The sequence below is a fragment of the Delphinus delphis genome, chromosome 12 (assembly GCF_949987515.2).
Source record: "Delphinus delphis chromosome 12, mDelDel1.2, whole genome shotgun sequence".
Lineage (NCBI taxonomy): Eukaryota > Metazoa > Chordata > Mammalia > Artiodactyla > Delphinidae > Delphinus > Delphinus delphis.
In genome coordinates, this window is record NC_082694.2 from 26,351,522 (window position 1) to 26,457,275 (window position 105,754).

Genomic DNA, 105,754 nt, shown 5'->3' on the forward strand with positions numbered 1-105,754 from the left:
AAAAAATAATGACCTTAAATGTCAATGGACTAAATGCTCCAATCATAAGCATAGGGTGGCTGACTGGATGAAAAAACAATACCTATCTATTATGCTGCTTACAAGAGACCCACCTCAAAGCTTCAGACATACACAGACTGAAAGTGTGGGGATGGAAAAAGATATTTCATGCAAACGGAAATAACAAGCAAGCTGGGGTAGCAATAGTCCTCTCAGACAAAATAGCCTTTAAAACAAAGTCTATAACAAAAGACAAAGAAGGGCATTATATAATGATAAAGGGATCAATACAAAGATAGGATGTAACATTCAATAACATATGCACCTAACACAGGAGTACCTAGTACATAAAGCAAACAGTAACAGACATAAAGGGAGAAATTGAGAGTAATACAATAGTAGTAGGGGACTTTGACACCCCACTTACATCAATGGACAGATCATCCAGATACAAAGTCAATAAGGAAACTGTGGTCATAAATGACATATTAGACCAGTTAACTTAAAAGATACCTACAGGATATTCCACCCAAAAACAACAGAATACACATTCTTTTCAAATGCACAAAGAATGTTCTCCAGGACAGATCACATGCCAGTTAACTAAACAAGTCTCAACAAATTTAAGAGGGTAGAAATTATATCAAGCATTTTTTCCCACCACAATGGTGTGAAACCAGAAATCAATCACAGGATGAAAAATGGGGAAAATACAAACATGCGGAGACTAAACATATGCTACTAAAAAACCAATGGGTCACTGAAGAAATCCAAGAGAAAATCAGAAACTACCTCAAGACAAATAAAAATGGAAACACAATTTTCCAAAATCTATGGGATGCAGCAAAAGCAGTTCTAAGAGAAAAGTTTGGAGCAACAGAGGCCTACCTTGAGAAATGAGAAAAATCTCAAACAACGTAACCTACCACCTAAAAGAATTAGAAGAAAAAGGACAAAGCCGAAAGTCAGCAGAACAAAGGTAACAATAAAGATCAGAGAGGAAAAAAATGAAACAGAGAAACATAAAACGATAGAAAGTCAATGAAACCAAGAGCTGGTTTTTTGAAAAGATAAACAAAATTGAAGTCTTCAGTCAACTCATCAAGAAAACATGAGGATCCAAATAAACAAAATAAGAGATACAAAAAAATCATAAGAGGCTACTACCAACAGTTATATGCCAACAAATTGGGCAATCCAGAAGAAAGGGATACATTTCTAGAAACAGACAACATTCCAAGACTGAATGAGAAAGAAATAGATAATCTGAACAGCTGGACCACCAGTAGTGAAACTGAACTATTAATCAAAAAACACCCAGCAAACAAAACTCCAGGACCAGATGGCTTCACAGAGAAGTTCTACCAAACATATAAAGAAGAGCTAGTACCTATCCTTCTCAAACTATTCCAAAAACCTGGAGGATGAAACACTCCCAAATTCATCCTACAGTAAGACCACCATTACCCTGATACCAAAACCAGACAAAGAAACTACAAACAAAAAAATTACAGGCCAATTATCACTGATGAATATAAATGCAAACACCCTCAACAAAATACTAGCAAACCAAATCCAATAATATATTTAAAAAGGATCATACAACATGATCAAGTAGAATTTATTCCAGGGATGCAAGGATAATTCAATATTCACAAATCAATCAATGTGATACACCACATTAACAAAAGGAAAGACAAAAACCACATGACCATCTTAATAGACGCAGAAAAAACATTTAACAAAATCCTACACCCTTTTATGATAAAAACACTCATCAATGTTGTTCCTACCAGACTGACAAAAAATCAAACCCTGATAATACCAAGTGTTGGTGAGAATGAGGAACAATGGGAACTGTCATACACTGCTGATAGAGATGTGAATCAGGTATACAAGATGTTTGGCAGTATCCAAAAAAGATATACATATTCTATGCCATACTCATTTCATAAGGAAAGGCTTAAAAAAGAATATATATATACACATACATATTTGCATTAAAATACCCAGAAGATTACACAAGAGACTAATAACTGCTACGTGAAGGGAGGGGACCTATATAAGGGATTAAAGGACAGAGAGGGTAGAGGAAGACTGTTCACAATACCGTTTTTCAACTTCTACACTCAACCTATATAGCATGGAAGATCTAATTATGATAAGGAGGTATGTTTTCAGCCTTGACACAAAGTGAGAGCTAGAAGTGAGCTAAAAATGGGAAAGGAAGGAATAAGAGAACTAACAGTCATACCTTACAAAGTGAGGAGCCAACAAAAAAAAACATATTTTAGTATGTTATATAAATTGTAAAGGTAACAAAGGAACTAAAAATAATGATAAAACTACAAAAAATGAGAAAGGAGGGAAGGGACGGAGAGGGTAGTATAGGTTAGCCAAACCTTCGTTTATCATAGCAGGAAGTCAAAACATAAGATCTACAGTTGATAAATGAACAACAAAGCATATTATTCAGAAATATAAGAAACCATCTGAAAAGCTAAAAACAGAAATAATAAAAGGATGAGGGCCATTTCATTATAAGTCGTTAGGTAACTATTTCACTTTTAAACAGGAATATATACTGACTCAATTAAAAAGAAAAAAAATTTCACTTAGAACATACACATCTAAGGACATAAGAACATTTATTTTACCAGGTACAAAATAATATAATACTGACTAAATCCAAGGGGGCTAAAATGACCAAAATTCAGATCTACTAATGTAGAATAGAGCAGAGGGATTCAACCACTCAGATTATTGAATCCAAAGATGAAAATGAACACACCCACCACTCATTAAATGGCCATTTATTAAAAATCCAAGCCAAGCACTATGCATGGTATAGGCTAAAGTGGAAAACTTTGTTAAGTTCTCTCCACTTCTATTCCTAGCACCCTCCAATTTATCATCCTGGCACCAGAAGTTGGCAGTTTTATGTCTTTAAACAGAAATTTGATCCCATTGCTCATCTCTTTGAAAAGATGGTAATTAAAAATAAACAGGTAGGAGTGCTCACTTCAGCAGTACACTTACTAAAATTGTAACGATACAGGGAAGGTTAGCATGGTCCCTGTGCAAGGATGACACACAAATTCATGAAGTATTCCATGTTTAAAAATAAAAATAAACAGGGGCTTCCCTGGTGGCACAGTGATTGAGAGTCCGCCTGCCGATGCAGGGAACGCGGGTGCGTGCCCCGGTCCGGGAAGATCCCACATGCCGCGGAGCGGCTAGGCCCGTGAGCCATGGCCGCTGAGCCTGCGCGTCCGGAGCCTGTGCTCCGCAACAGGAGAGGCCACAACAGTGAGGGTCCCGCGTAACGCAAAAAAAAAAAAAAAAAAAAACAGGTAGAGTTAGGCTCCAAACATTTTTGATTGAGGAACTGATAGGATGTCAGTCACAAGAAATTGTCTGCCTTAGGTAGGCAGCTAACAAGTTATTTTTAAGAGAAATGAGTAATCAGAAAAGAGACTTAAAAAAGATCTACAAATTAAGAGAATACTCAATAATCTAGGCTCAAAGTTAGCCATGGGAATATATCTTAAAAGACATTTAAAAGAATATATCAACAGGGCCAGGGGCCTAGGTTGATTACAGATGCAGAACAAAGGAGTAAAAATAGTGAAATAAATAATTCAAGAAAAGATTTCTGAAAGTAATGAGGCTTCAGGGAGATAGTTGAGAACATCCTGGTGTGATAAAGGTGAGAATGAACTGAAGGTGCACGGCTTTCGCAAAGCTCTTCAATCAGAATATATGTAGGGAATAGTAAGCTGATCAGATTTAGGAATTAAGTAGGAGAGAGAGCTCTAAGAGAAGTTAGTTAAAATGAGGTATCTCAAATATTTTCTATTTCAATGACAAGATTTAGTTAGTATACAAGAATTAATCTAAAATTCCTAAGAACAAATAGATACAGGCCAGAATAGAATCTCACTGCGGCAAAATAATCACTTTACACAGACTGCTGAAGAAGAAAAAAGAACAAGAAGCAACCCTTTAAATGTTGGCAATCATTTCTGATCCCTAGCATTATGATGAGGGGTAAGATTTATATCTAAGAATGGAGATCAAAGTAAGAATCAAACTTCTGAATCCACCTAACTACACTGGGGTCTTTATAGTCCCTTCCATTTTTTTATGGTTAAGCAGTTTTCAGGAAGAAGTTCTAACTACCCAAGGGAATTTGAATTAGAATTTGTTTTTCCTATCTTAATAGGAAATGGGGAGAAAATTATTCCTACATGAACAAGGAAGAACCAGGCCATCGGTTTTATAAGGTTTTGAAGTCAGATGGTTAGCATGGGAAAGACAGGTGGAAATGATTACCCCGTGATAGAGAACTCACCTTCCAGGAAAGCAAATTCATCCACAGCTTCTATTGCATTATCTGAAACACAAGGTAAAGGGACACCTGACTAACTCCGGTTATTTGGGCATCAACCTCTTACAAAAGCACAACCCACAGTGAAGGGCATGAGGCTTTATGCAAATTAGGGCATTTATAAAATTTGTCCCTTGCTATCTTGAGATCCATATCTACTCCACCACCAAATCTTACGTATCAGCTGTCTCTCTGAGAGTAAGAAAATAAGAAAAGCCTGGTTAAATACTGCTCACCGAGGGGAACATCTTTGCTCTGAAAGTCATCATAGAAGTGTTGCCTATACAGAAGGGAAAGCGAGATTATGGTATATGAAAGCTTACAGATGTTCTAGGGTTACCAGCTAAAAAGTAGAGTCAGAAATCAAACCTCTACTTTCTAGGTGAATAAAAAAGTCAAGCCTGGTACAATATGGCAGAAGGTATAAAGGGGTCTAGTTAGCTTTGGCAACATCTAGACTCCTTCGGTTCTCTGTCCCAGCACCTCTCCAGCCACCCAAAGCAGATTTTCAAAAGGTAGGGTTTTCTGGCACTGTGGCAGCCCAAGAGAAAACATCGTAGGAAGAGACCTGTGGCACCGCTCATCTTACAGTGATGCCGTCTTAAACAGTGTAAGGGAAAACCTCAACCAGCCCTCTCTTGTCTGCCCCCAGATCCAAGATACCAAAGTGACACTCTACCCAAATCTCTCCTCTGAAGGGTTTTCCTCTTCCCCTGTTGAGCACAACAGTAGGCATCTTTTGCAATGGTTTCCACAAACAGTTCCTGTGAAGAAAAGCAGAAAAAAAATTTTTAAAACAATAAAAGTTATAATAAACCAAAATTGAAAAAACAAAACAACCAAGCAGAGTTGTATGGATGAATTCTAGTACAATTCTTGTGTGTGCTTCTGTTGGCGGTGGGGGAACGGACAGGGGTGAAAGAGAGGTTCTCAGGGAAGCTGAAGGTTCTCCTGGACTTCATAAAAGTCTAGTCCCCTTCTCCCTCCTGCAGTCACCCATGACACATCCGTCCCTCCCTCACTTGTAGATCCACCACACTCATTTACTTGAGGTTCCTACAAGTTCAGTGTTAGACTGGAGATGCAAATTAAAGTCGTGTTCAGGCCCTCAAGAAGAGGTAAGTATGTTAGCAAACCAGTACAACCACTTTACGCGACGCTTTTTCCGTCCTCCCTTCCTATGCTCACACCTCAGAATCCGGCCCCAGAACCTCTCTCACCTCCCGGTGCTCAGCACACCCCGCCCCACATCCTCTTCTGGCTCCCCGCGTTCCCCAAACCTGGACCAAAGGCTCGCTAAGCCCCGCCCTTCGGAAAGGCCCCGAGCCCCGCCCCTCGCCAGGCACCCCCGCCACCCCATTGTGCCCCGGCCGCACCGCGGCTCGTGCCAGAATGAAGATGGCTTCCTGTCCTGCGAGCGTCACGTCGGGGTCCGCCTTCACCAAGGCCTTCACTCGCGCCAGAGGCAGCCTCGAGAGACGAGCCCCGGGCGCACTCGTCGGGGCATGGGGCTGCGGAGCCGCTGCGTCCCCACCAGTGCCCTCCTCCTCCTGGAAAGCCCCGTTTCCAGTCGCCACAGCCGCCATCCACGCCCCGAGCCTGCTGCGCGCGCAGCCGCCGACTGTGTGCACACAAGCGGTGCCGGCCCCCTCCTCGCGCGCGCTGGAAGCCACGCCCCCTACGGGCGCGTGACTCCGCCCCTCACGCGGCGGGGCGCCAGACTTTTTGCCGCTCGCAGCGCCTCTGAGGGCCTGGTGGCCTGTCTTGCCGTCACAGATGACTCTGACGCGCCATCCTGCCTAGTTGAGCCCTCTTTTGAGAAATTTGATTGTAAAAGTAAACACAGCAGTAATAGAAATATATACAGGAGAAACTTGAACAAGTTTACGTGCTACTGGAAGAGACAGTAAAGTAGAGCAATAAAAACGTAGGAGGGGGCTTCCCTGGTGGCGCTAGTGGTTGAGAATCTGCCTGCCAATGCAGGGGATACGGGTTCGAGCCCGGGTCTGGGAAGATCCCACATGCTGCGGAGCAACTGGGCCCGTTGAGCCACAACTACTGAGCCTGCGCGTCTGGATCGTGTGCTCTGCCACAAAAGAGGCCGCGACAGTGAGAGGCCCGCGCACCGCGATGAAGAGTGGCCCCCACTCGCCGCAACTACAGAAAGCTCTTGCACAGCAAACGAAGACCCAACACAGCCAAAAATAAATTAATTAATTAACTTTTTTTAAATGTAGGAGGGAAAAGAAACAAGTTATGGACATCATTTCAACAATTCTTCCCTCTTTCTCGTGACAAAACCTCATCTATATCAGTTAGGGTCCAATTAAGAGAAAGAAACCGCACAGGGTTTGAGCAGGGAAAGTAATTTGAACAAGAAAGTTTAATATAAAAGTTCCTACCTTTAATAGGGAATTGACTATTAAGGGGCAAAGAAAAGTCTAAAGAATAGAGGAATTGCATGTATGTTCCCGGGGCTGGGGTAGAAAACCCAAGGATGGAATGAACATGGGAGAGCACCCCCTCCCAGCAGAGCTGAGATCAAGATCTTGTTGCAGAGGGCCAGCCACGACTCACTGAAGTGTCCGCTGGCAAGACTCATGGGCAATTCACTTTCCTGGGGTGCTTTGGAAAGATGCCTAAGGAGAGGTGCTGCACACTGGTGGCCACTGTGCACTACAAAAACCTGCTCCCAAAACACACTGGGACCAGGAAATGCCCCTTTTTGTCCTCTAGTGCTCTCTACTGATACAGCATAACATCCTAACATCATAATCATCGGGCTGAGGAGAAACGTTCTGACATCACCAGCAAGCAATGAAGATGGACCTGGAGCTAAGACACAATAGGCTGATAGCAGCACACCACACCCGGTTAAATCGAATCCTATGCCTATACTACAGTGACACCCATGCAGCTGTATGTGGATAGAGACAACAACAGAAAACGTCAACAACAAAAACCAAACCAACAACAAAAAAAACCAAGTCTTACCAGTCTTGTCCTCAGTCTCAAGTGAAAATGAAGGGAACCAACAACCCCACCACATTCTGCTCACTTGCCTACTCACCAGATGATTATTTGACACCTTCTCCTCAATCCACTTGGCTCTCTCTGGTGATGATATCGGTTGCTATTTCACAGAGAAAATAGAAGCACTGAGAATGGAGCTTCCGCCAGCTCTCATCACTATGCCTATACACCTAACAGTACCTACACCCAGGTGCTCTGCCTTCCCACCTGCCACTGGACTGAAATGTCATTGCTCCTCTCCAAAGCCATCCCCTCCACGTTTGTCCATTAGATTCCTAACCCTTCTTACCTTCTCAAGGAAATCACTCTGGCATCTCTTTTCTCTCTCTTGCTTTTGCTCCCTTGCTGTCTTTCTCTCCCTCTGCTGAACCATTCCTATCAGCATACATCTTTTTTTTTTTTTTTTTTAGAACTTTGTATATACCCCTTTATTAGCTTCTGGAATGGATGTTGCTGGGGAGAACTGTTAGAGGAGCTTGATTTTTTTTTTTTGCCTTATAGAAGAAAAAATGTAGAAAGTACATTACATGTATTACATTACATGTAATGTTATGTAATATATATTTTACATACTGTTGTACATATATGCATGTACACATATACATTAACACGTGGGTTTTGATATGTATGCATCAATTTTTGTTTTACTATTGTGTGTTTTTTCAGTATACAGATTTACTTCATCATTTAAGGAATAATTTTTGTTTTTATGATAGGGTTTTTTGTGGGGTTTGGGGGGGTTTTAAATTTTATTTATTTATTTATTTTATTTATTTGGTTGTGCCAGGTCTTAGTTGCAGCATGTGAACCCTTAGTTGCAACATGTATGCAGGATCTAGTTCCCCGAACAGGGATAGAACCCGGGCCCCCTGCATTGGGAGCGTGGAGTCCTAACCACTGCGCCACCAGGGAAGTCCCTATGGTGTTTTTAATGGTTGAATATCTTTTCAGGGATACTAGTTATCCCCAAGTTAGATCATCTTTGTCCTCCATGTTGATTGCCTTGTAATTGTTTTGATTTTGTTCTTTTTTCATTCATTGTGGTTACGTTAAGCCTTTGTTTCATGTCAGTAATTCATTTTATACCTGTGTTTATCTGCTTTCTTATGTTTCTAATTTACTTATCAGTTTTATAATAATGGCATCTCGGCTCTTAATTTGCTTCCATAGCTATATAAACAGCAATTTAGTCTCATTCTGTTTTTTCATCATTTGCCATCTAGGTTCTTGTTTTAAGTCTTATTAAAATTTTAAATCACATGAAGCACTTGTGGGCAATTTTCCTATTGCACAGAGCATGTTTTCTTCCAGATGGGATTCTTCAACTGTCTTTTGTACACCACCTTCCATTCTTTTAATATTTTACTTTAGCATATTTGTACATTAGCCATACTCTTTTGTTATTTTTAAAAATGTTGCCTGTACTTAATGGGAGAAGTTCTAGTTAGTCTTCTACTTGCTTGATATAACATAAATGAATTTTCCATGACTCCTTATAATCTGCTTGTCCTTTTTGAGTAGTGGTGGGTCCAGTATTTTTTTTAATTTACATCTTTATTGGAGTATAATTGCTTTACATTGTTGTGTTAGTTGCTGCTGTATAACAAAGTGAATCAGCTGTACATATACATATATCCCCATATCCCCTCCCTCTTGCATCTCCCTCCAACCCTCCCTATCCCACCCCTCTAGGTGGTCACAAAGCACTGAGCTGATCTCCCTGTGCTATGCAGCTGCTTCCCCTAGCTATCTACCTTACGTTTGGTAGTGTATATGTGTCCATGCCACTCTCTCACTTCTTCCCAGCTTACCCTTCCCCCTCCCCATGTCTTCAAGTCCATTCTCTAGTAGGTCTGCGTCTTTATTCCTGTCCTGCTCCTAGGTTCTTCAGAACCATTTTTTTTTAAGATTCCATATATATGTGTCAGCATACGGTATTTGTTTTTCACTTTCTGACTTACTTCACTCTGTATGACAGACTCTAGGTCCATCCACCTCACTACAAATAACTCAATTTCGTTCCATTTTATGGCTGAGTAATATTCCATTGTATATATGTGCCACACCTTCTTTATCCGTTCATCTGTCGATGGACACTTAGATTGCTTCCATTTCCTGGCTATTGTAAATAGAGCTGCAATGAACATTGTGGTACATGACTCTTTTCGAATTATGGTTTTCTCAGGGTATATGCCCAGAAGTGGGATTGCTGGGTCGTATGGTAGTTCTATTTATAGTTTTTTAAGGAACATCCAAACTGTTCTCCATAGTGGCTGTATCAGTTTACATTCCCGCCAACAGTTCAAGAGTGTTCCCTTTTCTCCACACCCTCAACAACATTTATTGTTTGTAGATTTTTTGATGATGGCCATTCTGACTGGGGTGAGGTGCTACCTCATTGTAGTTTTGATTTGCATTTCTCTAATGATTAGTGATGTTGAGCATCCTTTCATGTGTTTGTTGGCAGTCTGTATATCTTCTTTGGAGAAATGTCTATTTAGGTCTTCTGCTCATTTTTGGATTGGATTGTTTGGTTTTTTGATATTGAGTTGCATGAGCTGTTTGTATATTTTGGAGATTAATTCTTTGTCAGTTGCTTCATTTGCAAATATTTTCTCCCATTCTGAGGGTTGTCTTTTGGTCTTGTTTATGGTTTCCTTTGCTGTGCAAAAGCTTTGAAGTTTCATTAGGTCCCATTTGTTTACTTTTGTTTTTATTTCCATTTCTCTAGGAAGTGGGTCAGAAAGGGTCTTGCTGTGATTTATGTCATAGAGTGTTCTGCCTATGTTTTCCTCTAAGAGTTTTGTAGTGTCTGGCTTTACATTTAAGTCTTTAATCCATTTTGAGTTTATTTTTGTGTATGGTGTTAGGGCAGCATACATCTTCACAAAAAATTCGCTCTTGACTCTACACACTCCTGCAGCTTCTGCTTCATTACTTTATTTTTATTTTGAAAACATTTTTAAAATTTTTATTTATTTATTTTTAATTTTGGCTGTGTTGGGTCTTCTTGCTGTGTGCAGGCTTTCTCTAATTGCAGCGAGTGGGAGTTACTCTTCATTGTGGTGTGCGGGCTTCTCATCGCGGTGGCTTATCTTGTTGCGGAGCATGGGCTCTAGGCATGTGGGCTTCAGTAGTTGTGGCACATGGGCTCAGTAGTTGTGGCACACAGGCTTAGTTGCTCCACGGCATGTGGGATCTTCCTGGACCAGGGCTTAAACCTGTGTCCGCTGCATTGGCAGGTGGATTCTTAACCACTGTGCCACCAGGGAAGTCCCTTCTGCCTCATTTCTTTGCTCTTAATTGCAACAAAAGTCTTTTGCAAACTTATCTATATTCATTGTCTCCAATTTTTCCCTTTTTACTCCCTTTTGCACTTATTCCAGTGAGGTATTTATCACCACCAGTCCACTGAGGCTGCATTTTCAAGATCACCAATGACCGGGCCACCCCTGATGTGCAGGAACTCGGAAAGATATTTTTTAAGGGCTCTTGTCTATCTAAACAATTTGATTTTAAAATGTATTTCAAAATTTATGGGCCCATGTGAAGTGTTGATATTTAATCAATGAAGATTTAGAATCATCAATAGAGGTATTTACATATTTGTTCATTGTATTAAGACTGCACATGAAGACTCTTCATAGAGTCCAGGCACCAATTATTCCTGTTCAGGTGCAGGAAACATCTTTTTATGCTCTTTTGGCTTATGTTACATCTCTCACAGTGAGAAAAAGGCAGCAACACAATAGCGATAGTAATTGCTCACAATGCCAGAGCTCTTTGAAACCTGTTTGTATTGAAACAGTATGGTTTTGGGTTTGGGTTTTTTGTTTGTTTTTTGTGCCTCTTCAGTCCTCTAATCCCATGTATTTAATTCTGGTTGTATCATTACTCATGACACTGCAACATGGATCATGGCATCTGTGCATACTCTCTCAAAGGGTGTCTCTGTGCTTCATTGATGATGACCAAAAAATGCAAGCCTTACCAAGCCTTGTATGCATGAAAGTATGAATGATAATCAATTTTCTGATTATGTTAAATTTTCTGCTTGAAATTTTATAATGTTAGCATAGAACAACACATCTTCAAACCACATATTCTCTTGAATTCTTTAGGCTGTAATCACTGCATTTTTAAAATGTAATCATTTTTAGTGTTGCCTGCAGTTCTGCTTCCAAACACTACCATCAACAGGGAGGAGAGGTAAGGAGACATGAATAGAGCAAGAAAAACAGTCCTGGTAAAACAAGAAATGTTTATTCCTTGTTGGGCATAGCTTAAGACTGACCTGGGAAAGCACACTATCACCATACCATTTGGAGGCAAGAGAGGACATTGGTTGGAAGAGCCTGTTGGCATTGCAACGCAATAGTCTTAAAAGCCTTCAGAGGAGGTATGCACATCCACCCCAGGAGGACTTTCTGATGTATGGTACAAAGCTTGAGGAGGGCAGGGGATGACAACCCACAGTGGCAAAGGGGTATACAGGGTAAAGAATGCCTGCCACCGTCCCACACCTTTGAGTGCTCTAAATCAGAGATGACACTATGGTTGGAACACAGATGGGTGACAGCTGAGGTATGGGCCCACACATGCAGCTCAAGTCTGAGTAGTGGCAGTGGATCATTAGTAGCCCAGTGCCCTGTGTCTGATGTGAGAGTCACCCTAAATCAGTGTGTCAGTTCCATTCTGGTGACTCAATCTCACACAATTCCATATCAGCCAGTAGGAGCAATTTAGTTGCCAGGCTGCCCTCCCAGACCAGGGCCCAACCAAGAGTCCTCAGAGGACCCTATTGGCACAAATCTTGGGGTTTCTCAAGACAACAGGTCAACCCTACAAGTGGAGTAGAGGTTGAGAGAGTGCCCCCACAGTGAAAGAAACCAAGGATTGGGGTCCACACATGTTCCTGTCTAAAGACAGGGGCTGTCATTTGTCCCCAACCCCTGGGGTCTACCATGACTAAGTGAGCCCTACTAGAAGAGGAGATCAGATAACCCCATTTATATTTTTCCACTTGCATTGTTGCCCAAGCTTTCTCTCCAGGGATCCTCATTTTTGTTCAAGACTTGACCTTACCCTTGATCACTTTAAGGCCCAGATATAAAATTCCTCATTGTGGGGTTTCCCTGGTGGCGCAGTGGTTGAGAGTCCACCTGCCGATGCAGGGGACATGGGTTCGTGCCCCAGTCCAGGAAGATCCACATGCCGCGGAGCGGCTGGGCCCATGAGCCATGGCCGCTGAGCCTGCACGTCCGAGCCTGTGCTCCGCAATGGGAGAGGCCACAACAGTGAGAGGCCCGTGTACCGCAAAAAAGAATAAAAATTTAAAAAAATTCCTCATTGTGAAGAATTAATTTTTATAGTCTTTGGAGATACCCAATGATTCATTAGGAAGTTTGTTTTTTCCAAATATGCTATAGAGTCACAGAATTTCCAAGCTTGAAGGGATTTGAGACATTCATAAAATCATAGACAGTCAGATCTGGAGGAGCTTTAGGGTCATTCAGATCAATTCTTTGTTTCTGAATTCCCTCTTTCTAAGACTCCTTTCTTGGTTTCCATAGCATCCAATACCCTAGTTTCCCTCCTATCTTTCTAGTCACTCTTTCTCAGTCTCCTTTGCAGGCTACTTTTTCCAGAGGTAAACCTTCATACTCTTCTGCTCACTCTAGATCCCTAAGTGAGCTCATCCAGGCCCATGGCTTTAAATACCATCTATATGCTAATGATTCCCAAATTTATATTTCCAGCCCCACTCTCTCCAAGAAGTTTCAAGCTCATATATCCAACTGTCTATTCCTTGCCACTAGTATATCTCTCAAACGTCTCAAACTTGAAATGCTTAAAAATGGACTCTAGAGTTTACCTTTCACACATATCAATGAGTTCCTCCCTTAGTATTCCAATCAAAGGAAATGACTCCACAGTCCATGTAGATACCAAAGCCTGAAACCCCAGAATCCTTATTCTTACTTACTTTCTTTTCCCTCAGTCTCACATCCAGTCTGTTAATAAATTCTTTCCATTCTTCCCACCTTCTTTCAAGTACATCTATTTCGCTTAATCTCCAATAACATTCTTATCCAAGCCATCATCATCTATATCTCCTCTGGACCACTCCAGTAGTGTTCTAACTGTTTTTCCCTGTTCCAATATCACCTCAATCCATGCTCTGTATAGCAACTGGAGGATTCTTTCAAGGTGTGAATTTAAATCTTAAATCATCCAATGATTCCCACTTACCCACAATAAATTCCAAACTCATTACTGCTTCAGATGGCTCTGTCACCTCTAACCTCATCTCATACAGCCCCTCTTGCTCACTGTGCTCCAGTATTGCTGGCCTATCATTGCCTTGAACACACCAAGCTTTTTCTACCCGCAGGGACTTCACATACTAAGACCTCTTCCTGGAATATTCTTCTACTAATTTCTTCTTTAGGTCATAGCTTGTCATGGTTTTAAACACATCTACAAATTCTTGGGCTTTAACCTATCAAAAGGTCGAATCTGATTTTCCCTCCCCTTGCTTCCAATGAATAAAATGCTGCAGAAGTGACCCTGTTTAAAGTGACTCTTGACCTCTAAAACTAGGTCAAAAAAGGTGATACAGCTTCCAACTTGGTTCTCTCTCGGGAGACTCACCCTTGGAACCCAGCCACCATGAAAGGAGCCACATGGAGAGGCCACATGCATGTGTCTTAGCTGACCGCCCAGTTCAGGTCCCTAGCAACAGCCAGCATCAACTACTAGACATGTAAATGAGGAAGATTTCAGATGAGTCCAGTCCCCATCCTCCACGCTGCCCCAGTTGATGCTAGGTAGAACAGAGACATGCTCTACCAAGCCCCACCTAAATAACAGATTTGTGAGCAAAATAACAGCTACCATTGTTTTAAGCTGCTAAGTTTTGGGGTCGTTTGTTGCATAGCAATAGATGTCTGGAATACGGCCGATATGTCCTCTTCTCAGAACTGCCCTCCCTGACCATCCTATCTAAGTGTCTGCTGATTCCATCCACCACTAATAAATGATTAATCATTATTATTAACTTCAATGCCCAGCCTAGTGCCTGGTACATAGGAGGTGCTCAGTGAATATTTGTGGAATGATCGATTAGGTGAGTGGATACTCTTGTCACATTTGAAGCTATCAGTCATTAATAAGATGGAAGTTTGTTTAATCATTTGCAGGGTGGTAACATCAAACATCAACTCAGATAGAGGGAAGGGGAGTTACAGAGCATGCTCTCCTGGTGCTGCTGCATGGGCAGGGTGGGCAGACTTGATGGCCACCACTCAGGGGCCTAGATAACTAGAAGTCACTAGGGCCTGGGAAGTAGAGAGGGAGCCCCAAAGACACTAGTCCTGGTGTCGATGTAGCAGACAGTCTGCCTTATCTGCTATTGAGGAAACAAGTGACTCTCCTTGTTATTTGTTATGCCTGCCAGCACATGTCTTTCTCAGAGGTGGCATATTCCCAATTTGGAAAACAGAAGACAGGTGGACTGAGGCAGAAGAATTTCAGAGAATCATTCTTGCAAGAGATGCTTCACTTTGGCAGAGTTGATAATGACAAACCTCAGATGATTGAGTTTCAGGCTGGTTCCTGGGGGCCCTGTTCATTGCTTTCCACTCCAACTTGTGGTTTCCTTGGTGACAGGACAGCTGCTGGGCAGATGGTGGCTTTGGGACCACCTGACTAGCTTTGAAGCTAACTGACTCTGACAGCTTTGATTGGAATGAAAAGATTTAGGGTTCCTACCGGCTTTCTTAAATTAAACCCTCCCTCCTGGAGTGAGTTTGTTTATAGATGTTGCATTAGATTAGGGGATTTTCCTGTGACAAGAGAGATCCTTTACCATAGATGTTGACTAGTTGGGGTTGCTGGCAGGTTTTCTGAGGTTGGGTTCCTCAAAGCAGCCCAGCCAGGCAAGGCTACACCCTCATCTGTTCCCCCAAGCAATGCCTCTCAATGGTGTGTACCAATCAGGTCTCAATAGGAAAACAGAAACCACACCAGTTATTTTGACAGAAAGAATTTAACCTAGGCAATAGGTGATACAAGTACTGGAGGCTGAAAAGGTAAAAAACGAATTTCAAGATAAACACAGAGGCAGTAGCTTCATCAGGCAGCTCCATCTCTGGGACTGCAGAGCAAAGGGAAGAGATTGGGGTCCTAATCCTTTAGGAGTTTGGCAGATGGACCCTGCAGAGCTGGACCTCCAAGGAGGGGCAACTGCCTAGCATCTGTGAGGCTGGTGCTGGGAGTGTAGAAAAAATTGGAAACTGGAACACATTGCTATTAGAAAGAACAGTCATTGCTAGAGTTATGCTCATGGGAGCAAGAAGCAGTGAGGAAGGAGCGATTCCCTGCTCCCTCCTCCAGCCTTGTAACCCACCTTGTTGACAGAGCCTAACCTGGAGCTAGCTGGCCACAGAGAATTGTGGTTTTTAAAGTCACAGCCCCAGTGTCACAGAGTAGAGTGTAAAAGGGTGGGTCTGAGCTGAGAGACATTAGCTTCATAACCAGCACAGGATTCTGAACAAAAGGATCACAGTAGATGACAAGATAGAACACCCAGGCCACGAATACCCACACCTTCTCTTTCACTGGTGGAAATCACCCATGTTTACTTAATTCTTTGCACATTACAGAGAACTTCTTACATTGTCTTATGTAAGACCTCCAGGATCCCAGCATGACATGTGAAGAAGGTGGGCTCTCCACAGATGGACACTGGGCCACACCCTGGCTGATGGTGGGGGCAGGGGGAAGGTGAAGTGGTAGCTGCTTACAAACTAACTCTAGAAAAGCAGAAATATGATGTTTCTTCACTTTGTTGTGCTTGTCAGTTTTAAGTCTTTTCCCAGTTCTGCCCACCACCACCATACTCTCTTAAGGTTCAGAGTTCTTGCATTTACAACCCTTCATTTTAGTGCCTAATATATCTTTTTTAAACTTTTCATATGGAGAAATTCAGTGAAAGGTAAAAGTAGATAGAAGAGTACAATGAACCCATATGTACCAATCACCCCAAACTTGTTCTATCCAAAATCCCATCTATTTCTCCCCTCCTGTGTTATTTTGAGGCAATCTCAAGTATCATTTGGTTTCATCATTTAATATTTCAGTGTATATCTCTTTAAATTGATTCTTTTAAAAAATTACCTCAATGCCTCTATTAAGGAAGATAAAAATTCTTTAATATCATCAAATATCCATTCAGTGTTCTCATTTCCTTGTCTCCTAAATATCGCTTGTGGTGCTTTGGGAGGGACCCTGGCAGGAGCACAATGTGAGACAGGACAACAGTGGACCTGGCTGTGGCCCAGACCAGGTGAGTGCTAAAGGTTCAAATGGGGGAAAAAATGGTAGGAGATGCCCAGGGAGCATGGGACATGAACCAGCACTGAGCAGAGGGGACAGAATCCTCTCCTGTTCCTTCCCAACCAGAGGGAAAGGGGAGGTTTGAATAAGAAAGCACTGTCAGAGAACAGCCAAGTTCATTTTCCTCCCTTCTCTCCTGGGAACCTTCCTGGCATACTCACTCCCAACACTTTTGTCTCCCTTCACAGCCTGGAGGCTCCTGAAAGGGAGACAGTTTCTCCTTCACCTGCTCATCTGCAATGCAAACAAGGTACTTGGTAAATGGTAGGTGCTTGAGAAATGGTTTGCTGGGCACTACCTGGCCATTGTTGGAATACAGGGCAGGCTACTGCAAAATGTGCCTCAATGTCCTATTGGTTATTTTGAATTAAAGTTACTTAAGAAATGCCCAGTGTAAGAGGGACACTCTGTCCCTCCCTTCTGTCTCCCTGAGGGCAGGAAATAAAGGTGCACTCCTGCCTCTGAAGGTAAAGTTCCTTATCTCCAGAGACAGGGAATTTAGGCCCAGAAGCCTATATAAACAAACCTTGTATGAGTGAAAAAGTGTTGCCTGCCATATCAGTAGACAAATGATATTGCAGCCATCAAGCCGTGACCTTACAGTCACCCTGATGGTGAACCCTGAGGGAACTCAGAATAGAAACAGGATGCCCGCCATCAAGCCATCAGCCACTGCAGCCACCCCACAAGTGTGCATCCTGAGGAGACGCAGGATGAGACACACAGGATACTGGCCCCAGATAGCTGAGGTCCATATCAAAGGAATGATTTCAGTGAGCCCAGATTCTTGCATCTTCCCATACATAGAAAATTGCTGAATTCCTTAACTTGAGATGTCTGATTTTCTTTAATTAACAGTAATCTTTTGATGTCCCGACTACCTGGTCTTTGTTGCAGATCTCCTGTGTATCCTGGCTCCTCCCTCACCTCTTCAGGGCAGTCCCTCAGAGACATCTGAGAGGCTGAGACCCAGGCTGAAGTCCTCAGTTTTGCCTGCCAAATAAAACATATTTCGTAACTTTTAGGTTGTGCACTTTTTCAGTTGACACTTATTACTTCTTTAATTTACTACCCCAAGCCCAAACTCTGTATAGAGATTTTTCACTAATTGGGCACCCAAAACCTAACTTTTTTGTTTTGTCAATTCCTCACAAATGTATTCTTTCTTTGTCTAAAAGTATTAAAGCTGCCTGCTTTGGCCACTTCTTAGGTCCCATTTCAGTGAGACCTCCATGAACATTAATTAAACTTTATTTATTTTTCTCCTGTTAATCTGTCTTGTGTCAGTGTTATTATTGGCCAGCCACAAGGACTCAGGAGGGGCGGAGGGAGAAATTTCCCCCTCCCCCACACTGCTCAGCTCAACAGAGGGAAACAGGGTCGCCAAGTTGGGAGCCTGCAGATGCTGGCGCCAGACTGCCTGGGTTCTAGCCCTACCTCTGCTACTTTCTACATGAGCAATCTTAGACCTCTGTACCTGGGTTTCTTCACTATAAAACAGAAATTTATATTTTAAAAATTATTTTATTATGTACCTTTGAGGTAATGTGGATAAAGTACTTAGAACAATTCTTGACACCTAGTAAGTGTGCTGGAAAAGCCACGCACTTGCTGGTATCGTTATTATGATAGATGTCAACTGAAAAAAAAAATGCACAACCTAAAAGTTGAGAGCTGTGTTTCATCTGGCCGACTTTCTGAGGACTCAAGCCCAGGAAGCAGCCTTTCAGCTCTGAAGGACTGCTGCAAAGAGGTAAGGGAGGAGCCAGGTTATCTAAGGCTTTTTGAAACAAAGACCAGGGAGTCAGAACATCAAAAGATTACTGTTAATTAAAGAAAATCAGACATCTCAAGTTAAGAAATTTAGTGCTTTCTATGTATGGGAAAATACTAGAGTCTGGGCTCATGGAAATCATTCCTTTGAATGATAGCTAAGGCCCCACCTTAGCTATCTGGGGCCAGCACCCTGTGCTTTCCCAATCTGAGTCCCCTCGGTGTGCACCACTGGGGGTGGCTGCAGTGTGTGACCACTGGGCAGCCTGTTTGTTTCCATCCTGAGTTCCCTCAGGGCTCACCTTCAGGGGTGGCTACAGTGGCTGATGGCTTGATGGCTGCAACATCCTTTATTTACTGATATGTAGGTGGCATTCTTAGTCCACACAGATAAATAACATTTTGTGTGTGGGCGTGTTGCAACTGTCAGCCATCAGCAGAGGTGTGACTCCTTCACCTGTTGGCATGAGAGGCTTAGATATCACCCAAGAGGCACCGCAAGGCAGCAGTCCCCTTCTCCCTCCCCAACTAACATTCCAGAGCTATCTGCAAGGAGGCCCAAGAGCTCGGGGAGGCGAAGTCCCCCTGCCACAGCTATGTTTTGTCCCAGAGATGGCAGTGCGTCCACTGGGGCCCAGGCTGCTCTCTTGCCAGGGACCTGCCTGACGCCGGCTGTGCGCCCCGCGGGCGCAACGGGGACTACTGCCCAGGACCACCTGTGAGCACCGGGCGCCATCTGGAGGCCACCTCAGAATCTGCGGGGATGCCACGTGCACTTCGGGTGGTGGCAAGGTCCTTTCATTCTATTTCATCCTCTAAATCATTTATTAAGCCACTGCTGTGTGTTAAGCTCTGGCAATGTAGGCAGAAGTAAAGATAACGTCTCTTCTCCCATGGCATTCATGGCATGATGGAGAAGACAAACCCTCAACAAATGTGCAACACCAAGGGCTGGAAAAGAGACAGATATAAAGGAAGGAATAGCTAACACGGTCATTCCCCGAGAAGTTTATTGGTGCCAGAGACAGTCCAAGGCAATAAAAATAAAGAAAGGAACGAAACAGTGCTCCTGCTCCCAGGGAGCTCATTGTGTGGAGGACAGACAAGCAAATTTAGAGGTAAGGTGTAATAGGAAACAGCAAATCTGACTCCATATTAGATCTTTTTTTTTTTTTACTTTAATCTTTGTTTTCTGATGGTTTTGCTACAAGTTAATCACTAAAGGGATGTTGTCTATACCTTAAAGTATACATATGGCCCATCTCTGGAATCCTGCCCCCATGCCTGAATGTTAAACTAAAATATCTTTGTTCAGCTCACAGAAAACTTCCTGACCCTTCCCACCTGTGAATGGCTGCAGGGAAGAAGAAATTAATACATCCCCTCCTGGAGTCTGGCCAAAACCAGGAAATAGTTGCAACAATTTATGGCCTTTTCACTGTACCTCCTCATCTCCCCACTTTGTTCTATAAAAGAAACTAGAATCGAGACCCTGGCAAGATGATTCTTCAGTAATGTCACAGTCCACCGTCTTTTTGGACTCCTGGCTTTCCGAATAAAGTCATGATTCCTTGCCCCAACACCTTGTCTCTCAATTTATTGGCCTGTTGTGTAGTGAACAGTAGGAGCTTGGACTTGGTTGCAAGGGACAGAGCTAAGAAGGAATTAGAGGTGTCCAGAGGGAGGTCAGGGAAATTTTCCAATTTTCCAGTCTTAAAGAATGGGCAGGATTTTGCCAGGTTGGGAGGTGGGGGAGGAGTATCTTCTGTAAAATTGTGGAAGCAAAAAGATAGGATATAGGTTGGAGAGAGGCAAGTTTCTGTGTCTGAAGAAAAGAAACACAGAAGAGAAGTAGTGCTGGACCTGGGACTGGAAAAGGAGGTGTGGTCAGGTCCTGAAGGGCTTGGTTTAACAGGTGAAAATGTTCAAACCTGATCCAAAGGGCAGCAGGGAGGTTCTAAAGCAGAGCTCTGTGCAATAGAAAGCTCACTCCGAAATGCAGAAGTGAAGATGGGAGAGAAAGCTAACAGCTCAAACCTATATGTGCCAGGGACATGCAGAGAGAGCGCTTGATATCCAGTTTTATTTTTAATCCTCTAAATTGGTCTATTGGTTAAGAACTATCATTATTCCAATTTACCAATGGATAAAACAGGCAGCCATCAAATGCCCACTAGATTCAAGCTAAGTTCAAAGTCAGCCAGCTGTGGAGCCTGAGCTCTTCAGCGGATGAGCAAAGCCAGGGGTGCTGGTGAAAGGGGCAGCATTGCAGTGGGTAAGAGTAGAGTCAAGGCCTGCTTGGTAGGTGGAACCAACAGTATTTAATGATTGTCAGATCTGCAAGATGAAGACTAGGAAAGAGCTGACAATGAGACTCTAATAAAAAGTTTGTTTTTGAGATAATTTTTAGACCTGAAAAAACTAATTGGTCATCCAGAACAACCCCCTGTTCTACCCATGCTCCCGGCACTGCATCAACCCCCATGCATCTGTACCTATATTTCTGCCTCCCCCCACCCTGCCCAGGAAGGATGAGGCTGCAGTTCCCAAATGCAGGCCTCCATTGGATCCCAACCTTGTGCCTACTCACGGCCACCACTTCATCCATTGGCTCATCTCAGACCACCTGAATAATTTTTTATTTTTCTACTGAATCATATCCCAAAACATACGCCCACTATAATTTCCCCCATCCTAAAACAAACAAACTTCCTGACCCCAAAATCTCACCCCACCATCACCACTCTATTTTACTCAGACTCCACTTTCTCTCCTCTTATTTTTTCTTGAATCCATTTCATCAATTTCATTCCCACAACTCCACCAAAATTGCGCTTCTTGTGATCAATAATCACTCCCCATTGAGAGTTTTCATCTTAGGTGACCTGTCAGCAGCATTCAACACACTTGAGTCAGTTCACTCTCCAAAATGAGCTCAAACTGGGCTGTCACAGAACCTCACAAAGGCACACTCTGCTGATCCATGAGTCCTAACACCAAATGCGTCGTAATTAACCTGATCATGAACCTGTTTTGGGCTCACATGGAAGATCCAAGACCCCCAGCTAGCAATTTCCCTTCCCTCCTCCATCATTATTTATTCACTCTCTGTCTCTACTGGGTCATTCTCATCATATTAAAAACATGCTACAGCTCTATTTACAATAGCCAGGACATGGAAGCAACCTAAGTGTCCATCAACAGATGAATGGATAAAGAAGATGTGGCACATATATACAATGGAATGTTACTCAGCCATAAAAAGAAAGGAAATTGAGTTATGTGTAGTGAGGTGGATGGACCTAGAGTCTGTCATACAGAGTGAAGTAAGTCAGAAAGAGAAAAACAAATACCATATGCTAACACATATATATGGAATCTAAAAAAACAAAAAAATGTTCTGAAGAACTAGAGGCAGGACAGGAATAAAGACACAGATGTTGAGAATGGACTTGAGGACACAGGGAGGGAGATACGTAAGCTGGGATGAAGTGAGAGAGTGGCATGAACATATATACTCTACCAAATGTAAAATAGATAACTAGTGGGAAACAGCTGCATAGCACAGGGAGATCAGCTCGGTGCTTTGCGACCACCTAGAGGGGTGGGATAGGGAGGGTGGGAGGGAGACGCAAGAGGCAGGAGATATGAGGATATATGTATATGTATATCTGATTCACTTTTTTATAAAGCAGAAACTGACACACCATTGTCAAGCAATTATACTCCAATAAAGATGTTAAAAATAAATAAATAAATAAAAAATTAAAACATGCTGCAATTCTTCCCATCTTGAAAAATAACCTGTCAGTCCTATATCCCACTCACTTCTCTGTCTCATTTCCCTGCTGCTGTCTTACAGAACTCTTCTAAAGACTCAACTATGCTCATTGCCTCTGGTCTCCTTCTCTGCCTTCTGGAAAACACCTCACCCTCCCTCAAACTGCTGCGGACCATCCAGATCAGCAATGACCTCCCTCTGCAAAATGCAATGGTCAGCAGTGCAGCTCCTTTCCTACCTCATCTTCCAGGCCTCTCAACTTTGGAAATTCTTAAAATTTAGTCTGTAACGTCTTTTTTCTCTCACGTTTTATTCATTTTTAAGGTGATCTCATCAAGTCCCATGATTTTCATATATTTATTAATTTAGGACTTCTTAACTGTTGTCCCTCACCTTAACTGTCTCCAGAACTTCAGTCCCACATACTAAACTACTGACTCAACATCTCTGTCTGGATATCAAATTAGCAGCTCAAACTCCACATGCCCAAAACAAAACTTATCTCCTTTCTTCCCTTTCTTCCTTACCTCTTCCCTTCTTCTCTACCTTCTTCTCTTTCTTTCCTATCTTTTCTTTCTTTACTTATAATAATAGGGAATTTCAATCATCCACAAAAGTAGATAGACAGACTGGTATAACAAATCCCCATGCACCCATCACAGAGGTTCAACCATTACTAACTTGTGGCCAATCTTGTTTATCTTCCCTCCAGCCCTGTATTATTTTGAAGCCAATCCCAGACATAGATACTGCATCATTTCAACTGTGCTTCTTTCAGTGTTTATCTCTAAAAGATAAGGCCTCATTTTTAAACACGATCATCTTACCAATAGGCAGTCATAGAAAATAACAATTTCTTAATGTCATAGCCAGTCAGTATTCGCATTTCCAATAGACTAATAATTTTTTGGTAAGTTTGTTTGAATCAGGATCCAAATAAGACCTACACAGTGTGATTTTTTTAAACATCCTTATTGGAGTATAATTGCTTTACAATGGTGTGAGAGTTTCTGCTTTATAACAAAGTGAATCAGCTATGCATAAACATATATCCCCACATGTCCTCCCTCTCGCATCTCCCTCCCTCCCACCCTCCCTATCCCACCCCTCTAGGTGGTCACGAAGCACCGAGCTGATCTCCCTGTGCTATGCAGCTGCTTCCCACTAGCTATTTTACATTTAGTAGTACAAATAAATCTATGCCACTCTCTCACTTTGTCTCAGCATACACTTCCCCCTCCCCGTGTCCTCAAGTCCATTCTCTACATCTGCGTCTTTATTCCTGTCCTGCCCCTGGGTTCTTCAGAACCAATTTTTTTGATTCTATATATATGTGTTATAATATGGTATTTGTTTTTCTCTTTCTGACTTACTTCACTCTGTATGACAGTCTCTAGGTCCATCCACCTCACTACAAATAACTCAATTTCGTTTCTTTTTATGGCTGAGCAAAATTCTATTGTATATATGTGCCACATCTTCTTTATCCATTCATCTGTCCATGGACACTTAGATTGCTTCCATGTCCTGGCTATTGTAAATAGAGCTGCAATGAACATTGTGGTATGTGACTCTTTTTGAATCATGGTTTTCTCAGGGTATATGCCCAGTAGTGGGATTGCTGGGTCATATGGTAGTTCTATTTTTAGTTTTTTAAGGAACCTTCATACTGTTCTCCAGAGTGGCTGTATCAACTTACACTCCCATCAACAGTGCAAGAGGGTTCCCTTTACTCCACATCCTCAACAGCATTTATTGTTTGTAGATTTTTTGATGATGGCCATTCTGACTGGGGTGAGGTGCTCCCTCATTGTAGTTTTGATTTGCATTTCTCTAATGATTAGTAATGTTGAGCATTCTTTCATGTCTTTGCTTGCTATCTGAATATATTCTTTGGAGAAATGTCTATTAGGGCATCTGCCCATATTTCGATTGGGTTGTTTGTTTTTTTGATATTGAGCTGCATGAACAACTTGGAAATTTTGAAGATTAATCGTTTGTCAGTTGCTTCATTTGCAAATATTTTCTCCCATTCTGAGGGTTGTCTTTTCATCTTGTTTATGGTTTCCTTTGCTGTGCAAAAGCTTTTAAGTATCGTTAGGTCCCATTTGTTTATTTTTGGTTTTATTTCCATTTCTCTAGGAGGTGGGTCAAAAAGTATCTTGCTGTGATTTATGTCACAGAGTGTTTTGCCTATGTTTTCCTCTAAGAGTTTTATACTGTCTTGTCTTACATTTAGGCCTTTAATCCATTTTGAGTTGGTTTTTGTGTACGGTGTTAGGGAGTATTCTAATTTCATTCTTTTACATGTAACTGTTCAGTTTTCCTAACATCACTTTTTGAAGAGACTGTCTTTTCTCCATTGTATATTCTTGCCTCCTTTATCAAAAATAAGGTGAACATAGGTGCATGGGTTTACCTCTGGGTTTCTATCCTGTTCCATAGATGTGTATTTCTGTTTTTGTGCCAGTACCATACTGTCTTGATTACTGTAGCTTTGTAGTATATTCTGAAGTCAGGAACCCTACTTCCTCCATCTCCGTGTTTCTTTCTCAAGATTGCTTTGGCTATTTGGGGTCTTTAGTGTTTCCATACAAATTGTGAAATTTTTTGTTCTAGTTCTGTGAAAAATGCCATTGGTAGTTTGATACGGATTGCATTGAATCTGTAGACTGCTTTGGGTAGTAGAGTCATTTTCACAATGTTGATTCTTCCAATCCAAAAACATGGTATATCTTTCCATCTGTTTGTATCATCTTTAATATCTTTCATCAGTGTCTTATAGTTTTCTGCATACAGGTTTTTTGTCTCCTTAGGTAGGTTTATTCCTAGGTATTTTATTCTTTTTGGCACAATGGTAAAGGAGAGTGTTTCCTAATTTCTCTTTCAGATTTTTCATCATTAGTGTATAGGAATGCAAGAGATTTCTGTGCATTAATTTTGTATCCTGCTATTTTACCAAATTCACTGATTAGCTCTAGTAGTTTTCTGGTAGCATCTTTAGGATTCTCTATGTATAGTATCATGTCATCTGCAAACACTGACAGTTTTACTTCTTCTTTTCCGATTTGGATTCCTTTTATTTCTTTTTCTTCTCTGATTGCTGTGACTAAAACTTCCAAAACTATGGCGAATAATAGTGGTGAGAGTGGGCAACCTTGTCTTGTTCCTGATCTTAGTGGAAATGGTTTCATTTATTCACCATTGAGAACGATGTTGGCTGTGGGTTTGTCATATATGGCTTTTATTATGTTGAGGAAAGTTCCCTCTATGCCTACTTTCTGTAGGGTTTTTATCAAAAATGAGTGTTGATTTTTTTTTTAATTTTTGAATTTTATTTTATTTATTATTTTATTCAGCAGGTTCTTATTAGTTACCCATTATATACATATCAGTGTATATATGTCAATCCCAATCTTGCAATTCATCACACCACCAGCCCCCTCCCACCTCTTTCCTCCCTTGGTGTCCTTACGTATATTCTCTACATCTGTTTCTCAATTTCTGCCCTGCAAACCAGTTCATCTGTACCATTTTTCTATGTACAACATACATGCATTAATATACGATAATGTTTTTCTCTTTCTGACTTACTTCACTCTGTAGGACAGTCTCGAGATTCATTCACATCTCTACAAATTACCCAATTGTGTTCCTTTTTATGGCTGAGTAATATTCCATTGTATATATGTACCAGATCTTCTTTATGCATTACTCTGTCAATGGGCATTTGGTTGCTTCCATGACCTGGCTATTGTTAATAGTGCTGCAATGAACATTGGGGTGCATGTGTATTTTTTAATTATGGTTTTTTCTGGGTATATGCCCAGTAGTGGGATTGCTGAGTCATATGGTAATTCTATTTTTAGGTTTTTAAGGAACTTCCATACTGTTCTCCAAAGTGGCTGTATCAATTTACATTCCCATCAACAGTTGAAGAGGGTTCCCATTTCTCCACACCCTCTCCAGCATTTGTTGTTTGTAGATTTTCTGATGTTGCCCATTCTAACTGGTGTGAGGTGGTACCTCACTGTAGCTTTGATTTGCATTTCTCTAATAATTAGTGATGTTGAGCACCTTTTTGTGTGCTTCTTGGACATTTGTATGTCTTCTTTGGAGAAATGTCTATTTTGGTCTTCTGCCCATTTTTGGATTAGGTTGTTTGTTTTTTAGATATTGAGGTGCAAGAGCTGTTTATATATTTTGGAGATTAATCCTGTGTCCATTGATTCATTAGTAAATATTTTCTCCCTTTCTGAGGGTTGTCCTTTCATCCTGTTTATGATTTCCTTTGCTGTGCAAAAGCTTTTAAATTTCATTAGGACACATGTGTTTATTTTTTTTTAATTTCCATTTCTCTAGGAGGTGGGTCAAAAAGGATCTTGCTGTGATTTATGTAAAAGAACATTCTGCCTATGTTTTCCTCTAAGAGTTTTATAATGTCCAGTCTTACATTTATGTCTCTAATGCATTTTGAGTTTATTTTTGTGTGTAGTGTTAGGGAGTGTTCTAATTTCATTCTTTTACATGTAGTTGTCCAGTTTTCCCAGCACCACCTATTGAAGAGGCTGTCTTTTCTCCATCATAGATTAGTTGACCATAGGTGTGTGGGTTTATCTCTGGGCTTTCTATCCTGTTCCATTGATCTATATTCCTGTTTTTGTGTCAGTACCATACTATTTTGGTGACTGTAGCTTTGTAGTATAGTCTGATGTCTGGGAGCCCGATTCCCCCAGCTCTGTTTTTCTTTCTCAAGATTGCTTTGGCTATTCAGGGTCATTTGTGTTTCCAATAAATTTTAAAATTTTTAGTTGTACTTCTGTAAAAATTGCCATTGGTAGTTTGATAGGGATTGCATTGAATCTGTAGATTGCTTTGAATAGTATAGTTATTTTCACAATATTGATTCTTCCAATCCAATAACATGGTATATCTCTCCATCTGTTTGTAACATCTTTAATTTCTTTCATCAGTGTCTTATAGATTTCTCAATGAAGGTCTTTCATCTCCCTAGGTAGGTTTATTCCTAGGCATTTTATTTTTTTGTTGTAGTTGCAATGGTAAATGGGAGTGTTTCCTTAATTTCTCTTTCTGATTTTTCATCATTAGTGTATAGGAATGCAAGAGATTTCTGTGCATTAAATTTGTATCCTGCAACTTTACCAAATTTATTGATCAGCTCTAGTAATTTTCTGGTGGCATCTTTACGACTCCCTATGTATACTATCATGTCATATACAAACAGTGACAGTATTACTCCTTCTCCTCCAATTTGTACTCCTTTTATTTCTTTTTCTTCTCTGATTGCTGTGGCTAGACTTCCAAAACTATTTTGAATAATAGTGGCAAGAGTGGACATCCTTGTCTTTTCTTGATCTTAGAGGAAATGTTTTCAGCTTTCAACCATTGAGAATGATGTTTGCTGTGGTATGTCATATATGGCCTTTATTATGTTGAGGTAGGTTCCCTCTATGCCCACTTTCTGGAGAGTATTTATCATAAATGGGTGTTGAATTTTGTCAAAAGCTTTTTCTGCATCTACTGAGTTGATCATATGGTTTTTATTCTTCAATTTGTTAATATGGTGAATCACATTGATTGATTTGCGTAGATTGAAGAATCCTTGCATCCCTGGGTTAAATCCCACTTGATCACTGTGTATGATCTTTTTAATGTGTTGTTGGGTTCTGTGTGCTAGTATTTTGTTGAGGATTTTTGCATCTATGTTCATCAGTGTTATTGGTCTGTAGTTTTCTTTCTTTGTGACATCTTTGTCTGGTTTTGGTATTAGGGTGATGGTAGCCTCGTAGAATGAGTTTGGGAGTGGTCCTCCATCTGCTATATTTTGGAAGAGTTTGAGAAGGATAGGTGTTAGCTCTTCTCTAAATGTTTCATAGAATCCTGTGAATCCGTCTGGTTCTGGGCTTTTGTTTGTTGGAAGATTTTTAATCACAGTCTCAATTTCAGCGCTTGTGATTGATCTGTTTATATTTTCTATTTCTTCCTGGTTCAGTCTTGGGAGGTTTTGCTTTTCTATTTTCTATTTTCAAATTTAGCAATTTGTCCATTTCTTCCAGGTTGTCCATTTTATTGGCATAGTGTTACTTGTAGTAATTGCTCATGATCCTTTGTATTTCTGCAGTGTCAGTTGTTACTTCTCCATTTTGATTTCTAATTCTATGGATTTCAGTCTTCTCCCTTTTTTTCTTTATGACTCTGGCTAATGCTTTATCAATTTTGTTTATCTTCTCAAAGAACCAGCTTTTAGTTTTGTTGATCTTTGCTATTATTTCCTTCATTACTTTTTCATTTATTTTTGATCTGATCTTTATGATTTCTTTCCTTCTGCTAACTTTGGGGGATTTTTGTTCTTCTTTATCTAATTGCTTTAGGTGTAAGGTTAGGTTTTTTATTTGAGGTGTTTCTTGTTTCTTGAGGTAGGATTGTATTGCTATAAACTTCCCTCTTAGAGCTGCTTTTGCTGCATCCCATAGATTTTGGGTCATCGTGTTTTCATTGTCATTTGTCTCTAGGTATTTTTTGATTTCCCTTTTGATTTCTTCAGTGATCTCTTGGTTATTAAGTAGTGTATTGTTTAGCCTCCATATGTTTGTATCTTTTACAGATTTTTTCCTGTAATTGATGTCTAGTATCATAGCGTTGTGGTCAGAAGATACTTGATATGATTTCAATTTTCTTAAATTTACCAAGACTTGATTTGTGACTCAAGGTATGATCTATCCTGGAGAATGTTCCATGAGCACTTGAGAAGAAAGTATATTCTGTTGTTTTTGGATGGAGTGTCCTATAAATACCAATTAAGTCCATCTTGTTTAATGTATCATTTAAAGCTTGAGTTTCCTTATTTATTTTCATTTTGGATGATCTGTCCACTGGTGAAAGTGGGGTGTTAAAAGTCCCCTACTATGATTGTGTTACTGTCGATTTCCCCTTTTATGGCTGTTAGCATTTGCCTTATTTATTGCTCCTATGCTGGGTGCATAAGTATTTACCATTGTTATATCTTCTTCTTGGATTGATGCCTTGATCATTATGTAGTGTCCTTCTTTGTCTCCTGTAATAGTCGTTGTTTTAAAATCTGTTTTGTCTTATATGAGAATTGCTACTCCAGGTTTCTTTTGATTTCCATTTGCATGGAATATCTTTTTCCATTCCCTCATTTTCCATCTGTATGTGTCCCTAGGTCTGAAGTGGGTCTCTTGTACACAGCATACATACGGGTCATGCTTTTTTATCCATTCAGCCAGTCTATGTCTTTTGGTTGGAGCATTTAATCCATTTACATTTTAGGTAATTATCGATATGTATGTTCCTATTACCATTTTCTTAATTGTTTTGGTTTTGTTATTGTAGGTCTTTTCTTTCTCTTGTGTTTCCTTCCTAGAGAATTTCCTTTAGCACTTGTTGTAAAGCTGGTTTGGTGATGCTGAATTCTCTTAGCTTTTGCTTGTCTGTAAAGGTTTTAATTTCTCTGTCGAATTTGAGTGAGCTCTTTGCTGGGTAGAGTAATCTTGATTGTAGGTTTTTCTCTTTCATCACTTTAAATATGACCTGCCACTCCCTTCTGGCATGCAGCTGTTAACCTTATGTGGATTCCCTTGTATGTTATTTGTTGTTTTTCCCTTGCTGCTTTTAATATTTTTTCCTCATATTTAATTTTTGTTAGATTGATTAATATTGTCTTGTCATGTTTCTCCTTGTATGAATCCTGTTGGGACTCTCTGCGCTTCCTGGACTTGATTGACTCTTTCCTTTCCCATATTAGGGAAGTTTTCAACTATAATCTCTTCAAATATTTTCTCTGTCCCTTTCTTTTTCTCTTCTTCTTCTGGACCCCTATCATTCGAATGTTGGTGCATTTAATGTTGTCCCAGAGGTCTCTGAGACTGTCCTCAATTCTTTTCATTCTTTATTCTTTATTCTGCTCTGCAGTAGTTATTTCCACTATTTTATCTTCCAGGTCACTTATCCGTTCTTCTGCCTCAGTTATTCTGCTATTGATTCCTTCTAGAGAATATATAATTTCATCTATTGTGTTGTTCATCATTGGTTGTTTGCTCTTTAGTTCCTCTAGTCCTTGTTAAATGTTTCTTGTATTTTCTCCATTCTAATTCCAAGATTTTAGATCATCTTTACTCTCATTACTCTGAATTCTTTTTTAGGTAGCCTGCCTATTTCCTCTTCATTTGTTTGGTCTGGTGAGTTTTTACCTTGCTCCTTTATTTGCTGTGTGTTTCTCATTTTGCTTAACTTACTGTGTTTGGGGTCTGCTTCTCACAGGCTGCAGGTTTGTAGTTCCCATTTTTTTTGGTGTCTGCCCCCAGTGGCTAATGTTGGTTTAGTGGGTTGTGTAGGCTTCCAGGTGGAGTGGACTGGTGCCTGTGTTCTGGTGGATGAGGGTGGGTCTTGTGTTTCTGGTAGGCAGGACAGCCTCTGGTGGTGTGTTTTGGGGTTTCTGTGACCTTATTATGATTTTAGCAGCCTCTCTGCTAATGCATGGAGCTGTGTTCCTGTCTTTCTAGTTGTTTGGCATAGGGTGTCCAGCACTGTAGCTTGCTGGTCGTTGAGTGGAGCTGGGTCTTAGTGTTGAGATGGAGATCTCTGGGAGAGTTCACCATTTGATATTCCGTGAAGCCAGGAGGTCTCTGGTGGACCAATATCCTAATCTCAGCTCTCCCACCTCAGAGGCACAGGCCAAATACCCAGCCAGAGCACCAAGACCCTGTCAGCCACACAGCTCAGAAGAAAAGGGAGAAAAAAAGAAAGAAAGAAGGAAAGAAAAATATAAAATAAAAAGAAATAAAGTCATTAAAATAAAAAATAATTATCACAAATAAAAAATTTTAAAGTAATAAAAAAAAGAGAAAAAGAAGAAAGAAAGAAGAGAGCAACCAAACCAGAAAACAAATCCACCAATGATAACAAGGTCTAAAAGCTATCCTAAAAAAAAAAAAAATGGACAGACAGAACCCTAGGACAAATGGTAAAAGCAAAGCTGTACAGACAAAATCACACAAAGAAGCACACACATACACACTCACAAAAAGAGAAAAAGGAAAAATATATATGTATCGTTGCTCCCAAAGTCCACCGCCTCAATTTTGGGATGATTCCTTGTCTATTCAGGCATTCCACACATGTAGGGTACATCAAGTTGATTGTGGAGATTTAATCCACTGCTCCTGAGGCTGCTGGGAGAGATTTCCCTTTCTCTTCTTTGTTCGCACAGCTCCCAGTGTTCAGGTCGCCTGAGTGTGTCTGTTTTTCACTCAGACAGGACGGGGTTAACGGAGCAGCTGATTCGGGGGCTCTGGCTCACTCAGGCCAGGGAGAGGGAGGGGTACAGAATGCGGGGCGAGCCTGCAGAGGCAGAGGCTTGCTTGACGTTGCAACAGCCTGAGGCGTGCCGTGTGTTCTCCCGGGGAAGTTATCCCTGGATCATGGGACCCTGGCAGTGGCGGGCTGCACAGGCTCCCAGCAGGGGAGGTGTGGATGGTGACCTGTGCTTGCACACAGGCTTCTTGGTGGCTGCAGCAGCAGCCTTAACGTCTCATGCCCATCTCTGGTGTCCGTGCTGATAGCCGTGGCTCGCACCCGTCTCTGGAGCTCGTTTAGGCGGTGCTCTGAATCTCTTCTCCTCGCGCACCCCGAAACAATGGTCTCTTGCCTCTTAGTCAGTTCCAGACTTTTTCCTGGACTCCCTCCCGGCTAGCTGTGGTGCACTAGCCCCCTTCAGGCTGTGTTCACACAGCCAACCCCAGTCTTCTCCCTGGGGTCTGACCTCCGAAGCCCGAACCTCAGCTCCCAGCCCCCTCCCGCCCCAGCGGGTGAGCAGACAAGCCTCTCAGGCTGGTGAGTGCCGGACGGCACCGATCCTCTGTGCAGCAATCCCTCCGCTTTACCCTCTGCACCCCTGTTTCTGAGCTCTCCTCCGTGGCTCCAAAGCTTCCCCGTCACCACCCCACCCCCACCCCCAGCCCCCACCCCTTGTCCGCCTGCAAAGGGGCTTCTTTTGTGTGGAAACCTTTCCTCCTCCACAGCTCCCTCCCACTGGTGCAGGTCCCGTCCCTATTCTTTTGTCTCTATTTTTTCTTTTTTCTTTTACCCTACCCAGGTACGTGGGGAGTTTCTTCCCTTTTGGGAGGTCTGCCAGCATTCAATAGGTGTTCAGTGGGAGTTGTTCCACATGTAGATGTATTTCAGATGTATTTCTGGGGAGGAATGGGATCTCCAGGTCTCACTCCTCCGCCATCTTGAGGCTGCCTTGTGATTTTTTAATATATATTTTAAGTCTTTTTTAATCTACAGGTTCTTCCTCTTGTCCTTTTTCTTTTCAACTTACTTGTTGAAACAAGGCCATTTCTTCCACAGAAGTTTCCTCATTTTGGATTTTGCTGAATGCACCCCATGGTTTAGTTTAACATGTCCCACACTCTTCTGTATTACCTGCAAATTGGTATTTGGATTCTAGGCATGGAGGTTCAGCCTTCCATCAGGAGGCACACAATGTCTGTTTCTCTCTCTTTTTGTCATATTCAGAGCAGTTTATGCTCATTGCCTGGGCCTAATACCTCATTAATATTGTCAAATGGTTATATTCAAATTCTATCATTCTTTTTCATTCATTAGCTGGGATACTTCTGTGAAGAGAAACTTACCCTCATCTACTATTTTGTTACCCTATGGTATAGTTTATATAGGAAAAGCAGGATAAATGCTTGATTCTTTCCTTTTATTAACCACTTTTCAGAATAATGGGTTGGTCCCCTATCATTTTCCAACACAAACAAGTTAAGAGAACAATTTTCATATCATCATAAACATCTTTGTTTTAAACATCTTTGATGATGTTTAAATCCATTGCAGTCTGATCCTTATTGATGCTCCCATTATCCCACCTTTAGCAAATGGTTTAGTCCTTCTGCCAGGATCATAATTGTCTTTGATAACTTCCTGGCTACCTGATGTTTCAAGATGCCCCAGGATCATCTGCATTTCCTGCCCCTGATCTGGGATCAGCAAACCTGGGACATGATGTTTGAAGACCATAATCTGGGTGCTAAGGTGACTGTTGCTCCTGAGTTGGTTCAAAATAGATCTCTTTTCTCCTCAAAACCTGCCCCTCTCCTAGTGCTTTCCCCATCTCAGTGGATGACAACTCCATTCTTCCTGTTACTTAGGCCAAAATCCTTGAGTCAGCTTTGATCCTCTCTTTCTTTCACATTCCCTATCTATTCTACTAGCAAGTTTATTGACTTTATCTTCAAAACGCATCCAGACTCTGACAGCTTCTCACCTCTGGCACTGCTACCTGCCTGGTCTATCATCTCTCACCTGATTTATTTCAATAGCCTCGTAACTGTTTTTTCTGTGTCTGCCTATTCTCTACATGGCAGCAAATGTACTCTTTTTAAAAACATAACTCAGCTCTTGGCATTACTGTGCTCAAAACCATTTCCAATGACTTCTCATTTCACTTGGAGCAAGTTCCAATGGCCTGACAATGATTTGTAAGGTCTTTTTTTAAAAATATTTTCACTTTATTTTTATTCCATATTATATTCCATATTTTTATTCCCATTATTATAAACATGACTTGACCTCATTTCAAAATGAAGAGAAAAGAGTGATCATGATTTGTCTCGAGAAAGTAAAATTGCTAAAATGAATATTTTAGAATTCAGAATTTGGTACTTTCCTTAGTGGTCCATGAAACACAAAATAATTAGAGATTATGCATTACCATTGGAGCTGAATTCAGAATGAAGATCATATTCCATAATTGAGTGTCTGGTGCAGACAATGCATTGTATGCATTGTCTCTAATTAGTATTATGCTACGGGGAAACTGCATTATAGAACTCAATACAGTTGTATGATTTCTGTCTATCAAGAAGTTTTATAATTTAGTCTTTATATTCATTTAGATAAAGGTAATATGCTTGTACAAAACCTTTTTATCTTCCTCTTCATAAACTAGCTTTATCATATAATTTATAAAACATATAATTTTTTCATGTATTAAATGATATTTATTTTTTAAATATAGGGGAATGTGGCTACATTTATTGAGAGGCTTAAAAGGTAAAATATCTTTAATTTAATAATCATTTTTAAAATGTTCTTAATGTCAAAACTCATGCTCTTGATTTCTTTCTTTATGCTCTTGTTTTCTTAAACAGAGTACATCAATAATCATCTCATTTCTTTTGATTCTTTGTAATTTTCATCATTTAGTGGCACATTTTCCACCCTAATTTAGTGTAAGGATAAGTTCAGAACCTAGTGAGCTATATAAAGTGGAGCTGCTTGCCACCCCTCCCCTCCAAAGTGTCTTAAAGTCCTTTGCTTTGTGGTGTCCATGTGCCTGAGTTTTTGACTTTTGTTTATCACCCTTCTATTTGCTATAGGGCTGTTATCTGTCCTTCATTCTTTCTTGTATCCATTTATCCAGTTTTTAAAAATCATGCTGAGAGACTGGAGAGAATCCTCAGACAGAGCATCCCTCTGTAACAGAGCTCAACTTAGGCAAATCACTTCTGCTATAATTGTGTGGGGACAGGGTGGAGGCAGTGTGGTTGACAGGAATAAATGGAATGGCATATGGCATATGAAAAGTACCTGGCTTCCAGCGATACCCTACTGCATTTGTATTGACTGCCCGAAGGCTTTCCTTATCAGTGACAGCTATCCTCCTGGATAAATGAAATTATTTGCCAAGTATTTCAAAATATCACTGTATTTTGATTATTATATAACCAAGAATCATACATCTGAAAAGTTTCACAGCCCCACACTCAAGGCAAGGAGTAATGCCTGTTGTGTGCATTCATTTACTCCATAAGAAGAGGCAGGGGCTAGAAAGATGATTACATGAGCTATAAAATATAATATTATCACAACTACCACAAAGCCCGTTCATTCAAGGTATGAGACTGAGTTACTAAATCAAGTTTCATATGCAGACATTGCATATCACCTGAAGGTTCTCTAACCTGGGTGTTGAATGACTGAATGAATGAGTGAGTTGAGGCAAGAGGGAGAGGGAACATCTGGATATGAGGTTGGCCATCTGGAGTAATTTACTGGTTGTGGAGTTCCAGGGGGCCTAGAGGAAGGGTTGAGAGGAGGAAGGAGTGAATGATTAGATCAGAGAAAGAAAGTTCTGGGCAGTCTGAAGATGTTGGGGCTATAGAAGAGAAAAGAACTCTAGGAAAGGAATGTTTGAAACACTGACTGATGAAATCAGAGTTGTCATGTGAGGTGTGTTTTCCCACTGACCCTACGCAGGGTGGATGCTGGAGCTAGTGGACAGAAGATTTTGCTCTGCCTATTTGGGGCAGGCTCTGCCCAGCGACAGTGGACTTGTGCAGTGAGGGGCCTGGAGGCCTCTCCTTTAGCTTTTGGTGGAGGTGGTACTGATCCCTGACCTCACTCTTCCTAGTGAGATGTTGCCAGTGGGAAATATTACATAGCTCTCCCCATTCCACACTCTGATTAAATGTCCTCTCCTAGCCTTCTACAAAAGTATCCCTCATCCAATTTACAGATAAGTAAGGATTCAGCATTGAATCATCAGCAAAAAAAATTTATTCTAGAGAGCCAGAAGAGACAATGATATAAAGGCGAAAGAAACAGTGTGAGCAGGAGAAAAATGAGAACTCTAGGGTTTCCACAAACACAGAGGGAAGAGAACTTGAAAGTCTCTGTATTCAAAACAAAGCCAGGCGAGGCCCCAAGCACGTCAGTGAGAGGCTAGGCTACCCAGGCATGAGTTTCACAGAGTGCACTTCTTCAGAGCCAGCCTGCTCTCTGCTCCCACTACAGCATTCAGGTGGGAAATCTAAATTATTGATTTACAATAAACCTAACTGACTATTGAGTTGTTATTGATTTACAGTACACCACTGTGGCTTTTCTTTTAGACTGTCCAGGGTGAACCACCTACCTTGAGAAGTCTGGCCATCTCTTTAAGATATTCAGTCCTCTCTAGCTGTAGATGGGTGCTGTTGGGAGCACCTATGCAGGATGGGGATATGCAAAATGGGAACCCAGAGGTACTAGAGTTGACGGTGGAGTGAGCAGCTGCACAGTGCCCTGAACACACATGGCAGACAAAGCCCTCTGCCCATTCTCCCTATACCTCACTACTCTCACCAGGAGGGGACAAGCCTTCTTAGCAACTTCTTCCTCCCTCCCCCCTTCTCCATTCCCTCCTCCTTTGAAATCTTGTCTATAATGTAGGAAGCAAAGGAAACACACACAATTTTAAATCAATCTGCTTGTTTGGAGAATCTAAATAAAAAATATCCATCCAGTGCCTAAGGCTGGAGCAGCTTCCAGTCTTGAAAGTGAATTAGAGACCCAAAGAGGAATTTTGGGACAGGAATCATCAGGAAGAGAATGGTGGGATGGTTCCCGCAGTGGGGCCAGTCCCCACATGCCCCCACAGCCAACCACACAGGGTGTCTCCGAGGCAGAGCTCCTGACAGCCCAGGCATGGGGTGCCAGTATGGCCTCCAGGGCTGCCATATGTTCAGCAGGGTCTGGGCAGCATCTGGTGCAAGATGGGATGGGTTCCTGGACAGGGCTGTGACAGGCTCCAGGTAGCAGGGGTTCTCCAACAGGCTGGGCTGGCTCAGAAAGCAGTGTGCTTAAAGACTAGAGGCCTTTCTCAGGTGACACTGGACTGTCCCCTCCCAGGGATTCCTGCTTCATCCTTAGGAGGGGAAAAGCACCCCAATAATACTTGGCATTGGACATCTCATTCTCTTGATGAGGGAGGGCTCAGGAGCTAATTTCAGTACTGTGACATTTCTTGCATCCAAATGTTGTGAAGAAAATTCATACTTGCTTCTGCATAATGTATATAAATTAAATAATGCAAATGTACAAAGGTCATTTTCCAGATGTTTTTGCTGTATGGAGCATGGGGAAATGGCCTTACGGCAACATCTGAGGCCTGGAAATTTGTAGAAAGTTGCCAAGGAAAGCGTCACTTGGTCCTGCTTGGTCCCACCCAGATAGAAGGCAGAGCTGGTCCCCTGGGGCAATTCTGGCACCCCAAGGTGAGGATATTTCTGGCATGACTGAGTAAACTAAAAATAGAGTCTCAGAAACTCACCCTTCCCAGTCCCCAGGGTCAGCAAGCAGCTGCAGATTGTTCTGGCATTTCCCACTGCTTATTAAGAAGGAAAACATTTAATAAAACAGAGAGTACACATTTGTTCCTCAGCGGACCTGAAGTCCCAGCACTGCCAAGGGTACTGATTCCTGTTTATTTCCACGTTCCAACTGGCACCATTCATGCCTGCATTCCCTGGAAAGGGTTTTGCAGCCTGGAGAACAGAGACCATCATGGGAGAAAGAAACGTGTTTATCACTAAATGATAGAAGGCAAAAGGCCACATCATCTCCTGCTAATGCAGAGAGGAATGCCTCCTCCCCGCCCCCACTGCCTGTGGGTGGGACCCTGAGGGCCTGTTTTGTGAGGTTTCCTACGATGCTTGTACCTAAGCCTGGATGACCACCAAGGTGCAAGTATTTTCGGGTAACCACACCAGCAGCAGACGGAGCTTACAAACAACAGAACACAAAAGTTCAAGCTGAGTGAGGAGCTTAAATCCCCTCATTTTACAGAGCAGGATGGCAGGCCAGATGAGTCATCCACACAATCTACAGTGGCACATGTCATCCTTTGTCCATACCAGTGCTCTTACCAACCTAGGGCAGTGAGTGCCATGTGAAATCTTTGACATTCATTTCAATATTAGGAAACAGACAAACAAAAACTGCTGTCCAAGAAGAAAACAAAGGCCATCTATAATTTACCACCAAGAAACTCAGAAGTAACTTATGTTAATCATCTAGAACTTATCCACAGTCACTCTGCCTCTGTGCTTGTGCCTCTCTCTCTTTGCTTAAGTTTATGCACTATACCAGAGAAATACAGAGTTTTTAGATACCTCTAGAAGGGTTACAGCATTGCCCATATACTAGGACACAAAGGAAGACTTGACAAATTCCAAATATTGAATATCAAACAGACCATGTTCTCAGACCATAATGCAAAAAAATTAGAAAAGAATAACAAAAAGATAGTTTAAAAAACATATTCCTGGAGACTTCCCTCGTGGTGCAGTGGTTAAGAATCTGCCTGCCAATGCAGGGGACATGGGTTCGAGCCCTGGTCTGGGAAGATCTCACATGCCATGGAGCAACTAAGCCCATGAACCACAACTGCTGAGCCCACGTGCTGTAACTACTGAAGCCTGCATGCTACAACTACTGCAGCCCACGCACCTAGAGCCCACACTCTGCAACGAGAGAAGCCATTGCAGTGAGAAGCCTGTGCACCACAATGAAGAGTAGCCCCCGCTCACCACAACTAGAGAAAGTTTGCACGTAGCAACAAAGACCCAACGTTGACCAAAAAAAAAAAAAAAAAAAAATACTGGAAACTAAATAAGAGAGTATTGAATTTTATAAGATGAAAAAAAAAGCATATACCACATTAATTACTTAGAATTCCAGTGAAATGGCAATGTATTAAAATTTGTGGGACTTAAAAACAGTAGATGGAGGGGAATTTATAACTTCAAATATAAGCTGAACAGTTCACTTAAGAAGCTGAAAAAGGAGCAACAAAGCAAGCTCAAGAAACAAGAAGGAAAAAAATACGGTGAAAAATAAATGAAGGAGAAAAAAAATTAACAAAATTCATAAGCTAATTATTTGGAAAGATTAATGAAATAAAATTCTGGCAAGATTGATCAAGAAAAGGGGTGAGAAAGAGACATTATACATTGAAATATGCAAATATACAATAAAAGGGGAACAATTACAGACACATAAAAATAAAAGAATAATGCAAGAACCACTCTGAAGTAGTCTTGCTAAAATACTGAATCTATCAATACATTTGATCAAGAATTGAGATTAAACTACCAATTTACAGGAATACAGAGAACAGGGGAGCATGCCAAACTAGAGATGCAATCATGAGAAACTCTAGACAATGTGATTTCTTCAGAAAAGAGGAAAACAGAGTTGGAAGGGAGCAGAAGGCTATGAGAGATTAGAAGACAGGTGACCAAGCACAACATGTAGATTTTGTTTGGATTCTTATTTTTAAAAATTGTATTGACAATTGGAAGTCTAAAAACTGACTCGGTGTTTCTTGACATTGAGGAATTATGAGTATTTGGGGAGGAGGTGATGGCATTGTGGATAGGTTGGAAAAAGAGAGTTCTTATCTTTATACCAGAGCATTTGTAGTGGTCATGATAAAATGTCTGAGGTTTGCTTCAAAATAATATGAGGAGATGAGCATGCGGCTATAGACCAAATAAGACTGGCCATGAGTTAATAACTATTGAAACACAGAGGATTCAGTAATCTATTCTGCATACTTTCACATATGTAAATGAAAAAAGAGAGAAAACTGCTCGGCCTTTTTTGTGAAGTTATGTAATTTTTATTTAAAAGCAGATCAGGACAATACAAAAGAAAAAAATGATAGCCTCATTCCACTTATGAATAAGAATGCAAAAAATAATTCACTTATGAATAAGAATGCAAAAAATAAAATACCAGGTGAACTAATCCAACAATGTACTAAAAGATATAATTTATCCCAGCAATAAAGGAAGATTTTCCAGAGAATGCATTGATGCTATTTATTACAGTAAAGCCTAAAGGAGAAAACACATGCATCTCTTTCAATAGATGCAGAAAAAGCCTTTAATGTTGTACAACATCTGCTTAAGATTTTATAATAAAAAAAAATCTTAGCAAACTAGGAATAGAAAAAAGAAGTTCCTTAAATTGGTACCCTAAAACCGACATCAAACATTTTTCTCAATGGAGAAAATTTAGGCACGTTTCTTTTAAGATTGGGAAGGAGACAAAAATGTACTACTGGGACTTCCTTGTTGGTCCAGCGGTAAAGAATCCACCCCGCAATGCAGGGGACAGGGGTTCCATCCCTGGTAGGGGAATAAGATCCCACGTGCCGCAGGGCAACTAAACCTGCGCGCCACAACTACTGAGTCTGCGTGCCTCAACTAGAGAGCCCGCTTGCTGCAAACTACAGAGCCCACGCACTCTGCAGTCCATGTGCCACAACTAGAGAAAGGAAAACCCACATGCCACAACTAGAGAGAAGCCCGTTCACCACAACTAGAGAGGAGCCCGCGCGTCACAGCAAAGAGCCTGCGTGCGGCAGCAACGATCCCGTGTGCCACAACTAAGACCCGACACATCCAAAAATAAAAATAAATAAGTAAATAAAAAAGAAATTTTTAAAAAGTGTACTATTACTGCTACTGTACAGCAGTGCTAGAGATCCTAATCAATGTGGTAAGAAAAGAAAACAAAAAGTTTTAGCAACTGAATGGAAAAATAAAACAAATTATTTATTTAAAAGTATGGTAATCTACATAGAAAAAAACAACAGAATAAATAACCTACTGCAATTAATAATAAAATTGAGCAAGTTTATCAGAAACAAGATCAACATACACAAATTCCTAACTTTTCTCTACACCAGTGATTCCCAGCAAAGAGTGATTTTGCCTCTCAGGTAGGACTGATAAATTGGACAAATAACATTTAAAAGGATACCCAGTTTAATTTGAATTTTAGATAAGAAATAAATAATTAAACATGTCCCATACAATAATTGGGACAAAATATTGGGTTCAGTGTTTTATGTGGGTATCTCACTCCCACAGGACTTTCGGCAATGTCTGAAGACATTTTCAGACATTGAAGGGAAGGGTTGCTATGGACATCTGATGGTGTAAGACAGGAATGGTGCTAACACCCTACACCGCACAGGACAGCCCTCACAACAAAGCCCCAAAGCCCTCACATCCAGCCCCAAATCTTAACAGTGCTGAGGCCAAGAATCCTTGTAATAATCAACAAGAACATATAATAAAAATAAAGGATTTGGGGCTTCCTTGGTGGCACAATGGTTGGGAGTCCACCTGCCGATGCAGGGGACACGGGTTCGTGCCCCGGTCTGGGAAGATCCCACATGCCGCGGAGTGGCTGGGCCCGTGAGCCATGGTTGCTGAGCCTGCGCGTCCAGAGCCTGTGCTCCGCAACGGGAGAGACCACAACAGTGAGAGGCCCACGTACCGCAAAAAAAAAAAACCACGAAAGAAATTGGGTCATTTGTAGAGACGTGAGGAACGGTAGGGGGGTGGGATGAATTGGGAGATTGGGATTGACATATACACTACTGATACTATGTATAAAATAGATAACTAATGAGAACCTACTGTATAACTCAGGGAACCCTACTCAGTGCTCTGTGGTGACCTAAATGGGAAGGAAATCCAAAATAGAGGGGATATATGTATACGTATAACTGATTCACTTTGCTGTACAGTAGAAATTAACACAACATTGTAAAGCAACTATACTCCAATAAAAATTAATTTTAAAAAAGCACGCACACAAGACACACAAATAAACTGCACATCAATACAATAACATGGCTGCCACTTGTGAGTGGAGAATGGACAAGAGGATAAAAGGCAATAAGAAAATAAAAAAGCAAGAAGGCTCCTTGCAAAGACTAGAAAATGCCTTGAATTGAGGGGGGGCGGGGTGTGAAGTAATCTAGCCTTCTGCCCCTGGTGCCCCCCAAAAATGAAAACAAAGCAACAAAGAAGGGAGTGAAAGGTAAGACAGGCTGGCAGAGGCTGGAAAAGCTATTTCCAAGCTGGAAGCAACCTGGGTGCAGGAAATAGATTTCCCAGTGGTGAGGAGCCCTACAGAGGAGGTGGGAGTTGGGTAGGGAGAAGACTGTGGGAAACCCATGAGTACGGGTGGCCCAGAGGCTTTCAGGGTCTCTGAGCGCAGAAACCTGAGAAAACTCCCTTCTGAGCATCTTGTCTAGTATTATAATCTATGGGGAAGTAAGGGTCTATGTCCACCCAGGAGCCCCACTGGGAAAAGGGAGGGCTCTTCTCCGAGGCTCTGTGACGGAGCAGCAGCGACCTAAGGAGGGCGGTGCTGCCAAAGTTGCCCTGAGCAGCTGGCAGCTGAAGCTGGCAGGCCCAGCAGAGTGGCCTGCTCCAGAGCCCCACAGGGGTGCCCAAGTCGCAGAGGTGGGGAAATCTGACGGACGGCTGCTGAGGAATGGGGCTAAGGCCCCATACTGTTTGTAACATACTTTCAGCATACTGTCAACATTTTCTATGATACCAAATATCCTTCAGTAACACAGTAATGGTTTTACAGGGTACATGCACCTCACTTATTATTAGCTCCAGGTCCCACCCTCCCTGCCTCACAGGTAGGGTCAGTCAACGGGAGACACTGCAGAAAACTAGAGGGTGGGAGGGAGAAGACAGGGTATTTCTAACCACCTCCCACTCCAGCTCTGTGGTTCCAGCTTTCGGAATCTGGCCCAGCCGTTGGGATAGAAGTGGGTTTTTTTTGATGTTGCTAATCTCTGGGTTGCTCCTCTATACTGTGGGACTTCTCAGCTCTCCTATCACCTGAATAACCAAGTCCTTGTGTTAAAATCTGTTCGAAATAACTGGAGTCGATTGTCTTCCTGACTGGACCCTGGTACAAGGTAGGCAGACCCACGGTATGGAGTTCCCCTATTTTGTTATTTTAAGTTATACAGTCGCCAGTACCCTTAAAGCTAAATCTTGATCTCCAACTATGTGTACTTCCTCTGCACAAATTTCTAGAAAATTACACAAAACATGGATATTGACTATTTCCCTCCTAAATAATTATACCTTGCATTTCCACCAATAGTATATGAGAATGCTCCTATAATCTCAGCAATTTGAAGTCATAAAAATAGGGTCTAATTTAAATTTCTTTTCCTTTACCACTAGCTAGGTTGAATTTTGTGTTTTGGCTATCTCTAGCATTCTGTTAGCCTTGATCTGCCTCCCCCTTCAGTTATTGTCAAACAGGGCCATGTCAAAGTCAGTGGGTATCACCAGGAACTTGTGAGAAGTTTATTTCCTAGGTTTGTATTTTGCTTATTAAGGAGAGGGTTTGAAAGACTGTAAGGATAAGACAGAGGCAAGTGCTTTTTAGATGCTCATATAAGTAAGGGCTTTACATCCTGAATGTGAAACACATATGCCTATACGGAGACTACCCAGAGTCTCTGAGGGTTCTGCTACATCTCAGCCAGTAGACTGCTGGGCCAGCCGTGGTTCTTCAGTGGTGCTTGAGATCTAGGGGCTCAAAGACGGCCTAGGAAAAGTCACCTACTTTCCCGTTCCATTGGGACTGTGTTTCTGGAGTGAGAAATATCTGGGGTCAAGGCCAAGAGTTAGCTACATGCCTGTCAAGCACATATAGTCAAAATCAAAACACTCATCAACTACTCAGACGGGCCAGGAAGTACTAATATGCTCAAAAGATGACTGCACTCTTGAAAAATGCTCACGAATCACACACTGAATATTTTGAAAAATGTTAAAATTTATTAATAGTTAACATCACACAGTTAATTCAACTAGTTCTTTATTGTACATGACAACATCTTCACTAGACTGAGGGCTCAAGGATTTGAGATGATCTGCTATTGAGCACATCCCAGTCCAAGACTGAGAGGCAATGTATTTACACGGGCAAAGCAGCGTCAGCAAGGAACTGTCACCTAACTGTGGGAACACAAACATTCAAACTGCATTTTCCAGCTTTCCTTTTTGGAAACCAAGGACACATCTTAAATAGCCACACACACAGCTCTACCTTTTAGAAATGTGCAATTTCATAGATGGTGCCTAATTTTCAAGTTTAAAAGTTAAGGTTCATTTCTATTTCTTGGGCATCCTTTAATGAGACACAAATCTAGACACTGTTCCAGTACAAGTTTGATAAATGTGCAAAAATTGGGTGCTGTTGAGTTGCGTCTTTCCATTTTTCTGTTTTGAACCTCGTATCCTACTCAACATTGTTAAAAGGCCATCCCCTCTTTATTATGAAGTATTCAGGTTTAACGTGTGGGGGTGTGATCATTTTAGGGCAGAAGTGGGCTTTCAGATTCAGAATTAACTGCACTCTAAACAGCAGGGTAAGGAAGGTTTTATGTCTCCCCTCACCACCACCCCAACGCCGCACCAAGCAGTTTGAAATAAACACTTCTTGTAAAAACAGCTCAGTGTAAGGAAGTCTGTGGACAACACCTCTTGTAGAACATTTACAAAACAAATTGAAGGCGAACTTTGCTAGGAGGGCACAAATCCACCAAAAGTGTTGTCCCTGAACTTTCGTTTGTTTGATTGTTTGTTTTGGTTCGGTTTGCTATCAACAATTAGACAATTTTTTCAACGTTTTTGGTGGCTTCCTTTGTATTGTTAGAGAGGTTTAAAATACTAATAACTGCCCTAAGGATGAAGATTTCTAAGCAGAGTCTATTTGAAAGGATTCCTGTTTCCTTTGTTAGCATCTCATGTAATATGGCTCCAGGAAAGTCCCTAGACTGAGCAGCCAGTTAGCATGGTTTCTTCAATCCATAGCCCCAGCCTCCTTCACTCTGTCCCCAGCCACCTTCCAAGTTTCTGAGTCTGCAGGGAAAGGAGCTGGCAAGGAGCTGCTGGGCCATTCGCTCACCCTAAAGAGGCTTTCCTTCTTTTCCTGAAGATGAATGAGGTATTTCTAGGAACCAATCAGTATCTTCATCTTCCATCCTTTAACTACACTGATCTACTAATGAGACCCTGTGTATTTACAGACATAACAAATTAACATATAAATACGTTACATACAACCGACCGTTACGTACAGTGTCAAAATGAAGGAGCAGATGTACTTCATGAACTAAATAAATTTCAAATATAAATTAAAATGAAAATACAGTGTTTCCACCTCTGCAGGAAAAAATTTTTAAACAGACCAAAAAGTCTTCCCTTCCCCAAAGGTCCACTGCTTATGGATGACTTGTGAACCCACAAGGAGATGTGACAACAAGCCCACTCACAGGACTCTTAGCTTTGGTTTTGCTTGCTCAGACTCAGGATGCTTTGATTCCAGGAACAGCATCCACTGGAACCCACTAGGCAAACGCTTAAAGATGAGGTTGAAGAGGGGCTGCCACATGGCTATCCATGGGTTTCCCCTACATTACCGCCCCTCCTCCCTGCCTATGGGAGAATCAGGCTCAAGTCAGTGGAGACCTCCCAGATCTCTGAGAGGAGAAATAGCATCAGCTTCCATGCTGGGGGATGCTCTCCACCTAGAAATGTCATGTTCAGGCTCCAAGGTGAAGCAACCGTAGTTTTTCATTAGTGTCCCCACCCTGTAGGGTTATACAGGGACATGGAATTTGGCCAGGGGGATTACTAAAGGTTAAATTTTTTTTCAAGTTTTAAGAGAACCCATGGTAATGGTTGTGACAAGTGGGAACAAATCCTTACTTCAAACTGTATTTATCTCAGGAGGGCTAAGCCTTGGGTACCAAACTCTACAGTGAGTAGACAGAGACAAAACCCAGTCCGATAAGGTCCTCTCTGCCAAGGAAAAGCCAAGGGGTCCGTCTCTGACACAAGGGGATCAACTTATAATTTAAAGCAGGAAAGAAGGGAAACCAGAGGAAGTCCTTCCAATTTCAGGGGCTCTACCGCTGTCCAGCCTCTCGGATGCGGCAGGCCACAGCAGTGATGAGAGCCGCCCCCTTCCCGCTGCCATCCTCCGACTCCAGGAAGGACACATCACATTTTGGAGCCAAGTCCTTCACCGTCTCATGCATGACTTTGGCAAAGCTGGAAAAGTTGGGAAGGAGACAGAAAAAATACCTTAGTCACAATTGATTTGTATCCTCAGAGATGGGACCCTAAGAAGTGATGCTGGAAACCCAGGAATAATTGAGATGGGAAAGAGGATGACAGCTACCATGAATGAAACATTATGTATTGTGCTTCAGAAAACTGAAACTTGGAGAGACCAGCAACATGCCCAAATTCTATGTCACAGTGGGCAAGTGGGAAGCTAAGATTCAACTCTAGGACAAAAGTCTGAGATTCTGGCAAGCTGTGTTCTTAAAACTAAGCAGTGAAAGAGAAGTTCAACAGTCGTGGACGCCACAAGCATACCTTGCAGAAGTGTATATATAACCTGTTCATCAACTCTGGAGGGAAGGGTGAAGCGCCACATGTGTGATATTCTATTATTTTCCAGAGGTATTAACTCACATCAGACTCATATCTAACCCAAAATGTCATTAAAGGCAAAAGGAGCAGACTTAGGAGGGTGTGTTGAGAACAGAAATCAGAGATTCTTCCTGATATGGGACTAGAGGAAGAAACGGTTCGTCATCATCTCCCCACCAGAGCAGGGACAAGTTGCTCCTCCCCATCTGCAGAGCTGAGAACAGAGGCTCCTAACACCAAGCCCCAGTGCTAGTGGCTAGACTTCTGTCCCCCTTCTGACCCTCACTTGGGACTGAGGTTCCTATTTTCACAATGACACTGATCATCAACAAGAGGAACTTGGAACTTCTCAAGGTCCAGTCTTTTCACTAACTGTGTAGACTCTGGGCAAGTTTCTCAGCTCCCTGAAACAATCATGGTGACAGCAGGTGACAATTCAATCGATGAGTCTCTCCATCCTACCTCATGTCCAGGCAAGGGGCACAGCTCTATTCTTTTAACTTTTAGTTGAAGAGCTTCTAGGGGAGAGGGACTGAGGCACTTCCTAATTTTAAAACAATTTATTCAACATATGCAAGTGAGGGAAGAAAGGAGAAGAGAAATAGTGATGAGAGGAGAAAAGGGAGAAGAGATGGAGAAAGACAGGAAAAAGAGTAAAAAGAAAAGGGAATTCAGTACTTCCATACCACAGGTGAGGGTGGAAAACTTCTTCTACAGAGGGCCAGACGATAGGTATTTTGAGCTCTGTAGGTCATATGGTCTGCTGTTATAACCGAAAGCAGCCATAGACAGCACATAAACAAGTGGGTGTGGCTGTATTCCAGTAAAACTTTAGTTACAAAAACACTTGTGGCTATAATCTGCCAACCCCTACCCTAGACTGTAGAAAAAAATCTTGATCCAGAGTTCCGGCATACATTTACTAGAATGTTGACAGGAGCACTGCTTGTAATAGTCAAAACCTAGAAATAACCCAAATATCCATCATTAGAATAAATTATAGTATAGTCATTCAGAGGTATGCTATACAGCCTTGAAAATGAATTAACTATGATTGCAGACTTCAGTGTGGATGCATCTCAAAACCATAAATGTGGTGTGAGAAAAGCCAGTCAACAAAAGAAAAGATGTCATATGGTAAATTCAAAATTAAGTAAAACTAAACAATGTAGATGCATACGTAGATATATGGAGGGGGAAAAGAAAGCAATAGACTTAATCACCCCAGCACTCACTCATGGTAGGGGGGAGTGAAGGGTGCAATTGGGAGGGGCTCACAGGGGGCTTCCTAGCTGGGTGGTAAAACACACACCTACTTCTAGTTATTAATCTTTAAACTATAATATATATATATTATATACACTCTTTGGAACGTCTGATAATTTGCCATAAAATAAAGAGAGAGAGAGAGAAAGGAAAGCAAGGAAAGAATGGTGAGAAAGAGGGAGAAAGATGGGCAGGAAGAGTGGAAATCAGGCACTCACTGAGGATGTAGCTTGTAGAGGGTCCCATCCACGCCCACTGTCACTTTGAGGGTGTCCAGCCCACGGTTCTCTCGTATCTTGTCCACCACGGCGGCCATGCCTGCACCACAGAGTTGGGCTGCCCGCCGCGCCACCACAGTGCACACCTCCTTGACAATGATGCTGTCATCACAGGTGCTCTCGAGCCCTAAGTGGTGCAGGATGGCACGGACCTGCAGCAGGGCCAGGCAGTCACTGGGCCAGGAGGAGACAGTGAGTGGTCAGTCACATACCTAGAGGGCATGGTGGCCTGCCACTCCGGGGCCTGGCTCCTTCATCAGAAGTGGTTCTGGGGGACCTGGCCTTCTGAGAGCTGGGGGTAAAAGCCACTGCCCCTGAGAGGTGGTTCCATTCTTAAACTCAGTTCAGGAACTAGTGCTCATCTCACTGACCCTCACAGAGAGAACACGAAGAAACAGCTCCTGATGCCACTTTGCCCAGGCAAGGTAGAGCACTGCTGCTACAAAACTGACACTCAAAACAAAAGGAAATTCACTGTCCATGTGTTCCACTTATCTGGAAATACTGACAGTAAAGACAGTGATGATGCTCATATGCGACAGTTTTCAGTTGCAAAGCCCTTTCCTGTCCAATCTCTCATTGTTCACAGGTCAGCAGAACAGGCATCACCCACCAATATTAAATGCCTGTTCTATTTCTCCTCCCCCACTCTGGGTTGTCTGAAATCTACCTGTGCACTATTTATGAAACAAAGATAAATAAAACTATAAGAAGAAAATAAACAGACATGCAAACTAGAACAATATTCTATTCACTGGTGCAGATGCCCTAGGGCCCCACTCATGTACGCCAACCAGTTCCTGTTTTCCTATATGCATGAGAGTAATAATGACACAGCATTAATTTTTAAAAGGCTCTGAAATTCAGTATTCTAATTTGGAGCAGACTTCTCCACCATTAGACTGGAGGAAGAAGGCTTTGCTTTAATGAGCCGCCACAAGGCAGGTTTCTGCATTGCCTGACATGCCAACCTCACTCAATCCTGGTTGCCTTATTACAGCAGCCAGCAGTTAAGAAGAACCCTTTTGCCAAGCATAAAGTGCTTTGGTGGGTTATCTTCCTCCGTGCGTTCCAATTTACATTCTATGAGCAGCTATATTTCTTTCTACCTTTGAAATTGGTCTAAAACCCAACAATACTTCTTTGCACAGGCTCATCCAGCTTACCATGATTTTTCATGAGAATATTATATATTTTCCCTTAAAATGCCAACTGTTCATAACGTACTTTAAAACAACACTATATAGATACAAACATGTGAACTACTAAACTGACCTTTATGTAAGCCACACCCTGATCTTACTTGAACTGTGGAAATCCCAGCTTGTCTGTCCATGAAAAGGAGGATATACAGTCTATCCTATTCCAGGCCCTAAATTCTCACCTCTCAATCTGAGACAGGAACTTGGTTTCAAAGATTCCCCGTGTCTTGAGCCGCTCCGAGATGCGGCCACGGAAGAGCAGCCCATGTTTGGTGAAATCGATGAGGATGTTACGAACAATTTCGCCCAAGTACATGCCACTGATCATTTTCTCGAACCTGCAATGCAGGTAATGTTCATGGAGGTTAAGAAGGAAGGTGGTGGGATGTGCTGAGATACACCAGCTCCGTCACCCCCATCGCATTAGAAGGTAGAAGGCATACAAATTCCCCTTCGTGGGAAGGAAATGCTATTTGACTCACTGAGGCAGGATTCCTGGCATCCACACATACTGACTCATAGCCTTCAGTAAAACGTGTCCTGAGGCCCAAGGGGTTCCCTGAGATTGACCCCATTTTGTGGTTTCATTTCCCTTCCAAGGCTTATTCCCAACTCCTCAAGAAGGAACGCACACCCAAACCCCACCACACTTCCAGAAGGGTAAGATGCTGTCTTAATCCCCTGCGTTGCTGAGAATTTAGCACGCTTTCTCTTCAGCCTAATCACTTATTGCTCAAGTAACTAGTGCCAGCTGGAGACCCCTGTTCTGGCCACTAGAACGAAACATGACTACTCAATGGCATGAGGGTCTTCTGGCTCTACCTAGTGCCTTTAAAAAGTCAATGTTCTCAGTTTCAACCAAAACCCCATCATCATTCAATCTTGTCTTACTCCAGCCTGTTTCTTTCATTAATGTTGCCTGCCTGGCTCCTGGAGGCATTTTAGCCTGTGACCTCTACTATAAACAAATATTTTGCAAAGTATATTCTGCAGAAGTATGGTCCCTGATTAATCTAGTTAGGAAACACTACGTGCAACCTCTTCCTAATGAGATCCCACCATACCAGGGGCTTTGTGATGCTGGGGCTACCCCCTTGTCCAGTATGACAGTAAAGGGTGCTATATACTGGATGGATGGAGGAGAAAGAAGTTTGCTTCTATTGCTTCCTATTCCTATCTGCCTCACCCCAGCAATGCTTCTTCACCCTGATGGCAGCAGGTGGTTCAACTGTCTGTTTTTCCTCAAGTTCCAGATCTAGGTTTTAATACTCTCTCCCACCTGTTCTCCTAGTCCTCAGGGTAGGAGCTGATTGCTACATGTACTAACTGCTCCTCAAAAAGCATCCCCTTTTTGTCTTTTCATCCCTCTAAAACCTGTGTGACCAGTTCCCTATATGATATTCTCCTTGCAACATAACTGTTGTGATTTGTTTTCCCAATTGGACTTCAAGAGCATCACAGTCCAGCAGGGGGAAAAGGACTTAACCCAGAACTTTCCAGATGTATTTGACAAGAAGCCCTTTCCAAAGAAATCTCTTCTATTAACATCTCAAGAGAATGAGTGTCCCGGGATTTGCTGTTGTGGAGGACCAGATCACTCATCACTGTTCAGCTCTGAGATGAACAGACCAGGGCCTACATGCAGTCGGGTACCTACCTCTGTTTGCCAGGGTTGAGGGAAAGTTCATCCACAGCTGCATCAAATTCTGTGCGGAAGTCATCTAGGCATCCATTGTCCCCGAAGGCCCCCCACTCCATGTTGACACACATCCGCCCCTCTTCCCCTTCCACCAGCTCAACATTCCGCATCTCCTCCATGTAGCAGGCATTGCTGCCCGTGCCTGCCAATCAAGAGATGTCAGTCAGGGCCTCACTCTGCACTTGCCATCCTCCCACCCTGGGTTGTGTGTCCCCACACAGGAAGGACAGCCCGAGTCCTTACCAACAATGAGGCCAACTTCACAGTGAGGGTCTTCATAGCCACAGGTCATCATAGTCCCAACTGTGTCATTCACCACAGCAACCACATCCAGGTCAAACTCCTGAGAGCAACAGCAGATCCCAATCCACAAATGAACCACAATATTCTCCCTTCAGACCCTTGCAAGGGAGATTTAAATGGATCTAAAACTTATAAGGCAGGGCTCATTTTCTCTGCTCAAATATCACCTCTTCAGAGACCTTCCCTGGTTATGCTGTTTAAAAGACTGCCCTTCCCCAGCCCACTCACTCTGTCCTCACCCAACTTCATCTTCCTTCATAGCTCAAGAGCACCTGACATTAGCTCATGGGATTGTTTATATAACAAGAGCGTTCTGTGGGCGTTCCTGAATCCCCAGTTGCCAAGAGCAGGGCTTGACACACAGCGTACACTCACCAACTGCTGAAGAACTAGGTTAACTCTCCCTTTGACCAACACAACTGCACTTAACACTTCCCCCAGCTCTGAACACCCAGATCACTTCGGGCCTCATGTCACGCCTCTCTCACCTCTCGCCGGTGGATGGCTTCCTTCAGCAGTGTAACCACGTCCTCACCCTCGCAGCCAGATGCCTTGAAGCCTTTAGTCCACTTGAGGAGGATGCTCTAAAAATCACACATGGGCAGGGATGTGGATATCAGAGAAGGGCTCCTGGGTCATTTTCTAGTTCACAACCTCACAGGTTATACAGATGCCCTTTAAAAACCAATCATCTCACCCACAAATTATTCTAAACCTGTTTCACCTACTAGGAGTGCCTACTATGCAACAGGTACTGGGCTAGGCACAACCCATGTGTTACAACGTTTAATCCTCACAGCACTTTCGTGGAATGTTTATCATTATCATGCCCATTTTACAGGTAACGGTAGCTCTGGAGTAACTTGCCCAAGGCCCACAGCTTGCAAGAGAGGAGGACTCACCCCCAGGCCCAGCAATTCCAATGGATGGGCTCATAAGCACCATACGATGGCCCCTGCCAAGGAACTAAGTTCTAGATGCTTGTTTCTTTCACTGGGAAAAGGAGTCTGCCCTGTACATCGTACAGAGGGGCGGGTTTGTGTCTCTAAATTTTCAAACTCTAGTACGAAGTGAACAAGTACCCTTCGCTGTGTCAAAGGGCCCTCCAGGAGCAGATACATGGCGGCTTTGAATATGGAGGACTGTTTCCTATACTGTTCCCTCATTCCCTCTTTGCTGCCATAGCCTATCAGGGAACAAGCACCAAGGACCCCCAGGCCCCCTTCCTGAGAGATCAGAACCTATAAGTGGGCTGTGTGCTCACTATCCACCCCCCTTGTATTGTTTCTCCATGACTTGCTTGGTTGTTTATACCAACCAGCTTGGCATTTCATGGCCCAGGAGTTTGGTCTTACAAGTCCCGCTGTGTTCAGATCCCAGGAAATTTGGAAAAACAAAGTACAATCTCAGCAGTGGCCTGGTTTACACACCCACATCCAAACAACTATGTGCTTCTCTCCACCTGATTTTCTTGTCTACAAATTAGCTTGACGTCTCCGATGAAATTTTGTATTTGGCACTTTCAAGCGTACAGAATGTTCGAATTACATTATTGCAGGTGGTCCTTAATAATAAGACATGGAGAGGCCCCAACAGCTGAGGAGAACTGCCCGTGGCCACCAGCTAACCCAGGCAGCTTGAGGCCTCTGGACCTCAGCACCTGCTGGTTTTCCCATCAACAGGGTGATCTCAGCAGAGCAGAATCCAGCTTACAGACAACAACAGACAAAACCCGGCTTCTGCTTCATTTGTTCTTAGTTTTCACAGTTCTAGACTGAATACATGCTCCTTACAGAAACTTAGAACCTATGGTATAAAGTCCAATACAATGACCTGGAATTTTACAATTCAAGCACTAACAGAAACAGTTAACATGCCTTGGGAGCCACTAGATAAATATATAAACATATATACATGTTGCTATACTTGAAAAGTAAGATAGTGCCTGTTAAAAATATTTCAGTAGGAAAAGTCTGGAAGCATATACACTGGAATGTTATGTTTTTATCTTCCTATTAATCACGTTTTGTATATTTCTATATTATAGAGATTATACTTCGATTAAAAATATTTTTTTAGTCTTACCACGAGTGTTCTCCCAAATCATTGAAATTCCTTGAAAAAACTAGTTGCTGATATGAGGCAGTGAATGACTCATGATTTAACTATTTCCCACTGTTGGACAACTTGGTTTGTTTCTAATGACTGTTATAATAAGCAATGTTTCATTAAATATCACATAAATATTTATACACGTTTGATAAGTCCTTTTGGTAAATTGATGCAAATGTGAAGGCTTTAAAACCCAATGCATTGACACTGAAAAAATATATGTTGAGACAAAGAAGTTGGAAAAGCTAAAAGCAATTCTGGACTAGCTAACACTGGACAAATATTAACAGCTGTTGGGAAATACTGGATTAGGCAGGGTTTTTATTGCGGGACTTCCTAAAACCATAGGAAGTGCACGTGCTAGTGCACGTGGTGAATTTAACCCTCAGAAGGGAGGAGTAAGAGGCATTTACAAAACTCAGCTGAGCAACGTAAGGCCTCCTGTTCCAGGGACGCTGTTGGAAACGCAGGCCTTTTCCCGCCACTGGGCCAAGCCCACTGTACCTATGACTGTTCCCACCTACATGCCTTTCTCCATACTGCCAGGCCTGCCTGCCTTTCTTCCTCAGCAGCTCATTCTTCTGACCAAGTATTCCTCATGCCCTCCGGGTATGTGCTCAGATTAACATCATCCTCAGGGCTTCATCATTCCACTGCTGCCACATTCCAAAGAGCAGCTCTTGCTTTTCTGAGCTTGCTTCCTCAGTCCAGTTTGTTTGTAGGCACCTATAGCAGGAACCATGCCCTTTGTACCCTGGTAACTCCATCCACAGCATATGTCCACCTGTACCAAGCATGTAAGCTTCTAGAACACCGATCGAGACAGAGAGAAACAACTGCTTAAATAAGAGTATTCTGATATCTAACATACCAATTATCTGCCCTGAGTAAGCCTAGGCGTTGCCTACTCAGCTCTCCTAGGCTTCAACACACCCATGTCCAGAATATGTGGGAGCACCAGCTCTTCAACAACCTGCTTCATTCATCCGAGGCAAGGTGACAGGGAATGAAAAGCAAAGGTGACACTAGAGAAACACCAGGGCAGCCAAGGGAGATGGAGTGAAATGTCCTGAGCCCAAAACAGGAGCCTCAGGAGCAGCTGAGCATAATGGACAGCATGGACTCAGGTGTCAGGAAACCGGAATGAAATCATGACTTAGCCACTCCCAAGCTATATGACCTGCAAGATAGTTGGCATCTCCACAGACATTGTTCTCCTTTCTGTAAAACGGGTATACAAACACCTGCCTTATATGGTTGCTCTAAGGGTTAAATGAGATTACGCACACAGGAAGCCTAGGAGTACCTCGCATAAAATGCTTTAAAAATGTCAGTTGTTGATATTATTAGCATCATCATCATTATTCCAAAGATTGTTACCTGCTTGACCTCTATCAGCTCTGACTTGCTCATTCCCATCAACAAGCCCTTCCCCATGATTGGTCACTCATGCCCTTGTTTTCTTCCTCTCAGCTCAGCATTCTCCCCTGCTCGAAACTCTGGCTGGTTCAGAGTCAGTACAGCCCATAGGAGAGTCCTCCAGGAAGGCACTATTACCTCGTCCAGGCTGTTCTGCTGGCAGGGGAAGGAGAAGGTGAAACCCAGAGGCAGGGACACGCCCTTCATGCCCATGTACTCAAGGAAGTCGGCAATGCACTGGACGATGTGGTCAAAGAGCTGCAAGCAGAAATTGGGCTCTGAGAGGAGGAACCCTGGCCCGGGCGTGCTGCCCCACCAGGGTCTGAGCACCAGCTCGAGGCCTCCACCCAGGAGAAACGCCAGCGCAGGCATGCACCTAAGCAAAGGCCAGCCCAGGGCCCTAGCCCATGTAGCCCTCCCCAGGACCACGGGTGAGCAGAGAAAGCACTGTCCTCCCAGGTGAGAAGTGGGTGTCTCCTGGGGTCCCCTCCCAGAGGTGCCACCCTGCCTCACCTCATCCCCTGTGCCATGCATGACCTCCCGCGGGATAGAGTAGATCTTGTTGTGCATCTCCACTCCACGTCGCTTCCCATTCCGCACGCGCACCAGCAGGACCCGGAAATTGGTACCCCCAAGGTCCAAGGCCAGGAAGTCACCTTTCTCTGGAAAATAAGCCCAGGAAGATGGTGGGTTGGGGCTGGAGAGAGTGACAGTCTAAACACCTTCCCCTAATGGGGAGCTCTCCCAGGAGGCCCTGGACAACCTCAGGGTGACGGACTGTGAGCTCCACCTAATGATAAAGAAAATAAGATCCCCGGGGCCAGAACCCTGCTGGCTCCTTAGTGGTTCTCAAATGAATTCAAGTTGTGGGGCCCCAGGAGTCACAATGAGCTCCAGAGCTCCAGAACACAGGAAAGAAATGGTGATACAGTATACTCCAGGATATCCAGACACGCCACTTGTACTAAATCAAAGGCCACCTCACATAAGTCTCTAGAATACAGAAGGAACAACAGAGTCCAACTCTTTAAAGGAAACTGAAGGGAAATGTTTCTAGAATGAGAAAACCCTCCTTTTTAGGACAGTCACAACGCACTACGTGTGTCACACACAGTTTCCATGCAACCCTCAGGCAGCCCTAAGAGGGAGGCATTGCATTCCCCTCTATGGAGGAGAGAGATCTGGCTGTGCTCAGGGCCACACAGCCTGAAGATGGTAGAGCTGGGACCGAGTCCCAGTCTCCATCTCTGGAACCTGTACCAGCTGTACCACACTGGACTGGTCAGTGATCATTTTTCTGAATTGGGAAAAGACCTTCATTTCTTAGATTGCAAGACCTAGAGCAGGGCTCAGCAATCTTTTTCTGTAAAGGGCTGAGCAGTAAACATTTTAGGCCTTACGAGCCACAGTCCCTGCTGCAACCATACAACTTGGCCATGATAGCGAAAAGCAGCCATAAACAGCATGTAGGCAAATGGGCATGGTTGTGTACTAATAAAACTTTATTTACAGAAATAGGCACTGGGTCAGATTTAGCCCATGGACCTCAGTTTGCCAACCCCTGGCCTCATAAGAGCTAACCCTGGAACCAAAATTCCCGATTTGAATCCCAGCTCTGCCATTTTTCTAGCTGTGTGAAGTTGGGCAGATTTCTTAATTTCTCTGTGCCTAGGTTTTGTGCAAAACGTAGTAGCTTGTTAACAAACAAAATGAACTACTAATCTCTGTTAACGGTTAAAAATTAAATGAATTAATATGTGTAGAATGCTTAGAGAAGCACTTGACACATAGTAAGCCTTCATTAAGTATTTACTATTATCACCATTCAGTTTTAGCAGAGGAATGCCTTGGTTGGGACCCCTGAACACTAGAATTTCCCAGTACTAGAGCTGAAGAAACATGGTCAACAGTCTGGCCTGAACACCCAATGCTAAGGCTAAGGGAGTTCTCCCACAGCGACTGAACCCTGTGGTGAGCTGGGTGGCATACCTGTGCCATCAGGGGTGGCACACACATAGGTGGGCAGCATCTTGACGGGGGCAATGGTGTGAGTCTCCTTGCTCAGACCTCGCTCCATTTCTACCTTCATCCTCCTCTTGACCTCCAGCAGCTGCTCACGGCTCAGCTTCAGAGACTCCAGGGTCTTCTGGCGGGCTCGGTGTTGATCGGCCAGCCGGTAGGCCACTGCTGTCACCATGGCTGCCCCCTTGCCACTGCCGTCCTCAGAGCGGAGGAACCGGATGTCGCAGTCGGGCACCAGGCGCCGCACGGTCTTGTGAAGACGCTTGGCGAAACTGCAGTCACAGACGTGGGGTAAGAGGTGGGTGTCCACAGTTAGAGTCAATGGTACAAATGGTGGGGGCAGTAGCTCACCACCTCAGCCCAAATGACACCCTAAACATCCTCTCCCTACTCTTTCCCAAGTTAAGGGTCACTGTATAAAAGCTCAGCTATTCAACTGCGACCACCCTGCTAAAAGGAAGGGTGGCCTTCTGGGAAGCCAGTGTCGCCTGCATGCACTCACAGAAGACTCCCTTCCCATAGGCCACAGTTCCTTTGCCCAACTTATCAGCCTCAGGTGATTCTGACACCAACTACTATTCATGTTTCATCCTTCATTTCATTAGATGCTGCTTATGAAAGACCCAAAAAGGAAAAAGTCAAGATGCTCTTCTAGACTTTGGCCTCTCTTTGGCCCATTTCTGCCAACAATCCTAGAGGTGTCTGAACAGCTAAAGATAATAGGTGTGTTCAGCAAGAAATTCTCGTGTGGTGGTTGCTTGGAGCCATGGTCCCCAGGGCCTACTCCAAGTGTGGCCTATAGGCCACCAGCATCTCTGGGGGCTGTTCGAGATACAGGATCTCAGGCTGAACACAGACCTTCTGAATCAGAATCTACCTCTTAACAAGATCCCCAAGTAATTCGTGTACAGCTTAAAGTTTTAGGAGCTTTGGACTAGGAGCCTAGGGAATGGAATGGCTGAGACCTTCCACATCTACCTTCAGTTAATGAAGGCCCACTGACCTGGCACTCATATTAGGTGAAAATGATGGGATAGTAAGTGGGCACAATTGAGAGAAATCCTTCAGGTCCCAACTGAAATTTGAGTATTTCAGCACTTATGACCAAGGGATCAAACCATGGAGGGCAGGGCAGGATCAAATCAATACCCAGGTGAGCCAGAGAAGCTGGAAATAAGAGGGTGCAGAAAAAGAGCCCCTAGAAGCCAGGAGAGCTCTGAGTAAAGCCCTAGTTGGCAGCCTTCAGAAATAGCCTCTACCCATGCCAAGGAAAACACACTCATAGCTCCCGCTTGCCCCACTGGGAGCTTTTATTCTACAAAGAACCTCAACTCTGTGGTCCATCTCCACCACCCCACAGTGCAAAACCGGGTTCCTGTGGAGTCAGGTCTATCAGAGGCCCCGAATGCTGGCTCACTGGGGATGCTTCTTGTAGACAGAACCGTCCACCCCGATGGTGGAGCGCAGCCGCTCCTCGCCCTTGTTCTCCTTGATGCGCCGCAGGACGGCTGCCAGCGTAGCCGCGCACAGGCTGGCTGAGCGTGTGGACACGATCTGGCAGACCCGGTGAGTGGCCACACAGTCCTCCTGTGTCGGGTCCAGGCCCAGCCGCACCAGGATCTCACGGGCCTTCCGGATGCCATCCTTCTCCCTGGGAAACAGAAACAGCGTGTGGGCAGGGGTCCACTCACTGTGGCCAGTGGGCGGGGTATGTGGGCCGACATAGAAAGCCCTCGGCTCCAGCAAACACTATGTCCCAGGGAGAGCAGACACCCACCTCACTGCTCTGTCCACCTATGGGGGCGGCGGTGAGCAATGAATAAGGAGGAGAGGAAAGCACAAGCTGAGTTCCTCTCCCAGACACACACACACACACACACACACACACACACACACAGTACTTCAGGTGCCCATTTTTCCCCCAGTGAGAACAATTAATTTTTCTCACACACATCCTACGGGAGGATGAGGCCCTGGTCTTGGGGCTTTACGCACCAAGTTGTGCGTGTGTGAGTTTGCCTTTCTCAGGTTAGTGGGAATGGTTTCCCTCTGACCACAGGAACCCAGCTGTGGAGCCCATCCTATTTTCTCTCTATAAGGCAGTCAGAGTCTATTGCACTTCACAATGGAGTCAGCACTGCTTTACCTTGCATCTAAAGATGGCGATAAAGGGTTGATGCTATGAGATTAGCCCTCTTCTTAGGGGAACTAAGAGCCACACAAATATGAAGACTGTCATCCCCTCCAACTTTAACAAGTAGGTACAGTTCCTTCAAGAATTCCACTTAAAACAAAGTCATTTGAACTGTCTCACTGCTCTCTTTAGCACCAAAATCACCTCCTCTCCACCATCTGGTCCCTGAGACAAGGCCTCATCAAGCGACAAGTGGAAGTCTCAAGGACGGGAAACCAGGCCCAACACTTTGGATATTGTTAACTGAAAAACAAAAATCAGGCCATCCTCACTCCCACTCCTGCCACTCTGTGAAGATGTAGGTAGGCCTCAGCCCTACCTTTTGGAAATAAATGGGTCCATCTCAGGGCCACCCAAGGACCTATTTTTCTGTTATGAAGCAGGGGTCAGGACAGAGCCCTTTTTGAAAATCACCAATAGGGAATGAAATGTCAGAGCTTCAGTAGAAGGGAAAGGAAGTAGATGCAAGTGAGTCATTAAAAGACCCACAGGGAGCCTCCAGCATTAAGCTTAGGTCCCTGGGCCAGGCAGGAACACAAGTGCAAAAGCACGAGTCCCTGCGTGGGGGCCAGCTGTCCCCAGCACCATGAGTCACTTTGGTAGTCAGCACGTTCAAAACAGACAAGAGTGGAGACTATCTGGCTGGTGACATCTAGCCACAGGCCTGCCATGTGAGGCCCAGGCCTCACCACTGGGTGAGACCCTCCTGCCGTCCACATTTGAAGGATCAAGGGTCCATGCGTCTTCCTCATTCCACGGCCACCTGTCCACCCTTCTGGGGTCCCAGTGAACAGAGAAGGACCCGAAGCTTACCCTTCAATATCTGAAACATCTTTGGTCTCAAAGTGGCCCGTGGCGAGGAGCTCAGGGCTGAGCTTCCCCCCGAAAAGCAGCTCCTCCTTGGCCATCTTCACTAGGATAAGCCTCACGAGCTCCCCCATGTACATTCCACTGATCATCTTCTCAAATCTGCAGGGAGAGACACACCAAAAAAATTAAGTCTCTGCTGCCAATGAACTCGCTACTCCCTTGTGGAAGCAACATGCACACACGTGAGGCTGATGCAGGACAAAGCGCTAACTTGTGTGGCACTGACTAGGAGTGAGAGATGTAGAGAAGTGATGGTATTTCCTTCTCTAGCAAGGAAATGCTCTTTTAAAATGAAATCTTATGTAGAACCTCAATATTTATTTACAAGAGGAAAAAAAAAGGTCAATCTGATTAAATTTGGGGCACAGGGCCAGCAACTCATAACCTCACACTGTCCCTCCCCTTGCAGGCCATTTGTGGATTCCTGAGAAAACTGTGAAAACAACCTGGGGTGGGAGGACGATGAAAAAGAGTAGAAGGACAGGTTGGGACAGGTGAGAAGGAGTACCAAGTGTCAGGTGGTCTTGGGAATCTGGGAGTGAGACATGTTGGAAGTTTCCGAGGAGGAAGGTGACTGGATAGCTGAGAGGGCAGTTGGGTAATTTATTTTTTCAACACTAGGTGACACTGTTTTCTTTACAAGATCGTCTTTCTGGCTTAGATATGTGACAGGAGAAACCAAGCCCTTACAATTCTTTCTAGCAAAAAAGGCCCTTTCTTGGTATCTTAGAAAGGATCTAGGTCCTAGAGAGAGGAGGCACGCAGGGCCTTGGGCCACTAATCTACGCAGGCCTTCAGAGGAGGCCCAGAGCAGGGGTGTGGATGGGATTCCGATGTCACCTGGTGCAAACCAAAGAGAGGAAGCCGAGCCCTCGGGAAGTGACTTGCTCAAGACCCAAAGCCAGGTATGGCAGAACCGGAGCTAAGTGGAGAGCTGGCAAAACTGCCTGAACAGAAGGTATGTTTAAAATGTTTAAGCACCAGCACAGGCACGCTGCCTGAGAGGTAGCCCAGCTTCAACAGTAAGGAACCCACAGGTCTGCTTCTGCACCTGCTCCAAAATAGCTGGTTCTACGACACATAGGGGAGGGGGCCAGTGGGGCTCTGAAGTGTGAGTGGTAAAAGTTTTTATTTCAGTTTTTAAAAACACTTTGTTTCAGTCAATGTTTGGAAAATATTTATTTAGAAACATATAAAGAGTGAAAAAAAGTTCCTCCTCAAGCCCAGTAATAACTTCAGGGACAGCTGACACGTTGGTACATGTCCTCCCAGCATTTCTTTTTTTCTTTTTGAGCAGTTTTTTCAGTCCATGAATTTCCCACCAGCCATGGCAGACACAGCCAGTCTATGAAATGGACTCATGTTTCAACATGTGAGAGAAGCTTGTGACTTAAATAGACTGTACTTTGAGGAAGCAAGGACTCCCCCTGTAAAGAAAAGGCCTCTCTTTTATAAAGCTGGTTTATAGGTTGGATTTTCCTCTCCAAGCAGGGATTGGTACTAGAAGATTTCCTACAACAGTCACAACACCAGTAAGACCAGAGTGGGCATGGGAATTCCCTGGTGGTCCAGTTGTTAGGACTCCACGCTTTCACTGCCGAGGGCCCTGTTCAGTCCCTGGTTGGGGAACTAAGATCCCGCAAGCCTCGAAAAAAGACCAGAGAGGGCCTGATTGCTCAAAACGTTTTGTAACTGCCTTCAGAGCTTGCAGCAATCCCTGTTTCAAGATCTTTAATAAGGACATTGGGCAAATGTTTGTGAGAGTGAAATAATGTTTTGTAAGAATCAAAAGTAACTAGAGGGCTTCCCTAGTGGCGCAGTGGTTGAGAGTCTGCCTGCCGATGCAGGGGACACGGGTTCGTGCCCCGGTCTGGGAAGATCCCACATGCCATGGAGCGGCTAGGCCCGTGAGCCATGGCCGCTGAACCTGCGCGTCCGGAGCCTGTGCTCCACAACAGGAGAGGCCACAACAGTGAGAGGCCCGCGTAACGCAAAAAAAAGAAAAAAAAAAAGAAAAGTAACTAAAACCCAAGTCTGACCAGGTTGGAGAGACTTCAGGGGTCCAAAATGCTAGAGCCCCTCCTCCAGGCCACTCCAGGATCCTGGCTGGACCACAGGTCCAGGGAAGGTGGCCGAATGGGCTCCTTAACCAACTTTTCTACATGCCTTGGGTCTGGCTACGGCTGGAGCAGGAGGCCCTGGGACTGCTGCGACCCAGCCTAGCTCATAATAGGCAACGCTGCAGGAGTCTGAGTCAGAACCTCAGCCAGTAATTAGGAGCCAACTCTCACAGCTTCATCCCCTGAGCAGTGACAGAGCTGGGAACTACAAAAGGAGCTTTCAGATCCCTAATCTTTGCCATCTCAACATGACTTTTCTTATGTGGTGCACAAACTGTTTCTATGGACAGCTTACAAACCGAAGGTGGAAAGAAAGAGCAGGGCCGCACACTTCGAATACGAAGAATACGACCTTCTAAATTGACTGCTCTGAGAGATCCAGTCAAATCATTACCCATAATCTGTTTTGTCCGCTTGCTCTATCTTTTTTAGAGCGCTCTCAGCAACTGATAGTCACAATGTATTAGGAAGCACAACATTCCCATCAAGCAGTGGGTGTCTTGGCAACTTTTGGGGGCTATGAGGTTGTAAAGTAAAAATGACAGCCACCCCCGGACCTGGCCAGCCCCCACCTCGGCTCTGGAGCCCACCCCCCGAGCCCACCGCACACAGGGCAGCCGCTTACAGTTGCTTCCCGGGGTTCAGAGAGCCCATGTCGATCTCCTGGTCAAACTCCGTGCGGATGTCATCAAGCACGCCATCATCCCCAAAGGCTCCCCACTCCATGTTGATACACATACGGCCCTCATCACCCTCCACCATGTCGATGTGGCGCATCTCTTCCATGTAGCAAGCATTGCTGCCCGTGCCTGGACAAAACAAGGGACTGCTCGGCACCCACCCGCACCATCCTCCCCCCAAACCCCACATCTCTCCTAAACCTCCGTCCTGAGACCACCCCAGGGTGGCTGGGATTCCTCAGTACAGACCCCCAACATCCCAACATGGTCCAACCCACTACCACCCACAACTCCACAAGTCCTGGCTCAGCCCTCCAAAGTGACCGCACCATTATCTTCCAATATGAAGTATTCAATACAAAGGAACATCCAGGCCATGGACCCCTCCTCTCTTTGCAGCCCACCCCCGCAATCCATCGGCCAGCACTGCTCCTCACACCCAGTGCTCACGCACCCACAATGAGACCAATCTCGCAGTTCTGGTCATCATAACCACAGGTCATCATGGTCCCAACTGTGTCATTCACCACTGCCACAATGTCAATATCAAAGTCCTGCAGGGATAAAAGGGGGGCTTCTGACTTTCACTGTCACAGAAAGGTTACAGATGTGAAGATGAAGAGAAAGAGCAGTAAGACACACAGCTCAAGTGCAAGGCTAGAGCTGGAAACTGGGTCCAGATCCAGTCTAACAGCAGCATCTCACTTTCCACCCTGCTGGTCCTCATCTTGGAGGGCTTCGCTGACAGCAGCCCTGCAGTCTAGTTCACAGCCATCACTGCACTGAGAAGAGCCCATCTTATCATTTTCTTCTCATTCTCTTTTTTCTTTTCTTTCTCTCCCTCCCTCCCAGAAGGTCTTGTCCTTCTGTGACAAGACCTTTATCATGTCCTTTCTCTACCTTGTTCCACCCTGATATCAATATCATCCCAACTTTCTCATTTGAAAATGATATTCGAGTCTTCTTCAGATTAAGAACTAAAGGGTTTTTCTTGTACCAAGGCTAAGATTAGTTGTCCATCACGCTAATATGAAAACCCCAAAGGCATTTGATCATATATAAGATCACTGGCGTGCTAACTCTCTCAATATAGGTATGTCATTATGCAGCACACCTTAAACTTATACAGAGCTGTATCTCAATAAAACTGGAAAAAAATAAAGATTATTGAGTAACATAGCAGAGAAGAAGACAAGAAAACTTCTCATTAAGAACCACAAAAGATTCTCATGCTGATTTGAGGACAGACAGGGAAAGACTTCAGAGTGAACCCAAAAGAAAGTAAAGAGCCTCCAGACCCCAAGCTCCTGCCTCCCCATCTCTGCTGCCCTACTCACCCCTCTCCTCTGGATGGCTTTCCGGATCAGAGTAACCACATCTTTCCCTTCCACACCACTGGACTTGAACCCCTTGGTCCATGAGACCAGGAAACTCTGCAAAAGGACCAAGGAATATTGATTCCCCACAAAACTCAACCACACTCCTCATCATTAGGAGACCTCGTCCATGGGGCTAAACTAAAGTCATGACTGAATTTGTATATTTCTTCCCGACTAGTCTAGGAAGGAGAAACTCTGTCAATGATCAAGAAAGGAGACTAAATGAATGATTTATTGCCCCCAAGAAGTGGAAAGAGCAGGTTGTAGAAATGCCAAAATAAGACACTTGTATCCTAACGTCATTAACTTTCAACGATGTCTATCATAACACTTTAGAACAAAGGAGTCCCAGACTAATATCTCACTCCTTCTTCCCTAAGAGGGATAAGGATAATGTGCAATGTATATGGTCCTGCAAATTGCCATTTGACAGTGATAAAGACCCCCTCTTCTCCGATACCCCTTTACCATCGCTCTCACACATACCTACACAAACTCTCCCAGAAGGACAGAACTCCCAATACTCAAACATTGTCCACTCAATCCATCACAGCAACCTCCTTTACAACCTCCATTGTAAAGGTAGCAGGTGGCTCAGAGTTCTTCCCAGTCCTCCCAGTCCAAAGAATGAAGCAACAAAAGTGTCTGAAGAACTCATCTTACCTCGTCTAGTTTTGTTTGGAGACAGGGGAATGAGAAGGTAAAACCCAACGGGAGCTTCTTGTCTTTGATTTGTAGCTTATCCATGAAGTTGGCCAGGCATTCAGCAATGTGGTCAAACAGCTAAGGGCATACAACACAGGAAGATGAGCAGGGAGGCAGAATAGCTTAGAGATTAAGAGCATGGACTTTGGGCTCAGAAAGGAACTAGCTTAGCTGAATGTGTGCAAGATATGTATCCCCTCTGAAGTTTTAATTTGTTCATCTATAAAATGGGAGTGATAATTGTACCTGCCCATGAGTTACCAAAAGAATTAAGTGAGTCAATACATATAAGGATTTAACACTAGTTAGTGATTATTAAATACTGTCTTCCACTTACACCATTTATCCAAACCACCGTCAAAATAACTGCATTAGGCAGGGTAAATCATAGCCAAAGCTAATCAGAAAGTCATCGCGAGCCCTGGTAACGGAATATCCTTTGGTGGCTCTGTCAGAACCTCCCTTGACATGGATGCACAACTGATTGTCTTACCAGAAAGGGCAGCCCATCTCACTGCCAAGAAGTATTTTAGCATCCCTGTCTCTTGTGATTGGGGGAGGGGATGGGACATTCTCTGTTAGCATTCTATAAATGAACTTAACGAAAATAAGTAACTTTTATATTTTTCCTCCCTCTAGAAAACCAGTTTCCTGGGGGCAATTCCAAGAAGTTAGTTTTGTTTTCTAACTTCAGTATGGAACACCCCAGTGAGTCCACAAAAAGCACTGAAGAATAAATAGGGTTTTATGAGTGGGCAGCCTCACAACCGTGACTATTCTAAGGAGGACCCAAGGCCCCTAAGAAAAATCCTAAGCCTAAGAAATCATCCAGACTTTCAATCTGCCCCAAAGCTCGCAGCCCCATGGCTTCCTTTTTGCCCACTCAGCATCCCCGAAGAGAAATTGGTGACCATTCCAGACACTTAGAGACTGAGGCCAGGAACATTCTGACGCAAAAAGTAAGCAAAGGTCAAAAAGACTGAGGAGCAGACATAGAGAATGGACTTGAGGACATGGGGAGGGGGAAGGGTAAGCTGGGACAAAGTGAGAGAGTGACATGGACTTATATATACTACCAAATGTAAAATAGATAGCTAGTGGGAAGCAGCCGCATAGGACAGGGAGATCAGCTTGGTGCTTTGTGTCCACCTAGAGGGGTGGGATAGGGAGGGTGGGAGGGAGGGAGACACAAGAGGGAGGAGATATGGGGATATATGTATATGTATAGCTGACTCACTTTGTTATAAAGCAGAAACAAACACACCATTGTAAAGCAATTATACTCCAATAAAGATGTTAAAAAAAAAAATAAAAAAAGACTGAGCAGAATCCAAGGGCCAGGTTGACCAGATGGCAAAATCTAAAAGCCAAGGGAGGTGAAAGTGGACAACATTCCTTTCCTTCTCTGGGCAGAAGCAAGGAAGATTCCACTAAACCTGGGGTCCCCAAAGTGTGGTCCACAGCAGCATCACCATCATGTTACAAATGCAAATTCTAGGGCCCAAAGCTAAACCTCCTGAATCAGAAGGTGTGGTAGAGCTCCAGGTGATCCTGAAGCAGTGGTTTGAGAACCACTGCACTAAACCAAAAGAGGGTTTGCATTTACAAAGGAACTGAGAGGCTCGGGGTGGCAGGGTAGATTGAGAGATGCACTGGCTCCCCAGATGTCTGGGGTATGCTCCGTAAGAGGCTAGAAAGACAAGCCCCTCCTAGAAGGGGGCCAGCTCTAACTGAACTTCCCACATCGATCCTGTCTCTCTGTCTGATCATGTGCAAAATTAACCTCAGGTGATGCTGAAACTCTCAATTTCCAAACCAAAACATTCTCAAGAGCAAATACTGGGCAATGACGGGGCTCTCTCACTAAGAGGATCCCCAATGCAAAGTGCCAACTCCCTTGAGCAGAGATCAAGTATTTTAATGTGGAAATAGGGTTTCTAGACAGATACTCAGAGAGTTCTGTTCCGTTGGGAAGTTGATCAGAGACAAAGTTTACAATAGGGTTAAACAAATTCCCAGCACCTTCTTCCTAGTACTCTAGTCAAAATGATCTTTAGTACAATAGTTTTTATCTAAAAAAAGGAAGTTGCAGAAGCTGTGCAAAGAGATAAGGCCAATCATCAGAGATGGGGGGAGGGGTTGGAAAAAGTAAAATGGTTTCCCCTCATCCAGCCCTGATCACTGCTCTCTTTCCAATTGCACTACCAACAGGGGAAGGCAGAAAAAAAAAAGAGAGAGACAGTGAAGAGGCATTAAATAATGTGTTGCCCAATACAGTAGCCACTAGTCATCTGTGGCTATTTCAATTAATCAGAATTTTAAAAAATTAAAAAGTTCCTTCCTCAGTCACACCAGCCATATTTCAAGTGCTCAATACTACACGTAGCTAGTGGCTGCCTCACTAGACAGGGCAGATATCAAATGGTTCCATCACCATGAACAGTTCTATTGGACAGTTCTGAGTTAGAAGAACCTACAGCTCTTTAAAAGAGGGTAAAAGGAGACCATCTGCTTCCCTTAAAGGAAGACTATACCCTTTTCGGTTAGCTGATGATCTAAGGATAAGATACTGGGAGAAACAGCTAACATCTTCCTGCCATAAAAAGGCTCAAAGAGCATCATTTTATGAAGGTAGAAAGGTTTCCTCTTCCTTATTGGTCTGACAATGTGTTCACTCCCTTTCCCACAGGAAACACCTTTAAAAATCTAAAGTGGCTGCTATTACCATTTGTAATTCACTGCTCTCATGTGGAAGTTCATGTGGCAGAAGACAGACTCTGTCCAGGGACCCACACTGCCCAGGTTCACAGATCTTCAAAAACTTTTGCAAGTTTTGAGTTTGGTTATTTGGTCTTGGTTTTAACTAAATTTTATTTTTTAAATCCATTTGTTTTCCTATAGTTAATTAAAAGATTGATACCTAATATTTTAAAAAAGAAAGAAAAAGGAAAAGATAGGAAAAAAAGCATCAGTAATTCCACCACTAAAATAGCAACAATGAATTTCCTTCCAATCTTTTTACCAAGTGTTTTCTGCTGCTTTTAGAACAATAACATTCTTTCCCTTTCTTAGGATGGAATAAGCACCTATATTTTCTAGCTTTCTTTGTTTCATTTTTATATAGCATTTTTTCCCATTTATTTGAAGGATTCTTAATATCACAGTAGATTCAAGTTTCTTCCAGATGGATCTGATAGATTCTTTTGGACTAACACATTTTGTTTCAGTATACTGGAGCCACGTGACAACCTCAGTGCAGCTCAAATCCCACTGTCCCAGAGACTCAGCCTCCCATGTCCAACCCCAGCATTAAAACAAGGAAAACAGTTTTACCCTCAGGGCCACCCCCAAGGACATAAAAGAGTCTAAAGATATCTCCCCCATATGTCCTACTCATGGTCCAAAATTCCTTTCCCAGGTGGCCTGCTGTGGTGGGAAGAACAGTGCACTGGAAGTGAGAAGGTTCCACCTCCTCCAAGCTCTAAGGCTCAAGAGATGACCATGCAGGAAGAGCATCTTACTTAGATTTCATTTTCTCCATTCGCTCTTTTATTGAGTACATATTAGGTATAATAAAATACAGCAGGAACAGCCAGCACTCAGGAGTGATCCCTATAGCTATGAATGTCTTTGGTGATTCCTCTCCATGGACTGAGAGCAGCTGTAGTAGGAGTAGAAGGAACATCCCAAGGAAGCTTTTTTAGAGCAGGTGAAAGGGGATACCCAAGAGCAGAGAACAATGGCTGGACCTGTGGCCATCACCCACCAACAAGCCAGATACTTCTGGTGTGGTAGCAATGAGTGCCCCCTCTGTAGGAAGGCTCTCCTGGGAGAACTTTTGAGAGGGAGAGCCCCAGAGGGCCTGCCCTGCAGGATCTCACATCTGCATGAGCACCAGCCCCTTTGGAGAGTGCTTCCTACTCTGGAAGCAGGGGCAGGTAGTAGGGACCCTGGACCACCATGTTGCCTAGTTCCAGGAAGCACCCATGGACTACATAATGTGGCCTAAAAAGTGGAGCCTCCTAGAGTTGGACAAACACAGACTCCTGTCATATGAATCTGACTTTGTGTCTTGCCTCTGGCCCCTCCCACCCCTGTAATCTAAGGCCAAGTCACTCAATCTTTCAAAGCCCAATTCCACATCTAGGAAATGGAGATAGTAGGAGCACCCAGCCTTAGGGCTAGTGTGAGGATAAGATGAGGAAATCCATACAAAGCGCTTTCACTCAGCCTGACTCCCGTCAGCTCTTCCTCTTGGTGGCTGCTCATCCACTTCAACACAACATGTATTACTTTCTGTGGGATGATATGTGTGTCTTGGTGGTCCAGTTGGACTTGAAGCCCTGGAGGGGAAGGACCAGGACTTTGATTCCCAGCAAGGATCAGTGGCCCAATGTCTAGTAGATGCTCAAAACATGTTTGGACACTATCATGACAGCAACTCCATCCTTGCTCGTTCTCTTCTAGGTGTTACTGAGAGGACTCTTACTTGGATTTCACATTTCTTCTCCATCCACTCTTTTTATTGTATGTGCCGAGTACAAAATGTGATTCTAGAGGTCACAGAGATATGGGGATGACTAAGCATAATTTGGGGCCAGTGTGGAAGCACACGGAGCCCACTGCAGTGCCAGGTAGAACAGACTCCCAGAAGCTGTATTTTAGTGTTTTCACAACAGGCTGAGAAAGCAAATAACCAAAAAGGCAAAGAGGCAGGTTCCATTTCATGCAATGCTATGCTAACAACTGTGAGTCAGAGGGCTACAGAATGACCACCGTGGCGGGTGGCAGTGTCAAACCACAACCGTGTATTCTTGACACTAACCATAGGTGTCCAGGTATACTGGCCCAGCCTCCTGGCAGCAGGCTTTCCTCAATAACCAGTGCATGCAAGCACACCTCAGATGAGATGGAAAATCAAAATCCCTCCCACTAAAGCACATCCAGACCCTGGGGCCTTGTGCACACACTCCCTGCCCTCTGGCCGTGTGCACCTCTCCTGATGGAGGTCCCCCACCTAGCCTCCAGGCATGGAGGGGGATCACCCAGCAAAGAGAGGACGGGGAATCTGAGCCTCAGTCAAGATCTCCTCCCTCCAGACCACAGAGAAGGAGCAGTATCTGCTCCTGTGGGGCCCAGAGCCCCAGTGGCCACCCCAAGAGATGGGTCATACCTGGGTGCCACTGCCTCGCATGATGTCCTCGGGAATGGCGTAGATCTGGTTCTCCATCTCAACCTTCTGGAGCCCATTGTCTGTTACTTTCACCCAAAGCACACGGAAGTTGGTCCCTCCAAGGTCCAGAGCCAGGAATTCTCCATGTTCTGCAGCGAGAAGGACCACTATTAGTTCGGAAAAGACAAGGTATAACTGTTTCACAGAGACCAAAACTTAAAACCCAAGAATCCTGCCATAAACACTGGTCATCTCTGGGTGATGACGTGGCCAGCGGGTCTTTTTTCTACACACTTTTATGTATTGTCTGATTCTTTTTCTTAATGCTAAACACTTCTATATTACTTTCAGAATTCACGTAAAGAATCAGACAGTTTCACATCCAGTGATAGGGTGCCCACCCCCTCAGAGCTATTTCCCAAGTGCTTTCAGCCAAGTCCCCATCAAACTCACAGGGCCCATCAAGCCCTGCACCAGGAGAGTAGGCCTCAGGTTTTGGGGTTTTTTTTTTGTTTTTTTTTAAATTAATTAATTCATTTCTGGCTGTGTTGGGTCTTCGTTGCTGCGCTGCTGCGCACAGGGTTTCTCTAGTTGCATTGAGCGGGGGCTACTCTTTGTCGCGGTGTGCAGGCTTCTCATTGTGGTGGCTTCCCCTGTTGCGGAGCACGGGCTCTAGGCATGCAGGCTCAGTAGTTGTGGCTCTCGGGCTCTAGAGCACAGGCTCAGTAGTCGTGGTGCACAATCTTAGCTGCTCCGTGGCATATGGGATCTTCCTGGACCAGAGCTCAAACGCATGTCCCCTGCATTGGCAGGTGGATTCTTAACCACTGCGCCACCAGGGAAGTCCCCCAGGCCTCAGTTTTGTTCTTCATGGCCCCAGGACACCCAGCACGCTGCTACAAGCTTGTGGCCCCCTGGGCCTTTTGCCAAATTGTAATCCCTGAACAAAATGTACTCTTTTATGTTTGTATACAGTGACAGCAACATCTCTCGGCAGGATGAGGGTCACAAGATGGAGTGGAATGGGATCCAGCTGGCTATAAATTAAGAGGCCCAGCAAATAAGTCAAGTAGGTGTCCCCACCAATAAAAGATCCCAGGTGCTGACTTAAGAGTATATAAGACAAGAGTCAGGCCACTCAGAAAAGCCACAAGGCTGGGGCAGAGTGGGGAGAAGGAGACTCCACAGACACAAGGGGGTCAAGATCTTCAGGTGTCACCAGGAAGGCACAGTCCAGTGTCCCCAGGAAATAAGCAGTGCAGAACAGGAAACGTCCAGATTCCAGATGATAATACCGGCTACAGGGACACGCGCCATTGTACAGCACAGAATGGAAGTGCTGAAGAGGCTCGGAGGCCAGAGCCAGCGCTGGGGCCCAGCGGGGCAGGCAAGGACTGGGGAACAAGGCGGGCTCGTCCCCTCAGCAGCCTCTTCAACCAGTACTGCTCCACCAGTCTTCCAATGTCCTGCCACATACCTTCTTGAAGGATACATGATTATTTCTGGGGGGATTCACTTGTTGGCATGTTTGTCAACACTCGGCCACTTTCCTGATGGGAGACTTGCCACTGAAGTAAGGGAGAATGGATCAGATGGTCAGGGAAGCGCTCTGACTAAACGAAACAAGGATTTATTCTGACCCACTTCCTCTCAGCGGCAATAACTGTTTGGCCCTGAGAAAAACTACATCTGCCCAGCTCCCTGAGGGCACTTACCCACACAGTCCCTACAGTTCAGAGGGGCAACTTGGGGTGGGCATCATTCACCCGACATTCCGTGGGGACTTGCCTCCACACAACAATGGCTTGCTGGTAACAATATACAGAGACTGGCTCTGGAGCCCACATTACCTGCATCAGAATCCCAGCCACATTTTGGCCATGGCAAATTCCTGAGCCTCTGAGCCTCAGCTGCCTCATCTCTAGAGAAGGAACATCATACCTCATGTGGTTGAGGTGAGGGGAAGAGCAGATAATGTGCCTCAAGTAACCAGCACAGTGCCAAGAACTCAGGACACACTAAATAAGTACTAGAAACTTTCCATCCAGGCTCTCGGCAAACACTGCCTGACACCCACACTTAAAAGCCTCCCAGGGGGCTTCCCTGGTGGTGCAGTGGTTGAGAGTCCGCCTGCCGATGCAGGGGACACGGGTTCATGCCCCGGTCCGGGAAGATCCCGCATGCCACGGAGCGGCTGGGCCCGTGAGCCATGGCCGCTGAGCCTGCGCATCCGGAGCCTGTGCACTGCAACGGGAGAGGCCACAACAGTGAGAGACCCGCGTAACACACACAAAAAAAAAAAATGTCTCCCAGGCCCAGTATTAGGACTGCCTCTCAGACTGAAAAAAGTAAAAGCAGCATTCTGAGGCGAGACTGAAGAAACCTGTCCAAGGAAAGCCATTGAAATCTTCTCCAGTGACTTTAGCATTCCTCCTCAGGGGTACTATTTTCCATCCCTTCCCTGGCATCTGGAGGTCCCCCCAGCCCTCTAGCTACAGTCGCTAGATAGCTTGGGTAACCTCAGCCCCATCTGGGGAGACTGCCCCTCTTGTGGCCATGGATGACTTTTCCAGGCACTCCAGTTCTGAGCCTCCCCTGGTAGTGGGACGTCAGCCAGTTCGTAGGGAAAACTATGTGTGGTTGTCATGGGGGATGAAAAGGAAAATCAGAGATGAACTGCCTGCATCAGCACTCTGCCCCAGGACACATGAATCTGCTGAATCGGCAACCGTGGGGGATTGAGGCTGCCGAGGCTGCCCCTGGTTGGTCACGATTTAAGGCCAGCCCAGCTGGATTCACTGGAGAGGACAGCTCCGTCAAGAATGGTGGTTTTGCAGTATTTGCTGATGGACTGAAGGGAAACCACAAATAATACAGTGCTGCTGATAATTCCGTTCCCAGGAAGGAATGTCATTCTTTTCAGACTCCACCAGGTCAGACATTCCTCTGCATCCCTCCTCCCTGATGCTCCCTCCATAAACACACAGGATCACAACTACCAGAGCCAAAGACTTTATTCCTTCCAGAGTCCAATATCTCTGAGGCAGGCCCAGCATCATGACTCCTGGAGCTAAATCCTGAGGTGACCCCTTGGGACAGTGGAGGGACCCCTACCCTAGTGCCTGCCTCTCCACCACCCATGAGAGGCCCTCACACAGAGAAGCAGCAAGCTTTGCTTTGAATTCCAGCTCAGCTGCTTCACTACCTGTGTGGCTTCTCTGAGCATGTCACCTCAGCTGCAGAACAGGGCACATAATGCTGACTTTCCCAGGGGTCATGAGCTTACATGAAATACAGAACACATTATGTGAATATATAGGTATACTGTAAGCCATCAATAAACAGCTGCTGCTGTCACTGTTATTACTCCTTTGATTATGTAGCTCCTCTCGTATCCCTACCTACTCCTATCCTACTCCTGGCCCAGGTCCTACCTACACTGTCAACCTTCCGGGACACCCCAGAAGCCCAGAGCAGAGAGTGTGTGATGTGGTGTGAAGGAGGATGGCATCTATGGGCCTGGGACCGTCAGACTGGACGGGCAGGAGTGAGGCTCTGGGGCAGGAGAACATGTCTACAGCAGGTTTCTTAAGTACACAGCCACAGGGCAGACAACCCAGTAAGGTCCAGCGAGATCATTCTGCTGAATGAGTATACTTGGTATTCGAGGCAATGTATTAAGAAAACATCTCATATTGCATCTGCTTATTGATGGTTCATTTATTAAACAAAATATTTGAGGAGACCATAAGACCAGAGGTAAGATTTCTTTTATTGTTAAGCATGCTGTTATGTCTAGAAAACATTTTTAATATCTGATTTTTAAAATGTTCAAACAGTACAAAAGTGGAAAAAATGAAAAGCAAACATCTCTTCTCTTCCCCATGCCCCAAAAGTAACCATTATTAACATTTCTTGAGTGTCCTTAGATACATTTATATTATAAAAACAGGGAAGACTGTTAACTGACACATTCTAAGAAAAGAGTTTGAATTGCTGGTTCTAAGGATTTATGTGTTTGATTACCAAAGATATTAGCAAATTAACTTCCTAAAAATTCTCTCCAAATTCCACATAAACCAACAGGTGGGTGTCACTGTCACCAGTGTCCTATGTTATGTACAATTAATCTTTGCCAACCTCATAGGTCAAAGTGGCAGCTCATTTTTTAAACTTGGTTTCTTTCCTTTGTGTAGGTTAGACATTTTGAATTATTGACTGGCATTGTGAATTCTTTCTTCTGTGAATTTTCTGCTCAAATGTTTTGTCTTTTAAAAATATATATTTATTATTTTCTTAATAATGTAAAAGAGCTCTTTGCATATGAATGAAACTAGTTTTGTTGGTTGTATATCTGCAATTATTTTTCTCCAGTTGGATATTTGTCTTCACTGCCCTTTCTAAATCTCTCCAGTTACTTCTAAATGTTGTCACCAGCACTGCTAAAATAAAAGAAGCAAGGTTTCACCATAGGTTTATTTAAAAGATCAAATTCATCTTATACTTTCTTACGTGACTTTTTGAAAAAAATGAAGCCCAGAACCCTGTCTTCATCTCTCTTGTCTCTGGGACACAGTTCAGACTTTTCCACTTGCATCTGGATTATTGTGGCAATAAAACAATGGAAAGACAGAGGCAGGTGTGGAGGAGGTTTAGTTAATTTAAGGCCCACCATGTAGATATTTTTAAAAGAAGAAAAATATGTTGTGTGATATTCATAAACATTATCTCATTAATCCTCAACAACCTTATTGGACATCATGATCCCAATTTCCAGATAAGAAAACTAAGGCTCAGGTCAAGTAACTGAAACCAAGATTTAAATCCAGGTCTAGCTCTCTAGCAAAGTTTTCTACTGCAGTGAGCAAGAAGGCTGCTCATGAGAAAGTTGTAAATCCTCAAATAAGGAATTCTTCATTATTGGGACTTCCCTGGTGGTCCAATGGTTAGGGCTCCGCGTTTTCACTGCTGAGGACCCGGGTTCAGAGCCTGGTTGGGGAACTAAAATCCTGCAAGCCGCGTGGTGTGGCCAAAAAAAAAAAAAAAAGGAATTCTTCATTATCGATGCCAAGAGCATAAAACCCAAAGGTTGCCACAGGCTCTAAGCCGGCCTGCGTGGCAAAGGAAGTGACACTGTGGTTCAGAAGCTGAGTCACTTAGTTAAGATCATACAGGGGTAAACAACTGGTGGATTTGACCCCAAGTTCATCTGACCCCAGCACCCGTGCCAGTCCCTATGCACCTCACCCATATCTCTCGTGGTGCTGGTTCCTGGAAGCTGAGGATTACCTGACGCAGAATCCAGGCTGGAAGCAAATAAGCCATAAAGTGATGAAAAAGAAAGCAAAACTGCCCTAATCTTTATCAGTAACTTGGCCCATCCCTCTGGGCCAAGTGTCCTCAAACTTGAGTGGGAGGCGGCAGACACACATCCACTGGCAAGAGGTGACACACACTTCTCCCCAAAGGAACCCAGGACCTGCTAAGGCTTTTCGAGGCAGGATTTTTCAGTAGCCGCAAATTGGTGCCATCTCATACAATTATACCAAACCTCCGTTCCCACCTTACTGGACACTCCCCAATCTCTCTCTGATGAAGGTTCTCCTAATTAAGAACATCCCCCTCCAAAAGCAGACAAAAGAAGAGGTAACAACCCTCTATCGAAAGGAAATAAGGGGGCTTCCCTGTTGGCGCAGTGGTTAAGAATCCGCCTGCCAATGCTGGGGACACGGCTTCGAGCCCTGGTCCAGGAAGATCCCAAATGCCACAGAGCAACTAAGCCTGTGCGCCACAACTACTGAGCCTGTGCTCTAGAGCCTGTGAGCCACAGCTACTGAGCCCACAAGCCACAACTACTGAAATCCATGCACCTCAACGAACAGTAGCACATGCTCACCCCAACTAGAGAAAGCCCGCACACAGCAACGAAGACCCAACACAGCCAAAAATAAAATAAATAAATTAAAAAAAAAAAAAGGAAATAAGGACTCATAGTTAAGAGGAACTGGCAATAGGAGTATTAGGTCTTGCCACCCTCCATCGAATTACCCAATGGTTAAGATTCAAGTTGCTGGGCTTCCCTGGTGGTGCAGTGGTTGAGAATCCGCGTGCCAATGCAGGGGACAGAGGTTCAAGCCCTGGTCCAGGAAGATCCCACATGCCGCAGAGCAACTAATCCTGTACACCACAACTACTGAGCCCGCACTCTAGAGCCCGCAAGCCACAGCTACTGAGCCCGCGCACCACAACTACTGAGCCCACGCACCACAACTACTGAAGCCCGCGTGCCCAGAGCCCGTGCTCCACAACAAGAGAAGCCACTGCAACGAGGAGCCCGCACACCGCAATGAAGAGTAGCCCCCGCTCGCCACAACTAGAGAAAAGTCTGCGCACAGTAAAGAAGACCCAACTGCGGCCATAAATAAATAAATTTATTTTTGAAAAAAAGGATTCAAGTTGTTCCCTCTGGCAGAGTTTGTTTGCTGACTCATTTCCCATCCTGGACTACCACTCTGCCCACTCTCAGTGAGGTTCTTATCAAGGTCAGCGAGATAAAGGGGTTTCAATTTCTCCTGGGAACTCACCTGTCCCACGGAAAGGCTAAAGAGAACTAACATGGCATCTAAGTAAGTAACCACCTGAACATGATAGTCACTGTCATCTCTGTTGATGGGACATCAGTAATGTATTTGAGCAGGCCCTAACTCCAGCATTATTCAAGTCACTCACTCACAATGTCCAAGCAATTTGTGAGGGGTGAGGGCCAGACGAATTTCCCAACAGTCTATTTTCAATCACTAGGTATTTGCCACTAATTAAAATAGATCACCACCTGTTCCTCCCATCAGGAGCTCAGAGCAGTGTGCCAACCAGTGCACAAAGGACGACTTGTGAACAGAACAGGTCTGGTTTTGTTTTGCATTTTTAAGCAGCAGTGCCCTTTTGTCGAAGGCAACTGTGTTCAGAAGTGGCAGAGCACTGCCTTGTTAAGGCTAGAGCCAGAGCCCAGTCCCTCACCCTGGGCAGGGCTTCTTCAGGTGATCAAATGGACTTCTTCGGAAGCCTCCTTTAGACAAGTAGCTTTGATGCAGCGTTCCCAGAGCTCTGAGGATCCTTGAAGGTGCCATAGTGCCTGCTAGCACTCCGCGACAGATGGCTAAGAATGTACGGCATGGACTCCAATTGAGAGGACAACTAAAAGTCTCTAGGTCTTGAGTAGGTAATCCAGCAAAACTAACTTTGCCAGACACAGGTTTCAAGGCACGTATTTCCCAAGTACCTGGAAACACCACAGTCACTACCACCTCTGGCAGCCTCTTTTTAAGTTCCAAGATTTTGGATACTCCATTATAGTACAACAACAAGACGCTGAATGCCAAAATGTAGAAACAGAGAAACGTAAAGCTGCTTCAGTTGGAGGGAGGGGCCTGGAGCACATACCACTTTGTAAGTGCCCCCCAAAACTCCCAAAACACCGTCAGAAAGCACCACCCTGCTGCTTTTATACTCAGGAAATGTTTCTTAAGCTCAAAGTACGTGCCACTCACAGAGAAATGTTATACTAGCTCCACAGATGTGAAACTACTCTTCAAAGGATTAAAATATGATTATCTTTCAATACTGTGTAGGCATTGAGTGTGTTAAGATTTTCAGGCAGGCCGACACGGGTTCAAATCCCATTTTAACATGTATTAGCCATATAAATACAGGTAAATTATTAGAAATCTGATACTCAGATTTCATCATCTGTTAAAAGGGGACAGTAATAACCTCCTGTCTAGCCAGCACCTCCCCATCACTCGCCAGGACACAGAGACACAGACACACAGTTTTTGGTCAAGAATCAATGCAATGAATGCGTAAGGTGTTTGGCACAATGCCTGGTGTATGTAAAATGTTTAATAAACTCCAGTTAACCACTATATGGAGGCTACTTATCAATACAATCTTCATTTTATATTGTAGGCACCATATAAATCCACTTATTAATTTGCATGTATGCAAGCTATTAATCTATGTCCCCACGACACAGCTGTTGATACAATGCTGAGCAACCCAGATAAGGGCTCCTTTCAGAGTAAAGTGCTCCTTTACCAGCCTCCATGCACCCTATCACCAGCCTGGTCTCTCTTTATCATATCATGTACTTGCATTATATGACCTAGTATCATTTCCTTTATGATGACAAATGATATCCTTATGTCCCCAGGATAATGTGCACTCTTCAGAAGTGGGGCACAAGGCTGCTCAGCACATTGCTGCCCCACAGAGGACCAGCCTCAGAGGGGATTCTATTGAATGAACTGAACAGCTAGGCCTGAGTTACAAATAGAAGAATGAATGCATTGTGCTAGCAGTGTTGGGGGCCTCTAGTGATATGCCTAAGGGCCCAGGCTTTGGAACACAGATGGCTGGGTTCAAATCCCAATGCTTCTACTTGCTCATTACGTGACTTTGGGCCAAGTTGCCTGATCTCTCTAAATCTAGTTTCTTTTTCTCTAAAACAGGGTTTATGGTGTCTACCATTGAATCACTGTGAGAATTAATGAGATAGTTCAAATACAGTGCTTAGCATAGTACCTGGCATTTATAAGCCTACATTTTAAAATTATCATCATCATCATCATCATTCCCTGCTCTCGAAGGAATGAAGTTTAGCCAGAGGGTAGAGATACATTCACCTGCAAAAAATAATTCACAATTCATGGAAGTGGGGAAGTATCAAAAGATCAATACAGCAAAGGTTTCATCTCACTCTGTCTTAAGACATGCTTATATCTAAACAAACTTGCCAAGACAATGAGGGCAATAAAGATACTACAAAGATAATTTATTTCTAAATTGGAACGCTGGAAAAAAAAATTTGTTAAAAATGTAAATTATTTATTAAATAAATAAATCAATTGGAATGCTGGAATATCTGTAGATTTTTAGTTGGGTCTACTTGAGCTTCTTATTATAATGGTACAAAGTCAATCCATATTTATGGTCAATTTTAAAAGATAATAACCTGATTTGCTCCAGAAACTTTTGTTCAGCAACATGAGCCAATGTAAAGCATGAATCTTATGGCCTTGGAGTCAAGACTACCTATGCTTAAAGTCCAACTGTGCCACTAACTGTACACAGGTGACCTTGGCAATCTCTTTTAGCCTCAGTTGCCTTATTTTTAAATTGGAAATGTCTCCCTTGTAGAGTTTGCATGGAGAGTAAAACAGATTGTTTCCATAAACAGACATCATGGGTGCTCATTAAATGATATCAGCTATTCCTGCATTTCCTCTTAAGATGGAACTGTCCTCTGAAAGCCAGATGCCTTGTGATGTGTGTAATGGGCCCCCTGACAGGGCTGTGACTGGGGCTGGTACTGCAATCACATGCATAGTTCAGCTTAGGTTAGGGCTGCCTACAGAGAGGTCAAGATGGTGAGATTCCTGACAGATACAAATAAAGAATTTCTCTGTTCAACTCTGCACTGCCAAAAACAAAAAGGGTGGGGGGAGTCACAGACAATAATTATTGGGGCAAGTGGAACTCTCATACAGCATTGGTGGGAGTAGAAAATAGTTCAACCACTTTGGAAACCAAAGTTCAAACCACTTTGGTCTGGGAGTTTCTTATAAATTAAACACATCCAAAACCCTATGACCCAGAAATTCCACTTCTAGTTGTTTCCTCAGGAAAAGGAAGAAAACAAAAACATATGTCCACAAAGAAGCTTGTGCAAGAATGTTTATAGTAGCTTTCATCAAAAACTGGAAACAGCCCAGGTGGCCATTGTCATATAGGATTCCAATCACACCACGGAATCAGCAACCAAAAAGGAGCTACTGATATACACTACACGGATAAAGCCCACATTTTGATGGGTAAATGAAGTCTTGCATAAAGAGTAAATACTATATGATTGTATATATGGGAAGTTCTAGAACAGGCAAAACAAATACACGTGGAAAATTTAAAACAGTGATTACTTCTGGGGGTTGGGGACAGGGACTGCCTGGGAAGGTGCAGCAGGGAGCTTCCTGGGCTGATAATGTTTTCTATCTTGATAGGGGTTGTATTAAACAGGTATACGTACTTGTCAACTCATCAGATGATATTTAAGATTTGCATCTCGTACGAAATTTTACATCAAAAGAAAAAAGAGCAAATATTGAACTCTGGTTAATAATGGGCCTGCTGAAGTTCTGGGGTTGAAATGAACTGATTTCTGCAATTTACTTTGCAATGCCTCAAATAAAACAAGAGGGACTGATGGGAGGAAGGATAGAGGAGTGTGATAAAACAAATCTAGTTAAAATATCAGTGTAGACTCTAGGTAGTCTGTATACGGATGTTCATTATACAATTCTTTCAACTTTTTTAAACTGTCTTAGAGAAAAAAACAAATAAGGAGCATTTTTTATATACATACCAGCTGACACCAAATTCAGTTACCTAAGTAAGATATTCTTGAACCATTTACATTTTCATTTTTATCTGTGCCAACTATGTTTCTTTGCACTGCATGGTCCACACAGTCTACGAAGCACAGATATTTTAAAATCAGCCCCCACAGGGCTCTGACTGTTGACATTCTCTTCCTTCTCACAGAGAACTCAAACCATAATTTGGAAGTTCATATTTCATGTGTGTAATGGAAGCCTCCATCATAAACAAATGGCCTGAAACCTCCTGAAGTCTCTCCCACGTTCTCTACCAGGTCTTTGATTACCATTAAATAGCTGAGACCTGATTTATGAAAGCTGGAACCTGGTCCTTGCTCCAAAATGCAGGTAGGGCCTCCAACGATGGGGATGAACCCTCACACCTGCTCCCTCCAATCAAAAGGACCTGGGAGATTCACTCACCCTCTCTCAGTAAAATCGGTGCTGGCTGTGAGTCTTGCCATGGTGGCTGCATAGGACTGTGTTTACAACACACATGGGAAGGTAACATAACCGAGTCCCCCTTAATTCTCAGAGAGCCAACCCTCTGATGTTTCTTCTTTTTACAAATGAGAAAATGGAGGAATAGGGCATAAATGAACTGCTCTAAAGCACACAGCTTGAATTCAAACCCTTTCAAACCTAGAATTCTGATCTTCACTCCTCACCACACACTGCCCTGAAACCACCTCTCACCCCTGGCAAGAAATAGCCAATTTTACAAAGGTCTGACCAGGACAAAACTGGGTAAGAAGCATTTGACAGTGGCTTTCACACTGCAAGCTGAAAAAGAAATTAGTGAGACCTGACTAGAGACAGTTTTAAAGTATAGAAGATAATAGATCTGGGGCTTCCCTGGTGGCGCAGTGGTTAAGAATCCGCCTGCCAATGCAGGGGACACAGGTTCAAGCCCTGGTCCGGGAAGATCCCACATGCCGCAGAGCAACTAATCCTGTACACCACAACTACTGAGCCTGAGCTCTGGAGCTCGCGAGCCACAACTACTGAGCCCACATGCCGCAACTACTGAAGCCCACTCGCCTAGAGCCCGTGCTCCACAAGAGAAGCCACTGCAACGAGAAGCCCACACACCGCAACGAAGAGTAGCCCCCACTCACCGCAACTAGAGAAAGCCTGCGTGCAGCAACGAAGACCCAACGCAGCCAAGAATGAATGAATGAATTTTTTTTAAAAAAAGAAGATAATAGATCTGTCACATTCAAGAATAAACATTAGTTCCTGAAACTTGTTTTCGTTGTATATCAACATTCATATGTATGTGTTTCTTGCTGTGACTATGCAGTCCAAAAAAGTTAGAGAGCCACTGACTAAGTCCCTTTAGAGCAGAGGTTTAGATCTGAGGTTTAACTTCCCAGATATGAAAAAGTAACACTGGAAAGGGCTGAGCAACATTCTGAGGAAGGCTAGCCTGGAGCAGGTGCCACTTGAGCAAGGTCTCTAGCCTTCTGTAGAAGAGAAGCACAGTCACCAACAGCAGCAACAGTGCCAGGACTGCGGCCTTGGCCGGCAAGCAGATGCACCAGCCAAGCCTCACAGGCTGCGTGACCACGTCCAGGGGAAAGGCAGTGGTCCCTGCACACAACGGCTCTCTCGTTTCTCCTCTCAGCACTTTACTGGGGTGCCAATAAAAAGAAGAATGTTCATTTTTGACAGGCTTTATCTAGTGAAGAGGTACTGGTCCTCACTGCCACATTCCATAACACACAGCCCAACTAACGAAATATAAAACTCAAAACCTTGATGTTGAACACTTTCAATTATATTCCCTCATGTTCCCCTCCCAGTTCCATTTTCTTTCTCTTTCTCCAGAAGCAACCCCTATCATTTATCTGGTACACATTTTCTAGCTTATATCCTAACAATTTTAGGATGTGTGTGTGTCCATGAGCAACATATAGCATTACTCAGAGAAGTTTTTTTAAAATAACATTCAACTACTATGAGGTACATGTCCTTCTGCAATTTTTCACTCTTCGTTTTGTAAATGTATCCATATTTATACATGGTCATTTTTGTGACACGCTATATTGTATCCCTTCATATGCACAGTCTATAAACTGTTCCCAATATGCTGTCATTATAAGCGGCACTGCCATGAACATTCTTAGACATGTCTCCTCGAGTTCACATGGGAATCTGTTCAAGGTATAGTTGGAAGTAGAATTGCTAGTTGTCATATACATATATTTTCAACGCAACTAGTCACTGCCAACCTCACACTCCGGACGAAACACTACCAATAGCTCGATACATATCCTTGAGACGTTACACACCTGTACACACATATATAGTTTTATGTGTGTATATATATTCTGTAAAATCACACACGTGATTTTACAGAATATGAATTTACATAAATCTATCTCATGCTTTATGATGGGTTGCAGAGGACTGTTTTCTGCATTAATTGACCAGTGCCCAACTGATGGACATTAAAGGGGTTTTCCCTCATTACAGTAAGTCAAGGAACTTTGTGCGTAAATACACTGACACACTAGCTCCAGGACATGTGTAGAACAGACCAGGACTGCTGGATCCACCTCTTATTTTTACAAAGGAGAAAAGGCTGAGTCCCAGAGAACTGGGATGAGGAGCTGGCCCACAGACCCTCCAGCAAATGAGGAATGAAAGGGCTGGGGACCCCATTTCCTACAGTCTGGTCTCTAGTACTCTAGGGGGCACCTGTTCTGCTTAAGTAAATAAAACATCCCAATACACAGTATTCCTTTCACACACTGCCTCCGTTTACACTGTAGAATCTGAGGTTATAAAGAGGTACTCTGGGTATCACAAAAGTCATGTAAAATCTCCCTGCTTCTGTGTGGAAAGAAGGTCAGGCAGATAAGTCTTGCACCAGACCCCCCCACCCCAGGAAGCCTACAGGAGTCAGCCTCTGGCTCCTGTCCTCAGTCCAGGCAACTCAAATGCATAGAAGCCAAAATCATGCCTGCTGCTCCACTGTGGGTAGAGGTGGGACAAGGACAGGCTCCAAGGACTCTGGCCTGAGGTCAGAGAAAGAGACTTAATGACCACACAATACAGCAACGGATGCAAACTCTAAGAGGCAGTGGGAGGTCTCCATGCTCCAATCTCAGGAAAACGAGAATAGGAAAAGTTGGCCCCATACCTAGTTCTCCCCAACAAACTTACTCATCTGCCTATAATCCAGGCCAGACATCCACTCCCAACCCCATTTCAAAAAATTTCCACTGAGCATATGCGTCCTCTGGCGCTGAGTGTACAGGCTCACACGTGCACATACACACATAATGTATCAAGCTCAGTCTTGATGCCTGGCGTTTGGCATACATGAGTTTGAATCCTGACTCAGCCTCTCATTAGCTATATGACCTTAGGCAAGTTATCTGACCGTCCAGGCTCCCAACTCCTCATCTTTAAAAAAAAAAAAAAAAAAAAGTACTCAAAATTTGTACCTACCCTATAGGGTTTTGTGAAAAGTAAATAAGTTACTACATGTAGATGCTCAGAAAAGCTGTTAGCCCATAATATATATTTCGAAAATATTTAGGATACTTGCTTAGTGCTAGTGCCTTAAATAAAGACAAGGTCCCTGGTCTTAAGGAGCTAGTAAATTTATCAGAATGTCATAAAAACAGTACAAGCAGGTGTGGCTGCCAGTCAGAGGGAGTGGTAGGTATAGTAAATGTGCCATTCTAGAGGGCACATGAGGGATATCCAAGAATTGGAGGAGGCCCCTCACCTCAAGAAGCTCTTTGAAGGGCTAAGACACACACACTCAGAACAATCCTGAACAAGGTCACACCCTCAACGTTGGGTTCCAAGGCTTTAGCAAACACATACTTATTTTAGAAATTGTAGAAAGGTACAAAATCTTGTTAGATGAACAGGTCCCCAAAGGCTCTCACGCAAGCAAGCCTCAGGGACACAGACGTGATGGAGACACTGAAGGCATGTGGTACAAACGAACAAGCCCTGTCCTGTGCCTTGCCCCGCCCACCCCTCCCCAGGGTTTCTCTGCAGATGCAGATGCTTCACCAGCAACCAGCCAGCATTTTGGACTTCTGTCCTCCCTCCGGTTCTCAGACTCTGTGCTTCCTGGTCCCTCCATCACCCTGGCAGCTGCCCCCGGGCTCTTTCTCTCACCCTCTATATATAGGTAGCCATCCCACACCCTTCACCCCTCGTGGCCCCAGAGGTACCTCATCTCTAAAATGGAAGGTTGTCATGAGGATTAAATGAAACAAACTGTGTGAAAGTGCTGGCACAACTTAGTTCCGTTCCCTTCTCTGAGGATGTTGCCACCCCTGGGCAGCTGGGCTCAACACCCTGGCATCACCTTTGAATCCTCTCTGGTCTCTGCCCACTACATCCCACCAGGGCCATGCCCTATGCTCTACCATCCACCCATCACCACCCCCCCACCCGCTCTGCATAAACTGCTAATGATGTGCATTACCAATACAGTTCTGCTCACACCCCTCAAAAACTTTCAGTTACTCCCCAGTGCCTATTACTGAAGAAAGACTCAGTGTTTCAGGTGTGCATGCAAGGCCTTCTGAATCTAGCCCCAACCCACCTTCCAACTTCAGTCTCCATCATGTCCCTTTTCTCCAGTTTAATTAAATCACTTGCTGGGCAGTGCATCATGAAATAGACTCTGTATCCAAATAAGGGGATAACACAAAGCTTGACAGGTTCTAATTGCACAGTTTCAGAGCCTTTAATACCTTAATATGTACCATGTCTCTTTCACATTCTTCCAAGTTTATTTGGACTTCTAGTAGTCTTTATTCATGGAGTTCAAAACACAGTCTAGAACAACCTATACCACACTGTTTCTCCAACAAGTCTGTGGAATGTGCCAGTTAGATGGGCCCAAGAGTGACTGACATGGCCTATGGCCGTGACCATATTAGGCACGTTTGTTATTCATCACTTTCATTGTGTGCAATCTCAGTGAAGCTGTAAAATCCCAAACTGAGCCAATCAGCCTTTCTCAGCACATGGATGGGAAACAAATGGCTGACAGCAGTACCCCAGCAGGGCTGACAGAGATTTACTTCTCCTTGACTGCCAGGACTTCCATTCAAATCCCTGCATGCTTAAGTTAACAAGGGTTGGCTTCTGAGGCTTGAAACCAAAGAACCTTCACTGTCGTATATAGTTCTTTGGGTCCCTAAGCAAAGTTACCCAAATCTCTCCCAGGCAATGGAGCACCCAGAGCCTTCTCCCAGGGGTATAATACCTGTCCCATCTGGAGTAGACCTCACAAAGGTAGGCAGCATTTTTACTGAAGCAGTGGGGTGGGTGGTAGCTCCAAGCCCTTTCTCCATCTCCTTGCGGAACCGCTTAGCAATCTCCAGGAGGGTCTCATCAGAAAGACGCATGTGGTAGAGATACTGGTCAACCTGAAAGAGAGGAAAATGAGAGTAGCAACCTATATGTTAAATGAATTATGGTATGCATCTACATCATGGAACATCACTCAGCTCCTCAAAAGGATAAAATCTGTTATGTACGGAAGGTTATTATTAAAGACCATTTAACCAGACTCTATGACAGGACTTGTCTTTTAAAAAAAAAAAAAAAAAACTAAACTACAAATTAAAATTAAATTTTATTTCGGGAGAATGTTAAAGACCAGGGGAAAGGCCAATTAGGGAAGAGTTCTTTTCAGATAGGTTGAGTTTAAATGCCTATGACAACATCCCTGGAGCTGGGGTTCATTACTGGCCCTCATCTCTTGTCCTCCCCCACACTCATAAGGCCAGTCATGCCAACCCTATTAGCCCTCACCACAGGCCAAGCAGCCATAGCTTCTTGCCTGGACTAATAAAATCCCCGATTCTACAATACTATTCCCTCTTCCATCCATTTTCCATCCCCAGACAGACTACTATTCCCCTGCTTAAAGACTTTCAGTGACTTCCCATTGGCGCCAAACCCTAAATCCTTCCAAGGCCCTACCTATATAGCCAGGCCTCTCCCACTCCCCATCTTACTGTGTGCCTCTGCACTCCTTGTGCAGATCAGCCTTGGTTCAGTCCCCCAACTCACCCAACTTGCCCTTCCCTGCCTAGAAGACTGTTCATGCAGGCCCCATAGATCCTCACCTTGCTCTTCATCTGCGGATCCCTTACCAATTCTTCAGGCCTCTCTGCATGGAGGCCTTCTCTACTGTCCCTAATAAAACAATCAGGCTTCACTGTTTTTTCTGCAGACTCAGACTTTTCCCTTCACAACACCATCCCCAATTTGGAAATACGTATTTATTAGGGTCCAGATCATAAGCACCAAGGGCAAGAAGAACCATGACTATTTGTTCACCCTTGCATTCCTGGAGCCTAGCACACTGCCTGACACATTAACAGAGGCTCGATACACATGGTAAAGCAACCTCCCCCATCCTCAGAGGCAGAGGCAGCTCTCCCTAGTCATTTCATTTATCTTGCTTCCAACATAAATTTACAAGAACTTTTCCCAGATTTAACACCAGGAGAAGGAAAAACAACAAGAGTCCCCCTCAGACAGTCTGCTTCTTGAAAGCTCTCATCGGCCCCACCTACGGATATTCCCAGTTTTCTCCTATAAGGAAAAGGTCTGATAGAAATCCATCCAAGGAGGCGCACAAGTTTCCACAACATCCCTGTTCTCAGCAGCAGTGTCCAGGACGGGTAAGGCTGCTGGCCACAAAGGGTAGGAGTAGAATCAGGACCCTTGGGCCAGGTCATAGCTGTGCCCTCAAGGTATGAGGGTGGTGGTCCTGGCACTCCCAGCCTCATCAGCAGACTGGGGGACCAGAAGGGACCCTGGTCTTCCCAGCTCCAAAACTCCAGGATTCCCAAGAGCAAAGCGTGGCTGATGACCACTACCACTGCTTGTCATGCAGGGTTTTAAATTCGCAGAAATGAGGATTTCCCCCAATTCCCTTGCTGCCAGCTTTTATTAAAGAGCTACAGCAGACATCTAACTCCATTGGTCTAAACCAGGACGACGCCAACCATCAACTCTGTTTTCTGGTTTCAGGCTCCTGGCACCTCGATGGCCTTGAGCCCACTATCTGCCTCAGCCTCCTGGGGCTGTGGGGCACCAGCCCCCACCCCAAGCTGGGTCACTGATCTGGGCTTCCTACAATCCTGGGGAGCCAGGGTGCTCCTGAGGAGGTTGGCCTAACCCCATAATGATATTTGAGGCTCCCAGGAGGAAAAAGCATACAGCCTCAGACAAGTTCTCTCCCTGTTGGTGCAGTGGGAGACAAATTGCTGGAGACTCTGAGCCCAAGGCAACGTAAATCACCGCAGAGGCCTCCTGTTCCAAACCCAATGACGCCTGGGCTGGCCCAGGAACACTACATTATGGCTTACGCATCTCAGTGCTAGCATACAAAGTCCCAGCCACCAGACCAGAGGCTAACGCCAAGTCACGTCCAGGTACAGCCTGAGACGCCCTCAGAGGCAATAGTAATAACGGCAAACCCTTCAGCAAAACCTGTTTTCAAGGTTTTATACCCATTAACCCATTTAATCCTCATAACAGCCCTGTGAGGTAGGTAGTGTTATCTCCTCCATTCCACCAAAAGGGAAAGGCAGCATGCCCAACATCACACAGGTGCAAAAGCTAAGCCAGGACTGGACAGGGCAGCCCAGCTCATCTGTGCTCTTCTCTGCTCTGCCTGATGAACGCCCCTCTCTGCTGAACAGCAGGGTCTATACAGGCCAAATGGCACTACAGCACATTCAGGCTGGCCATGTCCACTAAAAGGCCATCTTCTATTCCAGTCATCCCACCACACAGATAGGAAGGGCAAACAGTGGAGGGCATGGCCCATGGGGCTGCCCTGGCAGATGAGAAGGCAGCGGACATATCTCTGGACATTATCATGAGTTTGACACATGACTAAGTTGGAGCTCCCACGTTACTACTTTCCCAAAGAGAAGAGAGGTCCAGAGGCCTCACTGCCATCCACCCCCACCTCCATGGATGGCTCCGGATGTTGCAAAGGAAGCAAGAGAGTTCCTGTGTGGGAAAGCAAAGCCTGTACTGCCTTGTTAAGAGGCTGCACTGTCACTTCTTGGAGTGTGAGGTCACGAGCACAAAAGAGCAAATGTGGAATGGCCATAATTCTACAGCAGCCATGCTTAATTTAACTCTGATGTTTAAACTGCTACAAGCCTTGTTGGAAATCCAGTCTTAACTCTCAAAGAACCTAACAAGTTAAAGAGTCAGACGTTACTCAAAGAGATTATAATCATATTTAAGTGTTCAGTGACAGATGAAAATGATGATGATCGTTACAGTAGCTAAACATTTACCCAGCATTTCTTACCTGCCAGAAACCATCCTATGGGTTTACTGACTTGACTTCCTTTGTTCTTTTGTAATACTTCTACAACCCTGTTTTACAGGTCACTTGGTGAGGGTCAGAACTAGGATTCAAACCGAGGTGTCTGGCTCTAAAGCCAGGCCCTTAGGACCACCACAGTCGCCTTTCCTGTGGACCCTCTTAGTGCGGGAGAGCACCCTCTGCCCTGTAGTTTCTTGGATAACCTCAGTGCTTTGATTTCCTCTCCATCAGATGAGACTAAGAGAAAGGATATGGGACAGCTATGAAAAATGCAACTATAGCACCTTGGCCCAAACTTCTTCTCTTTGGGCCATGATGACGGGCATGATGATGTATCCTCCCTGAGTTTCTTAGGGCCACTCAGGAAAGGCTGATTAATCACCTGATGTTACAGCTTCCTAAACACACCACTGAGGCCCACCTAGCCTTGGTCAGAACCGCTGTGTTGAGTGAAGGGTAGCCAAGGGAAGCAGAAGTTAGAAACAAGAAGCAGTCTCCATACGAAGACCTTTTTCCTGGATTGGGAAGGAAGAAAATGAACTTGGCATAATCCTTCCAACTTTCACTCACAGTGCAGCCAGAAGGAGGGAGCACAAGGAACGAGCAAAGTCATGGGAGAATGTCGTTCATGTTACCAAATGTAAACAGCATAGTAAGACTATGGCTAAAAAATACTAACTCTTAGAAGGGATCTTGGGGTAATGTGAGTTCAAAATCCCACTGAACATAGCATTTGAGTTTATCTAGTTTGTCCCTTTCACCCCAATAGTCATAAGGCCTAGGTTTGAATGCTTCCAAGCATGACAGGCTCACCACTTCTCAAAGTTGGTCAGCTTCTACTGTTGGTCAGCTCTAGTTATTAGAAAGCTTTTCCTCAATCTGACATAAATCTACTTTCTGATCATTTCCATCTATTCTCTATTCTGCCACTTGGGATAATAGTTCCCAAACTTGGCTGCACATAAGAATGACACACTAAGAATTCCAAAGATCTATTCCAGACTAATCAAACTGACACCTTTAGGTCTGTCTGGGTGCTCAAACATCTCCCCCTCTCCTTTGGCTGGTATCCACCATGTCAATAATGTAATAATGATGGGCTATGTTCTGGTCAACACTGCTCAAGGTCATTTTTACCACTTTCTGCCTGGGATCTTTGAAAGTCATTACTTAAGACATTAGGCTAAAGTGTGAAATAATCCTGTGTTGATCCTGGGTGCTGGGAGTTGGAGAGACAAACCCTGTACTTGTTGAAAACAAATTTCAGTTGTTGGAAACTATCAAAGTAGAAACATTCAAGCCAACCCTTATTTAGTAGCTGGTTGTGGTGAAGTACAGGCTGTGGCATCAGAAAAGTCAGTGTTCAAATCCTGGCTCTAGCATTTGTACAGGTGTCTGAGTCCCAGTTTCCTCCCTCTAAAATGGGAGGACTAGCACTCACAACAGAGTCACTGGCATAAATGAGGTGACATATGTAAAGCTCTCCATCTATCTAACCTTTTTTGCTACCCATTTTCCTCTTCTTCTCCCAGACTCATCTCTGACAAGTGGTACCCTCAGAGGATCAAGGACATTTCTTAACCCTATTTAGTCATATTGGGGTTAGCAAAACAGGGGCTGGTTCCCCAAATTGCTCCTTCTCTTTCTGCGGTGGGTGTGTGGCCTATCACACTGGGCTGCTCCTCTTTAAATCTCTATCAGGAATAAAGAAGGAAAGGAGGGGGCATTCCAGGCTGGGGAAACAGAGGCAGGCCAGAAGCAAAGCCTGGCTGAGGTATGGGAAGGCCACTTGCCTACCCAGAAACAAGGGACTAAAGAGAGATAGTAGTTTTAGATACATCTATTTAGCAATCTTGAGATTAGAACTTCCTCATTGAGCAATTCTGGTCAATTTCTTTCTTCCCATAACATACTAGTCCATGCCTGCCTCCTCTACAGAACTGTGGGTACAGGCAGAAGTTCTAAAGAGAAACTGGAAACAAGCAGGACCCTTTAGGGCCTTCCCAGGTACAAAAGCCTTTCCGAGTCCTAGTTCATGTTTGTGGGAAAAAGGCTTCAGCCTCCTAGACTTTCGCAGAGTTCTAAAGGTCGGATTCAAACAGTTACTAACTAGGGAAGGGAGGGAATGCAGAAACAAAGGAGGAGCAGTCAAGAAACAATAGTGAAGCGATAAAGCAGAGTCCTGGTTCCTCCTCAAGGGATACACATAACAATTATCTCTGAGTACTTCTGCAAGAACTAAGGCCCCCATCCAGATAGAGGATGGGAACTTAAGGCTCAGCACAAGATTCCTGGAGCACCGCCCAGTTACCTCACCACCAACCAATCAGAAGAAAGTCACATACCTTGTAGCCCTCACCCCAAAATTTGCCTATAAAAACTCTTCCCTGAAAACAATCAAGGGAGTTCTAGTCTTTTAAGCACAAGCCCCCCCGTTCTCCCTGCATGGCCCTTGCAACAAACCTTTCTCTGCTCCAAACTCCAACATTTCGGTGTATTTGGCCCCACCGTTTGTCGGGCATGTGAACTTATGTTCAACAACAAAATTAACCCCATACTATTTATGAAATAAGATAACACTCCAAATGGAAAGCCCATCTTCTTAAGTGCCCACAGTTTCCTCCAGACTAGCACTGAAGAGGGGAAACTGTCATAGCAATGATGCAAGGAATGGAGGAAGCAGAAGATCACCCTTGTAGAGGCTCCACCTCAAAGAGGGCAGTGGCTCAGGTGTGGCAGACACAGCCCCAGCCTGGTATGAGGAAGCCCAGAAAGGAAACCCTGGAGGTGAGAGCTAGAAAGGAACCTCAGAGAAACTGAGGCCAAGGTAACAGCCTTGACTAAGGTCACAGAGTTGACACTAGAATTTGGATCACCCAGATCCCTTACTCTATTGTCAGAAACAATAAATGATAATCCTACCCCCAATCATCCCCAAGGGCCTGTATCATCTTGCAGGCCAATTCCAGTTGAATGGCTAGTGACCTTCCCCGGGTTGTGAGGACACCCTATCTGGTCCCAGTGGGAAAATGGTCCTGATCAAACTACTTACATCCAGAAAAGAACAATATTCCAACGCTGAGACTTTGTTATATAAACTGCCATAAATCCTACCTTGAATACCTTAAGAGGTCTCAAAGGAAAGTATAGAAGAAACCTTAAATTTCAACATCTAAATCTGTAAGATTCCTATCATACAACCCCTGAATCGCTGACCCCAGATTCTCTCACTTTACAGTCTGTGTTGAAAACCAATTACATGCAAAGCACTATAGTATACAGGAACATAATTTAAAAAGAAATCAGCTGTGGAGATGGATAGTGGTGATAGTTGTATGTGAATGTGCTTAATGCCACTGAATTGTACACTTTAAATATATATACAGTTGACCCTTGAACTACACAGGGGTTGGAGTGCCAACCCTCACACAGTGGAAAATCCACAGTCGGCACTCCTTATACATAGTTACGCATCCAACCAACCGCAAATCATGCAGTAATGTAGTACCATAGAATATATTTATTGAAAACAATCTACATATAAGTGGACCCATACAGCTCAAACCCATATTGTTCAAGGGTCAACTTTACACACACACACACACAAATGTTTTTGAAATTTTTTTAAGAAATCAGGATTCCTGTTCTCTAGGACTTTACGAGAGAGCACAGAACTCAACTCACTATAGACTCAATCAATGTCTCTGAAATGAATGGAGGGATGGGTTTTAGGAGTTAAGAAAGGCAAGAACAATGCAAAGCAGCCCATGGGAAGTGTCACATGTATGAGTAAGTGGCCTGTGAGACTGGCATTCAGGGGAGAGTTCTTCCAGGCTAAGAACATACATATCCAACATACATGTCACTGGATGTATGTTGACGTGGAGACAGTAGGGAGATCATGTGAAAAGGCTCAGAAGGTGTGGGCAAGCCCAAGATCCTAGAAGGAGGTTATGAACTTTAGAACCAGAAAGCCACTCACCTCACTACATTGCATTAGCTCCCTTTTGCAATGCCTTCATATTAGTATGATTTAATCCTATCACCTTTAATCATGGGAAGGAAGAATCATAAAGATCACCCCACTGTGTAAAGTTGCTGTGTTGTTCACTGATCAGTCAATTCTCTGTAGGGTTTAGTGTCAGGAGAAAGTCTGGCTGCCCAGAGTCACTGTGCTTCCTGCTACAGGCCAATGAAATTAAAACAACTGACTCAAGGAGAGCTGTCCTGGGCTTCCCTGGTGGCGCAGTGGTTGGGAATCCACCTGCCTAAGGCAGGGGTTGCAGGTTCGAGCCCTGGTCTGGGAAGATCCCACATGCCTCGGAGCAACTAAGCCCGTGCACCAGAACTGCTGAGCCTGCGCTCTAGAGTCAGAGAGCCATAACTACTGGGCCCATGTGCCACAACTACTGAAGCCCACACACCGCAAAGAAGAGTGGCCCCCGCTTGCCGCAACTAAAGGAAAGCCTGCGCACAGCAATGAAGACCCAAAGCAGTCAAAAATAAATAAATAAATTTCTTTAAAAAAAGGAGAGCTGTCCTTTTTGCCTTGACTATCAGGAAGCTCAGGGCTCCGTACTCGACTTTAACGCACTAAGTTTTTTGATAATCATTTCTGCCTGTTCCATGACTCTTATTCTCGAAGTCCTTTCAGTGAAAGCTGAACCATATCACCCGTACCACCTAATTCTTTTAATAAGTAGGCAGAAAATAAATAATACATAATCGAGCAAACGTTCATCAGTCATCCCTACAGAACCCACCCTCCTGGTAGAAGGGTGAATTCAAGTGACCAAACTGGATAAGACAGCAATCCCATAAGCATAGTCAGAGCCAAGGACACAGGAACACCCTGAGGCACTATTGCACTGCTGGACTTCTTTCTCCAGTCTTTGGGTATTTCTTTTTTTTTCTTTTTTTTTTTTTTTTTTTTTTTTTTGCAGTACGCGGGCCTCTCACTGCTGTGGCCTCTCCCGTTGCGGAGCACAGGCTCCGGACGCGCAGGCTCAGCGGCCATGGCTCACGGGCCCAGCCGCTCCGTGGCATGTGGGATCTTCCCGGACCGGGGCACGAACCCGCGTCCCCTTCATCGGCAGGCGGACTCTCAACCACTGCACCACCAGGGAAGCCCGTCTTTGGGTATTTCTGATTTAGTACCTAGAACCTTCTCTCCAGGAGGTGCTGAATGAACTCTAGCTAATTCCTACATTTTAGCTGCTTCTGGACCTCAAGCAGACCAACTGACTGAATTTTAGCTTTCCTAGCACTCGTGTTTTTGTCCTAAAGATACAATCAGGTGTATATATATATTATATATATATACTGTATATATATAATATATATGTATATTATATATATATATATGTGTGTGTGTGTGTATATATATATATATATATATTAGACCAGACTCCAAGGATCCAACCTAGCCTCCTAGAAAGAAATTTAGGAAGAACCACACCCTCTTGAAGTGAAGGGCTTTGACTAATCTCATCTGCTTTAATTCAACTATAGTCAAAACAGGGTTAGAGAGGCAGGGGCAGGGTACTATACAGCAATGAGAAGGCAGTACTTACCGTCACATCCAACTACATATATAGATGAATCTCACAATATAAAGTTGGGTAAAAAAAGCCAGATACAAAAAGGAACAGATCATATGAGTCCATTTATAGTAAGTACAGAAACAGATCTAGGCCGGTAGAAGTCAGGATAGTGATTATACTTAGTGGGGGGTATACCTGCTATTGTTGGTAATAATTTGTTACTGGATCTGGGTGGTAGTTACCTGGTGTGTTCAGTTCTCTATATAAATTATACTTCAATTTAAAAACATAGGAAGGAAAAAGGACAAGGCACTGATTAGGCCCTAGTCTACCTACTCACATGGTCTGGCCAAAGAGGTCAAATCAGAGGGGAAAGCCATAACCTAAATGCAGCCGTACATAGCCTTCCAGTGACTCTATGTGCTGACACATGCTTGCAACTTAGTTTCAAAAGAATTTCATATCTTCCATTATTCCTTTGCCAGTGTTTCACTGCAAATCTTTGACAAGGAAACCAAGGTTTGAAGAAGCTTCCCCAAACCGCAGGCCAAAGTCCCTGACAGGACCCATAACACCCAGTGGCCAGATGAGTGCCCTAACCCGGGGCATAGGTGTGCCCACACAGGGAAAGCTAGGTAACTACCATCAGTGGCCTCATTAATAATAGTGTCTTCACAGACTCCTCCTGGGAGGACCGAGACTGTGCAAAGAGCAGCAAGTTTATCCTGTAATGTTGCCAAGCCAAGGCCAGATGTTTCCGATAAGATTTAAAAAAAAAAAGGATGAGTTGGGGAGGAAAAGACAGAGCAGATCCTGGATTCTTTAAGCCTCCTGTCCTCTGAAACACAGCTAACGAAGTGACAGATCTGCCTCGACACTTTTTTCAGATGGGACAAGGCGGACCCCCACTAGGGCGGCGCGCCACCTCAGGGAGATTCCAGCTGACGCACTGCGTACTCACATGGCTGGAGCAGCGCAGGGTGAGTGTGGAGCTCACTGAGGAGGCTTACAGGCCACTCCTCCAGGATTCTGTTGCACCGTGAGTCACAGGGTTTCCTGTTCTTCCAGTTCTTGGGCTGCATCGAGTTACAGCCAGACAGACCTCAGGCAGTAGCACCTGTCTGGGGTCCAGGAGACAGGCATTTGGGACGCCTGTCCCAGGACCCTCCTATCCTCAGACTATGGGGCAGCAGTGCAAAGGAATAATATGTCCCCATTCGCCTGCACATAATGATTGAGCACTAAATTGAGTGTGCCAGCGCCAGGCGCTGAGGATGCCGGGATAAAGAAGACCCTTCTGCCTGCAAGTGTCCAGTCTATTGGTGGGAGGCAAATAGGTCAACAAGTTATTATAAACTGAAGGAGTAAGGCAGAGAGTAAGCAGTTTCTTTCACTATAATAAAAGACAGATTTACAATCACTTAAATCACATACATCAGTACAATTCTGAGGAGTTTTTGTCTTGAAAAGGTTAAACATATGTGTTGACCCCATGCCTAGAATGTTCTCCTGCTCTGGCCTAACAAACTCCCACTTGTCCTTCACCCCAAATACATTCCCCAAGTTCCCAGCTGGTTATACTAACACACTTTTGACACTTGTGTCTCTTGCTCTCACTGGTCCCAGAGGACTAAAAGGCACTGACTACATGTTCCCAACTTCATATTTGTGATGCCAGAGCTCTCTCAGTACTGAGATACCGTAGATGCTCAAGACATATTTGTTATGGTGACATCAAGGGGTGACAGGAATGCCGAGGAGAGGAGTGAGAGAGTAACTTGGGTAAAGGGGAAGAGCTGGCTACTGCAGACTGCCCAGGTGCTCAGAGCCTGGCCTTGTTCTTCAGGCCTGGGCCCACACTGCATGTGATCCTGGCAGCAGCAGAGTTTCCTCTCCATCTACCTAGCTGCCCTGGCCAGTACCCCAGATCCCCTAGGGGTCGAACTCTGCCTCCCCTGGCCAGCCCCATGTCAGGGACCAGAGTCTGCCCCTGAGCCCATATGCCCACAGGGGCATCTGAACTCCCCACTCTTGTCTGCTGCCAACTGTCCACCTGCTGGACCAAATCACTTTGGGTCTGTCTCTTTATACCATGTCCAGCCCCAGAACTTCCCAGTCTGCTCTACCCACCCCAGACACACCCACCATAAGCAGGGCAACCATATATCCCAGTTTGCCCAGGACAATGTTTACAGTGTGGTAGCAGCATAACTGTTAACAGTGTCTCCTTTTACTCTCAAAAGTGGCCCAGTTTGGACAATAAATTATAGGGTCACCTTAGGTACAGGCCGCAAATCAAATCCTGCTCATGGTTCTTAGGGAGCCCACACCTGAATGATGAGAAGAGCCCATTCTATGCCAATGGCGCTGAAAGGAATCTGGGTTTCCTTTCAGGAAATGGTGGAGAAACTGGGTTCTTGGCTGGTCCCTTAGTACATGGCACCCGGTTTCCTCAACTGCAAAATAAAGGTTTGGACGAGATGATCTCAAAGGTCCCTTCCCAACTGACCCCGGACTGATAACCCCATGAAACTGAAAGACAACTGGCTATCTCCAGTTGTCCCAGGCAGCCCCACACTGGGGCTAAGTGCCTGGGCTCTGGAATCATACTGCCTGGGTTTGAATTCTGGCTTGCCCTTGAGCAAGGTACTGTCCCTTTCTGTGCCTTGGTGTCTTCTTCTGAATAATAGGTAATAATAACGTCTACCCTGGAGGGCTGCCCGAGGACGACCTGAGTTGTAGTAGAGTTCACAGACAGAGCCCAGCACTTCGCGAGTGGTGTACATGTTTGTTAATTTAAGACCTTTGGGAATTGAGGGGAAAAGAGGACTGGTGGGACATGGCTGGAAGGCTTCATTAGAAGGGGTTGAGACAGGACAATATGGGAGGAAGCAGGAGGAACTTTTGTCCCTCAAATGGCAAAAAGGAAAAGCGACAGCTTCAAATGCCCTTACTCAGCCCAAATCAAAGCTGTCCAATGGCTTATCTGGTTTCACTCCTTTATCAGACAATACGGTGCTGCCAGAAGGAAGAGGTTGGGAACAAGGCCTTCCAAGAACATAGACCATCTCCAGGCCTCCAGGGCAGGGATGCTGAGCTGAAGGTGAGAAGAGGCAGGAAGGCTGGCTGAGGTGGATGGGCACCGAGGGTTCCCAGAGCCAGGTTCTCAGGTCTGACTCACGCTCCAGGGAAGGACTCTTAAGGAATTGCTTAGAGATCCACAGACAACAGTGCAAAAAGCATGGTACATCAAGGAAAAGGAGATTGTCTAGCTCCTGCTCCCATGGAAACAAGGCCAAGACTCCCAACCAAGTTTGGACAAGACAGAGGCTGTACAGGGATGGGGGGAGTAGAGTGTGGGTTCCACACTGAGGGTCCTCTCCGGCTTTGTCGAGAACCCCAAGCACCTCAGTGTCAGAAGGGGCCACACTAGACAGCCCAGAGTCTACATAGGAGGGGCAAAGAGCTCTCTGCTGAGAACCAAGATGGCCAGGGACTCTCCATTCAATGTGCCAGAAAATGTGAGAATGACTGTTCCCTTCATTGAAACTCCAGGGGTCAGTGGGACTGAAACCTACCATGACCCGGTCCTGTGACTCAACAGCACAGGGCACCCCAAGTGGTTCCCCCAGTGGGAAGCCAGAGTCTGGGGCAGATGTGAGGAAGTGTGAGCAAGCATCTCATTGGCCAATTTCAGCGTAAGTGGCCTCAGCAACTGCCATTGGAGCCTCTGTGATTCTGCCCTCCAGGGGAGGTACCGACAGGGAGTGGACTAGACTTCTACAGGGAGAAGGGGTTGAACAAATGCTGTGACTATTCAGTGTGCAGCTTTGTCTCTCATGACTTCCCAAGGAGGACGCTTCAAGCTGAGGTGTACCAAAATGCCCCAGGCAACCCAGAGACTCCCCCCTCCACCCAAGGGGAATGCTGTATCCCCAGAAGACCAGAAGGAAAGCAAGTTAGAGGAAGAGCTCAAAAACGGGTCTCCTATGCCCAGAAAAGAGAAGGTTTTAGAAGTTGGATGGGGCAGTGAGGAAGCTTCCTTATTTCTCAGCTTTAGGAACTTTCCATCCTTCTGTCCGCCCTGTCCTCTGCTCTAATCCAACATAAGACAGAGAATATAAATGGGCCAGAACCCATATGCCCTAAAAGTCCTTAGGAAAAAGAAGCAGGGCCTCTTTTGCTTCTGCCCAGATGGATAGCGCAGTCAGGTATCTGAGAGTGTGTCTATCTCTATGTACTAATATTTGACACATAAAGTGTTGACTATGTAGCAGGCACAGCTCTAAGAACTTCACATATATTCACTCTCTCTTAAATCCTTACAAAGACCCTATTAAGGTGTTATCCACTCTCCATTTTATAAGCGGAAGAAACTGAGGCCTAGAGAGGTTAAATAACTGGCCCAAGTTCACACAGCTGGTTTGTGGTGAGCCAGGATTCCACCCCAGGGAGCCTGGCTCTACTTCTCAGCACACAGCCTCTCCCAGTGACTGCTGGACTGTCCCTCAGTGGGTACCAACGGCCCCTTCCCTCTGCTTCCTGAGATAGGAGTTCCACCAACTCACATGCCTGCCTTGTTCAGAAGCCTGGAAAATGCCTGGCTTTCAGGGAAACCCCAGCAACAGCCAGGGTGAGGTTCTCCTGGGGTCAGCTGAGCAAACTTCTCTCCCACTGGCTTCCTGGAGTGCTTACCTTGCCCACATTTTTCTGGCTGAAAACAGAAAACATTACTCAGGTAACCCACACTTCAGCCAGGGGTCATGGACATCTGCTAACTACTGTGGTCTGCAGACCTCACCTTAAATTCATCTTTTGTAAAAGGCCACTCCCCACCATGACTATCCCATGACATGGCACACTGAGAGCTAAGAACTATGGTCCTAGTTGCAGCTACTACTAAGTAGCTGTATGACCATTAGCGATGCACTATAATACTGGAATGGGGGATAGACCATGTTCTTCTGATGCAGTTTCTCAACCTATAGATATTTGGGGTCAGAAAAGTCTTTTTTTTTGGCAGGGGGGCTGTCCTGGGCATTGTAGGATGTTTAGCATTATCCCTTGCCTCTGCTTACTAGATGCAATGACACGTCTTCATCCACCTGCCTGTGAGGACCAAAAATGTCTTCAGACACCACCAAAGTCCACCTGGGGGATGAAATCACTAATAGTTGAAAACCACTGCTCTAAAGGAGTAGTTAAAAACAAACAAACAACAAAAAACCACAGGCTTCGCCCCTGTAAATTGGGGTAGGGTAAAAACTCTTGCTCTTTATGATAGGCTGGGTAGCCCCTCACAAGATTATCCAGCCCAAAATGTCAATAGCACCAAGACTGAGAGACCTGCTTTAGAGGTAAGCAGGAACAGCTACCTGTGATCTATGGTGTGAGATATTAAGTCGCAGCCAGCGAACTCCGCGATTTGATTTGCCACACCTCCACCCCCACTACTTTTGAAAGTCAAAGACAGACAGCACACAGTGTTGGAAAACAAACCAAACTTGCTGACTTCAAAACTCAACAGTGATAATGAGGAACCAGTTATCAAGAGCCACCTTTTAAACCGGAAGTATCTGAAAAAAGGAAGCCAGTTTTCTGGGGTTCCTGAGCTCTTTTAGTACATCAGATCTCCTTACTACGGCTGCCAGATTTTGAGAAAACTGTTGTGGTTTGTGTTGTTTTGAGTCTCCCTGGAAAAGGGTCCCTAGCTGCCCTCAAACTCCTCAGGGTGCTAGAAAAGTTCAACTTTGAAAAGTGATGTTAAAAAAAAAAAAATGTCGGCTTTGTCTGAGGAGCCTCAGAGAGAATTTTAATTCATTCAGGGGTAAAGAAAAAAGAGCTTCTTGGCCGCTCTCTGAACTAGAAATTTGACAATACAAAACAAATGGATGATTAGTAAAAGCTACAAAATATTCCTGCTACCATCAATTGTCTTCGGAGCAGGAAAGGGACTTGGTACTAAGATACTAAGTTGAACAAATGAGGCAAATTGTACCTGTCAATGTCAGTTAACTCAGCCAAAAATAATCTTACTAAGGTTTTAATCAGTACTTTACTCCCATACTTTCATCCCCTATCTGAAGATTAATGGCACATAGTAGGTGCTCAAAAAATATCAGTTGAGATTCCCTTGAGGTCCCTAATTCCCCATCCCATGAGAATGACTGCCATGACCCTTTACTGGATGTAAAGTACCTATTTCTAGAGCCTCATCTCACCAGACAGCTGAAAGGTGTCGTAGTCTCAATTTCCCACATAGTAACTATACCCACAGTAGGTTCTCAAAAAACATTAAACTCTTATCTCTTGGGAGTTCTGTTGAATCTTTCTGCTTCCAAGATATTCTCCCCTCTCATTAACTCCAGAGTTGAAAGCTACCCCTCACTAATGTAGTAAAGAGCCCAAGTGAACTATCTATATTCCAAGATTGTATGTCACCAGTCTGTGTGTGTTAAAATAATCGGTTAATGGCTAAAGGAAGGCATGTATACTTCATTTCACTTCCATGGTTAATCCTGATTATCAAGTTTAAGAGACAAAAATCCTGTATCTTGTATACTATTTATAGCTCAATTAATCAAAAGAATCCTCTAACTCTGCAGACAGGACAAAAACCCTTGATTGCTGGAGGACAGTAAACACCCTTTTTCTCTCTCCCCCTCTCTCCCTGCCTCCCTTTCCCCTCAGGATCAGTCTCACGCCAAGCCTCAGGCCTTGCTGAGGGAACAGCTCACTGTCTTTCCCTCCAAGGGTCCCTCCACCCTTGGATACCCACCCCTTCAACCCAGTACCAGCACCCCCCCAGCTGCCTCTCACCCTCTTCCACTTCCTGCAGCCCTTGCTCTGCTTCTTTTCCCAGGAAGGTCCACTCCTTCATTCTTGGACTCACTGAACACCTCACCAGTGGCCATAAACTGGCTATAAAGGTGAACAGCTAGGATTCTCCCTGCCCTGTAACTACCAACTCCAATGTATGATGGAATGGTGACCAGGTGTGACATTTAGAGGAATGGTGATTCAAGTCTTCGGGAATGCAGATAGAGAAGATGAGGCTGAGGTGAGGGGTGGGGTCAGGGAGCAATCAGTATGCAGTCTTTTTTTTTTTTGGAGGAATATTTGATTTACAATGTTGCCTTAGTTTCTGGTATACAGTAAAGTGATTCAGTTATACATACATATATACATATTCTTTTTCATATTCTTTTCCATTATGGTTTATTACAGGATGTTGAATATAGTCCCCTGTGCTATATAGTAGGACCTTATTGTTTATCTTTTTTTTTTTTTTTTTTTTTTTTTGCGGTATGCGGGCCTCTCACTGTTGTGGCCTCTCCCGTTGCGGAGCACAGGCTCAGACGTGCAGGCTCAGTGGCAATGGCTCACGGGCCTAGCCGCTCCGCGGCATGTGGGATCTTCCTGGACCGGGGCACGAACCCGTATCCCCTGCATCGGCAGGCGGACTCTCAACCACTGTGCCACCAGGGAAGCCCCTGTTTATCTATTTTATATATAGTAGTTTGTATCTGCTAATCCCAAACTCCTAATGTATTCTTCTCCCACCCCCTTTCCCCTTTGGTAACCATTAGTTTGTTTTCTATGTCTGTGAGTCTGTTTCTGTTTCATAAATAAGTTCATTTGTGTCATATTAGATTCCACATATAAGTTGTAGTACACAGTCTTCTGAAATGATCCAGTCTGGCTCCAGAAAGAGACTGGAAACACACCCTAGGAGGCCTCTGAAGTAACCCAGAGACCAGCTGACCAAGGTAAAGCAATCAGAAAGGAAAGTCAGTGAAATGGGTCCAGGGCTCCCAGTCAGAATAATCAGAGGGTACTGGTGCCACTAATCTGACCAAGAGAAGAGCTACCTGCATTTCTGGACATGCTGGGTGAGGGTGCTGCCAGCATCCAAGAGTGAACACAGACACGGGCCAGGATGGGGTCTTCTGATGGTCCCAGAGGCAGGGGGTGTGGTCAAGAGCATGGGCCTCTGGAGCCCAAATGCATGGCTTCAATTTCCAGCCTTTACAAAAAAGCTAGTGACCTTGAACAAGTCACTCTGTGCCTCAGCTCCTTACCAGTAAAACAGGGATGCTGATAATAGTATCTACTTCATGGTGTTGTTATGAATGTTAATAAGCTAACATATGTAAAGAGCTTAAAACCACCTGGTACACAGTAAATGCTATATGTGTTTGCTCTTGAGTTTCAAAGTGTCAATCAGCACAAAACACTAGGCTTGTCTATCAGGGGACAAGTGATTCTGATGGGGCTAGTTTTGGGCAGGTGAACCTAAACTTTCCCTGCCTCAGACTACAACCCAGATTATGTAAAATAATAGGGATTTCAGAAGAGTTCAAATCAAGGCCTTTTCAAAAGACTGTAAAACTAAAGCTTCAACCTTCTCTCCTAATTCTTCCTTCTAGTAGCAACTTTAAAAGATCCTTCCATAATATTCTCTCTGATTCTCTCCCTATTTCCTAACTGCTGCTGGAAACAGGCAGCTTTGCTCACCTAAACTGGGAGGCCAAGTCCCAGCTTCCACACCTGCTGAGTTAAGGCCTGACTCAATTCTGCCCCCATTGGTAATTTGGAGGAAATACACCCAAGTGTCCCTGAGACACTTGACAGGCTGCAAATGTAGAGAAGACTACAAGAAAGACCTTTTCACATGGCTGTGCTTAATCATCACAACTCCCCAAAGTGAAGAAGGTTGCTGTTGTCATCCCTGTTTTACAAAAAGAAATTGGCGGTCCAAAGAAGCAAAGTGACTTGCTCAGAGTCCTGTGGTTAATAAACCACAAAACAGTGATTAGAACTCATTTCTACATACCCTGGTTAATTCTCTTTCCAGTTTGGGACTAAAGCTATGACCCCTCCCCATTCCAGGCCAGGAAGGTTCCAGTCCTAGCCTCCATCCTCTGGTTTCGGGGAGGGTAAATTTGTGGTCCTAGGTTCCTTCCTCTGGACAGGGGGTGAGTAAATTTAAATGTCCTGGGGCAATATTCAACCAACTGAGAAGACCTCTCCTGAATTAATGGTCCTCCAGCTTTGTATTCTAGGACTTGCCAAGAGATGACTGTCACAAGGGTTAACTCACTTCTTGAGCAAAGAAGTCCAACAAAGTTGCCAAGGTCCTGCCGGATCACAGACATGTTCTTAAATAAACTGAATTAAAGTGCAGAGCAGAGCCTTATCCCAGGATTGAGTTAGAAGGTAACAGCCACTTACAAGCAGACTAACACTCAACTAAACCAGCGGCCCTCTGCTCCCTACTCCAGTCTGAGGCTAAGTAATGTCACGGTATTTTGGGGTTCATCTACCACGGCTTTGAAAACACTGTGATGGCAACCCACCTTCCTCTCCTTTGCTCTCAGGATCCCCAGAATGGGAGTATGAGCAGGTCGCCCCACATAAAGATAACGTCAAAACATTTGCCCAAAAATGTGTTCCCATTGAGATACAGAAATTTCAAGTATGTAATTGAGCAACGCTCTGTCATTGACTCACAGATCTGGACACCCTCCACCCCCGCCCCAGCCCACTCTCTCGTCTCAAGTCCTAGCTGAGGCCCAGGGCCAGGAGCCAATCCCGAAATCCCGAGCGTTTCAGAAACTCAATTCTCCCCAGAGAGCGCCTGGGGCCCAGCCTAGCCCCACCCACTCTCCATACCCAGAGGCACAGAGAGCGAGGCTCCCCGGCGGGGCCAGAGGCTTTGTCTTACGTAAAAGACCTGGCCCGAGCAAGAGCTCGGACTTAGGCGGGGTGCTGCTGAGACAGAAGCGGGCAGACAGGTCAGGGCTCACGACAGGGAAAAGCTCGTTTTCAGAAGGACAAAAATCTCCAGGAAGACGGCAAAGAGGGGAAAAGGGGGTGTTGGTCCTCTCGGAGAAACTTTTAGGTACACCAGAAGTAACATCCAAAGTCCACCCCCCATTTGGGGGGCGGGCCCGAAGATGGGGTACTCAAGGCAGGGCGGCCCCGAGGCAGGCGCTGGGAATGGGCGTTGGGGGGGCGTACGCCCCTCGCGGAGCCACAGTTCCGGGCGCCTCAGTTCCGGGAAAGGGGTGCGGCGGGCGGAGTTTCTCTGACCCTTTCCCAGCTTCTTCCCGCGTGGTCTTCTCCCCAAGCCCACCTCCGCAAGGCCGTGAGGAACGCTAGGGGGAATCGTAGGTCTCCAAAATGTGGTCCTTTAGCGCGGGAGGAACCCAGGCAACCCCGCGCGGCAGCGGAGCCTTCCCCCAACTCACCCCCCCCCCGCCACGATTCTCCCCACGTGCTCTGGCCGGAACTCAGGCAGCGAAAGGGGGGCTCCTCCCACGTGGGCCCAGCAGTCAAAGACTACGTGCCGGGTGGCCCGCCCCTCCAAAAAAAAAAAAGCGCGAGCGCGCGCAGGGCCGCAGAGAGGGAGAGCCGCGCGGTGCGCGAGCCCCGGAGCCTCGCACGCGCGCACACGTCTGCCCGTGCCTAGCGGACGTGGCTCCTCCAGCCCAGGACTTTCCCCGCCGCGCTGATATTTTCCGCGTCCGCGGCCCGGAATGGGAAGGAAGCGGGTCCCCGCAGGGTCTAAGAGGAGAGTCCCAGCCGGCCGGGACCCCGGAGAGAGGGCCGGGGACAAAGCAATGTTGTCAGGCAAGCCAGCCGCCCCCGCCCGCGCTTACTTACCTTCTGCACTTGGTCATGGTTGAGCTCCGTAAAGAAGTAGGCGAGCAGATGCGAGGCGATCATCCTGCTGCGGCCCGACAGCGCCGAGATGGGAAACCGAGGCTGGAGCGCTTGCGGGGGAGGAGGGCGGCGCGGTCTGACCGCTTTGTCCGGGCTTGGAGGCCCGGTTGGGAGCGATGAGTCCGGGAGGTACACAAAGAAGGCACACGATGGCGCGCCCAGCTGGAGAGTTTCGGGACTCTAAAAACAGGTTTTGATAGTCACAACTGCTGAAGGACCAAGAATCACTCCCAGCGACGTGCTGGGATGCCCCCACTGTCAAGGTACTAACTTCAGCCACAGAATCACTAAGGCTTAACTTGAGAAGAATAGCAGCTTGGCTCCACTAGGGCGACAGGACCTCTCCGGCTCACACGCGCGCTGCTCTCGCCAGCGGATCTTCTCGGCTCGGTGACACGCTGGTGCTAGCGGCGGTCCGGGACTCCTGCGCTGGAGTTTCGTGCAACAATGTGGCTTATTGAGGGGTTGCCGGCTCGCGGGCCGCCGGGTCAGTGACGCGCGCACGCCCATTGGCTGCGCGGGGAGGGTGTGTGTGCCCACGGGCCGCCCGCCGCCGCGGTGCAGCCAGTCAGAGCGGACGGCCCGCGGGCGCGGCCGCTCAGACACCCGAGCCGGCAAGCTGGAGGGGCGCACCCGGGGCAGGGGGAGGGGCCAGGCAGCATGGATGAGACGTGTGGTCCGTGGCAACAGGCTGGGGCGGAAAGGCGCATGAGCCACCGCCGCGTCAGGCCCAGCTATGGGGGGGGG

At 44.6% G+C, this 105,754-nt stretch overlaps 2 protein-coding genes and 1 non-coding gene across 4 annotated transcripts in view; 1 reads left to right on the forward strand and 2 right to left on the reverse strand.

The window, feature by feature from the left end:
* POLE4 (DNA polymerase epsilon 4, accessory subunit) overlaps window positions 1-6,026 on the reverse strand; it is a 15,561-nt gene extending 9,535 nt beyond the window's left edge. The window contains exons 1-3 of one of the 2 annotated variants that reach the window (XM_060027738.1): window positions 5,767-6,025; window positions 5,070-5,154; window positions 4,355-4,396 (exon numbers count right to left, since the gene is read on the reverse strand). In XM_060027738.1, coding sequence (XP_059883721.1) covers window positions 4,355-4,396; window positions 5,070-5,154; window positions 5,767-5,976 — 337 coding nt within the window. In that variant the 5' untranslated portion in view covers window positions 5,977-6,025. Of the gene's footprint in view, window positions 1-4,354; window positions 4,397-5,069; window positions 5,155-5,766 lie in introns of both variants that reach the window. The other variant, XM_060027739.1, reaches the window with a different exon arrangement.
* On the forward strand, window positions 3,015-3,121 carry LOC132435683 (U6 spliceosomal RNA). Its single transcript, XR_009521626.1, has one exon. It is a non-coding gene; the product is annotated as a U6 spliceosomal RNA (small nuclear RNA).
* Window positions 6,027-43,867: 37,841 nt separating the features above from the next.
* HK2 (hexokinase 2) lies at window positions 43,868-105,441 on the reverse strand. The gene is made up of 18 exons (XM_060027464.1): window positions 104,948-105,441; window positions 85,638-85,800; window positions 69,960-70,108; window positions 64,745-64,864; window positions 64,040-64,135; window positions 63,157-63,256; window positions 62,648-62,831; window positions 59,846-60,001; window positions 58,256-58,489; window positions 56,806-57,110; window positions 55,330-55,478; window positions 54,955-55,074; window positions 51,774-51,869; window positions 51,226-51,325; window positions 50,941-51,124; window positions 49,466-49,621; window positions 48,022-48,255; window positions 43,868-46,150 (listed from the first exon to the last, which is right to left on the reverse strand). The coding sequence occupies exons 1-18, from the start codon at window positions 105,008-105,010 to the stop codon at window positions 46,006-46,008; spliced, it is 2,754 nt and encodes a 917-aa protein (XP_059883447.1). The 5' UTR covers window positions 105,011-105,441; the 3' UTR covers window positions 43,868-46,005.
* Between the last annotated feature and the right edge of the window lie 313 nt (window positions 105,442-105,754).

Coding starts and splice junctions, on each gene's coding strand:
- HK2 (XM_060027464.1), bottom strand. CDS start 105,010: ATGATCGCCTCGCATCTGCTCGCCTACTTCTTTACGGAGCTCAACCAT. Junction 51,125..51,225: donor TGAAGTTGGCCTCATTGTTG/GTAAGGACTCGG, acceptor CTTGATTGGCAG/GCACGGGCAGCAATGCCTGC. Junction 49,622..50,940: donor CTCAACCCTGGCAAACAGAG/GTAGGTACCCGA, acceptor CCTGCATTGCAG/GTTCGAGAAAATGATCAGTG.